Source organism: Pseudorca crassidens, unplaced genomic scaffold, assembly GCF_039906515.1.
Source record: "Pseudorca crassidens isolate mPseCra1 unplaced genomic scaffold, mPseCra1.hap1 Scaffold_46, whole genome shotgun sequence".
Classification (NCBI taxonomy): domain Eukaryota; kingdom Metazoa; phylum Chordata; class Mammalia; order Artiodactyla; family Delphinidae; genus Pseudorca; species Pseudorca crassidens.
The window spans coordinates 1,609,645-1,753,823 of record NW_027136299.1 but is presented as its reverse complement, the minus strand read 5'-3'; positions in this window follow the sequence as shown (position 1 = coordinate 1,753,823).

The window sequence follows — 144,179 nt, the reverse complement described above, 5'->3', positions numbered from 1 at the left end:
GTGTTTTACCTGGGACGGGTGGGAATAGTTCAGCAGCAACTGGCCTGGGGCTCAGCTCACGTTTACTCACAGATGCCTCGGCACGGTGCCCCAGCTTTGCAATGAGGACGCTTGTTGCGTGGGGGCTGCTGGCTGAATGGGAGACGATTCCCCACCACTGGCCAACTTCAGAATTGTTTACAACTGGAGCAAGTGCCCTGATACGGTTTTCCTCTGTGGAACTGGTGGGTTCTGTGTTTTTTTTCTCTTTTTCGTTTTTGGTTCAAGGTAGATTTTATTCCTCTTTTTTGTATTTACAGATATAAGCATGGAAATAATTTATTCATATAAATACATGTATGTGAAGGGAATAATTGTTTTTTCTGTTTTATTTTTTAAATTTTATTTCTTTTTAATTTTGAATTTTATTTTATATTTTTATACAGCAGGTTCTTATTGGTTATCTATTTTATACATATAAATGTACACATGCCAATCCCAGTCTCTCAACTCCTCCCACCACCACCCCCCCAACAGCTTTCCCCCCTTGTTGTCCATACATTTGTTGTCTACATCTGTTGCTCTATTTATGCCTTGCAAAATGGTTAATCTGTACAGTTTTTCTAGGTTCCACATATATGCATGAATATACAAGATTTGTTTTTCTCTTTCTGACTTACTTCACTCTGTATGACAGTCTCTAGATCCATCGACGTCTCTACAAATGACCCAATTTCATTCCTTTTCATGGCTTAGTAATATTCCATTTTATATATGTACCACAGCTTTATGCATTCGTCTGTCTGTGGGCATTTAGGTTGCTTCCATTACCTCGATATTGTAAATAGTGATGCAATGAACATTGCGGTGAATGTCTCGTTTTGATTTATGGTTTTGTCTGGGTATATGTCCAGTACTGGGATTGCTGTATCATATGGTAATTCTATTGTTAGTTTCTTAAGAAACTCCATATTGTTCTCCGTAGTGACTGTATCAATTTATATTCCCAACAATAGTGGAAGAGGGTTCCTTTTCTCCACACCCTTTCCAGCATTTTTGTTTGTAGATTTTCTCATGATGCCCATTCTATCAGGTGTGAGGTGATACCTCATTGTTGAGTCCATTTTGTTGAGCAAGGGGTAGGTCTTGTCTATTACATATTTGGCTTATTGAATGGTATCTGTGCTAATTTCAAACTCTGGTTTTATGCAGCACCCCAACTCACTTTCCCCCTTAAGGAAGCATAAGTTGGTTTTCTAAACTTGAGACCCTGTTCTGTTTTGTAATTCAGTTCATGTGTAGCCAAGTTCACATTCCATGTATTAGTGATATCTTATGATGTTTCTTTTTCTGTGTGACATATTTCAGTTAGAATCATCATACCTGAATCCACTCATTATGCTGCTACGGGCCTGATGACATAGATTTCATGGCTGAGTGATTTTGCATTGTACATAAGTACCACAATTTCTTTATCCATTTTTCACTTTCTGCGATATTGAACTTGTACCGTAAACGAGGTTCTTGTAAACAGAGCTGTCCCAAACTGTGGGGTGGCTGTGTCTTTTTGATTTTAATTTCCCTAAGCTATAGGACCATAAGTGGAAGTGCCCTAGGCTCTGTTGCTTTGTTTTTTAGATGTTTCAGGAAACACCATACACTTCTCCCGAGTGGCTGTTGGCAATTTACATCCCGCCCATCAGCATAACAAGGCTCCCAGTTCTCCATGGCCTGTCCTGCCTTTCTGGATTTTACACTTTTTTCAGATGGCCCTTCTGACCGGGGGGAAGTGAGACTTCATTGTAGTGCAGATTTCCTTTGCAAGCTTGCTTGGTTGGCCAAAAAGTGCGTATGCGTTTTTTCCTGATTCAGGAAAAAACGCATACGCACTTTTTGGCCAAGTGCATCATTGTGGACGTTCTGCCTCTTTTCCTATGCTTAAAATGCAATTCCAGTCTACCTCCTGAAATCGGTTTCCTGCAATTCTGCCCCGCTTTCAAGTCCTCTTGGCAGCCTTACTTCAGTATATTTTTGGATGATTGCTGTCATTTATAACTCTGCAGGTTTGTGAATTACAGTGTCCCTGAGCTCCTTTCTTCAACTCGCTTTCTTTTGAGCTGGCCGCAACACCGCAGGATTGCTTCAGGCCCTAATGTGGTTCCAGCACGGCACGCTGAGCCTTTGGTTAATTCCTGTCTTTGGTGGGAAATGAGAGTTAAATTTGCCCGTCCAGAAACCTCCAGCTTGTCTCTCATTGGTTCTCCCTATTCCTGTTCATCTTCCACTGAAATTGAAAACAGGGCCAAACAGGAGGTTAAAGGCACTGACTCTCCAAGTCGGGAGAGTGTTAGTAAAGCGTCTGGAATGTTGCACCCGAGTACCAGGGGACGAAAACTGAGACATATTTGAACACGTCTCCCGATCACATGGTTGATCATACTCTGGGTTCCACATGCATGTTTTAGCTGAAGGAAGAATCCCTGAAACCTGGAGAGTTGAGACCCGTGGAATGAGTACCATGCAATATGATTTCAAAGGGTCTTCATTTGCTCACCAAACCTCTCCAATCCTATCACTGCTGCATTTATGCCCCTGTACACAAGCTTGATTCCCTTTCGGAGACATAGCAATCCATAGGTTTTAAGATACTTACTAGTCAGGTACATTCTTAGGCATTTAATATGGGGTGTTGAGTCCATTTCGTTGAGCAAGGAGTAGCTCTTGTCTATTACATATTTGGCTTAAGGAACTTTATCTGTGCTCATTTCAATCTCTGGTTTTATGCAGCACCCCAACTCACCTTTCCCATTAAGCAAGCATAAGTTGGTTTTCTAAATTTGAGACCCTGTTCTGTTTTGTAATTCAGTTCCTGTGTAGCCAAGTTTACATTCCGTGTATTACTGATATCTTATGATGTTTCTTTTTCTGTGTGACTTATTTCAGTTAGAATCATCATACCTGAATCCACTCATTGTGCTGCTAAGGGCCTGATGACATAGATTTCATTGCTGAGTGATATTGCTTTGTAAGTAAATACCACAACTTCTTTATCCATTTTTCACTTTCTGTGATATTGAACTTGTATGGTAAACGAGGTTCTTGTAAACAGAGGCGTCCCAAACTTTGGGGTGGCTGTGTCTTTTTGATTTTAATTTCCCTAAGCTATAGGACCATAAGTGGAAGTGCCCTAGGCTCTGTTGCTTTGTTTTTTAGATGTTTCAGGAAACACCATACACTTCTCCCGAGTGGCTGTTGGCAATTTACATCCCGCCCATCAGCATAACAAGGCTCCCAGTTCTCCATGGCCTGTCCTGCCTTTCTGGATTTTACACTTTTTTCAGATGGCCCTTTTGACTGGGGGGAAGTGAGACTTCATTGTAGTGCAGATTTCCTTTGCAAGCTTGCTTGGTTGGCCAAAAAGGGCGTATGCGTTTTTTCCTGAATATATTCAGGAAAAAACGCATACGCCCTTTTTGGCCAAGTGCATCATTGTGGACGTTCTGCCTCTTTTCCTATGCTTTCAATGCAATTCCAGTCTACCTCCTGAAATCGGTTTCCTGCAATTCTGCCCCGCTTTCAAGTCCTCTTGGCAGCCTTACTTCAGTATATTTTTGGACGATAGCTGTTATTTATAACTCTGCAGGTTTGTGAATTACAGTGCCCCTGAGCTCCTTTCTTCAACTCGCTTTCTTGTGAGCTGGCCGCAACACCGCAGGATGGCTTCAGGCCCTAATCTGGTTCCGGCACGGCATGCTGAGCCTTTGGTTATTTCCTCTTCCTGGTGGGAAATGAGAGTTAAATTTGCCCGTCCAGACACCTCCAGCTAGTCTCTCACTGGTTCCCCCTATTCCCATTCATCCTCCGCACTAACTGCAGACTGTGCGATACCAGAACTTAAAGGCATTGACTCTCCATGTGGGGATATTTTTGGTAAAGCGGCTGGAATGTCGATCCGGAGCCCCAGGAGAGGAAAAATGAGGTGCGTTTTAGAAACCTTTCCCAATCATATGGTATACCAGTCGCTGGGTTTCCCAAGCATGGTTTAGCTGTAGGAAGATTCCCTTCAACCTGGAGTGTTGGGACCCTTGGAATGAGTAGCATGAAGTATTGCATTAAACTTTTGGCAGTTGCTCACCAAAGCTCATCAATCCTCTCAGCCCCAAGTGTCCAGCCTTATGTCTTATCCAGCTGTGGGTTTATATGTGGTCAATCCAGGTTGCATCACAGCCCCTGAGCGAATTTTGTAAGAATTTTTCTCTCTTTCATTGTTTCTGCGTTTTGTTTTTAAAATTTATTTCTATAATGGGGTTTAGCTCATTTTCACTGCTGTGTTTGTGCCACTCTGCACACACTTGATTCCCTTATGGAGATATATCAATACATGGGTTTTAAGATTCTTATTACTCAGATATATTTCTCTGCGGTGTATAGGGTGTGTTGAGGCCAGTTCATTGAGCAAGGTGTAGATCTTGTCTAATATCTATTTGGTTTATTGAACGGTATCTGTGTTAATTTCAAACTCTGGTTTTATGCATCACCCCACCTCTCCTTTCCCCTTAAGCTGAAATAAGTGTGTTTTCTAAATGTGAGACACTGTTCTGTTCTGTAATTCATTTCTTGTGCAGCCATATTTACCCTCCCTCTATAAGTGATATCTTATGATATGTTTCTTTTTCTGTTTGACTTATTTCAAGTAGTATTATCGGACCTAAATCCACTCTTTATCCTTCTACTAGCCTTATTACATTGATTTCATGGTGAAGAGATATTCCATTGTACATAAGTACCACATCTTCTTTATCCATTGTTCTCTTTCCTGGGATATTTAAGGTATACTGAAGTTGAGGTTCTTGTAAACAGAGTAGCCCTAAACTGTGGTGTGCTTGTGTCTTGTTAATTTTTAGATTTCCCTAGATATACTCCCATGATTGGAAGTGTCCTATGCTCTGTAGCTCTGTTTTTTAGATGATTTAGGAACCACCATACACTTCTCCAGAGTGGCTCTCGGCAGTTCACACACTGCCCATCAGCGTATAAAGGCTCCCTGTTCTCCATGGCCTGTCCTGCATTTCTGGTTTTTACAATTTTTTAGGATGGCCCTTTTGACCAGTGGGAAATGAGACTTCTTTGTTGTGCACATTTGCATTGCTTGCTTGCTTCATTGCCCATAAAGTGCGTATGCGTTTTTTCCTGGATATAATCAGGAAAAAACGCATACACCCTTTTGGGCCAACTGCATCATTGTCGAAATTCTGCCGCTTTTCATGTGCTTTAAAGACGAGTCCAATCTATCTCTTGAAATCTGTTTCTTGCAATTCTGTCTTGCATTCAGATCCTCTTCTTTGCCTTACCTCAACATATTTTTGGACGTTAGTTTTCATTTATAACTCTGCAGGTTTGTGAATTGCAGTGACCCTGAGCTCCATTTTTTAAGTTGCTCTTTTGTGAGCTGGCCTCAAACCCGCAGGATTGCTTCAGGCCCTATTTTGGCTCGGGCGAGGCGGGCTGAGCCTTTTTTCAATTCTTATTCTTAATGGGAAATTAGAGTGATATGTGCCCGTCCAAACCCCTACAACTATTCTCTCATTGGTTCCCCGTTCATCCTCCTCACAATTTGCAAAATGTGTGAAACAGAAGTTGAAATGTGCTGATTCTCCAAGTGGGGAGATTCTAAGTAACGTGGCTGGAATGGTGAACAGGAGCACCAGGAGAGGATAAATGAGCTGCATTTTAGACACATCTCCCGATCACATGGTGTACAGTCCTCTGGGTTTTCCATGCATGTTTTAGCTGTAGGAAGATCCCTTGAACCTGCATATTTGGGACCCATTGAATGGGTACCAGGTAGTATTACTTTAAAGGGTGTGCATTTCCTCACCCAACCTCACATTTCTCTTAGCGCAAACAGTTTCCAGCCTTATGTCTCATCCTGCTGTGGGTCTAGATGTGTTCAATCCATGTTGCATCACCGGCCCTGAGGAAAAGTTGTAAGAGGTTTTCTCTGTCTCTCTGTCGTTTATTTTTTTCAATTTATTACTATATTGGTTACAGCTGATTTTCAAAGCTCTGTTTCTTGCTGCTGTACATCCACTTGATTCACGTACAGAGAGACATCAGTAAATTCTTTTTCAGATTCTTACCAGTCGTATATATTCTTTTCCGGTGACTTGAGTGTGCTGAGTGCAGTTCTTTTAGCTACCGTGTAGGCCTTGTTGATTATCAGTTTGGTATTTGGAATGGTATCTTTGCTAATTTCAACCTCCTGGGTGATGCCTCACCCCTCCCCACCTTTCCCGTTTAGCAGCCTTATGCGTGTTTTCTACATATTTGACTATGTTTTTGTTTTGTAATTTATTTCATGTGTAGCCATTTTGGATTCCACCTTTAAGTGATATCTTATGATATGTGTCTTTTTCTTTTTGAATTCTGTCACTTAGAAAGATCATACGTAACTCCTCCGGAGTTGTTACAACTGGCCATATTTCATTGATTTCCAGGCTGAATAATATTCCACTCTACCTAAGTACCACATCTCTACCCATTTTTTCCCTCCAGAGACATTTAAGTTATATCCTAGTTGAGGATCTTTTAAACAGAGAGGGGGTAAACATTGGGGTGCCTGTGTCCTCTCGATTTTTGTTTTTCTCAAGATATACGCCCATGAGTGCAAGTGCCCTATGCTCTGTAGCTCATTTTTTAGATGCTTTAGTAAACACAATACACTTCTCCAGAATGGCCGTTGGCAATATACATTTCCACTATAAGTCTCACAGGGCTCCCTCTTCTCCTTGCCCTGTCCTGCATTTCTGTTGTTTACGCTTTATGAGGATGGCTCTTCTGACTGATGCGAAGTGATATCTTTTGTAGTATTGACTTCCAGTGCCCACCTGTTTGGTTGGCTAAAAAAGTGTATGCCCTTTTCTTGAATATATACAGAAAAAAACGCATACACCCTTTTTGGCCAACTGCAATGTTGGCAATGTTCAGCTCCTTTTCTTGTGCTTAATGGCGAGTCCTTTCTACCTCCTCAAATCCCTTTCCTGCCATTCTCCCTTGCTTACAAGTCCTTTTCTCTGACTTTCCTCAAGACATTTTTCAGTGATGGATATTTTCAACTCTGCAGTTTTGTGAATTTTACTGCCCCTGAGTTCCATTGTTCAACTTGTGTTTGTGGGAACTGGCCACAAAGCAGCGGGATTTCCTCAAGCCCTATACTGTTTCCATGGGCAACCCTAGCCTTTGGTCAATTCGTCTTCCTGATTGGAAATTAGAGTGACATGTGCCTGTCTGAACACCTAGGACTTGTCTCTCATTGTTCCTCATCCTTCCGCTTCATCCTCTGGACAAATTCCAAACTGTACGCAACAGGATGTTGACAGTGCTGACATCTCCAAGTGGGGAGACTGTTAGTAAAGACGCTGGAGGGGTGAACCCGAGCACCAGGAGATGAGGAGAGGAGATGCCTTTTCCAAACTCTTCCCGATCAGACGGTATACCATCCTCTGGGTGTGACAGACATGTTTTAGCAGTAGGAAGAGTCCCATTCATGTAAGGAGAACACCAGGGCTTTTTCAAAATCAGTGTCTCCCCGAAACCCAAACTGGGGAATTTTTTAAGCTACGGCTACACATATGTTCATTAAGGGCCTTGGGAAGTAGGCAGAGTCCAAACTTTAGATGATTGAAGTCTTCAGGGTCAGAAGCACTCACCACCAGCTTCCCTTAGGTTACACTTTAACTGTCATTGATAGATGATGTCAATAAAAATATCTATTCTTTTTCAGATTATTTCCCCTTATAGGTTATTGCAAAATGTTGAGTGTAGTTCCCTGTGCTATACAGTAGTTCCTTGTTGATGATCTATTTTATACATAGCAGTGTGTATGTGTTAATCCCAAACTGTTAATTTATCCCTCCTCCCACCTTTCCCCTTTGGTAATAATAAATTATAAGATTTTATACTTCTCAGAAATGGGGGAGCTGAAAGAGAGGTATCATTTTCAATGGAAAAGCATTTAAAACAAGATTGAAGCTTTAACCAAGATTATTAGATGTACATCCTTGGAAAGAAATCACTTCGTTTCTCTAATATTGACCTGACAAATAAGACAAACCTTTTCACTGAACTTGCTTATAATAAAGTGATGGAAATATCAAATGGAAGTGTTAGAAACATCTTATTTTACCCGAGCCTTATACACTGTTCTATGTTAACTACAGTTTGGCTCACACATCTGTTCATTGAGGTTACAATAGTCTCAATTTCTGTTACTGATCCTCCAGAGTGGACCCCAACAAGTGTCCCCCTGCCCAGTGTCATTGGGGCCAACAGATCGAGACTGAGTTTGGTTCACAAGCAAAGGAAACTTTATATTTTGATCAGAGAATGGAGAGGTGAGAGCATGCACTACCCCGTGGGCTGTGGGCTGGGCTGCTGTGTAGAGATCCTGTCAGAGTCAGTGGGAGGGAGGGGGCGGAGCTCTCGAGGGCCAGGTTGGCTGCAGCTCAGGCTCTATATCGCGGAGTCTGCACTGGGCCCCAGGAGCTGAGGTGTCGACCCAGCCATTCTGCACTAGGAAATCTGGTCTGAAGTGCCGGGTGTGGAACCTCTGCATGCGGGACCCTAGGAGCACGTGAAATTAGACAAAGCACAAAGGATAAAAAAGGTTAGACTTGACTTTATTGCCCAGATTCTATTTTTATCTCCCAGGGATTTTTAATGGGCTTTGCTGGGGACAAACCCCTCCTCTGCCTTTTGTCCCGTTCCTCATTCTTGGAGTGCTGAGGGTGCAGACACTTCTTCTGTAACTGCTGAGTGCTGAGTTGGGAGCCCTAATACCCGGGGGCGAGGGTCAGAGCTTCTCCCCAGCAGCCTCCAGGTGACGTTGATTGTCCCCAGGGCCCCTGCCTCCCTGCTCGTCCACCTGAGCACCAACATTGGAAGTGTTATAGATTCTAATGACCTTTAAGAGTCCAGGAAAGAGATGTGCAGAGACGCTGTGGGGGTCGGTTTCACCCCGCCCCACATTTGTTCGGCCACCTTAGGCTGACCATTTCTGCCAGCCTAGATGCTCTGACCAGTAGTCTGCGCTTTCTTCAATTAGGCCCCTGAATTAACGTACAAACAGCACCAGGTGTCAGAGCCCTGCCCGCTCAACTCCCAGACAGTCCAGGGTCAGTGGTGATCAAGGACCATGATGACCACTGAGTCAACAGCCTTTTGAAGTAAACAGGAGTCCAGCCGGTCTTATTGGCCACCATCATCACGGTGTCTGTAGGCTTTTCTATGGTGACAGTGTGATATACGGTTCCCCCACCAAGATTATTAGCTCCCCTCTGGGTGCAGTAAGTCCTGCAAGCAGTAGTCTACTCTTTTGGGACACACTCTTATTGTTTTATGAGAGAAACTCCAGGTCAAGTGATGTTCACACGAGTCGTCATGGTGCCCTGTTGCCCCCGGTTATCTCTCTGGATGTTGGAGTTGGAGGGCCTCCTCACTCGAGGTCGGTGTGCCCACGGAGCGAACCCTGCAACTTCAGGGCATCGTTGGTGGTTAGGATCACCACGTGGGGTCCTTTTCCCTTAGGAAGGAGGTGGCCTTTTGGGCTGCTGATTTCCAGGTTTTTAGATACCGCCAGTATCTTGGCCAGATGCGGCAGTGGGCCAAGCCCCTTGGTGACCGTAGTTTATCCTACCTGGATGGCATTCTTGCATTGTTCCATTTCAAGTGGTCCCAGTTTTTGCACTAATTCTCCAATGGCGATTCACCTTTCACCGGGAATGTAAAGGTCAAAGGGTTTAGCTAAATTAGGGAGTTCCAGGGCAAGGGTCTGAATTGACTGCTCTTTCCATTCTTGAAAGGCCACTTCTGGATTCTATTCAAAAGGATCATCATCTTTTCCTTTCAGTGTTTCATATAGAGGCCCAGCTAGTAGACTGTAGTTAGGGATCCAGAAGCAGCAAACCCTGGCCTCCCCAGGAACCCCTAAGCTGTCTTCTAGTTTTAGAAAGGGGTAAGGCTGCAAATGGTTTCTTCCCTTTCCTGGGATGGGCTTCTCCGACCTTCTGTGAGAATGAAGCCCAGGCAGGTCACCGCAGTCTGTGATATTTGAGCTTTTTCTTGGACAACTTCTATCCTTTATTGGCTTGGTAGTTCAGAGGCCTCCTTAGTAGGGCTGGCGATCAGAATGTCGTCTGCGTACTGAAGGAGGGTTTCCTTTTCCAGAGGTAGAACTTTTAGGTCTTTAGCTAAGCTTTCCCCAAAGATGGTGTGGGAATTTTTGCACCCTTGGGGCAAGACGGCCCGGAAGTATTGTTTTAGTTGTATGTTGAGTCCTGCCACTCACAAGCCAAAATTTCTTGTGACTCTGGGACTAATGGAATACAAAAGAAGGCATCATTGAAGACTAATACAGAATACCATGTCCTGGTGGTTGGTAGAATGACCAGCAGGGTGTAGGAATTAGGAGCAACTGGAGGTATATCCTCAGTGGCTTCACTGACTGTCCTGACATCCTTTACCAGGTCCCCAGCAGCCCATGGGGCTCTCGTGGTCAGACCAATCCCAGAATATGGAGCTCACCTGGGCAGGTACCCCACCCCCACCCCAGCCCACGGGGCTCTCGTGGTCAGGCCCTTCCCAGGATACAGAGCTACCCTTGCAGGTACCATGGCAGGGCTGGGCACACAGGAACCGTGCACATAGCCCTCATTGCAGAGCACCCCCAGCTCACCTGTCGCTCAGAGCTGGCACAGAGCACCTCAGAGCAGGACTTGAACTAACAAACAGCAGCTGCGACAGGTCTGTGACCCTGGGCATCACTCTGTGCGGCCTCCCTCCACCTGGTCTTCCAGAGACTTCCACTGCACCCGGGGCACCAGGCCTCTGTCTCCAACCACCACCCACCCCTCCTCTCCCTGACTCCTGGGTTCCTCTCATAAGGAGAGGGTTTTCTTGAAGTTGTCTCCCACTCATGGGCCAGATAAAATGATTAGAAAACAAGCCAAAGCTGCAGCCCCTTGTCTATCCTGACTCTCAGGAGCCCACACCTGTTCCTTGGACCTGGCCGGTTCAGCAAGTTCCATTTTCTGCAACTGTGAGCCCCTGAGGGGTGATGATTGGCTGACCTGGGCAGCCTTACCGTGCGGGCCAGCCCTCCCCAGGTGTGCCTGGGTTGAGATCAATATAAATACCACTCCAGGCAGCAAGAGCCCCTGCAGCCGTGCCTGACGCCATTTTCTCTGCCCTGTCAGCAGTCTCGGGGCTGGGCTGGTGGGAGGGAGTGAGAGGCCACGGCTTTGTGGGTGGCCCAGTGTGAGTGGGGCTCTGCTGGACTTTCTGCAGCAGTTGCCAGGCTGCCACCTGCTAAAGAAGAGGATGTGTCACCCATACCTGCTGCTGGAATTTCTCCCTGGGCAGAGGTGAGGAAGGAAAAAAGCAGTGGGGGCAGGGACAGGACGGGTATCTCAGTCAGGGAAATGGAAATCTTCCAGAAGAGCACCCAGGGCCAGGACCATCCTGGCTGGCCTGCAGGCACCAAGTCGGCCGGCATGCTGTCACTCGTGTGGCTCTATGGCCCTTCCTCTAGGCTTTCAAGTCCTTGTATATATTCAGGTGTTTTACCTGGGACGGGTGGGAATAGTTCAGCAGCAACTGGCCTGGGGCTCAGCTCACGTTTACTCACAGATGCCTCGGCACGGTGCCCCAGCTTTGCAATGAGGACGCTTGTTGCGTGGGGGCTGCTGGCTGAATGGGAGACGATTCCCCACCACTGGCCAACTTCAGAATTGTTTACAACTGGAGCAAGTGCCCTGATACGGTTTTCCTCTGTGGAACTGGTGGGTTCTGTGTTTTTTTTCTCTTTTTCGTTTTTGGTTCAAGGTAGATTTTATTCCTCTTTTTTGTATTTACAGATATAAGCATGGAAATAATTTATTCATATAAATACATGTATGTGAAGGGAATAATTGTTTTTTCTGTTTTATTTTTTAAATTTTATTTCTTTTTAATTTTGAATTTTATTTTATATTTTTATACAGCAGGTTCTTATTGGTTATCTATTTTATACATATAAATGTACACATGCCAATCCCAGTCTCTCAACTCCTCCCACCACCACCCCCCCAACAGCTTTCCCCCCTTGTTGTCCATACATTTGTTGTCTACATCTGTTGCTCTATTTATGCCTTGCAAAATGGTTAATCTGTACAGTTTTTCTAGGTTCCACATATATGCATGAATATACAAGATTTGTTTTTCTCTTTCTGACTTACTTCACTCTGTATGACAGTCTCTAGATCCATCGACGTCTCTACAAATGACCCAATTTCATTCCTTTTCATGGCTTAGTAATATTCCATTTTATATATGTACCACAGCTTTATGCATTCGTCTGTCTGTGGGCATTTAGGTTGCTTCCATTACCTCGATATTGTAAATAGTGATGCAATGAACATTGCGGTGAATGTCTCGTTTTGATTTATGGTTTTGTCTGGGTATATGTCCAGTACTGGGATTGCTGTATCATATGGTAATTCTATTGTTAGTTTCTTAAGAAACTCCATATTGTTCTCCGTAGTGACTGTATCAATTTATATTCCCAACAATAGTGGAAGAGGGTTCCTTTTCTCCACACCCTTTCCAGCATTTTTGTTTGTAGATTTTCTCATGATGCCCATTCTATCAGGTGTGAGGTGATACCTCATTGTTGAGTCCATTTTGTTGAGCAAGGGGTAGGTCTTGTCTATTACATATTTGGCTTATTGAATGGTATCTGTGCTAATTTCAAACTCTGGTTTTATGCAGCACCCCAACTCACTTTCCCCCTTAAGGAAGCATAAGTTGGTTTTCTAAACTTGAGACCCTGTTCTGTTTTGTAATTCAGTTCATGTGTAGCCAAGTTCACATTCCATGTATTAGTGATATCTTATGATGTTTCTTTTTCTGTGTGACATATTTCAGTTAGAATCATCATACCTGAATCCACTCATTATGCTGCTACGGGCCTGATGACATAGATTTCATGGCTGAGTGATTTTGCATTGTACATAAGTACCACAATTTCTTTATCCATTTTTCACTTTCTGCGATATTGAACTTGTACCGTAAACGAGGTTCTTGTAAACAGAGCTGTCCCAAACTGTGGGGTGGCTGTGTCTTTTTGATTTTAATTTCCCTAAGCTATAGGACCATAAGTGGAAGTGCCCTAGGCTCTGTTGCTTTGTTTTTTAGATGTTTCAGGAAACACCATACACTTCTCCCGAGTGGCTGTTGGCAATTTACATCCCGCCCATCAGCATAACAAGGCTCCCAGTTCTCCATGGCCTGTCCTGCCTTTCTGGATTTTACACTTTTTTCAGATGGCCCTTCTGACCGGGGGGAAGTGAGACTTCATTGTAGTGCAGATTTCCTTTGCAAGCTTGCTTGGTTGGCCAAAAAGTGCGTATGCGTTTTTTCCTGATTCAGGAAAAAACGCATACGCACTTTTTGGCCAAGTGCATCATTGTGGACGTTCTGCCTCTTTTCCTATGCTTAAAATGCAATTCCAGTCTACCTCCTGAAATCGGTTTCCTGCAATTCTGCCCCGCTTTCAAGTCCTCTTGGCAGCCTTACTTCAGTATATTTTTGGATGATTGCTGTCATTTATAACTCTGCAGGTTTGTGAATTACAGTGTCCCTGAGCTCCTTTCTTCAACTCGCTTTCTTTTGAGCTGGCCGCAACACCGCAGGATTGCTTCAGGCCCTAATGTGGTTCCAGCACGGCACGCTGAGCCTTTGGTTAATTCCTGTCTTTGGTGGGAAATGAGAGTTAAATTTGCCCGTCCAGAAACCTCCAGCTTGTCTCTCATTGGTTCTCCCTATTCCTGTTCATCTTCCACTGAAATTGAAAACAGGGCCAAACAGGAGGTTAAAGGCACTGACTCTCCAAGTCGGGAGAGTGTTAGTAAAGCGTCTGGAATGTTGCACCCGAGTACCAGGGGACGAAAACTGAGACATATTTGAACACGTCTCCCGATCACATGGTTGATCATACTCTGGGTTCCACATGCATGTTTTAGCTGAAGGAAGAATCCCTGAAACCTGGAGAGTTGAGACCCGTGGAATGAGTACCATGCAATATGATTTCAAAGGGTCTTCATTTGCTCACCAAACCTCTCCAATCCTATCACTGCTGCATTTATGCCCCTGTACACAAGCTTGATTCCCTTTCGGAGACATAGCAATCCATAGGTTTTAAGATACTTACTAGTCAGGTACATTCTTAGGCATTTAATATGGGGTGTTGAGTCCATTTCGTTGAGCAAGGAGTAGCTCTTGTCTATTACATATTTGGCTTAAGGAACTTTATCTGTGCTCATTTCAATCTCTGGTTTTATGCAGCACCCCAACTCACCTTTCCCATTAAGCAAGCATAAGTTGGTTTTCTAAATTTGAGACCCTGTTCTGTTTTGTAATTCAGTTCCTGTGTAGCCAAGTTTACATTCCGTGTATTACTGATATCTTATGATGTTTCTTTTTCTGTGTGACTTATTTCAGTTAGAATCATCATACCTGAATCCACTCATTGTGCTGCTAAGGGCCTGATGACATAGATTTCATTGCTGAGTGATATTGCTTTGTAAGTAAATACCACAACTTCTTTATCCATTTTTCACTTTCTGTGATATTGAACTTGTATGGTAAACGAGGTTCTTGTAAACAGAGGCGTCCCAAACTTTGGGGTGGCTGTGTCTTTTTGATTTTAATTTCCCTAAGCTATAGGACCATAAGTGGAAGTGCCCTAGGCTCTGTTGCTTTGTTTTTTAGATGTTTCAGGAAACACCATACACTTCTCCCGAGTGGCTGTTGGCAATTTACATCCCGCCCATCAGCATAACAAGGCTCCCAGTTCTCCATGGCCTGTCCTGCCTTTCTGGATTTTACACTTTTTTCAGATGGCCCTTTTGACTGGGGGGAAGTGAGACTTCATTGTAGTGCAGATTTCCTTTGCAAGCTTGCTTGGTTGGCCAAAAAGGGCGTATGCGTTTTTTCCTGAATATATTCAGGAAAAAACGCATACGCCCTTTTTGGCCAAGTGCATCATTGTGGACGTTCTGCCTCTTTTCCTATGCTTTCAATGCAATTCCAGTCTACCTCCTGAAATCGGTTTCCTGCAATTCTGCCCCGCTTTCAAGTCCTCTTGGCAGCCTTACTTCAGTATATTTTTGGACGATAGCTGTTATTTATAACTCTGCAGGTTTGTGAATTACAGTGCCCCTGAGCTCCTTTCTTCAACTCGCTTTCTTGTGAGCTGGCCGCAACACCGCAGGATGGCTTCAGGCCCTAATCTGGTTCCGGCACGGCATGCTGAGCCTTTGGTTATTTCCTCTTCCTGGTGGGAAATGAGAGTTAAATTTGCCCGTCCAGACACCTCCAGCTAGTCTCTCACTGGTTCCCCCTATTCCCATTCATCCTCCGCACTAACTGCAGACTGTGCGATACCAGAACTTAAAGGCATTGACTCTCCATGTGGGGATATTTTTGGTAAAGCGGCTGGAATGTCGATCCGGAGCCCCAGGAGAGGAAAAATGAGGTGCGTTTTAGAAACCTTTCCCAATCATATGGTATACCAGTCGCTGGGTTTCCCAAGCATGGTTTAGCTGTAGGAAGATTCCCTTCAACCTGGAGTGTTGGGACCCTTGGAATGAGTAGCATGAAGTATTGCATTAAACTTTTGGCAGTTGCTCACCAAAGCTCATCAATCCTCTCAGCCCCAAGTGTCCAGCCTTATGTCTTATCCAGCTGTGGGTTTATATGTGGTCAATCCAGGTTGCATCACAGCCCCTGAGCGAATTTTGTAAGAATTTTTCTCTCTTTCATTGTTTCTGCGTTTTGTTTTTAAAATTTATTTCTATAATGGGGTTTAGCTCATTTTCACTGCTGTGTTTGTGCCACTCTGCACACACTTGATTCCCTTATGGAGATATATCAATACATGGGTTTTAAGATTCTTATTACTCAGATATATTTCTCTGCGGTGTATAGGGTGTGTTGAGGCCAGTTCATTGAGCAAGGTGTAGATCTTGTCTAATATCTATTTGGTTTATTGAACGGTATCTGTGTTAATTTCAAACTCTGGTTTTATGCATCACCCCACCTCTCCTTTCCCCTTAAGCTGAAATAAGTGTGTTTTCTAAATGTGAGACACTGTTCTGTTCTGTAATTCATTTCTTGTGCAGCCATATTTACCCTCCCTCTATAAGTGATATCTTATGATATGTTTCTTTTTCTGTTTGACTTATTTCAAGTAGTATTATCGGACCTAAATCCACTCTTTATCCTTCTACTAGCCTTATTACATTGATTTCATGGTGAAGAGATATTCCATTGTACATAAGTACCACATCTTCTTTATCCATTGTTCTCTTTCCTGGGATATTTAAGGTATACTGAAGTTGAGGTTCTTGTAAACAGAGTAGCCCTAAACTGTGGTGTGCTTGTGTCTTGTTAATTTTTAGATTTCCCTAGATATACTCCCATGATTGGAAGTGTCCTATGCTCTGTAGCTCTGTTTTTTAGATGATTTAGGAACCACCATACACTTCTCCAGAGTGGCTCTCGGCAGTTCACACACTGCCCATCAGCGTATAAAGGCTCCCTGTTCTCCATGGCCTGTCCTGCATTTCTGGTTTTTACAATTTTTTAGGATGGCCCTTTTGACCAGTGGGAAATGAGACTTCTTTGTTGTGCACATTTGCATTGCTTGCTTGCTTCATTGCCCATAAAGTGCGTATGCGTTTTTTCCTGGATATAATCAGGAAAAAACGCATACACCCTTTTGGGCCAACTGCATCATTGTCGAAATTCTGCCGCTTTTCATGTGCTTTAAAGACGAGTCCAATCTATCTCTTGAAATCTGTTTCTTGCAATTCTGTCTTGCATTCAGATCCTCTTCTTTGCCTTACCTCAACATATTTTTGGACGTTAGTTTTCATTTATAACTCTGCAGGTTTGTGAATTGCAGTGACCCTGAGCTCCATTTTTTAAGTTGCTCTTTTGTGAGCTGGCCTCAAACCCGCAGGATTGCTTCAGGCCCTATTTTGGCTCGGGCGAGGCGGGCTGAGCCTTTTTTCAATTCTTATTCTTAATGGGAAATTAGAGTGATATGTGCCCGTCCAAACCCCTACAACTATTCTCTCATTGGTTCCCCGTTCATCCTCCTCACAATTTGCAAAATGTGTGAAACAGAAGTTGAAATGTGCTGATTCTCCAAGTGGGGAGATTCTAAGTAACGTGGCTGGAATGGTGAACAGGAGCACCAGGAGAGGATAAATGAGCTGCATTTTAGACACATCTCCCGATCACATGGTGTACAGTCCTCTGGGTTTTCCATGCATGTTTTAGCTGTAGGAAGATCCCTTGAACCTGCATATTTGGGACCCATTGAATGGGTACCAGGTAGTATTACTTTAAAGGGTGTGCATTTCCTCACCCAACCTCACATTTCTCTTAGCGCAAACAGTTTCCAGCCTTATGTCTCATCCTGCTGTGGGTCTAGATGTGTTCAATCCATGTTGCATCACCGGCCCTGAGGAAAAGTTGTAAGAGGTTTTCTCTGTCTCTCTGTCGTTTATTTTTTTCAATTTATTACTATATTGGTTACAGCTGATTTTCAAAGCTCTGTTTCTTGCTGCTGTACATCCACTTGATTCACGTACAGAGAGACATCAGTAAATTCTTTTTCAGATTCTTACCAGTCGTATATATTCTTTTCCGGTGACTTGAGTGTGCTGAGTGCAGTTCTTTTAGCTACCGTGTAGGCCTTGTTGATTATCAGTTTGGTATTTGGAATGGTATCTTTGCTAATTTCAACCTCCTGGGTGATGCCTCACCCCTCCCCACCTTTCCCGTTTAGCAGCCTTATGCGTGTTTTCTACATATTTGACTATGTTTTTGTTTTGTAATTTATTTCATGTGTAGCCATTTTGGATTCCACCTTTAAGTGATATCTTATGATATGTGTCTTTTTCTTTTTGAATTCTGTCACTTAGAAAGATCATACGTAACTCCTCCGGAGTTGTTACAACTGGCCATATTTCATTGATTTCCAGGCTGAATAATATTCCACTCTACCTAAGTACCACATCTCTACCCATTTTTTCCCTCCAGAGACATTTAAGTTATATCCTAGTTGAGGATCTTTTAAACAGAGAGGGGGTAAACATTGGGGTGCCTGTGTCCTCTCGATTTTTGTTTTTCTCAAGATATACGCCCATGAGTGCAAGTGCCCTATGCTCTGTAGCTCATTTTTTAGATGCTTTAGTAAACACAATACACTTCTCCAGAATGGCCGTTGGCAATATACATTTCCACTATAAGTCTCACAGGGCTCCCTCTTCTCCTTGCCCTGTCCTGCATTTCTGTTGTTTACGCTTTATGAGGATGGCTCTTCTGACTGATGCGAAGTGATATCTTTTGTAGTATTGACTTCCAGTGCCCACCTGTTTGGTTGGCTAAAAAAGTGTATGCCCTTTTCTTGAATATATACAGAAAAAAACGCATACACCCTTTTTGGCCAACTGCAATGTTGGCAATGTTCAGCTCCTTTTCTTGTGCTTAATGGCGAGTCCTTTCTACCTCCTCAAATCCCTTTCCTGCCATTCTCCCTTGCTTACAAGTCCTTTTCTCTGACTTTCCTCAAGACATTTTTCAGTGATGGATATTTTCAACTCTGCAGTTTTGTGAATTTTACTGCCCCTGAGTTCCATTGTTCAACTTGTGTTTATGGGAACTGGCCACAAAGCAGCGGGATTTCCTCAAGCCCTATACTGTTTCCATGGGCAACCCTAGCCTTTGGTCAATTCGTCTTCCTGATTGGAAATTAGAGTGACATGTGCCTGTCTGAACACCTAGGACTTGTCTCTCATTGTTCCTCATCCTTCCGCTTCATCCTCTGGACAAATTCCAAACTGTACGCAACAGGATGTTGACAGTGCTGACATCTCCAAGTGGGGAGACTGTTAGTAAAGACGCTGGAGGGGTGAACCCGAGCACCAGGAGATGAGGAGAGGAGATGCCTTTTCCAAACTCTTCCCGATCAGACGGTATACCATCCTCTGGGTGTGACAGACATGTTTTAGCAGTAGGAAGAGTCCCATTCATGTAAGGAGAACACCAGGGCTTTTTCAAAATCAGTGTCTCCCCGAAACCCAAACTGGGGAATTTTTTAAGCTACGGCTACACATATGTTCATTAAGGGCCTTGGGAAGTAGGCAGAGTCCAAACTTTAGATGATTGAAGTCTTCAGGGTCAGAAGCACTCACCACCAGCTTCCCTTAGGTTACACTTTAACTGTCATTGATAGATGATGTCAATAAAAATATCTATTCTTTTTCAGATTATTTCCCCTTATAGGTTATTGCAAAATGTTGAGTGTAGTTCCCTGTGCTATACAGTAGTTCCTTGTTGATGATCTATTTTATACATAGCAGTGTGTATGTGTTAATCCCAAACTGTTAATTTATCCCTCCTCCCACCTTTCCCCTTTGGTAATAATAAATTATAAGATTTTATACTTCTCAGAAATGGGGGAGCTGAAAGAGAGGTATCATTTTCAATGGAAAAGCATTTAAAACAAGATTGAAGCTTTAACCAAGATTATTAGATGTACATCCTTGGAAAGAAATCACTTCGTTTCTCTAATATTGACCTGACAAATAAGACAAACCTTTTCACTGAACTTGCTTATAATAAAGTGATGGAAATATCAAATGGAAGTGTTAGAAACATCTTATTTTACCCGAGCCTTATACACTGTTCTATGTTAACTACAGTTTGGCTCACACATCTGTTCATTGAGGTTACAATAGTCTCAATTTCTGTTACTGATCCTCCAGAGTGGACCCCAACAAGTGTCCCCCTGCCCAGTGTCATTGGGGCCAACAGATCGAGACTGAGTTTGGTTCACAAGCAAAGGAAACTTTATATTTTGATCAGAGAATGGAGAGGTGAGAGCATGCACTACCCCGTGGGCTGTGGGCTGGGCTGCTGTGTAGAGATCCTGTCAGAGTCAGTGGGAGGGAGGGGGCGGAGCTCTCGAGGGCCAGGTTGGCTGCAGCTCAGGCTCTATATCGCGGAGTCTGCACTGGGCCCCAGGAGCTGAGGTGTCGACCCAGCCATTCTGCACTAGGAAATCTGGTCTGAAGTGCCGGGTGTGGAACCTCTGCATGTGGGACCCTAGGAGCACGTGAAATTAGACAAAGCACAAAGGATAAAAAAGGTTAGACTTGACTTTATTGCCCAGATTCTATTTTTATCTCCCAGGGATTTTTAATGGGCTTTGCTGGGGACAAACCCCTCCTCTGCCTTTTGTCCCGTTCCTCATTCTTGGAGTGCTGAGGGTGCAGACACTTCTTCTGTAACTGCTGAGTGCTGAGTTGGGAGCCCTAATACCCGGGGGCGAGGGTCAGAGCTTCTCCCCAGCAGCCTCCAGGTGACGTTGATTGTCCCCAGGCCCCCTGCCTCCCTGCTCGTCCACCTGAGCACCAGCATTGGAAGTGTTATAGATTCTAATGACCTTTAAGAGTCCAGGAAAGAGATGTGCAGAGATGCTGTGGGGGTCGGTTTCACCCCGCCCCACATTTGTTCGGCCACCTTAGGCTGACCATTTCTGCCAGCCTAGATGCTCTGACCAGTAGTCTGCGCTTTCTTCAATTAGGCCCCTGAATTAACGTACAAACAGCACCAGGTGTCAGAGCCCTGCCCGCTCAACTCCCAGACAGTCCAGGGTCAGTGGTGATCAAGGACCATGATGACCACTGAGTCAACAGCCTTTTGAAGTAAACAGGAGTCCAGCCGGTCTTATTGGCCACCATCATCACGGTGTCTGTAGGCTTTTCTATGGTGACAGTGTGATATACGGTTCCCCCACCAAGATTATTAGCTCCCCTCTGGGTGCAGTAAGTCCTGCAAGCAGTAGTCTACTCTTTTGGGACACACTCTTATTGTTTTATGAGAGAAACTCCAGGTCAAGTGATGTTCACACGAGTCGTCATGGTGCCCTGTTGCCCCCGGTTATCTCTCTGGATGTTGGAGTTGGAGGGCCTCCTCACTCGAGGTCGGTGTGCCCACGGAGCGAACCCTGCAACTTCAGGGCATCGTTGGTGGTTAGGATCACCACGTGGGGTCCTTTTCCCTTAGGAAGGAGGTGGCCTTTTGGGCTGCTGATTTCCAGGTTTTTAGATACCGCCAGTATCTTGGCCAGATGCGGCAGTGGGCCAAGCCCCTTGGTGACCGTAGTTTATCCTACCTGGATGGCATTCTTGCATTGTTCCATTTCAAGTGGTCCCAGTTTTTGCACTAATTCTCCAATGGCGATTCACCTTTCACCGGGAATGTAAAGGTCAAAGGGTTTAGCTAAATTAGGGAGTTCCAGGGCAAGGGTCTGAATTGACTGCTCTTTCCATTCTTGAAAGGCCACTTCTGGATTCTATTCAAAAGGATCATCATCTTTTCCTTTCAGTGTTTCATATAGAGGCCCAGCTAGTAGACTGTAGTTAGGGATCCAGAAGCAGCAAACCCTGGCCTCCCCAGGAACCCCTAAGCTGTCTTCTAGTTTTAGAAAGGGGTAAGGCTGCAAATGGTTTCTTCCCTTTCCTGGGATGGGCTTCTCCGACCTTCTGTGAGAATGAAGCCCAGGCAGGTCACCGCAGTCTGTGATATTTGAGCTTTTTCTTGGACAACTTCTATCCTTTATTGGCTTGGTAGTTCAGAGGCCTCCTTAGTAGGGCTGGCGATCAGAATGTCGTCTGCGTACTGAAGGAGGGTTTCCTTTTCCAGAGGTAGAACTTTTAGGTCTTTAGCTAAGCTTTCCCCAAAGATGGTGTGGGAATTTTTGCACCCTTGGGGCAAGACGGCCCGGAAGTATTGTTTTAGTTGTATGTTGAGTCCTGCCACTCACAAGCCAAAATTTCTTGTGACTCTGGGACTAATGGAATACAAAAGAAGGCATCATTGAAGACTAATACAGAATACCATGTCCTGGTGGTTGGTAGAATGACCAGCAGGGTGTAGGAATTAGGAGCAACTGGAGGTATATCCTCAGTGGCTTCACTGACTGTCCTGACATCCTTTACCAGGTCCCCAGCAGCCCATGGGGCTCTCGTGGTCAGACCAATCCCAGAATATGGAGCTCACCTGGGCAGGTACCCCACCCCCACCCCAGCCCACGGGGCTCTCGTGGTCAGGCCCTTCCCAGGATACAGAGCTACCCTTGCAGGTACCGTGGCAGGGCTGGGCACACAGGAACCGTGCACATAGCCCTCATTGCAGAGCACCCCCAGCTCACCTGTCGCTCAGAGCTGACACAGAGCACCTCAGAGCAGGACTTGAACTAACAAACAGCAGCTGCGACAGGTCTGTGACCCTGGGCATCACTCTGTGCGGCCTCCCTCCACCTGGTCTTCCAGAGACTTCCACTGCACCCGGGGCACCAGGCCTCTGTCTCCAACCACCACCCACCCCTCCTCTCCCTGACTCCTGGGTTCCTCTCATAAGGAGAGGGTTTTCTTGAAGTTGTCTCCCACTCATGGGCCAGATAAAATGATTAGAAAACAAGCCAAAGCTGCAGCCCCTTGTCTATCCTGACTCTCAGGAGCCCACACCTGTTCCTTGGACCTGGCCGGTTCAGCAAGTTCCATTTTCTGCAACTGTGAGCCCCTGAGGGGTGATGATTGGCTGACCTGGGCAGCCTTACCGTGCGGGCCAGCCCTCCCCAGGTGTGCCTGGGTTGAGATCAATATAAATACCACTCCAGGCAGCAAGAGCCCCTGCAGCCGTGCCTGACGCCATTTTCTCTGCCCTGTCAGCAGTCTCGGGGCTGGGCTGGTGGGAGGGAGTGAGAGGCCACGGCTTTGTGGGTGGCCCAGTGTGAGTGGGGCTCTGCTGGACTTTCTGCAGCAGTTGCCAGGCTGCCACCTGCTAAAGAAGAGGATGTGTCACCCATACCTGCTGCTGGAATTTCTCCCTGGGCAGAGGTGAGGAAGGAAAAAAGCAGTGGGGGCAGGGACAGGACGGGTATCTCAGTCAGGGAAATGGAAATCTTCCAGAAGAGCACCCAGGGCCAGGACCATCCTGGCTGGCCTGCAGGCACCAAGTCGGCCGGCATGCTGTCACTCGTGTGGCTCTATGGCCCTTCCTCTAGGCTTTCAAGTCCTTGTATATATTCAGGTGTTTTACCTGGGACGGGTGGGAATAGTTCAGCAGCAACTGGCCTGGGGCTCAGCTCACGTTTACTCACAGATGCCTCGGCACGGTGCCCCAGCTTTGCAATGAGGACGCTTGTTGCGTGGGGGCTGCTGGCTGAATGGGAGACGATTCCCCACCACTGGCCAACTTCAGAATTGTTTACAACTGGAGCAAGTGCCCTGATACGGTTTTCCTCTGTGGAACTGGTGGGTTCTGTGTTTTTTTTCTCTTTTTCGTTTTTGGTTCAAGGTAGATTTTATTCCTCTTTTTTGTATTTACAGATATAAGCATGGAAATAATTTATTCATATAAATACATGTATGTGAAGGGAATAATTGTTTTTTCTGTTTTATTTTTTAAATTTTATTTCTTTTTAATTTTGAATTTTATTTTATATTTTTATACAGCAGGTTCTTATTGGTTATCTATTTTATACATATAAATGTACACATGCCAATCCCAGTCTCTCAACTCCTCCCACCACCACCCCCCCAACAGCTTTCCCCCCTTGTTGTCCATACATTTGTTGTCTACATCTGTTGCTCTATTTATGCCTTGCAAAATGGTTAATCTGTACAGTTTTTCTAGGTTCCACATATATGCATGAATATACAAGATTTGTTTTTCTCTTTCTGACTTACTTCACTCTGTATGACAGTCTCTAGATCCATCGACGTCTCTACAAATGACCCAATTTCATTCCTTTTCATGGCTTAGTAATATTCCATTTTATATATGTACCACAGCTTTATGCATTCGTCTGTCTGTGGGCATTTAGGTTGCTTCCATTACCTCGATATTGTAAATAGTGATGCAATGAACATTGCGGTGAATGTCTCGTTTTGATTTATGGTTTTGTCTGGGTATATGTCCAGTACTGGGATTGCTGTATCATATGGTAATTCTATTGTTAGTTTCTTAAGAAACTCCATATTGTTCTCCGTAGTGACTGTATCAATTTATATTCCCAACAATAGTGGAAGAGGGTTCCTTTTCTCCACACCCTTTCCAGCATTTTTGTTTGTAGATTTTCTCATGATGCCCATTCTATCAGGTGTGAGGTGATACCTCATTGTTGAGTCCATTTTGTTGAGCAAGGGGTAGGTCTTGTCTATTACATATTTGGCTTATTGAATGGTATCTGTGCTAATTTCAAACTCTGGTTTTATGCAGCACCCCAACTCACTTTCCCCCTTAAGGAAGCATAAGTTGGTTTTCTAAACTTGAGACCCTGTTCTGTTTTGTAATTCAGTTCATGTGTAGCCAAGTTCACATTCCATGTATTAGTGATATCTTATGATGTTTCTTTTTCTGTGTGACATATTTCAGTTAGAATCATCATACCTGAATCCACTCATTATGCTGCTACGGGCCTGATGACATAGATTTCATGGCTGAGTGATTTTGCATTGTACATAAGTACCACAATTTCTTTATCCATTTTTCACTTTCTGCGATATTGAACTTGTACCGTAAACGAGGTTCTTGTAAACAGAGCTGTCCCAAACTGTGGGGTGGCTGTGTCTTTTTGATTTTAATTTCCCTAAGCTATAGGACCATAAGTGGAAGTGCCCTAGGCTCTGTTGCTTTGTTTTTTAGATGTTTCAGGAAACACCATACACTTCTCCCGAGTGGCTGTTGGCAATTTACATCCCGCCCATCAGCATAACAAGGCTCCCAGTTCTCCATGGCCTGTCCTGCCTTTCTGGATTTTACACTTTTTTCAGATGGCCCTTCTGACCGGGGGGAAGTGAGACTTCATTGTAGTGCAGATTTCCTTTGCAAGCTTGCTTGGTTGGCCAAAAAGTGCGTATGCGTTTTTTCCTGATTCAGGAAAAAACGCATACGCACTTTTTGGCCAAGTGCATCATTGTGGACGTTCTGCCTCTTTTCCTATGCTTAAAATGCAATTCCAGTCTACCTCCTGAAATCGGTTTCCTGCAATTCTGCCCCGCTTTCAAGTCCTCTTGGCAGCCTTACTTCAGTATATTTTTGGACGATTGCTGTCATTTATAACTCTGCAGGTTTGTGAATTACAGTGTCCCTGAGCTCCTTTCTTCAACTCGCTTTCTTTTGAGCTGGCCGCAACACCGCAGGATTGCTTCAGGCCCTAATGTGGTTCCAGCACGGCACGCTGAGCCTTTGGTTAATTCCTGTCTTTGGTGGGAAATGAGAGTTAAATTTGCCCGTCCAGAAACCTCCAGCTTGTCTCTCATTGGTTCTCCCTATTCCTGTTCATCTTCCACTGAAATTGAAAACAGGGCCAAACAGGAGGTTAAAGGCACTGACTCTCCAAGTCGGGAGAGTGTTAGTAAAGCGTCTGGAATGTTGCACCCGAGTACCAGGGGACGAAAACTGAGACATATTTGAACACGTCTCCCGATCACATGGTTGATCATACTCTGGGTTCCACATGCATGTTTTAGCTGAAGGAAGAATCCCTGAAACCTGGAGAGTTGAGACCCGTGGAATGAGTACCATGCAATATGATTTCAAAGGGTCTTCATTTGCTCACCAAACCTCTCCAATCCTATCACTGCTGCATTTATGCCCCTGTACACAAGCTTGATTCCCTTTCGGAGACATAGCAATCCATAGGTTTTAAGATAATTACTAGTCAGGTACATTCTTAGGCATTTAATATGGGGTGTTGAGTCCATTTCGTTGAGCAAGGAGTAGCTCTTGTCTATTACATATTTGGCTTAAGGAACTTTATCTGTGCTCATTTCAATCTCTGGTTTTATGCAGCACCCCAACTCACCTTTCCCATTAAGCAAGCATAAGTTGGTTTTCTAAATTTGAGACCCTGTTCTGTTTTGTAATTCAGTTCCTGTGTAGCCAAGTTTACATTCCGTGTATTAGTGATATCTTATGATGTTTCTTTTTCTGTGTGACTTATTTCAGTTAGAATCATCATACCTGAATCCACTCATTGTGCTGCTAAGGGCCTGATGACATAGATTTCATTGCTGAGTGATATTGCTTTGTAAGTAAATACCACAACTTCTTTATCCATTTTTCACTTTCTGTGATATTGAACTTGTATGGTAAACGAGGTTCTTGTAAACAGAGGCGTCCCAAACTTTGGGGTGGCTGTGTCTTTTTGATTTTAATTTCCCTAAGCTATAGGACCATAAGTGGAAGTGCCCTAGGCTCTGTTGCTTTGTTTTTTAGATGTTTCAGGAAACACCATACACTTCTCCCGAGTGTCTGTTGGCAATTTACATCCCGCCCATCAGCATAACAAGGCTCCCAGTTCTCCATGGCCTGTCCTGCCTTTCTGGATTTTACACTTTTTTCAGATGGCCCTTTTGACCGGGGGGAAGTGAGACTTCATTGTAGTGCAGATTTCCTTTGCAAGCTTGCTTGGTTGGCCAAAAAGGGCGTATGCGTTTTTTCCTGAATATATTCAGGAAAAAACGCATACGCCCTTTTTGGCCAAGTGCATCATTGTGGACGTTCTGCCTCTTTTCCTATGCTTTCAATGCAATTCCAGTCTACCTCCTGAAATCGGTTTCCTGCAATTCTGCCCCGCTTTCAAGTCCTCTTGGCAGCCTTACTTCAGTATATTTTTGGACGATAGCTGTTATTTATAACTCTGCAGGTTTGTGAATTACAGTGCCCCTGAGCTCCTTTCTTCAACTCGCTTTCTTGTGAGCTGGCCGCAACACCGCAGGATGGCTTCAGGCCCTAATCTGGTTCCGGCACGGCATGCTGAGCCTTTGGTTATTTCCTCTTCCTGGTGGGAAATGAGAGTTAAATTTGCCCGTCCAGACACCTCCAGCTAGTCTCTCATTGGTTCTCGCTATTCCTGTTCATCTTCCGCAGAAATTGCAAACTGGGCCAAACAGGAGGTTAAAGGCGCTGACTCTCCAAGTGGGGAGAGTGTTAGTAAAGCGTCTGGAATGTTGCACCCGAGTACCAGGGGAGGAAAACTGAGACATATTTGAACATGTTTCCCGTTCACACGGTTGATCATACTCTGGGTTCCACATGCATGTTTTAGCTGAAAGAAGAATACCTTAAACCTGGAGAGTTGAGACCCGTGTAATGGGTACCATGCAATATGACTTCAAAGGGTCTTCATTTGCTCACTGAACCTCTCCAATCCTATCACTGCTGCGTTTATGCCCCTGTACACATGCTTGATTCTCTTTCAGAGACATAGCAATCCATAGGTTTTAAGATACTTACTAGTCAGGTACATTCTTAGGCGTTTAATATGCGGTGTTGAGTCCATTTCGTTGAGCAAGGAGTAGCTCTTGTCTATTCCATATTTGGCTTAAGGAACTTTATCTGTGCTCATTTCAATCTCTGGTTTTATGCAGCACCCCAACTCACCTTTACCCTTAAGCAAGCATAAGTTGGTTTTCTAAATTTGAGACCCTGTTCTGTTCTGTAATTCAGTTCCTGTGTAGCCAAGTTTACATTCCGTGTATTAGTGATATCTTATGATGTTTCTTTTTCTGTGTGTCTTATTTCAGTTAGAATCATCGTACCTGAATCCACTCATTATGCTGCTACGGGCCTGATGACATAGATTTCATTGCTGAGTGATACTGCATTGTACGTAAGTACCACAAGTTCTTTATCCTTTTTTCACTTTCTGTGATATTGAACTTGTACGGTTAACGAGGTTCTTGTAAACAGAGGCGTCCCAAATTTTGGGGTGGCTGTGTCTTTTTGATTTTAATTTCCCTAAGCTATAGGACCATAAGTGGAAGTGCCCTAGGCTCTGTTGCTTTGTTTTTTAGATGTTTCAGGAAACACCATACACATCCCGCCCATCAGCATAACAAGGCTCCCAGTTCTCCATGGCCTGTCCTGCCTTTCTGGATTTTACACTTTTTTCAGATGGCCCTTTTGACCAGGGGGAAGTGAGACTTCATTGTAGTGCAGATTTCCTTTGCAAGCTTGCTTGGTTGGCCAAAAAGGGCGTATGCCTTTTTTCCTGAATAAATTCAGGAAAAAAGGCATACACCCTTTTTGGCCAAGTGAATCATTGTGGACGTTCTGCCTCTTTTCCTATGCTTTAAATGCAATTCCAGTCTACCTCCTGAAATCGTTTTCCTGCAATTCTGCCTTGCTTTCAATGCCTCTTCATAGCCTTACCTCAATATATTTTTTGAAAATAGTTGGCCTTTATAACTCTGCAGGTTTTTGAATTGCAGTGGCCCTTAGCTCCATTTTTCAGCTCTTATTTTTGTGATCTTGCCTCATAACCACAGGATTCCTTCAGGCCCTATTCTTCTTCTGGGGCACCTTGCTGTGCCTTTGGTTTATTCTTCTTACTGATGTGAATTTAGAGTGACATGTGCCCATTGAAACCGCTACAGCTAGTTTCTCACTGGTTCCCCCTATTCCCATTCATCCTCCGCACTAACTGCAGACTGTGCGATACCAGAACTTAAAGGCATTGACTCTCCATGTGGGGATATTTTTGGTAAAGCGGCTGGAATGTCGATCCGGAGCCCCAGGAGAGGAAAAATGAGGTGCGTTTTAGAAACCTTTCCCGATCATATGGTATACCAGTCGCTGGGTTTCCCAAGCATGGTTTAGCTGTAGGAAGATTCCCTTCAACCTGGAGTGTTGGGACCCTTGGAATGAGTAGCATGAAGTATTGCATTAAACTTTTGGCAGTTGCTCACCAAAGCTCATCAATCCTCTCAGCCCCAAGTGTCCAGCCTTATGTCTTATCCAGCTGTGGGTTTATATGTGGTCAATCCAGGTTGCATCACAGCCCCTGAGCGAATTTTGTAAGAATTTTTCTCTCTTTCATTGTTTCTGCGTTTTGTTTTTAAAATTTATTTCTATAATGGGGTTTAGCTCATTTTCACTGCTGTGTTTGTGCCACTCTGCACACACTTGATTCCCTTATGGAGATATATCAATACATGGGTTTTAAGATTCTTATTACTCAGATATATTTCTCTGCGGTGTATAGGGTGTGTTGAGGCCAGTTCATTGAGCAAGGTGTAGATCTTGTCTAATATCTATTTGGTTTATTGAACGGTATCTGTGCTAATTTCAAACTCTGGTTTTATGCATCACCCCACCTCTCCTTTCCCCTTAAGCTGAAATAAGTGTGTTTTCTAAATGTGAGACACTGTTCTGTTCTGTAATTCATTTCTTGTGCAGCCATATTTACCCTCCCTCTATAAGTGATATCTTATGATATGTTTCTTTTTCTGTTTGACTTATTTCAAGTAGTATTATCGGACCTAAATCCACTCTTTATCCTTCTACTAGCCTTATTACATTGATTTCATGGTGAAGAGATATTCCATTGTACATAAGTACCACATCTTCTTTATCCATTGTTCTCTTTCCTGGGATATTTAAGGTATACTGAAGTTGAGGTTCTTGTAAACAGAGTAGCCCTAAACTGTGGTGTGCTTGTGTCTTGTTAATTTTTAGATTTCCCTAGATATACTCCCATGATTGGAAGTGTCCTATGCTCTGTAGCTCTGTTTTTTAGATGATTTAGGAACCACCATACACTTCTCCAGAGTGGCTCTCGGCAGTTCACACACTGCCCATCAGCGTATAAAGGCTCCCTGTTCTCCATGGCCTGTCCTGCATTTCTGGTTTTTACAATTTTTTAGGATGGCCCTTTTGACCAGTGGGAAATGAGACTTCTTTGTTGTGCACATTTGCATTGCTTGCTTGCTTCGTTGCCCATAAAGTGCGTATGCGTTTTTTCCTGGATATAATCAGGAAAAAACGCATACACCCTTTTGGGCCAACTGCATCATTGTCGAAATTCTGCCGCTTTTCATGTGCTTTAAAGACGAGTCCAATCTATCTCTTGAAATCTGTTTCTTGCAATTCTGTCTTGCATTCAGATCCTCTTCTTTGCCTTACCTCAACATATTTTTGGACGTTAGTTTTCATTTATAACTCTGCAGGTTTGTGAATTGCAGTGACCCTGAGCTCCATTTTTTAAGTTGCTCTTTTGTGAGCTGGCCTCAAACCCGCAGGATTGCTTCAGGCCCTATTTTGGCTCGGGCGAGGCGGGCTGAGCCTTTTTTCAATTCTTATTCTTAATGGGAAATTAGAGTGATATGTGCCCGTCCAAACCCCTACAACTATTCTCTCATTGGTTCCCCGTTCATCCTCCTCACAATTTGCAAAATGTGTGAAACAGAAGTTGAAATGTGCTGATTCTCCAAGTGGGGAGATTCTAAGTAACGTGGCTGGAATGGTGAACAGGAGCACCAGGAGAGGATAAATGAGCTGCATTTTAGACACATCTCCCGATCACATGGTGTACAGTCCTCTGGGTTTTCCATGCATGTTTTAGCTGTAGGAAGATCCCTTGAACCTGCATATTTGGGACCCATTGAATGGGTACCAGGTAGTATTACTTTAAAGGGTGTGCATTTCCTCACCCAACCTCACATTTCTCTTAGCGCAAACAGTTTCCAGCCTTATGTCTCATCCTGCTGTGGGTCTAGATGTGTTCAATCCATGTTGCATCACCGGCCCTGAGGAAAAGTTGTAAGAGGTTTTCTCTGTCTTTCTGTCGTTTATTTTTTTCAATTTATTACTATATTGGTTACAGCTGATTTTCAAAGCTCTGTTTCTTGCTGCTGTACATCCACTTGATTCACGTACAGAGAGACATCAGTAAATTCTTTTTCAGATTCTTACCAGTCGTATATATTCTTTTCCGGTGACTTGAGTGTGCTGAGTGCAGTTCTTTTAGCTACCGTGTAGGCCTTGTTGATTATCAGTTTGGTATTTGGAATGGTATCTTTGCTAATTTCAACCTCCTGGGTGATGCCTCACCCCTCCCCACCTTTCCCGTTTAGCAGCCTTATGCGTGTTTTCTACATATTTGACTATGTTTTTGTTTTGTAATTTATTTCATGTGTAGCCATTTTGGATTCCACCTTTAAGTGATATCTTATGATATGTGTCTTTTTCTTTTTGAATTCTGTCACTTAGAAAGATCATACGTAACTCCTCCGGAGTTGTTACAACTGGCCATATTTCATTGATTTCCAGGCTGAATAATATTCCACTCTACCTAAGTACCACATCTCTACCCATTTTTTCCCTCCAGAGACATTTAAGTTATATCCTAGTTGAGGATCTTTTAAACAGAGAGGGGGTAAACATTGGGGTGCCTGTGTCCTCTCGATTTTTGTTTTTCTCAAGATATACGCCCATGAGTGCAAGTGCCCTATGCTCTGTAGCTCATTTTTTAGATGCTTTAGTAAACACAATACACTTCTCCAGAATGGCCGTTGGCAATATACATTTCCACTATAAGTCTCACAGGGCTCCCTCTTCTCCTTGCCCTGTCCTGCATTTCTGTTGTTTACGCTTTATGAGGATGGCTCTTCTGACTGATGCGAAGTGATATCTTTTGTAGTATTGACTTCCAGTGCCCACCTGTTTGGTTGGCTAAAAAAGTGTATGCCCTTTTCTTGAATATATACAGAAAAAAACGCATACACCCTTTTTGGCCAACTGCAATGTTGGCAATGTTCAGCTCCTTTTCTTGTGCTTAATGGCGAGTCCTTTCTACCTCCTCAAATCCCTTTCCTGCCATTCTCCCTTGCTTACAAGTCCTTTTCTCTGACTTTCCTCAAGACATTTTTCAGTGATGGATATTTTCAACTCTGCAGTTTTGTGAATTTTACTGCCCCTGAGTTCCATTGTTCAACTTGTGTTTGTGGGAACTGGCCACAAAGCAGCGGGATTTCCTCAAGCCCTATACTGTTTCCATGGGCAACCCTAGCCTTTGGTCAATTCGTCTTCCTGATTGGAAATTAGAGTGACATGTGCCTGTCTGAACACCTAGGACTTGTCTCTCATTGTTCCTCATCCTTCCGCTTCATCCTCTGGACAAATTCCAAACTGTACGCAACAGGATGTTGACAGTGCTGACATCTCCAAGTGGGGAGACTGTTAGTAAAGACGCTGGAGGGGTGAACCCGAGCACCAGGAGATGAGGAGAGGAGATGCCTTTTCCAAACTCTTCCCGATCAGACGGTATACCATCCTCTGGGTGTGACAGACATGTTTTAGCAGTAGGAAGAGTCCCATTCATGTAAGGAGAACACCAGGGCTTTTTCAAAATCAGTGTCTCCCCGAAACCCAAACTGGGGAATTTTTTAAGCTACGGCTACACATATGTTCATTAAGGGCCTTGGGAAGTAGGCAGAGTCCAAACTTTAGATGATTGAAGTCTTCAGGGTCAGAAGCACTCACCACCAGCTTCCCTTAGGTTACACTTTAACTGTCATTGATAGATGATGTCAATAAAAATATCTATTCTTTTTCAGATTATTTCCCCTTATAGGTTATTGCAAAATGTTGAGTGTAGTTCCCTGTGCTATACAGTAGTTCCTTGTTGATGATCTATTTTATACATAGCAGTGTGTATGTGTTAATCCCAAACTGTTAATTTATCCCTCCTCCCACCTTTCCCCTTTGGTAATAATAAATTATAAGATTTTATACTTCTCAGAAATGGGGGAGCTGAAAGAGAGGTATCATTTTCAATGGAAAAGCATTTAAAACAAGATTGAAGCTTTAACCAAGATTATTAGATGTACATCCTTGGAAAGAAATCACTTCGTTTCTCTAATATTGACCTGACAAATAAGACAAACCTTTTCACTGAACTTGCTTATAATAAAGTGATGGAAATATCAAATGGAAGTGTTAGAAACATCTTATTTTACCCGAGCCTTATACACTGTTCTATGTTAACTACAGTTTGGCTCACACATCTGTTCATTGAGGTTACAATAGTCTCAATTTCTGTTACTGATCCTCCAGAGTGGACCCCAACAAGTGTCCCCCTGCCCAGTGTCATTGGGGCCAACAGATCGAGACTGAGTTTGGTTCACAAGCAAAGGAAACTTTATATTTTGATCAGAGAATGGAGAGGTGAGAGCATGCACTACCCCGTGGGCTGTGGGCTGGGCTGCTGTGTAGAGATCCTGTCAGAGTCAGTGGGAGGGAGGGGGCGGAGCTCTCGAGGGCCAGGTTGGCTGCAGCTCAGGCTCTATATCACGGAGTCTGCACTGGGCCCCAGGAGCTGAGGTGTCGACCCAGCCATTCTGCACTAGGAAATCTGGTCTGAAGTGCCGGGTGTGGAACCTCTGCATGCGGGACCCTAGGAGCACGTGAAATTAGACAAAGCACAAAGGATAAAAAAGGTTAGACTTGACTTTATTGCCCAGATTCTATTTTTATCTCCCAGGGATTTTTAATGGGCTTTGCTGGGGACAAACCCCTCCTCTGCCTTTTGTCCCGTTCCTCATTCTTGGAGTGCTGAGGGTGCAGACACTTCTTCTGTAACTGCTGAGTGCTGAGTTGGGAGCCCTAATACCCGGGGGCGAGGGTCAGAGCTTCTCCCCAGCAGCCTCCAGGTGACGTTGATTGTCCCCAGGCCCCCTGCCTCCCTGCTCGTCCACCTGAGCACCAGCATTGGAAGTGTTATAGATTCTAATGACCTTTAAGGGTCCAGGAAAGAGATGTGCAGAGACGCTGTGGGGGCCGGTTTCACCCCGCCCCACATTTGTTCGGCCACCTTAGGCTGACCATTTCTGCCAGCCTAGATGCTCTGACCAGTAGTCTGCGCTTTCTTCAATTAGGCCCCTGAATTAATGTACAAACAGCACCAGGTGTCAGAGCCCTGCCCGCTCAACTCCCAGACAGTCCAGGGTCAGTGGTGATCAAGGACCATGATGACCACTGAGTCAACAGCCTTTTGAAGTAAACAGGAGTCCAGCCGGTCTTATTGGCCACCATCATCACGGTGTCTGTAGGCTTTTCTATGGTGACAGTGTGATATACGGTTCCCCCACCAAGATTATTAGCTCCCCTCTGGGTGCAGTAAGTCCTGCAAGCAGTAGTCTACTCTTTTGGGACACACTCTTATTGTTTTATGAGAGAAACTCCAGGTCAAGTGATGTTCACACGAGTCGTCATGGTGCCCTGTTGCCCCCGGTTATCTCTCTGGATGTTGGAGTTGGAGGGCCTCCTCACTCGAGGTCGGTGTGCCCACGGAGCGAACCCTGCAACTTCAGGGCATCGTTGGTGGTTAGGATCACCACGTGGGGTCCTTTTCCCTTAGGAAGGAGGTGGCCTTTTGGGCTGCTGATTTCCAGGTTTTTAGATACCGCCAGTATCTTGGCCAGATGCGGCAGTGGGCCAAGCCCCTTGGTGACCGTAGTTTATCCTACCTGGATGGCATTCTTGCATTGTTCCATTTCAAGTGGTCCCAGTTTTTGCACTAATTCTCCAATGGCGATTCACCTTTCACCGGGAATGTAAAGGTCAAAGGGTTTAGCTAAATTAGGGAGTTCCAGGGCAAGGGTCTGAATTGACTGCTCTTTCCATTCTTGAAAGGCCACTTCTGGATTCTATTCAAAAGGATCATCATCTTTTCCTTTCAGTGTTTCATATAGAGGCCCAGCTAGTAGACTGTAGTTAGGGATCCAGAAGCAGCAAACCCTGGCCTCCCCAGGAACCCCTAAGCTGTCTTCTAGTTTTAGAAAGGGGTAAGGCTGCAAATGGTTTCTTCCCTTTCCTGGGATGGGCTTCTCCGACCTTCTGTGAGAATGAAGCCCAGGCAGGTCACCGCAGTCTGTGATATTTGAGCTTTTTCTTGGACAACTTCTATCCTTTATTGGCTTGGTAGTTCAGAGGCCTCCTTAGTAGGGCTGGCGATCAGAATGTCGTCTGCGTACTGAAGGAGGGTTTCCTTTTCCAGAGGTAGAACTTTTAGGTCTTTAGCTAAGCTTTCCCCAAAGATGGTGTGGGAATTTTTGCACCCTTGGGGCAAGACGGCCCGGAAGTATTGTTTTAGTTGTATGTTGAGTCCTGCCACTCACAAGCCAAAATTTCTTGTGACTCTGGGACTAATGGAATACAAAAGAAGGCATCATTGAAGACTAATACAGAATACCATGTCCTGGTGGTTGGTAGAATGACCAGCAGGGTGTAGGAATTAGGAGCAACTGGAGGTATATCCTCGGTGGCTTCACTGACTGTCCTGACATCCTTTACCAGGTCCCCAGCAGCCCATGGGGCTCTCGTGGTCAGACCAATCCCAGAATATGGAGCTCACCTGGGCAGGTACCCCACCCCCACCCCAGCCCACGGGGCTCTCGTGGTCAGGCCCTTCCCAGGATACAGAGCTACCCTTGCAGGTACCGTGGCAGGGCTGGGCACACAGGAACCGTGCACATAGCCCTCATTGCAGAGCACCCCCAGCTCACCTGTCGCTCAGAGCTGACACAGAGCACCTCAGAGCAGGACTTGAACTAACAAACAGCAGCTGCGACAGGTCTGTGACCCTGGGCGTCACTCTGTGCGGCCTCCCTCCACCTGGTCTTCCAGAGACTTCCACTGCACCCGGGGCACCAGGCCTCTGTCTCCAACCACCACCCACCCCTCCTCTCCCTGACTCCTGGGTTCCTCTCATAAGGAGAGGGTTTTCTTGAAGTTGTCTCCCACTCATGGGCCAGATAAAATGATTAGAAAACAAGCCAAAGCTGCAGCCCCTTGTCTATCCTGACTCTCAGGAGCCCACACCTGTTCCTTGGACCTGGCCGGTTCAGCAAGTTCCATTTTCTGCAACTGTGAGCCCCTGAGGGGTGATGATTGGCTGACCTGGGCAGCCTTACCGTGCGGGCCAGCCCTCCCCAGGTGTGCCTGGGTTGAGATCAATATAAATACCACTCCAGGCAGCAAGAGCCCCTGCAGCCGTGCCTGACGCCATTTTCTCTGCCCTGTCAGCAGTCTCGGGGCTGGGCTGGTGGGAGGGAGTGAGAGGCCACGGCTTTGTGGGTGGCCCAGTGTGAGTGGGGCTCTGCTGGACTTTCTGCAGCAGTTGCCAGGCTGCCACCTGCTAAAGAAGAGGATGTGTCACCCATACCTGCTGCTGGAATTTCTCCCTGGGCAGAGGTGAGGAAGGAAAAAAGCAGTGGGGGCAGGGACAGGACGGGTATCTCAGTCAGGGAAATGGAAATCTTCCAGAAGAGCACCCAGGGCCAGGACCATCCTGGCTGGCCTGCAGGCACCAAGTCGGCCGGCATGCTGTCACTCGTGTGGCTCTATGGCCCTTCCTCTAGGCTTTCAAGTCCTTGTATATATTCAGGTGTTTTACCTGGGACGGGTGGGAATAGTTCAGCAGCAACTGGCCTGGGGCTCAGCTCACGTTTACTCACAGATGCCTCGGCACGGTGCCCCAGCTTTGCAATGAGGACGCTTGTTGCGTGGGGGCTGCTGGCTGAATGGGAGACGATTCCCCACCACTGGCCAACTTCAGAATTGTTTACAACTGGAGCAAGTGCCCTGATACGGTTTTCCTCTGTGGAACTGGTGGGTTCTGTGTTTTTTTTCTCTTTTTCGTTTTTGGTTCAAGGTAGATTTTATTCCTCTTTTTTGTATTTACAGATATAAGCATGGAAATAATTTATTCATATAAATACATGTATGTGAAGGGAATAATTGTTTTTTCTGTTTTATTTTTTAAATTTTATTTCTTTTTAATTTTGAATTTTATTTTATATTTTTATACAGCAGGTTCTTATTGGTTATCTATTTTATACATATAAATGTACACATGCCAATCCCAGTCTCTCAACTCCTCCCACCACCACCCCCCCAACAGCTTTCCCCCCTTGTTGTCCATACATTTGTTGTCTACATCTGTTGCTCTATTTATGCCTTGCAAAATGGTTAATCTGTACAGTTTTTCTAGGTTCCACATATATGCATGAATATACAAGATTTGTTTTTCTCTTTCTGACTTACTTCACTCTGTATGACAGTCTCTAGATCCATCGACGTCTCTACAAATGACCCAATTTCATTCCTTTTCATGGCTTAGTAATATTCCATTTTATATATGTACCACAGCTTTATGCATTCGTCTGTCTGTGGGCATTTAGGTTGCTTCCATTACCTCGATATTGTAAATAGTGATGCAATGAACATTGCGGTGAATGTCTCGTTTTGATTTATGGTTTTGTCTGGGTATATGTCCAGTACTGGGATTGCTGTATCATATGGTAATTCTATTGTTAGTTTCTTAAGAAACTCCATATTGTTCTCCGTAGTGACTGTATCAATTTATATTCCCAACAATAGTGGAAGAGGGTTCCTTTTCTCCACACCCTTTCCAGCATTTTTGTTTGTAGATTTTCTCATGATGCCCATTCTATCAGGTGTGAGGTGATACCTCATTGTTGAGTCCATTTTGTTGAGCAAGGGGTAGGTCTTGTCTATTACATATTTGGCTTATTGAATGGTATCTGTGCTAATTTCAAACTCTGGTTTTATGCAGCACCCCAACTCACTTTCCCCCTTAAGGAAGCATAAGTTGGTTTTCTAAACTTGAGACCCTGTTCTGTTTTGTAATTCAGTTCATGTGTAGCCAAGTTCACATTCCATGTATTAGTGATATCTTATGATGTTTCTTTTTCTGTGTGACATATTTCAGTTAGAATCATCATACCTGAATCCACTCATTATGCTGCTACGGGCCTGATGACATAGATTTCATGGCTGAGTGATTTTGCATTGTACATAAGTACCACAATTTCTTTATCCATTTTTCACTTTCTGCGATATTGAACTTGTACCGTAAACGAGGTTCTTGTAAACAGAGCTGTCCCAAACTGTGGGGTGGCTGTGTCTTTTTGATTTTAATTTCCCTAAGCTATAGGACCATAAGTGGAAGTGCCCTAGGCTCTGTTGCTTTGTTTTTTAGATGTTTCAGGAAACACCATACACTTCTCCCGAGTGGCTGTTGGCAATTTACATCCCGCCCATCAGCATAACAAGGCTCCCAGTTCTCCATGGCCTGTCCTGCCTTTCTGGATTTTACACTTTTTTCAGATGGCCCTTCTGACCGGGGGGAAGTGAGACTTCATTGTAGTGCAGATTTCCTTTGCAAGCTTGCTTGGTTGGCCAAAAAGTGCGTATGCGTTTTTTCCTGATTCAGGAAAAAACGCATACGCACTTTTTGGCCAAGTGCATCATTGTGGACGTTCTGCCTCTTTTCCTATGCTTAAAATGCAATTCCAGTCTACCTCCTGAAATCGGTTTCCTGCAATTCTGCCCCGCTTTCAAGTCCTCTTGGCAGCCTTACTTCAGTATATTTTTGGACGATTGCTGTCATTTATAACTCTGCAGGTTTGTGAATTACAGTGTCCCTGAGCTCCTTTCTTCAACTCGCTTTCTTTTGAGCTGGCCGCAACACCGCAGGATTGCTTCAGGCCCTAATGTGGTTCCAGCACGGCACGCTGAGCCTTTGGTTAATTCCTGTCTTTGGTGGGAAATGAGAGTTAAATTTGCCCGTCCAGAAACCTCCAGCTTGTCTCTCATTGGTTCTCCCTATTCCTGTTCATCTTCCACTGAAATTGAAAACAGGGCCAAACAGGAGGTTAAAGGCACTGACTCTCCAAGTCGGGAGAGTGTTAGTAAAGCGTCTGGAATGTTGCACCCGAGTACCAGGGGACGAAAACTGAGACATATTTGAACACGTCTCCCGATCACATGGTTGATCATACTCTGGGTTCCACATGCATGTTTTAGCTGAAGGAAGAATCCCTGAAACCTGGAGAGTTGAGACCCGTGGAATGAGTACCATGCAATATGATTTCAAAGGGTCTTCATTTGCTCACCAAACCTCTCCAATCCTATCACTGCTGCATTTATGCCCCTGTACACAAGCTTGATTCCCTTTCGGAGACATAGCAATCCATAGGTTTTAAGATAATTACTAGTCAGGTACATTCTTAGGCATTTAATATGGGGTGTTGAGTCCATTTCGTTGAGCAAGGAGTAGCTCTTGTCTATTACATATTTGGCTTAAGGAACTTTATCTGTGCTCATTTCAATCTCTGGTTTTATGCAGCACCCCAACTCACCTTTCCCCTTAAGCAAGCATAAGTTGGTTTTCTAAATTTGAGACCCTGTTCTGTTTTGTAATTCAGTTCCTGTGTAGCCAAGTTTACATTCCGTGTATTAGTGATATCTTATGATGTTTCTTTTTCTGTGTGACTTATTTCAGTTAGAATCATCATACCTGAATCCACTCATTGTGCTGCTAAGGGCCTGATGACATAGATTTCATTGCTGAGTGATATTGCTTTGTAAGTAAATACCACAACTTCTTTATCCATTTTTCACTTTCTGTGATATTGAACTTGTATGGTAAACGAGGTTCTTGTAAACAGAGGCGTCCCAAACTTTGGGGTGGCTGTGTCTTTTTGATTTTAATTTCCCTAAGCTATAGGACCATAAGTGGAAGTGCCCTAGGCTCTGTTGCTTTGTTTTTTAGATGTTTCAGGAAACACCATACACATCCCGCCCATCAGCATAACAAGGCTCCCAGTTCTCCATGGCCTGTCCTGCCTTTCTGGATTTTACACTTTTTTCAGATGGCCCTTTTGACCGGGGGGAAGTGAGACTTCATTGTAGTGCAGATTTCCTTTGCAAGCTTGCTTGGTTGGCCAAAAAGGGCGTATGCGTTTTTTCCTGAATATATTCAGGAAAAAACGCATACGCCCTTTTTGGCCAAGTGCATCATTGTGGACGTTCTGCCTCTTTTCCTATGCTTTCAATGCAATTCCAGTCTACCTCCTGAAATCGGTTTCCTGCAATTCTGCCCCGCTTTCAAGTCCTCTTGGCAGCCTTACTTCAGTATATTTTTGGACGATAGCTGTTATTTATAACTCTGCATGTTTGTGAATTACAGTGCCCCTGAGCTCCTTTCTTCAACTCACTTTCTTGTGAGCTGGCCGCAACACCGCAGGATGGCTTCAGGCCCTAATCTGGTTCCGGCACGGCATGCTGAGCCTTTGGTTATTTCCTCTTCCTGGTGGGAAATGAGAGTTAAATTTGCCCGTCCAGACACCTCCAGCTAGTCTCTCATTGGTTCTCGCTATTCCTGTTCATCTTCCGCAGAAATTGCAAACTGGGCCAAACAGGAGGTTAAAGGCGCTGACTCTCCAAGTGGGGAGAGTGTTAGTAAAGCGTCTGGAATGTTGCACCCGAGTACCAGGGGAGGAAAACTGAGACATATTTGAACATGTTTCCCGTTCACACGGTTGATCATACTCTGGGTTCCACATGCATGTTTTAGCTGAAAGAAGAATACCTTAAACCTGGAGAGTTGAGACCCGTGTAATGGGTACCATGCAATATGACTTCAAAGGGTCTTCATTTGCTCACTGAACCTCTCCAATCCTATCACTGCTGCGTTTATGCCCCTGTACACATGCTTGATTCTCTTTTGGAGACATAGCAATCCATAGGTTTTAAGATACTTACTAGTCAGGTACATTCTTAGGCGTTTAATATGCGGTGTTGAGTCCATTTCGTTGAGCAAGGAGTAGCTCTTGTCTATTCCATATTTGGCTTAAGGAACTTTATCTGTGCTCATTTCAATCTCTGGTTTTATGCAGCACCCCAACTCACCTTTACCCTTAAGCAAGCATAAGTTGGTTTTCTAAATTTGAGACCCTGTTCTGTTCTGTAATTCAGTTCCTGTGTAGCCAAGTTTACATTCCGTGTATTAGTGATATCTTATGATGTTTCTTTTTCTGTGTGTCTTATTTCAGTTAGAATCATCGTACCTGAATCCACTCATTATGCTGCTATGGGCCTGATGACATAGATTTCATTGCTGAGTGATACTGCATTGTACGTAAGTACCACAAGTTCTTTATCCATTTTTCACTTTCTGTGATATTGAACTTGTACGGTTAACGAGGTTCTTGTAAACAGAGGCGTCCCAAATTTTGGGGTGGCTGTGTCTTTTTGATTTTAATTTCCCTAAGCTATAGGACCATAAGTGGAAGTGCCCTAGGCTCTGTTGCTTTGTTTTTTAGATGTTTCAGGAAACACCATACACATCCCGCCCATCAGCATAACAAGGCTCCCAGTTCTCCATGGCCTGTCCTGCCTTTCTGGATTTTACACTTTTTTCAGATGGCCCTTTTGACCAGGGGGAAGTGAGACTTCATTGTAGTGCAGATTTCCTTTGCAAGCTTGCTTGGTTGGCCAAAAAGGGCGTATGCCTTTTTTCCTGAATAAATTCAGGAAAAAAGGCATACACCCTTTTTGGCCAAGTGAATCATTGTGGACGTTCTGCCTCTTTTCCTATGCTTTAAATGCAATTCCAGTCTACCTCCTGAAATCGTTTTCCTGCAATTCTGCCTTGCTTTCAATGCCTCTTCATAGCCTTACCTCAATATATTTTTTGAAAATAGTTGGCCTTTATAACTCTGCAGGTTTTTGAATTGCAGTGGCCCTTAGCTCCATTTTTCAGCTCTTATTTTTGTGATCTTGCCTCATAACCACAGGATTCCTTCAGGCCCTATTCTTCTTCTGGGGCACCTTGCTGTGCCTTTGGTTTATTCTTCTTACTGATGTGAATTTAGAGTGACATGTGCCCATTGAAACCGCTACAGCTAGTTTCTCACTGGTTCCCCCTATTCCCATTCATCCTCCGCACTAACTGCAGACTGTGCGATACCAGAACTTAAAGGCATTGACTCTCCATGTGGGGATATTTTTGGTAAAGCGGCTGGAATGTCGATCCGGAGCCCCAGGAGAGGAAAAATGAGGTGCGTTTTAGAAACCTTTCCCGATCATATGGTATACCAGTCGCTGGGTTTCCCAAGCATGGTTTAGCTGTAGGAAGATTCCCTTCAACCTGGAGTGTTGGGACCCTTGGAATGAGTAGCATGAAGTATTGCATTAAACTTTTGGCAGTTGCTCACCAAAGCTCATCAATCCTCTCAGCCCCAAGTGTCCAGCCTTATGTCTTATCCAGCTGTGGGTTTATATGTGGTCAATCCAGGTTGCATCACAGCCCCTGAGCGAATTTTGTAAGAATTTTTCTCTCTTTCATTGTTTCTGCGTTTTGTTTTTAAAATTTATTTCTATAATGGGGTTTAGCTCATTTTCACTGCTGTGTTTGTGCCACTCTGCACACACTTGATTCCCTTATGGAGATATATCAATACATGGGTTTTAAGATTCTTATTACTCAGATATATTTCTCTGCGGTGTATAGGGTGTGTTGAGGCCAGTTCATTGAGCAAGGTGTAGATCTTGTCTAATATCTATTTGGTTTATTGAACGGTATCTGTGCTAATTTCAAACTCTGGTTTTATGCATCACCCCACCTCTCCTTTCCCCTTAAGCTGAAATAAGTGTGTTTTCTAAATGTGAGACACTGTTCTGTTCTGTAATTCATTTCTTGTGCAGCCATATTTACCCTCCCTCTATAAGTGATATCTTATGATATGTTTCTTTTTCTGTTTGACTTATTTCAAGTAGTATTATCGGACCTAAATCCACTCTTTATCCTTCTACTAGCCTTATTACATTGATTTCATGGTGAAGAGATATTCCATTGTACATAAGTACCACATCTTCTTTATCCATTGTTCTCTTTCCTGGGATATTTAAGGTATACTGAAGTTGAGGTTCTTGTAAACAGAGTAGCCCTAAACTGTGGTGTGCTTGTGTCTTGTTAATTTTTAGATTTCCCTAGATATACTCCCATGATTGGAAGTGTCCTATGCTCTGTAGCTCTGTTTTTTAGATGATTTAGGAACCACCATACACTTCTCCAGAGTGGCTCTCGGCAGTTCACACACTGCCCATCAGCGTATAAAGGCTCCCTGTTCTCCATGGCCTGTCCTGCATTTCTGGTTTTTACAATTTTTTAGGATGGCCCTTTTGACCAGTGGGAAATGAGACTTCTTTGTTGTGCACATTTGCATTGCTTGCTTGCTTCGTTGCCCATAAAGTGCGTATGCGTTTTTTCCTGGATATAATCAGGAAAAAACGCATACACCCTTTTGGGCCAACTGCATCATTGTCGAAATTCTGCCGCTTTTCATGTGCTTTAAAGACGAGTCCAATCTATCTCTTGAAATCTGTTTCTTGCAATTCTGTCTTGCATTCAGATCCTCTTCTTTGCCTTACCTCAACATATTTTTGGACGTTAGTTTTCATTTATAACTCTGCAGGTTTGTGAATTGCAGTGACCCTGAGCTCCATGTTTTAAGTTGCTCTTTTGTGAGCTGGCCTCAAACCCGCAGGATTGCTTCAGGCCCTATTTTGGCTCGGGCAAGGCGGGCTGAGCCTTTTTTCAATTCTTATTCTTAATGGGAAATTAGAGTGATATGTGCCCGTCCAAACCCCTACAACTATTCTCTCATTGGTTCCCCGTTCATCCTCCTCACAATTTGCAAAATGTGTGAAACAGAAGTTGAAATGTGCTGATTCTCCAAGTGGGGAGATTCTAAGTAACGTGGCTGGAATGGTGAACAGGAGCACCAGGAGAGGATAAATGAGCTGCATTTTAGACACATCTCCCGATCACATGGTGTACAGTCCTCTGGGTTTTCCATGCATGTTTTAGCTGTAGGAAGATCCCTTGAACCTGCATATTTGGGACCCATTGAATGGGTACCAGGTAGTATTACTTTAAAGGGTGTGCATTTCCTCACCCAACCTCACATTTCTCTTAGCGCAAACAGTTTCCAGCCTTATGTCTCATCCTGCTGTGGGTCTAGATGTGTTCAATCCATGTTGCATCACCGGCCCTGAGGAAAAGTTGTAAGAGGTTTTCTCTGTCTCTCTGTCGTTTATTTTTTTCAATTTATTACTATATTGGTTACAGCTGATTTTCAAAGCTCTGTTTCTTGCTGCTGTACATCCACTTGATTCACGTACAGAGAGACATCAGTAAATTCTTTTTCAGATTCTTACCAGTCGTATATATTCTTTTCCGGTGACTTGAGTGTGCTGAGTGCAGTTCTTTTAGCTACCGTGTAGGCCTTGTTGATTATCAGTTTGGTATTTGGAATGGTATCTTTGCTAATTTCAACCTCCTGGGTGATGCCTCACCCCTCCCCACCTTTCCCGTTTAGCAGCCTTATGCGTGTTTTCTACATATTTGACTATGTTTTTGTTTTGTAATTTATTTCATGTGTAGCCATTTTGGATTCCACCTTTAAGTGATATCTTATGATATGTGTCTTTTTCTTTTTGAATTCTGTCACTTAGAAAGATCATACGTAACTCCTCCGGAGTTGTTACAACTGGCCATATTTCATTGATTTCCAGGCTGAATAATATTCCACTCTACCTAAGTACCACATCTCTACCCATTTTTTCCCTCCAGAGACATTTAAGTTATATCCTAGTTGAGGATCTTTTAAACAGAGAGGGGGTAAACATTGGGGTGCCTGTGTCCTCTCGATTTTTGTTTTTCTCAAGATATACGCCCATGAGTGCAAGTGCCCTATGCTCTGTAGCTCATTTTTTAGATGCTTTAGTAAACACAATACACTTCTCCAGAATGGCCGTTGGCAATATACATTTCCACTATAAGTCTCACAGGGCTCCCTCTTCTCCTTGCCCTGTCCTGCATTTCTGTTGTTTACGCTTTATGAGGATGGCTCTTCTGACTGATGCGAAGTGATATCTTTTGTAGTATTGACTTCCAGTGCCCACCTGTTTGGTTGGCTAAAAAAGTGTATGCCCTTTTCTTGAATATATACAGAAAAAAACGCATACACCCTTTTTGGCCAACTGCAATGTTGGCAATGTTCAGCTCCTTTTCTTGTGCTTAATGGCGAGTCCTTTCTACCTCCTCAAATCCCTTTCCTGCCATTCTCCCTTGCTTACAAGTCCTTTTCTCTGACTTTCCTCAAGACATTTTTCAGTGATGGATATTTTCAACTCTGCAGTTTTGTGAATTTTACTGCCCCTGAGTTCCATTGTTCAACTTGTGTTTATGGGAACTGGCCACAAAGCAGCGGGATTTCCTCAAGCCCTATACTGTTTCCATGGGCAACCCTAGCCTTTGGTCAATTCGTCTTCCTGATTGGAAATTAGAGTGACATGTGCCTGTCTGAACACCTAGGACTTGTCTCTCATTGTTCCTCATCCTTCCGCTTCATCCTCTGGACAAATTCCAAACTGTACGCAACAGGATGTTGACAGTGCTGACATCTCCAAGTGGGGAGACTGTTAGTAAAGACGCTGGAGGGGTGAACCCGAGCACCAGGAGATGAGGAGAGGAGATGCCTTTTCCAAACTCTTCCCGATCAGACGGTATACCATCCTCTGGGTGTGACAGACATGTTTTAGCAGTAGGAAGAGTCCCATTCATGTAAGGAGAACACCAGGGCTTTTTCAAAATCAGTGTCTCCCCGAAACCCAAACTGGGGAATTTTTTAAGCTACGGCTACACATATGTTCATTAAGGGCCTTGGGAAGTAGGCAGAGTCCAAACTTTAGATGATTGAAGTCTTCAGGGTCAGAAGCACTCACCACCAGCTTCCCTTAGGTTACACTTTAACTGTCATTGATAGATGATGTCAATAAAAATATCTATTCTTTTTCAGATTATTTCCCCTTATAGGTTATTGCAAAATGTTGAGTGTAGTTCCCTGTGCTATACAGTAGTTCCTTGTTGATGATCTATTTTATACATAGCAGTGTGTATGTGTTAATCCCAAACTGTTAATTTATCCCTCCTCCCACCTTTCCCCTTTGGTAATAATAAATTATAAGATTTTATACTTCTCAGAAATGGGGGAGCTGAAAGAGAGGTATCATTTTCAATGGAAAAGCATTTAAAACAAGATTGAAGCTTTAACCAAGATTATTAGATGTACATCCTTGGAAAGAAATCACTTCGTTTCTCTAATATTGACCTGACAAATAAGACAAACCTTTTCACTGAACTTGCTTATAATAAAGTGATGGAAATATCAAATGGAAGTGTTAGAAACATCTTATTTTACCCGAGCCTTATACACTGTTCTATGTTAACTACAGTTTGGCTCACACATCTGTTCATTGAGGTTACAATAGTCTCAATTTCTGTTACTGATCCTCCAGAGTGGACCCCAACAAGTGTCCCCCTGCCCAGTGTCATTGGGGCCAACAGATCGAGACTGAGTTTGGTTCACAAGCAAAGGAAACTTTATATTTTGATCAGAGAATGGAGAGGTGAGAGCATGCACTACCCCGTGGGCTGTGGGCTGGGCTGCTGTGTAGAGATCCTGTCAGAGTCAGTGGGAGGGAGGGGGCGGAGCTCTCGAGGGCCAGGTTGGCTGCAGCTCAGGCTCTATATCGCGGAGTCTGCACTGGGCCCCAGGAGCTGAGGTGTCGACCCAGCCATTCTGCACTAGGAAATCTGGTCTGAAGTGCCGGGTGTGGAACCTCTGCATGTGGGACCCTAGGAGCACGTGAAATTAGACAAAGCACAAAGGATAAAAAAGGTTAGACTTGACTTTATTGCCCAGATTCTATTTTTATCTCCCAGGGATTTTTAATGGGCTTTGCTGGGGACAAACCCCTCCTCTGCCTTTTGTCCCGTTCCTCATTCTTGGAGTGCTGAGGGTGCAGACACTTCTTCTGTAACTGCTGAGTGCTGAGTTGGGAGCCCTAATACCCGGGGGCGAGGGTCAGAGCTTCTCCCCAGCAGCCTCCAGGTGACGTTGATTGTCCCCAGGCCCCCTGCCTCCCTGCTCGTCCACCTGAGCACCAGCATTGGAAGTGTTATAGATTCTAATGACCTTTAAGAGTCCAGGAAAGAGATGTGCAGAGACGCTGTGGGGGTCGGTTTCACCCCGCCCCACATTTGTTCGGCCACCTTAGGCTGACCATTTCTGCCAGCCTAGATGCTCTGACCAGTAGTCTGTGCTTTCTTCAATTAGGCCCCTGAATTAACGTACAAACAGCACCAGGTGTCAGAGCCCTGCCCGCTCAACTCCCAGACAGTCCAGGGTCAGTGGTGATCAAGGACCATGATGACCACTGAGTCAACAGCCTTTTGAAGTAAACAGGAGTCCAGCCGGTCTTATTGGCCACCATCATCACGGTGTCTGTAGGCTTTTCTATGGTGACAGTGTGATATACGGTTCCCCCACCAAGATTATTAGCTCCCCTCTGGGTGCAGTAAGTCCTGCAAGCAGTAGTCTACTCTTTTGGGACACACTCTTATTGTTTTATGAGAGAAACTCCAGGTCAAGTGATGTTCACACGAGTCGTCATGGTGCCCTGTTGCCCCCGGTTATCTCTCTGGATGTTGGAGTTGGAGGGCCTCCTCACTCGAGGTCGGTGTGCCCACGGAGCGAACCCTGCAACTTCAGGGCATCGTTGGTGGTTAGGATCACCACGTGGGGTCCTTTTCCCTTAGGAAGGAGGTGGCCTTTTGGGCTGCTGATTTCCAGGTTTTTAGATACCGCCAGTATCTTGGCCAGATGCGGCAGTGGGCCAAGCCCCTTGGTGACCGTAGTTTATCCTACCTGGATGGCATTCTTGCATTGTTCCATTTCAAGTGGTCCCAGTTTTTGCACTAATTCTCCAATGGCGATTCACCTTTCACCGGGAATGTAAAGGTCAAAGGGTTTAGCTAAATTAGGGAGTTCCAGGGCAAGGGTCTGAATTGACTGCTCTTTCCATTCTTGAAAGGCCACTTCTGGATTCTATTCAAAAGGATCATCATCTTTTCCTTTCAGTGTTTCATATAGAGGCCCAGCTAGTAGACTGTAGTTAGGGATCCAGAAGCAGCAAACCCTGGCCTCCCCAGGAACCCCTAAGCTGTCTTCTAGTTTTAGAAAGGGGTAAGGCTGCAAATGGTTTCTTCCCTTTCCTGGGATGGGCTTCTCCGACCTTCTGTGAGAATGAAGCCCAGGCAGGTCACCGCAGTCTGTGATATTTGAGCTTTTTCTTGGACAACTTCTATCCTTTATTGGCTTGGTAGTTCAGAGGCCTCCTTAGTAGGGCTGGCGATCAGAATGTCGTCTGCGTACTGAAGGAGGGTTTCCTTTTCCAGAGGTAGAACTTTTAGGTCTTTAGCTAAGCTTTCCCCAAAGATGGTGTGGGAATTTTTGCACCCTTGGGGCAAGACGGCCCGGAAGTATTGTTTTAGTTGTATGTTGAGTCCTGCCACTCACAAGCCAAAATTTCTTGTGACTCTGGGACTAATGGAATACAAAAGAAGGCATCATTGAAGACTAATACAGAATACCATGTCCTGGTGGTTGGTAGAATGACCAGCAGGGTGTAGGAATTAGGAGCAACTGGAGGTATATCCTCAGTGGCTTCACTGACTGTCCTGACATCCTTTACCAGGTCCCCAGCAGCCCATGGGGCTCTCGTGGTCAGACCAATCCCAGAATATGGAGCTCACCTGGGCAGGTACCCCACCCCCACCCCAGCCCACGGGGCTCTCGTGGTCAGGCCCTTCCCAGGATACAGAGCTACCCTTGCAGGTACCGTGGCAGGGCTGGGCACACAGGAACCGTGCACATAGCCCTCATTGCAGAGCACCCCCAGCTCACCTGTCGCTCAGAGCTGACACAGAGCACCTCAGAGCAGGACTTGAACTAACAAACAGCAGCTGCGACAGGTCTGTGACCCTGGGCATCACTCTGTGCGGCCTCCCTCCACCTGGTCTTCCAGAGACTTCCACTGCACCCGGGGCACCAGGCCTCTGTCTCCAACCACCACCCACCCCTCCTCTCCCTGACTCCTGGGTTCCTCTCATAAGGAGAGGGTTTTCTTGAAGTTGTCTCCCACTCATGGGCCAGATAAAATGATTAGAAAACAAGCCAAAGCTGCAGTTCCTTGTCTATCCTGACTCTCAGGAGCCCACACCTGTTCCTTGGACCTGGCCGGTTCAGCAAGTTCCATTTTCTGCAACTGTGAGCCCCTGAGGGGTGATGATTGGCTGACCTGGGCAGCCTTACCATGCGGGCCAGCCCTCCCCAGGTGTGCCTGGGTTGAGATCAATATAAATACCACTCCAGGCAGCAAGAGCCCCTGCAGCCGTGCCTGACGCCATTTTCTCTGCCCTGTCAGCAGTCTCGGGGCTGGGCTGGTGGGAGGGAGTGAGAGGCCACGGCTTTGTGGGTGGCCCAGTGTGAGTGGGGCTCTGCTGGACTTTCTGCAGCAGTTGCCAGGCTGCCACCTGCTAAAGAAGAGGATGTGTCACCCATACCTGCTGCTGGAATTTCTCCCTGGGCAGAGGTGAGGAAGGAAAAAAGCAGTGGGGGCAGGGACAGGACGGGTATCTCAGTCAGGGAAATGGAAATCTTCCAGAAGAGCACCCAGGGCCAGGACCATCCTGGCTGGCCTGCAGGCACCAAGTCGGCCGGCATGCTGTCACTCGTGTGGCTCTATGGCCCTTCCTCTAGGCTTTCAAGTCCTTGTATATATTCAGGTGTTTTACCTGGGACGGGTGGGAATAGTTCAGCAGCAACTGGCCTGGGGCTCAGCTCACGTTTACTCACAGATGCCTCGGCACGGTGCCCCAGCTTTGCAATGAGGACGCTTGTTGCGTGGGGGCTGCTGGCTGAATGGGAGACGATTCCCCACCACTGGCCAACTTCAGAATTGTTTACAACTGGAGCAAGTGCCCTGATACGGTTTTCCTCTGTGGAACTGGTGGGTTCTGTGTTTTTTTTCTCTTTTTCGTTTTTGGTTCAAGGTAGATTTTATTCCTCTTTTTTGTATTTACAGATATAAGCATGGAAATAATTTATTCATATAAATACATGTATGTGAAGGGAATAATTGTTTTTTCTGTTTTATTTTTTAAATTTTATTTCTTTTTAATTTTGAATTTTATTTTATATTTTTATACAGCAGGTTCTTATTGGTTATCTATTTTATACATATAAATGTACACATGCCAATCCCAGTCTCTCAACTCCTCCCACCACCACCCCCCCAACAGCTTTCCCCCCTTGTTGTCCATACATTTGTTGTCTACATCTGTTGCTCTATTTATGCCTTGCAAAATGGTTAATCTGTACAGTTTTTCTAGGTTCCACATATATGCATGAATATACAAGATTTGTTTTTCTCTTTCTGACTTACTTCACTCTGTATGACAGTCTCTAGATCCATCGACGTCTCTACAAATGACCCAATTTCATTCCTTTTCATGGCTTAGTAATATTCCATTTTATATATGTACCACAGCTTTATGCATTCGTCTGTCTGTGGGCATTTAGGTTGCTTCCATTACCTCGATATTGTAAATAGTGATGCAATGAACATTGCGGTGAATGTCTCGTTTTGATTTATGGTTTTGTCTGGGTATATGTCCAGTACTGGGATTGCTGTATCATATGGTAATTCTATTGTTAGTTTCTTAAGAAACTCCATATTGTTCTCCGTAGTGACTGTATCAATTTATATTCCCAACAATAGTGGAAGAGGGTTCCTTTTCTCCACACCCTTTCCAGCATTTTTGTTTGTAGATTTTCTCATGATGCCCATTCTATCAGGTGTGAGGTGATACCTCATTGTTGAGTCCATTTTGTTGAGCAAGGGGTAGGTCTTGTCTATTACATATTTGGCTTATTGAATGGTATCTGTGCTAATTTCAAACTCTGGTTTTATGCAGCACCCCAACTCACTTTCCCCCTTAAGGAAGCATAAGTTGGTTTTCTAAACTTGAGACCCTGTTCTGTTTTGTAATTCAGTTCATGTGTAGCCAAGTTCACATTCCATGTATTAGTGATATCTTATGATGTTTCTTTTTCTGTGTGACATATTTCAGTTAGAATCATCATACCTGAATCCACTCATTATGCTGCTACGGGCCTGATGACATAGATTTCATGGCTGAGTGATTTTGCATTGTACATAAGTACCACAATTTCTTTATCCATTTTTCACTTTCTGCGATATTGAACTTGTACCGTAAACGAGGTTCTTGTAAACAGAGCTGTCCCAAACTGTGGGGTGGCTGTGTCTTTTTGATTTTAATTTCCCTAAGCTATAGGACCATAAGTGGAAGTGCCCTAGGCTCTGTTGCTTTGTTTTTTAGATGTTTCAGGAAACACCATACACTTCTCCCGAGTGGCTGTTGGCAATTTACATCCCGCCCATCAGCATAACAAGGCTCCCAGTTCTCCATGGCCTGTCATGCCTTTCTGGATTTTACACTTTTTTCAGATGGCCCTTCTGACCGGGGGGAAGTGAGACTTCATTGTAGTGCAGATTTCCTTTGCAAGCTTGCTTGGTTGGCCAAAAAGTGCGTATGCGTTTTTTCCTGATTCAGGAAAAAACGCATACGCACTTTTTGGCCAAGTGCATCATTGTGGACGTTCTGCCTCTTTTCCTATGCTTAAAATGCAATTCCAGTCTACCTCCTGAAATCGGTTTCCTGCAATTCTGCCCCGCTTTCAAGTCCTCTTGGCAGCCTTACTTCAGTATATTTTTGGACGATTGCTGTCATTTATAACTCTGCAGGTTTGTGAATTACAGTGTCCCTGAGCTCCTTTCTTCAACTCGCTTTCTTTTGAGCTGGCCGCAACACCGCAGGATTGCTTCAGGCCCTAATGTGGTTCCAGCACGGCACGCTGAGCCTTTGGTTAATTCCTGTCTTTGGTGGGAAATGAGAGTTAAATTTGCCCGTCCAGAAACCTCCAGCTTGTCTCTCATTGGTTCTCCCTATTCCTGTTCATCTTCCACTGAAATTGAAAACAGGGCCAAACAGGAGGTTAAAGGCACTGACTCTCCAAGTCGGGAGAGTGTTAGTAAAGCGTCTGGAATGTTGCACCCGAGTACCAGGGTACGACAACTGAGACATATTTGAACACGTCTCCCGATCACATGGTTGATCATACTCTGGGTTCCACATGCATGTTTTAGCTGAAGGAAGAATCCCTGAAACCTGGAGAGTTGAGACCCGTGGAATGAGTACCATGCAATATGATTTCAAAGGGTCTTCATTTGCTCACCAAACCTCTCCAATCCTATCACTGCTGCATTTATGCCCCTGTACACAAGCTTGATTCCCTTTCGGAGACATAGCAATCCATAGGTTTTAAGATAATTACTAGTCAGGTACATTCTTAGGCATTTAATATGGGGTGTTGAGTCCATTTCGTTGAGCAAGGAGTAGCTCTTGTCTATTACATATTTGGCTTTAGGAACTTTATCTGTGCTCATTTCAATCTCTGGTTTTATGCAGCACCCCAACTCACCTTTCCCATTAAGCAAGCATAAGTTGGTTTTCTAAATTTGAGACCCTGTTCTGTTTTGTAATTCAGTTCCTGTGTAGCCAAGTTTACATTCCGTGTATTAGTGATATCTTATGATGTTTCTTTTTCTGTGTGACTTATTTCAGTTAGAATCATCATACCTGAATCCACTCATTGTGCTGCTAAGGGCCTGATGACATAGATTTCATTGCTGAGTGATATTGCTTTGTAAGTAAATACCACAACTTCTTTATCCATTTTTCACTTTCTGTGATATTGAACTTGTATGGTAAACGAGGTTCTTGTAAACAGAGGCGTCCCAAACTTTGGGGTGGCTGTGTCTTTTTGATTTTAATTTCCCTAAGCTATAGGACCATAAGTGGAAGTGCCCTAGGCTCTGTTGCTTTGTTTTTTAGATGTTTCAGGAAACACCATACACATCCCGCCCATCAGCATAACAAGGCTCCCAGTTCTCCATGGCCTGTCCTGCCTTTCTGGATTTTACACTTTTTTCAGATGGCCCTTTTGACCAGGGGGAAGTGAGACTTCATTGTAGTGCAGATTTCCTTTGCAAGCTTGCTTGGTTGGCCAAAAAGGGCGTATGCCTTTTTTCCTGAATAAATTCAGGAAAAAAGGCATACACCCTTTTTGGCCAAGTGAATCATTGTGGACGTTCTGCCTCTTTTCCTATGCTTTAAATGCAATTCCAGTCTACCTCCTGAAATCGTTTTCCTGCAATTCTGCCTTGCTTTCAATGCCTCTTCATAGCCTTACCTCAATATATTTTTTGAAAATAGTTGGCCTTTATAACTCTGCAGGTTTTTGAATTGCAGTGGCCCTTAGCTCCATTTTTCAGCTCTTATTTTTGTGATCTTGCCTCATAACCACAGGATTCCTTCAGGCCCTATTCTTCTTCTGGGGCACCTTGCTGTGCCTTTGGTTTATTCTTCTTACTGATGTGAATTTAGAGTGACATGTGCCCATTGAAACCGCTACAGCTAGTTTCTCACTGGTTCCCCCTATTCCCATTCATCCTCCGCACTAACTGCAGACTGTGCGATACCAGAACTTAAAGGCATTGACTCTCCATGTGGGGATATTTTTGGTAAAGCGGCTGGAATGTCGATCCGGAGCCCCAGGAGAGGAAAAATGAGGTGCGTTTTAGAAACCTTTCCCAATCATATGGTATACCAGTCGCTGGGTTTCCCAAGCATGGTTTAGCTGTAGGAAGATTCCCTTCAACCTGGAGTGTTGGGACCCTTGGAATGAGTAGCATGAAGTATTGCATTAAACTTTTGGCAGTTGCTCACCAAAGCTCATCAATCCTCTCAGCCCCAAGTGTCCAGCCTTATGTCTTATCCAGCTGTGGGTTTATATGTGGTCAATCCAGGTTGCATCACAGCCCCTGAGCGAATTTTGTAAGAATTTTTCTCTCTTTCATTGTTTCTGCGTTTTGTTTTTAAAATTTATTTCTATAATGGGGTTTAGCTCATTTTCACTGCTGTGTTTGTGCCACTCTGCACACACTTGATTCCCTTATGGAGATATATCAATACATGGGTTTTAAGATTCTTATTACTCAGATATATTTCTCTGCGGTGTATAGGGTGTGTTGAGGCCAGTTCATTGAGCAAGGTGTAGATCTTGTCTAATATCTATTTGGTTTATTGAACGGTATCTGTGCTAATTTCAAACTCTGGTTTTATGCATCACCCCACCTCTCCTTTCCCCTTAAGCTGAAATAAGTGTGTTTTCTAAATGTGAGACACTGTTCTGTTCTGTAATTCATTTCTTGTGCAGCCATATTTACCCTCCCTCTATAAGTGATATCTTATGATATGTTTCTTTTTCTGTTTGACTTATTTCAAGTAGTATTATCGGACCTAAATCCACTCTTTATCCTTCTACTAGCCTTATTACATTGATTTCATGGTGAAGAGATATTCCATTGTACATAAGTACCACATCTTCTTTATCCATTGTTCTCTTTCCTGGGATATTTAAGGTATACTGAAGTTGAGGTTCTTGTAAACAGAGTAGCCCTAAACTGTGGTGTGCTTGTGTCTTGTTAATTTTTAGATTTCCCTAGATATACTCCCATGATTGGAAGTGTCCTATGCTCTGTAGCTCTGTTTTTTAGATGATTTAGGAACCACCATACACTTCTCCAGAGTGGCTCTCGGCAGTTCACACACTGCCCATCAGCGTATAAAGGCTCCCTGTTCTCCATGGCCTGTCCTGCATTTCTGGTTTTTACAATTTTTTAGGATGGCCCTTTTGACCAGTGGGAAATGAGACTTCTTTGTTGTGCACATTTGCATTGCTTGCTTGCTTCGTTGCCCATAAAGTGCGTATGCGTTTTTTCCTGGATATAATCAGGAAAAAACGCATACACCCTTTTGGGCCAACTGCATCATTGTCGAAATTCTGCCGCTTTTCATGTGCTTTAAAGACGAGTCCAATCTATCTCTTGAAATCTGTTTCTTGCAATTCTGTCTTGCATTCAGATCCTCTTCTTTGCCTTACCTCAACATATTTTTGGACGTTAGTTTTCATTTATAACTCTGCAGGTTTGTGAATTGCAGTGACCCTGAGCTCCATTTTTTAAGTTGCTCTTTTGTGAGCTGGCCTCAAACCCGCAGGATTGCTTCAGGCCCTATTTTGGCTCGGGCGAGGCGGGCTGAGCCTTTTTTCAATTCTTATTCTTAATGGGAAATTAGAGTGATATGTGCCCGTCCAAACCCCTACAACTATTCTCTCATTGGTTCCCCGTTCATCCTCCTCACAATTTGCAAAATGTGTGAAACAGAAGTTGAAATGTGCTGATTCTCCAAGTGGGGAGATTCTAAGTAACGTGGCTGGAATGGTGAACAGGAGCACCAGGAGAGGATAAATGAGCTGCATTTTAGACACATCTCCTGATCACATGGTGTACAGTCCTCTGGGTTTTCCATGCATGTTTTAGCTGTAGGAAGATCCCTTGAACCTGCATATTTGGGACCCATTGAATGGGTACCAGGTAGTATTACTTTAAAGGGTGTGCATTTCCTCACCCAACCTCACATTTCTCTTAGCGCAAACAGTTTCCAGCCTTATGTCTCATCCTGCTGTGGGTCTAGATGTGTTCAATCCATGTTGCATCACCGGCCCTGAGGAAAAGTTGTAAGAGGTTTTCTCTGTCTCTCTGTCGTTTATTTTTTTCAATTTATTACTATATTGGTTACAGCTGATTTTCAAAGCTCTGTTTCTTGCTGCTGTACATCCACTTGATTCACGTACAGAGAGACATCAGTAAATTCTTTTTCAGATTCTTACCAGTCGTATATATTCTTTTCCGGTGACTTGAGTGTGCTGAGTGCAGTTCTTTTAGCTACCGTGTAGGCCTTGTTGATTATCAGTTTGGTATTTGGAATGGTATCTTTGCTAATTTCAACCTCCTGGGTGATGCCTCACCCCTCCCCACCTTTCCCGTTTAGCAGCCTTATGCGTGTTTTCTACATATTTGACTATGTTTTTGTTTTGTAATTTATTTCATGTGTAGCCATTTTGGATTCCACCTTTAAGTGATATCTTATGATATGTGTCTTTTTCTTTTTGAATTCTGTCACTTAGAAAGATCATACGTAACTCCTCCGGAGTTGTTACAACTGGCCATATTTCATTGATTTCCAGGCTGAATAATATTCCACTCTACCTAAGTACCACATCTCTACCCATTTTTTCCCTCCAGAGACATTTAAGTTATATCCTAGTTGAGGATCTTTTAAACAGAGAGGGGGTAAACATTGGGGTGCCTGTGTCCTCTCGATTTTTGTTTTTCTCAAGATATACGCCCATGAGTGCAAGTGCCCTATGCTCTGTAGCTCATTTTTTAGATGCTTTAGTAAACACAATACACTTCTCCAGAATGGCCGTTGGCAATATACATTTCCACTATAAGTCTCACAGGGCTCCCTCTTCTCCTTGCCCTGTCCTGCATTTCTGTTGTTTACGCTTTATGAGGATGGCTCTTCTGACTGATGCGAAGTGATATCTTTTGTAGTATTGACTTCCAGTGCCCACCTGTTTGGTTGGCTAAAAAAGTGTATGCCCTTTTCTTGAATATATACAGAAAAAAACGCATACACCCTTTTTGGCCAACTGCAATGTTGGCAATGTTCAGCTCCTTTTCTTGTGCTTAATGGCGAGTCCTTTCTACCTCCTCAAATCCCTTTCTTGCCATTCTCCCTTGTTTACAAGTCCTTTTCTCTGACTTTCCTCAAGACATTTTTCAGTGATGGATATTTTCAACTCTGCAGTTTTGTGAATTTTACTGCCCCTGAGTTCCATTGTTCAACTTGTGTTTATGGGAACTGGCCACAAAGCAGCGGGATTTCCTCAAGCCCTATACTGTTTCCATGGGCAACCCTAGCCTTTGGTCAATTCGTCTTCCTGATTGGAAATTAGAGTGACATGTGCCTGTCTGAACACCTAGGACTTGTCTCTCATTGTTCCTCATCCTTCCGCTTCATCCTCTGGACAAATTCCAAACTGTACGCAACAGGATGTTGACAGTGCTGACATCTCCAAGTGGGGAGACTGTTAGTAAAGACGCTGGAGGGGTGAACCCGAGCACCAGGAGATGAGGAGAGGAGATGCCTTTTCCAAACTCTTCCCGATCAGACGGTATACCATCCTCTGGGTGTGACAGACATGTTTTAGCAGTAGGAAGAGTCCCATTCATGTAAGGAGAACACCAGGGCTTTTTCAAAATCAGTGTCTCCCCGAAACCCAAACTGGGGAATTTTTTAAGCTACGGCTACACATATGTTCATTAAGGGCCTTGGGAAGTAGGCAGAGTCCAAACTTTAGATGATTGAAGTCTTCAGGGTCAGAAGCACTCACCACCAGCTTCCCTTAGGTTACACTTTAACTGTCATTGATAGATGATGTCAATAAAAATATCTATTCTTTTTCAGATTATTTCCCCTTATAGGTTATTGCAAAATGTTGAGTGTAGTTCCCTGTGCTATACAGTAGTTCCTTGTTGATGATCTATTTTATACATAGCAGTGTGTATGTGTTAATCCCAAACTGTTAATTTATCCCTCCTCCCACCTTTCCCCTTTGGTAATAATAAATTATAAGATTTTATACTTCTCAGAAATGGGGGAGCTGAAAGAGAGGTATCATTTTCAATGGAAAAGCATTTAAAACAAGATTGAAGCTTTAACCAAGATTATTAGATGTACATCCTTGGAAAGAAATCACTTCGTTTCTCTAATATTGACCTGACAAATAAGACAAACCTTTTCACTGAACTTGCTTATAATAAAGTGATGGAAATATCAAATGGAAGTGTTAGAAACATCTTATTTTACCCGAGCCTTATACACTGTTCTATGTTAACTACAGTTTGGCTCACACATCTGTTCATTGAGGTTACAATAGTCTCAATTTCTGTTACTGATCCTCCAGAGTGGACCCCAACAAGTGTCCCCCTGCCCAGTGTCATTGGGGCCAACAGATCGAGACTGAGTTTGGTTCACAAGCAAAGGAAACTTTATATTTTGATCAGAGAATGGAGAGGTGAGAGCATGCACTACCCCGTGGGCTGTGGGCTGGGCTGCTGTGTAGAGATCCTGTCAGAGTCAGTGGGAGGGAGGGGGCGGAGCTCTCGAGGGCCAGGTTGGCTGCAGCTCAGGCTCTATATCGCGGAGTCTGCACTGGGCCCCAGGAGCTGAGGTGTCGACCCAGCCATTCTGCACTAGGAAATCTGGTCTGAAGTGCCGGGTGTGGAACCTCTGCATGTGGGACCCTAGGAGCACGTGAAATTAGACAAAGCACAAAGGATAAAAAAGGTTAGACTTGACTTTATTGCCCAGATTCTATTTTTATCTCCCAGGGATTTTTAATGGGCTTTGCTGGGGACAAACCCCTCCTCTGCCTTTTGTCCCGTTCCTCATTCTTGGAGTGCTGAGGGTGCAGACACTTCTTCTGTAACTGCTGAGTGCTGAGTTGGGAGCCCTAATACCCGGGGGCGAGGGTCAGAGCTTCTCCCCAGCAGCCTCCAGGTGACGTTGATTGTCCCCAGGCCCCCTGCCTCCCTGCTCGTCCACCTGAGCACCAGCATTGGAAGTGTTATAGATTCTAATGACCTTTAAGAGTCCAGGAAAGAGATGTGCAGAGACGCTGTGGGGGTCGGTTTCACCCCGCCCCACATTTGTTCGGCCACCTTAGGCTGACCATTTCTGCCAGCCTAGATGCTCTGACCAGTAGTCTGCGCTTTCTTCAATTAGGCCCCTGAATTAACGTACAAACAGCACCAGGTGTCAGAGCCCTGCCCGCTCAACTCCCAGACAGTCCAGGGTCAGTGGTGATCAAGGACCATGATGACCACTGAGTCAACAGCCTTTTGAAGTAAACAGGAGTCCAGCCGGTCTTATTGGCCACCATCATCACGGTGTCTGTAGGCTTTTCTATGGTGACAGTGTGATATACGGTTCCCCCACCAAGATTATTAGCTCCCCTCTGGGTGCAGTAAGTCCTGCAAGCAGTAGTCTACTCTTTTGGGACACACTCTTATTGTTTTATGAGAGAAACTCCAGGTCAAGTGATGTTCACACGAGTCGTCATGGTGCCCTGTTGCCCCCGGTTATCTCTCTGGATGTTGGAGTTGGAGGGCCTCCTCACTCGAGGTCGGTGTGCCCACGGAGCGAACCCTGCAACTTCAGGGCATCGTTGGTGGTTAGGATCACCACGTGGGGTCCTTTTCCCTTAGGAAGGAGGTGGCCTTTTGGGCTGCTGATTTCCAGGTTTTTAGATACCGCCAGTATCTTGGCCAGATGCGGCAGTGGGCCAAGCCCCTTGGTGACCGTAGTTTATCCTACCTGGATGGCATTCTTGCATTGTTCCATTTCAAGTGGTCCCAGTTTTTGCACTAATTCTCCAATGGCGATTCACCTTTCACCGGGAATGTAAAGGTCAAAGGGTTTAGCTAAATTAGGGAGTTCCAGGGCAAGGGTCTGAATTGACTGCTCTTTCCATTCTTGAAAGGCCACTTCTGGATTCTATTCAAAAGGATCATCATCTTTTCCTTTCAGTGTTTCATATAGAGGCCCAGCTAGTAGACTGTAGTTAGGGATCCAGAAGCAGCAAACCCTGGCCTCCCCAGGAACCCCTAAGCTGTCTTCTAGTTTTAGAAAGGGGTAAGGCTGCAAATGGTTTCTTCCCTTTCCTGGGATGGGCTTCTCCGACCTTCTGTGAGAATGAAGCCCAGGCAGGTCACCGCAGTCTGTGATATTTGAGCTTTTTCTTGGACAACTTCTATCCTTTATTGGCTTGGTAGTTCAGAGGCCTCCTTAGTAGGGCTGGCGATCAGAATGTCGTCTGCGTACTGAAGGAGGGTTTCCTTTTCCAGAGGTAGAACTTTTAGGTCTTTAGCTAAGCTTTCCCCAAAGATGGTGTGGGAATTTTTGCACCCTTGGGGCAAGACGGCCCGGAAGTATTGTTTTAGTTGTATGTTGAATCCTGCCACTCACAAGCCAAAATTTCTTGTGACTCTGGGACTAATGGAATACAAAAGAAGGCATCATTGAAGACTAATACAGAATACCATGTCCTGGTGGTTGGTAGAATGACCAGCAGGGTGTAGGAATTAGGAGCAACTGGAGGTATATCCTCAGTGGCTTCACTGACTGTCCTGACATCCTTTACCAGGTCCCCAGCAGCCCATGGGGCTCTCGTGGTCAGACCAATCCCAGAATATGGAGCTCACCTGGGCAGGTACCCCACCCCCACCCCAGCCCACGGGGCTCTCGTGGTCAGGCCCTTCCCAGGATACAGAGCTACCCTTGCAGGTACCGTGGCAGGGCTGGGCACACAGGAACCGTGCACATAGCCCTCATTGCAGAGCACCCCCAGCTCACCTGTCGCTCAGAGCTGACACAGAGCACCTCAGAGCAGGACTTGAACTAACAAACAGCAGCTGCGACAGGTCTGTGACCCTGGGCATCACTCTGTGCGGCCTCCCTCCACCTGGTCTTCCAGAGACTTCCACTGCACCCGGGGCACCAGGCCTCTGTCTCCAACCACCACCCACCCCTCCTCTCCCTGACTCCTGGGTTCCTCTCATAAGGAGAGGGTTTTCTTGAAGTTGTCTCCCACTCATGGGCCAGATAAAATGATTAGAAAACAAGCCAAAGCTGCAGCCCCTTGTCTATCCTGACTCTCAGGAGCCCACACCTGTTCCTTGGACCTGGCCGGTTCAGCAAGTTCCATTTTCTGCAACTGTGAGCCCCTGAGGGGTGATGATTGGCTGACCTGGGCAGCCTTACCGTGCGGGCCAGCCCTCCCCAGGTGTGCCTGGGTTGAGATCAATATAAATACCACTCCAGGCAGCAAGAGCCCCTGCAGCCGTGCCTGACGCCATTTTCTCTGCCCTGTCAGCAGTCTCGGGGCTGGGCTGGTGGGAGGGAGTGAGAGGCCACGGCTTTGTGGGTGGCCCAGTGTGAGTGGGGCTCTGCTGGACTTTCTGCAGCAGTTGCCAGGCTGCCACCTGCTAAAGAAGAGGATGTGTCACCCATACCTGCTGCTGGAATTTCTCCCTGGGCAGAGGTGAGGAAGGAAAAAAGCAGTGGGGGCAGGGACAGGACGGGTATCTCAGTCAGGGAAATGGAAATCTTCCAGAAGAGCACCCAGGGCCAGGACCATCCTGGCTGGCCTGCAGGCACCAAGTCGGCCGGCATGCTGTCACTCGTGTGGCTCTATGGCCCTTCCTCTAGGCTTTCAAGTCCTTGTATATATTCAGGTGTTTTACCTGGGACGGGTGGGAATAGTTCAGCAGCAACTGGCCTGGGGCTCAGCTCACGTTTACTCACAGATGCCTCGGCACGGTGCCCCAGCTTTGCAATGAGGACGCTTGTTGCGTGGGGGCTGCTGGCTGAATGGGAGACGATTCCCCACCACTGGCCAACTTCAGAATTGTTTACAACTGGAGCAAGTGCCCTGATACGGTTTTCCTCTGTGGAACTGGTGGGTTCTGTGTTTTTTTTCTCTTTTTCGTTTTTGGTTCAAGGTAGATTTTATTCCTCTTTTTTGTATTTACAGATATAAGCATGGAAATAATTTATTCATATAAATACATGTATGTGAAGGGAATAATTGTTTTTTCTGTTTTATTTTTTAAATTTTATTTCTTTTTAATTTTGAATTTTATTTTATATTTTTATACAGCAGGTTCTTATTGGTTATCTATTTTATACATATAAATGTACACATGCCAATCCCAGTCTCTCAACTCCTCCCACCACCACCCCCCCAACAGCTTTCCCCCCTTGTTGTCCATACATTTGTTGTCTACATCTGTTGCTCTATTTATGCCTTGCAAAATGGTTAATCTGTACAGTTTTTCTAGGTTCCACATATATGCATGAATATACAAGATTTGTTTTTCTCTTTCTGACTTACTTCACTCTGTATGACAGTCTCTAGATCCATCGACGTCTCTACAAATGACCCAATTTCATTCCTTTTCATGGCTTAGTAATATTCCATTTTATATATGTACCACAGCTTTATGCATTCGTCTGTCTGTGGGCATTTAGGTTGCTTCCATTACCTCGATATTGTAAATAGTGATGCAATGAACATTGCGGTGAATGTCTCGTTTTGATTTATGGTTTTGTCTGGGTATATGTCCAGTACTGGGATTGCTGTATCATATGGTAATTCTATTGTTAGTTTCTTAAGAAACTCCATATTGTTCTCCGTAGTGACTGTATCAATTTATATTCCCAACAATAGTGGAAGAGGGTTCCTTTTCTCCACACCCTTTCCAGCATTTTTGTTTGTAGATTTTCTCATGATGCCCATTCTATCAGGTGTGAGGTGATACCTCATTGTTGAGTCCATTTTGTTGAGCAAGGGGTAGGTCTTGTCTATTACATATTTGGCTTATTGAATGGTATCTGTGCTAATTTCAAACTCTGGTTTTATGCAGCACCCCAACTCACTTTCACCCTTAAGGAAGCATAAGTTGGTTTTCTAAACTTGAGACCCTGTTCTGTTTTGTAATTCAGTTCATGTGTAGCCAAGTTCACATTCCATGTATTAGTGATATCTTATGATGTTTCTTTTTCTGTGTGACATATTTCAGTTAGAATCATCATACCTGAATCCACTCATTATGCTGCTACGGGCCTGATGACATAGATTTCATGGCTGAGTGATTTTGCATTGTACATAAGTACCACAATTTCTTTATCCATTTTTCACTTTCTGCGATATTGAACTTGTACCGTAAACGAGGTTCTTGTAAACAGAGCTGTCCCAAACTGTGGGGTGGCTGTGTCTTTTTGATTTTAATTTCCCTAAGCTATAGGACCATAAGTGGAAGTGCCCTAGGCTCTGTTGCTTTGTTTTTTAGATGTTTCAGGAAACACCATACACTTCTCCCGAGTGGCTGTTGGCAATTTACATCCCGCCCATCAGCATAACAAGGCTCCCAGTTCTCCATGGCCTGTCATGCCTTTCTGGATTTTACACTTTTTTCAGATGGCCCTTCTGACCGGGGGGAAGTGAGACTTCATTGTAGTGCAGATTTCCTTTGCAAGCTTGCTTGGTTGGCCAAAAAGTGCGTATGCGTTTTTTCCTGATTCAGGAAAAAACGCATACGCACTTTTTGGCCAAGTGCATCATTGTGGACGTTCTGCCTCTTTTCCTATGCTTAAAATGCAATTCCAGTCTACCTCCTGAAATCGGTTTCCTGCAATTCTGCCCCGCTTTCAAGTCCTCTTGGCAGCCTTACTTCAGTATATTTTTGGACGATTGCTGTCATTTATAACTCTGCAGGTTTGTGAATTACAGTGTCCCTGAGCTCCTTTCTTCAACTCGCTTTCTTTTGAGCTGGCCGCAACACCGCAGGATTGCTTCAGGCCCTAATGTGGTTCCAGCATGGCACGCTGAGCCTTTGGTTAATTCCTGTCTTTGGTGGGAAATGAGAGTTAAATTTGCCCGTCCAGAAACCTCCAGCTTGTCTCTCATTGGTTCTCCCTATTCCTGTTCATCTTCCACTGAAATTGAAAACAGGGCCAAACAGGAGGTTAAAGGCACTGACTCTCCAAGTCGGGAGAGTGTTAGTAAAGCGTCTGGAATGTTGCACCCGAGTACCAGGGGACGAAAACTGAGACATATTTGAACACGTCTCCCGATCACATGGTTGATCATACTCTGGGTTCCACATGCATGTTTTAGCTGAAGGAAGAATCCCTGAAACCTGGAGAGTTGAGACCCGTGGAATGAGTACCATGCAATATGATTTCAAAGGGTCTTCATTTGCTCACCAAACCTCTCCAATCCTATCACTGCTGCATTTATGCCCCTGTACACACGCTTGATTCCCTTTCGGAGACATAGCAATCCATAGGTTTTAAGATAATTACTAGTCAGGTACATTCTTAGGCATTTAATATGGGGTGTTGAGTCCATTTCGTTGAGCAAGGAGTAGCTCTTGTCTATTACATATTTGGCTTAAGGAACTTTATCTGTGCTCATTTCAATCTCTGGTTTTATGCAGCACCCCAACTCACCTTTCCCATTAAGCAAGCATAAGTTGGTTTTCTAAATTTGAGACCCTGTTCTGTTTTGGAATTCAGTTCCTGTGTAGCCAAGTTTACATTCCGTGTATTACTGATATCTTATGATGTTTCTTTTTCTGTGTGACTTATTTCAGTTAGAATCATCATACCTGAATCCACTCATTGTGCTGCTAAGGGCCTGATGACATAGATTTCATTGCTGAGTGATATTGCTTTGTAAGTAAATACCACAACTTCTTTAACCATTTTTCACTTTCTGTGATATTGAACTTGTATGGTAAACGAGGTTCTTGTAAACAGAGGCGTCCCAAACTTTGGGGTGGCTGTGTCTTTTTGATTTTAATTTCCCTAAGCTATAGGACCATAAGTGGAAGTGCCCTAGGCTCTGTTGCTTTGTTTTTTAGATGTTTCAGGAAACACCATACACTTCTCCCGAGTGTCTGTTGGCAATTTACATCCCGCCCATCAGCATAACAAGGCTCCCAGTTCTCCATGGCCTGTCCTGCCTTTCTGGATTTTACACTTTTTTCAGATGGCCCTTTTGACCGGGGGGAAGTGAGACTTCATTGTAGTGCAGATTTCCTTTGCAAGCTTGCTTGGTTGGCCAAAAAGGGCGTATGCGTTTTTTCCTGAATATATTCAGGAAAAAACGCATACGCCCTTTTTGGCCAAGTGCATCATTGTGGACGTTCTGCCTCTTTTCCTATGCTTTCAATGCAATTCCAGTCTACCTCCTGAAATCGGTTTCCTGCAATTCTGCCCCGCTTTCAAGTCCTCTTGGCAGCCTTACTTCAGTATATTTTTGGACGATAGCTGTTATTTATAACTCTGCAGGTTTGTGAATTACAGTGCCCCTGAGCTCCTTTCTTCAACTCACTTTCTTGTGAGCTGGCCGCAACACCGCAGGATGGCTTCAGGCCCTAATCTGGTTCCGGCACGGCATGCTGAGCCTTTGGTTATTTCCTCTTCCTGGTGGGAAATGAGAGTTAAATTTGCCCGTCCAGACACCTCCAGCTAGTCTCTCATTGGTTCTCGCTATTCCTGTTCATCTTCCGCAGAAATTGCAAACTGGGCCAAACAGGAGGTTAAAGGCGCTGACTCTCCAAGTGGGGAGAGTGTTAGTAAAGCGTCTGGAATGTTGCACCCGAGTACCAGGGGAGGAAAACTGAGACATATTTGAACACGTCTCCCGTTCACACGGTTGATCATACTCTGGGTTCCACATGCATGTTTTAGCTGAAAGAAGAATACCTTAAACCTGGAGAGTTGAGACCCGTGTAATGGGTACCATGCAATATGACTTCAAAGGGTCTTCATTTGCTCACTGAACCTCTCCAATCCTATCACTGCTGCGTTTATGCCCCTGTACACATGCTTGATTCTCTTTTGGAGACATAGCAATCCATAGGTTTTAAGATACTTACTAGTCAGGTACATTCTTAGGCGTTTAATATGCGGTGTTGAGTCCATTTCGTTGAGCAAGGAGTAGCTCTTGTCTATTCCATATTTGGCTTAAGGAACTTTATCTGTGCTCATTTCAATCTCTGGTTTTATGCAGCACCCCAACTCACCTTTACCCTTAAGCAAGCATAAGTTGGTTTTCTAAATTTGAGACCCTGTTCTGTTCTGTAATTCAGTTCCTGTGTAGCCAAGTTTACATTCCGTGTATTAGTGATATCTTATGATGTTTCTTTTTCTGTGTGTCTTATTTCAGTTAGAATCATCGTACCTGAATCCACTCATTATGCTGCTACGGGCCTGATGACATAGATTTCATTGCTGAGTGATACTGCATTGTACGTAAGTACCACAAGTTCTTTATCCATTTTTCACTTTCTGTGATATTGAACTTGTACGGTTAACGAGGTTCTTGTAAACAGAGGCGTCCCAAATTTTGGGGTGGCTGTGTCTTTTTGATTTTAATTTCCCTAAGCTATAGGACCATAAGTGGAAGTGCCCTAGGCTCTGTTGCTTTGTTTTTTAGATGTTTCAGGAAACACCATACACATCCCGCCCATCAGCATAACAAGGCTCCCAGTTCTCCATGGCCTGTCCTGCCTTTCTGGATTTTACACTTTTTTCAGATGGCCCTTTTGACCAGGGGGAAGTGAGACTTCATTGTAGTGCAGATTTCCTTTGCAAGCTTGCTTGGTTGGCCAAAAAGGGCGTATGCCTTTTTTCCTGAATAAATTCAGGAAAAAAGGCATACGCCCTTTTTGGCCAAGTGAATCATTGTGGACGTTCTGCCTCTTTTCCTATGCTTTAAATGCAATTCCAGTCTACCTCCTGAAATCGTTTTCCTGCAATTCTGCCTTGCTTTCAATGCCTCTTCATAGCCTTACCTCAATATATTTTTTGAAAATAGTTGGCCTTTATAACTCTGCAGGTTTTTGAATTGCAGTGGCCCTTAGCTCCATTTTTCAGCTCTTATTTTTGTGATCTTGCCTCATAACCACAGGATTCCTTCAGGCCCTATTCTTCTTCTGGGGCACCTTGCTGTGCCTTTGGTTTATTCTTCTTACTGATGTGAATTTAGAGTGACATGTGCCCATTGAAACCGCTACAGCTAGTTTCTCACTGGTTCCCCCTATTCCCATTCATCCTCCGCACTAACTGCAGACTGTGCGATACCAGAACTTAAAGGCATTGACTCTCCATGTGGGGATATTTTTGGTAAAGCGGCTGGAATGTCGATCCGGAGCCCCAGGAGAGGAAAAATGAGGTGCGTTTTAGAAACCTTTCCCAATCATATGGTATACCAGTCGCTGGGTTTCCCAAGCATGGTTTAGCTGTAGGAAGATTCCCTTCAACCTGGAGTGTTGGGACCCTTGGAATGAGTAGCATGAAGTATTGCATTAAACTTTTGGCAGTTGCTCACCAAAGCTCATCAATCCTCTCAGCCCCAAGTGTCCAGCCTTATGTCTTATCCAGCTGTGGGTTTATATGTGGTCAATCCAGGTTGCATCACAGCCCCTGAGCGAATTTTGTAAGAATTTTTCTCTCTTTCATTGTTTCTGCGTTTTGTTTTTAAAATTTATTTCTATAATGGGGTTTAGCTCATTTTCACTGCTGTGTTTGTGCCACTCTGCACACACTTGATTCCCTTATGGAGATATATCAATACATGGGTTTTAAGATTCTTATTACTCAGATATATTTCTCTGCGGTGTATAGGGTGTGTTGAGGCCAGTTCATTGAGCAAGGTGTAGATCTTGTCTAATATCTATTTGGTTTATTGAACGGTATCTGTGCTAATTTCAAACTCTGGTTTTATGCATCACCCCACCTCTCCTTTCCCCTTAAGCTGAAATAAGTGTGTTTTCTAAATGTGAGACACTGTTCTGTTCTGTAATTCATTTCTTGTGCAGCCATATTTACCCTCCCTCTATAAGTGATATCTTATGATATGTTTCTTTTTCTGTTTGACTTATTTCAAGTAGTATTATCGGACCTAAATCCACTCTTTATCCTTCTACTAGCCTTATTACATTGATTTCATGGTGAAGAGATATTCCATTGTACATAAGTACCACATCTTCTTTATCCATTGTTCTCTTTCCTGGGATATTTAAGGTATACTGAAGTTGAGGTTCTTGTAAACAGAGTAGCCCTAAACTGTGGTGTGCTTGTGTCTTGTTAATTTTTAGATTTCCCTAGATATACTCCCATGATTGGAAGTGTCCTATGCTCTGTAGCTCTGTTTTTTAGATGATTTAGGAACCACCATACACTTCTCCAGAGTGGCTCTCGGCAGTTCACACACTGCCCATCAGCGTATAAAGGCTCCCTGTTCTCCATGGCCTGTCCTGCATTTCTGGTTTTTACAATTTTTTAGGATGGCCCTTTTGACCAGTGGGAAATGAGACTTCTTTGTTGTGCACATTTGCATTGCTTGCTTGCTTCGTTGCCCATAAAGTGCGTATGCGTTTTTTCCTGGATATAATCAGGAAAAAACGCATACACCCTTTTGGGCCAACTGCATCATTGTCGAAATTCTGCCGCTTTTCATGTGCTTTAAAGACGAGTCCAATCTATCTCTTGAAATCTGTTTCTTGCAATTCTGTCTTGCATTCAGATCCTCTTCTTTGCCTTACCTCAACATATTTTTGGACGTTAGTTTTCATTTATAACTCTGCAGGTTTGTGAATTGCAGTGACCCTGAGCTCCATTTTTTAAGTTGCTCTTTTGTGAGCTGGCCTCAAACCCGCAGGATTGCTTCAGGCCCTATTTTGGCTCGGGCGAGGCGGGCTGAGCCTTTTTTCAATTCTTATTCTTAATGGGAAATTAGAGTGATATGTGCCCGTCCAAACCCCTACAACTATTCTCTCATTGGTTCCCCGTTCATCCTCCTCACAATTTGCAAAATGTGTGAAACAGAAGTTGAAATGTGCTGATTCTCCAAGTGGGGAGATTCTAAGTAACGTGGCTGGAATGGTGAACAGGAGCACCAGGAGAGGATAAATGAGCTGCATTTTAGACACATCTCCCGATCACATGGTGTACAGTCCTCTGGGTTTTCCATGCATGTTTTAGCTGTAGGAAGATCCCTTGAACCTGCATATTTGGGACCCATTGAATGGGTACCAGGTAGTATTACTTTAAAGGGTGTGCATTTCCTCACCCAACCTCACATTTCTCTTAGCGCAAACAGTTTCCAGCCTTATGTCTCATCCTGCTGTGGGTCTAGATGTGTTCAATCCATGTTGCATCACCGGCCCTGAGGAAAAGTTGTAAGAGGTTTTCTCTGTCTCTCTGTCGTTTATTTTTTTCAATTTATTACTATATTGGTTACAGCTGATTTTCAAAGCTCTGTTTCTTGCTGCTGTACATCCACTTGATTCACGTACAGAGAGACATCAGTAAATTCTTTTTCAGATTCTTACCAGTCGTATATATTCTTTTCCGGTGACTTGAGTGTGCTGAGTGCAGTTCTTTTAGCTACCGTGTAGGCCTTGTTGATTATCAGTTTGGTATTTGGAATGGTATCTTTGCTAATTTCAACCTCCTGGGTGATGCCTCACCCCTCCCCACCTTTCCCGTTTAGCAGCCTTATGCGTGTTTTCTACATATTTGACTATGTTTTTGTTTTGTAATTTATTTCATGTGTAGCCATTTTGGATTCCACCTTTAAGTGATATCTTATGATATGTGTCTTTTTCTTTTTGAATTCTGTCACTTAGAAAGATCATACGTAACTCCTCCGGAGTTGTTACAACTGGCCATATTTCATTGATTTCCAGGCTGAATAATATTCCACTCTACCTAAGTACCACATCTCTACCCATTTTTTCCCTCCAGAGACATTTAAGTTATATCCTAGTTGAGGATCTTTTAAACAGAGAGGGGGTAAACATTGGGGTGCCTGTGTCCTCTCGATTTTTGTTTTTCTCAAGATATACGCCCATGAGTGCAAGTGCCCTATGCTCTGTAGCTCATTTTTTAGATGCTTTAGTAAACACAATACACTTCTCCAGAATGGCCGTTGGCAATATACATTTCCACTATAAGTCTCACAGGGCTCCCTCTTCTCCTTGCCCTGTCCTGCATTTCTGTTGTTTACGCTTTATGAGGATGGCTCTTCTGACTGATGCGAAGTGATATCTTTTGTAGTATTGACTTCCAGTGCCCACCTGTTTGGTTGGCTAAAAAAGTGTATGCCCTTTTCTTGAATATATACAGAAAAAAACGCATACACCCTTTTTGGCCAACTGCAATGTTGGCAATGTTCAGCTCCTTTTCTTGTGCTTAATGGCGAGTCCTTTCTACCTCCTCAAATCCCTTTCTTGCCATTCTCCCTTGTTTACAAGTCCTTTTCTCTGACTTTCCTCAAGACATTTTTCAGTGATGGATATTTTCAACTCTGCAGTTTTGTGAATTTTACTGCCCCTGAGTTCCATTGTTCAACTTGTGTTTATGGGAACTGGCCACAAAGCAGCGGGATTTCCTCAAGCCCTATACTGTTTCCATGGGCAACCCTAGCCTTTGGTCAATTCGTCTTCCTGATTGGAAATTAGAGTGACATGTGCCTGTCTGAACACCTAGGACTTGTCTCTCATTGTTCCTCATCCTTCCGCTTCATCCTCTGGACAAATTCCAAACTGTACGCAACAGGATGTTGACAGTGCTGACATCTCCAAGTGGGGAGACTGTTAGTAAAGACGCTGGAGGGGTGAACCCGAGCACCAGGAGATGAGGAGAGGAGATGCCTTTTCCAAACTCTTCCCGATCAGACGGTATACCATCCTCTGGGTGTGACAGACATGTTTTAGCAGTAGGAAGAGTCCCATTCATGTAAGGAGAACACCAGGGCTTTTTCAAAATCAGTGTCTCCCCGAAACCCAAACTGGGGAATTTTTTAAGCTACGGCTACACATATGTTCATTAAGGGCCTTGGGAAGTAGGCAGAGTCCAAACTTTAGATGATTGAAGTCTTCAGGGTCAGAAGCACTCACCACCAGCTTCCCTTAGGTTACACTTTAACTGTCATTGATAGATGATGTCAATAAAAATATCTATTCTTTTTCAGATTATTTCCCCTTATAGGTTATTGCAAAATGTTGAGTGTAGTTCCCTGTGCTATACAGTAGTTCCTTGTTGATGATCTATTTTATACATAGCAGTGTGTATGTGTTAATCCCAAACTGTTAATTTATCCCTCCTCCCACCTTTCCCCTTTGGTAATAATAAATTATAAGATTTTATACTTCTCAGAAATGGGGGAGCTGAAAGAGAGGTATCATTTTCAATGGAAAAGCATTTAAAACAAGATTGAAGCTTTAACCAAGATTATTAGATGTACATCCTTGGAAAGAAATCACTTCGTTTCTCTAATATTGACCTGACAAATAAGACAAACCTTTTCACTGAACTTGCTTATAATAAAGTGATGGAAATATCAAATGGAAGTGTTAGAAACATCTTATTTTACCCGAGCCTTATACACTGTTCTATGTTAACTACAGTTTGGCTCACACATCTGTTCATTGAGGTTACAATAGTCTCAATTTCTGTTACTGATCCTCCAGAGTGGACCCCAACAAGTGTCCCCCTGCCCAGTGTCATTGGGGCCAACAGATCGAGACTGAGTTTGGTTCACAAGCAAAGGAAACTTTATATTTTGATCAGAGAATGGAGAGGTGAGAGCATGCACTACCCCGTGGGCTGTGGGCTGGGCTGCTGTGTAGAGATCCTGTCAGAGTCAGTGGGAGGGAGGGGGCGGAGCTCTCGAGGGCCAGGTTGGCTGCAGCTCAGGCTCTATATCGCGGAGTCTGCACTGGGCCCCAGGAGCTGAGGTGTCGACCCAGCCATTCTGCACTAGGAAATCTGGTCTGAAGTGCCGGGTGTGGAACCTCTGCATGTGGGACCCTAGGAGCACGTGAAATTAGACAAAGCACAAAGGATAAAAAAGGTTAGACTTGACTTTATTGCCCAGATTCTATTTTTATCTCCCAGGGATTTTTAATGGGCTTTGCTGGGGACAAACCCCTCCTCTGCCTTTTGTCCCGTTCCTCATTCTTGGAGTGCTGAGGGTGCAGACACTTCTTCTGTAACTGCTGAGTGCTGAGTTGGGAGCCCTAATACCCGGGGGCGAGGGTCAGAGCTTCTCCCCAGCAGCCTCCAGGTGACGTTGATTGTCCCCAGGCCCCCTGCCTCCCTGCTCGTCCACCTGAGCACCAGCATTGGAAGTGTTATAGATTCTAATGACCTTTAAGAGTCCAGGAAAGAGATGTGCAGAGACGCTGTGGGGGTCGGTTTCACCCCGCCCCACATTTGTTCGGCCACCTTAGGCTGACCATTTCTGCCAGCCTAGATGCTCTGACCAGTAGTCTGCGCTTTCTTCAATTAGGCCCCTGAATTAACGTACAAACAGCACCAGGTGTCAGAGCCCTGCCCGCTCAACTCCCAGACAGTCCAGGGTCAGTGGTGATCAAGGACCATGATGACCACTGAGTCAACAGCCTTTTGAAGTAAACAGGAGTCCAGCCGGTCTTATTGGCCACCATCATCACGGTGTCTGTAGGCTTTTCTATGGTGACAGTGTGATATACGGTTCCCCCACCAAGATTATTAGCTCCCCTCTGGGTGCAGTAAGTCCTGCAAGCAGTAGTCTACTCTTTTGGGACACACTCTTATTGTTTTATGAGAGAAACTCCAGGTCAAGTGATGTTCACACGAGTCGTCATGGTGCCCTGTTGCCCCCGGTTATCTCTCTGGATGTTGGAGTTGGAGGGCCTCCTCACTCGAGGTCGGTGTGCCCACGGAGCGAACCCTGCAACTTCAGGGCATCGTTGGTGGTTAGGATCACCACGTGGGGTCCTTTTCCCTTAGGAAGGAGGTGGCCTTTTGGGCTGCTGATTTCCAGGTTTTTAGATACCGCCAGTATCTTGGCCAGATGCGGCAGTGGGCCAAGCCCCTTGGTGACCGTAGTTTATCCTACCTGGATGGCATTCTTGCATTGTTCCATTTCAAGTGGTCCCAGTTTTTGCACTAATTCTCCAATGGCGATTCACCTTTCACCGGGAATGTAAAGGTCAAAGGGTTTAGCTAAATTAGGGAGTTCCAGGGCAAGGGTCTGAATTGACTGCTCTTTCCATTCTTGAAAGGCCACTTCTGGATTCTATTCAAAAGGATCATCATCTTTTCCTTTCAGTGTTTCATATAGAGGCCCAGCTAGTAGACTGTAGTTAGGGATCCAGAAGCAGCAAACCCTGGCCTCCCCAGGAACCCCTAAGCTGTCTTCTAGTTTTAGAAAGGGGTAAGGCTGCAAATGGTTTCTTCCCTTTCCTGGGATGGGCTTCTCCGACCTTCTGTGAGAATGAAGCCCAGGCAGGTCACCGCAGTCTGTGATATTTGAGCTTTTTCTTGGACAACTTCTATCCTTTATTGGCTTGGTAGTTCAGAGGCCTCCTTAGTAGGGCTGGCGATCAGAATGTCGTCTGCGTACTGAAGGAGGGTTTCCTTTTCCAGAGGTAGAACTTTTAGGTCTTTAGCTAAGCTTTCCCCAAAGATGGTGTGGGAATTTTTGCACCCTTGGGGCAAGACGGCCCGGAAGTATTGTTTTAGTTGTATGTTGAGTCCTGCCACTCACAAGCCAAAATTTCTTGTGACTCTGGGACTAATGGAATACAAAAGAAGGCATCATTGAAGACTAATACAGAATACCATGTCCTGGTGGTTGGTAGAATGACCAGCAGGGTGTAGGAATTAGGAGCAACTGGAGGTATATCCTCGGTGGCTTCACTGACTGTCCTGACATCCTTTACCAGGTCCCCAGCAGCCCATGGGGCTCTCGTGGTCAGACCAATCCCAGAATATGGAGCTCACCTGGGCAGGTACCCCACCCCCACCCCAGCCCACGGGGCTCTCGTGGTCAGGCCCTTCCCAGGATACAGAGCTACCCTTGCAGGTACCATGGCAGGGCTGGGCACACAGGAACCGTGCACATAGCCCTCATTGCAGAGCACCCCCAGCTCACCTGTCGCTCAGAGCTGGCACAGAGCACCTCAGAGCAGGACTTGAACTAACAAACAGCAGCTGCAACAGGTCTGTGACCCTGGGCGTCACTCTGTGCGGCCTCCCTCCACCTGGTCTTCCAGAGACTTCCACTGCACCCGGGGCACCAGGCCTCTGTCTCCAACCACCACCCACCCCTCCTCTCCCTGACTCCTGGGTTCCTCTCATAAGGAGAGGGTTTTCTTGAAGTTGTCTCCCACTCATGGGCCAGATAAAATGATTAGAAAACAAGCCAAAGCTGCAGCCCCTTGTCTATCCTGACTCTCAGGAGCCCACACCTGTTCCTTGGACCTGGCCGGTTCAGCAAGTTCCATTTTCTGCAACTGTGAGCCCCTGAGGGGTGATGATTGGCTGACCTGGGCAGCCTTACTGTGCGGGCCAGCCCTCCCCAGGTGTGCCTGGGTTGAGATCAATATAAATACCACTCCAGGCAGCAAGAGCCCCTGCAGCCGTGCCTGACGCCATTTTCTCTGCCCTGTCAGCAGTCTCGGGGCTGGGCTGGTGGGAGGGAGTGAGAGGCCACGGCTTTGTGGGTGGCCCAGTGTGAGTGGGGCTCTGCTGGACTTTCTGCAGCAGTTGCCAGGCTGCCACCTGCTAAAGAAGAGGATGTGTCACCCATACCTGCTGCTGGAATTTCTCCCTGGGCAGAGGTGAGGAAGGAAAAAAGCAGTGGGGGCAGGGACAGGACGGGTATCTCAGTCAGGGAAATGGAAATCTTCCAGAAGAGCACCCAGGGCCAGGACCATCCTGGCTGGCCTGCAGGCACCAAGTCGGCCGGCATGCTGTCACTCGTGTGGCTCTATGGCCCTTCCTCTAGGCTTTCAAGTCCTTGTATATATTCAGGTGTTTTACCTGGGACGGGTGGGAATAGTTCAGCAGCAACTGGCCTGGGGCTCAGCTCACGTTTACTCACAGATGCCTCGGCACGGTGCCCCAGCTTTGCAATGAGGACGCTTGTTGCGTGGGGGCTGCTGGCTGAATGGGAGACGATTCCCCACCACTGGCCAACTTCAGAATTGTTTACAACTGGAGCAAGTGCCCTGATACGGTTTTCCTCTGTGGAACTGGTGGGTTCTGTGTTTTTTTTCTCTTTTTCGTTTTTGGTTCAAGGTAGATTTTATTCCTCTTTTTTGTATTTACAGATATAAGCATGGAAATAATTTATTCATATAAATACATGTATGTGAAGGGAATAATTGTTTTTTCTGTTTTATTTTTTAAATTTTATTTCTTTTTAATTTTGAATTTTATTTTATATTTTTATACAGCAGGTTCTTATTGGTTATCTATTTTATACATATAAATGTATACATGCCAATCCCAGTCTCTCAACTCCTCCCACCACCACCCCCCCAACAGCTTTCCCCCCTTGTTGTCCATACATTTGTTGTCTACATCTGTTGCTCTATTTATGCCTTGCAAAATGGTTAATCTGTACAGTTTTTCTAGGTTCCACATATATGCATGAATATACAAGATTTGTTTTTCTCTTTCTGACTTACTTCACTCTGTATGACAGTCTCTAGATCCATCGACGTCTCTACAAATGACCCAATTTCATTCCTTTTCATGGCTTAGTAATATTCCATTTTATATATGTACCACAGCTTTATGCATTCGTCTGTCTGTGGGCATTTAGGTTGCTTCCATTACCTCGATATTGTAAATAGTGATGCAATGAACATTGCGGTGAATGTCTCGTTTTGATTTATGGTTTTGTCTGGGTATATGTCCAGTACTGGGATTGCTGTATCATATGGTAATTCTATTGTTAGTTTCTTAAGAAACTCCATATTGTTCTCCGTAGTGACTGTATCAATTTATATTCCCAAAAATAGTGGAAGAGGGTTCCTTTTCTCCACACCCTTTCCAGCATTTTTGTTTGTAGATTTTCTCATGATGCCCATTCTATCAGGTGTGAGGTGATACCTCATTGTTGAGTCCATTTTGTTGAGCAAGGGGTAGGTCTTGTCTATTACATATTTGGCTTATTGAATGGTATCTGTGCTAATTTCAAACTCTGGTTTTATGCAGCACCCCAACTCACTTTCCCCCTTAAGGAAGCATAAGTTGGTTTTCTAAACTTGAGACCCTGTTCTGTTTTGTAATTCAGTTCATGTGTAGCCAAGTTCACATTCCATGTATTAGTGATATCTTATGATGTTTCTTTTTCTGTGTGACATATTTCAGTTAGAATCATCATACCTGAATCCACTCATTATGCTGCTACGGGCCTGATGACATAGATTTCATGGCTGAGTGATTTTGCATTGTACATAAGTACCACAACTTCTTTATCCATTTTTCACTTTCTGCGATATTGAACTTGTACCGTAAACGAGGTTCTTGTAAACAGAGCTGTCCCAAACTGTGGGGTGGCTGTGTCTTTTTGATTTTAATTTCCCTAAGCTATAGGACCATAAGTGGAAGTGCCCTAGGCTCTGTTGCTTTGTTTTTTAGATGTTTCAGGAAACACCATACACTTCTCCCGAGTGTCTGTTGGCAATTTACATCCCGCCCATCAGCATAACAAGGCTCCCAGTTCTCCATGGCCTGTCCTGCCTTTCTGGATTTTACACTTTTCTCAGATGGCCCTTCTGACCGGGGGGAAGTGAGACTTCATTGTAGTGCAGATTTCCTTTGCAAGCTTGCTTGGTTGGCCAAAAAGTGCGTATGCGTTTTTTCCTGATTCAGGAAAAAACGCATACGCCCTTTTTGGCCAAGTGCATCATTGTGGACGTTCTGCCTCTTTTCCTATGCTTTCAATGCAATTCCAGTCTACCTCCTGAAATCGGTTTCCTGCAATTCTGCCCCGCTTTCAAGTCCTCTTGGCAGCCTTACTTCAGTATATTTTTGGACGATTGCTGTCATTTATAACTCTGCAGGTTTGTGAATTACAGTGCCCCTGAGCTCCGTTCTTCATCTCGCTTTCTTGTGAGCTGGCCGCAACACCGCAGGATTGCTTCAGGCCCTAATCTGGTTCCAGCACGGCACGCTGAGCCTTTGGTTAATTCCTGTCCTTGGTGGGAAATGAGAGTTAAATTTGCCCGTCCAGAAACCTCCAGCTTGTCTCTCATTGGTTCTCCCTATTCCTGTTCATCTTCCACTGAAATTGAAAACAGGGCCAAACAGGAGGTTAAAGGCACTGACTCTCCAAGTCGGGAGAGTGTTAGTAAAGCGTCTGGAATGTTGCACCCGAGTTCCAGGGGACGAAAACTGAGACATATTGGAACACGTCTCCCGATCACATGGTTGATCATACTCTGGGTTCCACATGCATGTTTTAGCTGAAGGAAGAATCCCTGAAACCTGGAGAGTTGAGACCCGTGGAATGAGTACCATGCAATATGATTTCAAAGGGTCTTCATTTGCTCACCAAACCTCTCCAATCCTATCACTGCTGCGTTTATGCCCCTGTACACACGCTTGATTCCCTTTCGGAGACATAGCAATCCATAGGTTTTAAGATAATTACTAGTCAGGTACATTCTTAGGCATTTAATATGGGGTGTTGAGTCCATTTCGTTGAGCAAGGTGTAGCTCTTGTCTATTACATATTTGGCTTAAGGAACTTTATCTGTGCTCATTTCAATCTCTGGTTTTATGCAGCACCCCAACTCACCTTTCCCATTAAGCAAGCATAAGTTGGTTTTCTAAATTTGAGACCCTGTTCTGTTTTGTAATTCAGTTCCTGTGTAGCCAAGTTTACATTCCGTGTATTAGTGATATCTTATGATGTTTCTTTTTCTGTGTGACTTATTTCAGTTAGAATCATCATACCTGAATCCACTCATTGTGCTGCTAAGGGCCTGATGACATAGATTTCATGGCTGAGTGATATTGCTTTGTAAGTAAATACCACAACTTCTTTATCCATTTTTCACTTTCTGCGATGTTGAACTTGTACGGTAAACGAGGTTCTTGTAAACAGAGGCGTCCCAAACTTTGGGGTGGCTGTGTCTTTTTGATTTTAATTTCCCTAAGCTATAGGACCATAAGTGGAAGTGCCCTAGGCTCTGTTGCTTTGTTTTTTAGATGTTTCAGGAAACACCATACACATCCCGCCCATCAGCATAACAAGGCTCCCAGTTCTCCATGGCCTGTCCTGCCTTTCTGGATTTTACACTTTTTTCAGATGGCCCTTTTGACCAGGGGGAAGTGAGACTTCATTGTAGTGCAGATTTCCTTTGCAAGCTTGCTTGGTTGGCCAAAAAGGGCGTATGCCTTTTTTCCTGAATAAATTCAGGAAAAAAGGCATACGCCCTTTTTGGCCAAGTGAATCATTGTGGACGTTCTGCCTCTTTTCCTATGCTTTAAATGCAATTCCAGTCTACCTCCTGAAATCGTTTTCCTGCAATTCTGCCTTGCTTTCAATGCCTCTTCATAGCCTTACCTCAATATATTTTTTGAAAATAGTTGGCCTTTATAACTCTGCAGGTTTTTGAATTGCAGTGGCCCTTAGCTCCATTTTTCAGCTCTTATTTTTGTGATCTTGCCTCATAACCACAGGATTCCTTCAGGCCCTATTCTTCTTCTGGGGCACCTTGCTGTGCCTTTGGTTTATTCTTCTTACTGATGTGAATTTAGAGTGACATGTGCCCATTGAAACCGCTACAGCTAGTTTCTCACTGGTTCCCCCTATTCCCATTCATCCTCCGCACTAACTGCAGACTGTGCGATACCAGAACTTAAAGGCATTGACTCTCCATGTGGGGATATTTTTGGTAAAGCGGCTGGAATGTCGATCCGGAGCCCCAGGAGAGGAAAAATGAGGTGCGTTTTAGAAACCTTTCCCAATCATATGGTATACCAGTCGCTGGGTTTCCCAAGCATGGTTTAGCTGTAGGAAGATTCCCTTCAACCTGGAGTGTTGGGACCCTTGGAATGAGTAGCATGAAGTATTGCATTAAACTTTTGGCAGTTGCTCACCAAAGCTCATCAATCCTCTCAGCCCCAAGTGTCCAGCCTTATGTCTTATCCAGCTGTGGGTTTATATGTGGTCAATCCAGGTTGCATCACAGCCCCTGAGCGAATTTTGTAAGAATTTTTCTCTCTTTCATTGTTTCTGCGTTTTGTTTTTAAAATTTATTTCTATAATGGGGTTTAGCTCATTTTCACTGCTGTGTTTGTGCCACTCTGCACACACTTGATTCCCTTATGGAGATATATCAATACATGGGTTTTAAGATTCTTATTACTCAGATATATTTCTCTGCGGTGTATAGGGTGTGTTGAGGCCAGTTCATTGAGCAAGGTGTAGATCTTGTCTAATATCTATTTGGTTTATTGAACGGTATCTGTGCTAATTTCAAACTCTGGTTTTATGCATCACCCCACCTCTCCTTTCCCCTTAAGCTGAAATAAGTGTGTTTTCTAAATGTGAGACACTGTTCTGTTCTGTAATTCATTTCTTGTGCAGCCATATTTACCCTCCCTCTATAAGTGATATCTTATGATATGTTTCTTTTTCTGTTTGACTTATTTCAAGTAGTATTATCGGACCTAAATCCACTCTTTATCCTTCTACTAGCCTTATTACATTGATTTCATGGTGAAGAGATATTCCATTGTACATAAGTACCACATCTTCTTTATCCATTGTTCTCTTTCCTGGGATATTTAAGGTATACTGAAGTTGAGGTTCTTGTAAACAGAGTAGCCCTAAACTGTGGTGTGCTTGTGTCTTGTTAATTTTTAGATTTCCCTAGATATACTCCCATGATTGGAAGTGTCCTATGCTCTGTAGCTCTGTTTTTTAGATGATTTAGGAACCACCATACACTTCTCCAGAGTGGCTCTCGGCAGTTCACACACTGCCCATCAGTGTATAAAGGCTCCCTGTTCTCCATGGCCTGTCCTGCATTTCTGGTTTTTACAATTTTTTAGGATGGCCCTTTTGACCAGTGGGAAATGAGACTTCTTTGTTGTGCACATTTGCATTGCTTGCTTGCTTCGTTGCCCATAAAGTGCGTATGCGTTTTTTCCTGGATATAATCAGGAAAAAACGCATACGCCCTTTTGGGCCAACTGCATCATTGTCGAAATTCTGCCGCTTTTCATGTGCTTTAAAGACGAGTCCAATCTATCTCTTGAAATCTGTTTCTTGCAATTCTGTCTTGCATTCAGATCCTCTTCTTTGCCTTACCTCAACATATTTTTGGACGTTAGTTTTCATTTATAACTCTGCAGGTTTGTGAATTGCAGTGACCCTGAGCTCCATTTTTTAAGTTGCTCTTTTGTGAGCTGGCCTCAAACCCGCAGGATTGCTTCAGGCCCTATTTTGGCTCGGGCGAGGCGGGCTGAGCCTTTTTTCAATTCTTATTCTTAATGGGAAATTAGAGTGATATGTGCCCGTCCAAACCCCTACAACTATTCTCTCATTGGTTCCCCGTTCATCCTCCTCACAATTTGCAAAATGTGTGAAACAGAAGTTGAAATGTGCTGATTCTCCAAGTGGGGAGATTCTAAGTAACGTGGCTGGAATGGTGAACAGGAGCACCAGGAGAGGATAAATGAGCTGCATTTTAGACACATCTCCTGATCACATGGTGTACAGTCCTCTGGGTTTTCCATGCATGTTTTAGCTGTAGGAAGATCCCTTGAACCTGCATATTTGGGACCCATTGAATGGGTACCAGGTAGTATTACTTTAAAGGGTGTGCATTTCCTCACCCAACCTCACATTTCTCTTAGCGCAAACAGTTTCCAGCCTTATGTCTCATCCTGCTGTGGGTCTAGATGTGTTCAATCCATGTTGCATCACCGGCCCTGAGGAAAAGTTGTAAGAGGTTTTCTCTGTCTCTCTGTCGTTTATTTTTTTCAATTTATTACTATATTGGTTACAGCTGATTTTCAAAGCTCTGTTTCTTGCTGCTGTACATCCACTTGATTCACGTACAGAGAGACATCAGTAAATTCTTTTTCAGATTCTTACCAGTCGTATATATTCTTTTCCGGTGACTTGAGTGTGCTGAGTGCAGTTCTTTTAGCTACCGTGTAGGCCTTGTTGATTATCAGTTTGGTATTTGGAATGGTATCTTTGCTAATTTCAACCTCCTGGGTGATGCCTCACCCCTCCCCACCTTTCCCGTTTAGCAGCCTTATGCGTGTTTTCTACATATTTGACTATGTTTTTGTTTTGTAATTTATTTCATGTGTAGCCATTTTGGATTCCACCTTTAAGTGATATCTTATGATATGTGTCTTTTTCTTTTTGAATTCTGTCACTTAGAAAGATCATACGTAACTCCTCCGGAGTTGTTACAACTGGCCATATTTCATTGATTTCCAGGCTGAATAATATTCCACTCTACCTAAGTACCACATCTCTACCCATTTTTTCCCTCCAGAGACATTTAAGTTATATCCTAGTTGAGGATCTTTTAAACAGAGAGGGGGTAAACATTGGGGTGCCTGTGTCCTCTCGATTTTTGTTTTTCTCAAGATATACGCCCATGAGTGCAAGTGCCCTATGCTCTGTAGCTCATTTTTTAGATGCTTTAGTAAACACAATACACTTCTCCAGAATGGCCGTTGGCAATATACATTTCCACTATAAGTCTCACAGGGCTCCCTCTTCTCCTTGCCCTGTCCTGCATTTCTGTTGTTTACGCTTTATGAGGATGGCTCTTCTGACTGATGCGAAGTGATATCTTTTGTAGTATTGACTTCCAGTGCCCACCTGTTTGGTTGGCTAAAAAAGTGTATGCCCTTTTCTTGAATATATACAGAAAAAAACGCATACACCCTTTTTGGCCAACTGCAATGTTGGCAATGTTCAGCTCCTTTTCTTGTGCTTAATGGCGAGTCCTTTCTACCTCCTCAAATCCCTTTCCTGCCATTCTCCCTTGCTTACAAGTCCTTTTCTCTGACTTTCCTCAAGACATTTTTCAGTGATGGATATTTTCAACTCTGCAGTTTTGTGAATTTTACTGCCCCTGAGTTCCATTGTTCAACTTGTGTTTGTGGGAACTGGCCACAAAGCAGCGGGATTTCCTCAAGCCCTATACTGTTTCCATGGGCAACCCTAGCCTTTGGTCAATTCGTCTTCCTGATTGGAAATTAGAGTGACATGTGCCTGTCTGAACACCTAGGACTTGTCTCTCATTGTTCCTCATCCTTCCGCTTCATCCTCTGGACAAATTCCAAACTGTACGCAACAGGATGTTGACAGTGCTGACATCTCCAAGTGGGGAGACTGTTAGTAAAGACGCTGGAGGGGTGAACCCGAGCACCAGGAGATGAGGAGAGGAGATGCCTTTTCCAAACTCTTCCCGATCAGACGGTATACCATCCTCTGGGTGTGACAGACATGTTTTAGCAGTAGGAAGAGTCCCATTCATGTAAGGAGAACACCAGGGCTTTTTCAAAATCAGTGTCTCCCCGAAACCCAAACTGGGGAATTTTTTAAGCTACGGCTACACATATGTTCATTAAGGGCCTTGGGAAGTAGGCAGAGTCCAAACTTTAGATGATTGAAGTCTTCAGGGTCAGAAGCACTCACCACCAGCTTCCCTTAGGTTACACTTTAACTGTCATTGATAGATGATGTCAATAAAAATATCTATTCTTTTTCAGATTATTTCCCCTTATAGGTTATTGCAAAATGTTGAGTGTAGTTCCCTGTGCTATACAGTAGTTCCTTGTTGATGATCTATTTTATACATAGCAGTGTGTATGTGTTAATCCCAAACTGTTAATTTATCCCTCCTCCCACCTTTCCCCTTTGGTAATAATAAATTATAAGATTTTATACTTCTCAGAAATGGGGGAGCTGAAAGAGAGGTATCATTTTCAATGGAAAAGCATTTAAAACAAGATTGAAGCTTTAACCAAGATTATTAGATGTACATCCTTGGAAAGAAATCACTTCGTTTCTCTAATATTGACCTGACAAATAAGACAAACCTTTTCACTGAACTTGCTTATAATAAAGTGATGGAAATATCAAATGGAAGTGTTAGAAACATCTTATTTTACCCGAGCCTTATACACTGTTCTATGTTAACTACAGTTTGGCTCACACATCTGTTCATTGAGGTTACAATAGTCTCAATTTCTGTTACTGATCCTCCAGAGTGGACCCCAACAAGTGTCCCCCTGCCCAGTGTCATTGGGGCCAACAGATCGAGACTGAGTTTGGTTCACAAGCAAAGGAAACTTTATATTTTGATCAGAGAATGGAGAGGTGAGAGCATGCACTACCCCGTGGGCTGTGGGCTGGGCTGCTGTGTAGAGATCCTGTCAGAGTCAGTGGGAGGGAGGGGGCGGAGCTCTCGAGGGCCAGGTTGGCTGCAGCTCAGGCTCTATATCACGGAGTCTGCACTGGGCCCCAGGAGCTGAGGTGTCGACCCAGCCATTCTGCACTAGGAAATCTGGTCTGAAGTGCCGGGTGTGGAACCTCTGCATGCGGGACCCTAGGAGCACGTGAAATTAGACAAAGCACAAAGGATAAAAAAGGTTAGACTTGACTTTATTGCCCAGATTCTATTTTTATCTCCCAGGGATTTTTAATGGGCTTTGCTGGGGACAAACCCCTCCTCTGCCTTTTGTCCCGTTCCTCATTCTTGGAGTGCTGAGGGTGCAGACACTTCTTCTGTAACTGCTGAGTGCTGAGTTGGGAGCCCTAATACCCGGGGGCGAGGGTCAGAGCTTCTCCCCAGCAGCCTCCAGGTGACGTTGATTGTCCCCAGGCCCCCTGCCTCCCTGCTCGTCCACCTGAGCACCAGCATTGGAAGTGTTATAGATTCTAATGACCTTTAAGGGTCCAGGAAAGAGATGTGCAGAGACGCTGTGGGGGCCGGTTTCACCCCGCCCCACATTTGTTCGGCCACCTTAGGCTGACCATTTCTGCCAGCCTAGATGCTCTGACCAGTAGTCTGCGCTTTCTTCAATTAGGCCCCTGAATTAATGTACAAACAGCACCAGGTGTCAGAGCCCTGCCCGCTCAACTCCCAGACAGTCCAGGGTCAGTGGTGATCAAGGACCATGATGACCACTGAGTCAACAGCCTTTTGAAGTAAACAGGAGTCCAGCCGGTCTTATTGGCCACCATCATCACGGTGTCTGTAGGCTTTTCTATGGTGACAGTGTGATATACGGTTCCCCCGCCAAGATTATTAGCTCCCCTCTGGGTGCAGTAAGTCCTGCAAGCAGTAGTCTACTCTTTTGGGACACACTCTTATTGTTTTATGAGAGAAACTCCAGGTCAAGTGATGTTCACACGAGTCGTCATGGTGCCCTGTTGCCCCTGGTTATCTCTCTGGATGTTGGAGTTGGAGGGCCTCCTCACTCGAGGTCGGTGTGCCCACGGAGCGAACCCTGCAACTTCAGGGCATCGTTGGTGGTTAGGATCACCACGTGGGGTCCTTTTCCCTTAGGAAGGAGGTGGCCTTTTGGGCTGCTGATTTCCAGGTTTTTAGATACTGCCAGTATCTTGGCCAGATGCGGCAGTGGGCCAAGCCCCTTGGTGACCGTAGTTTATCCTACCTGGATGGCATTCTTGCATTGTTCCATTTCAAGTGGTCCCAGTTTTTGCACTAATTCTCCAATGGCGATTCACCTTTCACCGGGAATGTAAAGGTCAAAGGGTTTAGCTAAATTAGGGAGTTCCAGGGCAAGGGTCTGAATTGACTGCTCTTTCCATTCTTGAAAGGCCACTTCTGGATTCTATTCAAAAGGATCATCATCTTTTCCTTTCAGTGTTTCATATAGAGGCCCAGCTAGTAGACTGTAGTTAGGGATCCAGAAGCAGCAAACCCTGGCCTCCCCAGGAACCCCTAAGCTGTCTTCTAGTTTTAGAAAGGGGTAAGGCTGCAAATGGTTTCTTCCCTTTCCTGGGATGGGCTTCTCCGACCTTCTGTGAGAATGAAGCCCAGGCAGGTCACCGCAGTCTGTGATATTTGAGCTTTTTCTTGGACAACTTCTATCCTTTATTGGCTTGGTAGTTCAGAGGCCTCCTTAGTAGGGCTGGCGATCAGAATGTCGTCTGCGTACTGAAGGAGGGTTTCCTTTTCCAGAGGTAGAACTTTTAGGTCTTTAGCTAAGCTTTCCCCAAAGATGGTGTGGGAATTTTTGCACCCTTGGGGCAAGACGGCCCGGAAGTATTGTTTTAGTTGTATGTTGAGTCCTGCCACTCACAAGCCAAAATTTCTTGTGACTCTGGGACTAATGGAATACAAAAGAAGGCATCATTGAAGACTAATACAGAATACCATGTCCTGGTGGTTGGTAGAATGACCAGCAGGGTGTAGGAATTAGGAGCAACTGGAGGTATATCCTCGGTGGCTTCACTGACTGTCCTGACATCCTTTACCAGGTCCCCAGCAGCCCATGGGGCTCTCGTGGTCAGACCAATCCCAGAATATGGAGCTCACCTGGGCAGGTACCCCACCCCCACCCCAGCCCACGGGGCTCTCGTGGTCAGGCCCTTCCCAGGATACAGAGCTACCCTTGCAGGTACCGTGGCAGGGCTGGGCACACAGGAACCGTGCACATAGCCCTCATTGCAGAGCACCCCCAGCTCACCTGTCGCTCAGAGCTGACACAGAGCACCTCAGAGCAGGACTTGAACTAACAAACAGCAGCTGCGACAGGTCTGTGACCCTGGGCATCACTCTGTGCGGCCTCCCTCCACCTGGTCTTCCAGAGACTTCCACTGCACCTGGGGCACCAGGCCTCTGTCTCCAACCACCACCCACCCCTCCTCTCCCTGACTCCTGGGTTCCTCTCATAAGGAGAGGGTTTTCTTGAAGTTGTCTCCCACTCATGGGCCAGATAAAATGATTAGAAAACAAGCCAAAGCTGCAGCCCCTTGTCTATCCTGACTCTCAGGAGCCCACACCTGTTCCTTGGACCTGGCCGGTTCAGCAAGTTCCATTTTCTGCAACTGTGAGCCCCTGAGGGGTGATGATTGGCTGACCTGGGCAGCCTTACCATGCGGGCCAGCCCTCCCCAGGTGTGCCTGGGTTGAGATCAATATAAATACCACTCCAGGCAGCAAGAGCCCCTGCAGCCGTGCCTGACGCCATTTTCTCTGCCCTGTCAGCAGTCTCGGGGCTGGGCTGGTGGGAGGGAGTGAGAGGCCACGGCTTTGTGGGTGGCCCAGTGTGAGTGGGGCTCTGCTGGACTTTCTGCAGCAGTTGCCAGGCTGCCACCTGCTAAAGAAGAGGATGTGTCACCCATACCTGCTGCTGGAATTTCTCCCTGGGCAGAGGTGAGGAAGGAAAAAAGCAGTGGGGGCAGGGACAGGACGGGTATCTCAGTCAGGGAAATGGAAATCTTCCAGAAGAGCACCCAGGGCCAGGACCATCCTGGCTGGCCTGCAGGCACCAAGTCGGCCGGCATGCTGTCACTCGTGTGGCTCTATGGCCCTTCCTCTAGGCTTTCAAGTCCTTGTATATATTCAGGTGTTTTACCTGGGACGGGTGGGAATAGTTCAGCAGCAACTGGCCTGGGGCTCAGCTCACGTTTACTCACAGATGCCTCGGCACGGTGCCCCAGCTTTGCAATGAGGACGCTTGTTGCGTGGGGGCTGCTGGCTGAATGGGAGACGATTCCCCACCACTGGCCAACTTCAGAATTGTTTACAACTGGAGCAAGTGCCCTGATACGGTTTTCCTCTGTGGAACTGGTGGGTTCTGTGTTTTTTTTCTCTTTTTCGTTTTTGGTTCAAGGTAGATTTTATTCCTCTTTTTTGTATTTACAGATATAAGCATGGAAATAATTTATTCATATAAATACATGTATGTGAAGGGAATAATTGTTTTTTCTGTTTTATTTTTTAAATTTTATTTCTTTTTAATTTTGAATTTTATTTTATATTTTTATACAGCAGGTTCTTATTGGTTATCTATTTTATACATATAAATGTATACATGCCAATCCCAGTCTCTCAACTCCTCCCACCACCACCCCCCCAACAGCTTTCCCCCCTTGTTGTCCATACATTTGTTGTCTACATCTGTTGCTCTATTTATGCCTTGCAAAATGGTTAATCTGTACAGTTTTTCTAGGTTCCACATATATGCATGAATATACAAGATTTGTTTTTCTCTTTCTGACTTACTTCACTCTGTATGACAGTCTCTAGATCCATCGACGTCTCTACAAATGACCCAATTTCATTCCTTTTCATGGCTTAGTAATATTCCATTTTATATATGTACCACAGCTTTATGCATTCGTCTGTCTGTGGGCATTTAGGTTGCTTCCATTACCTCGATATTGTAAATAGTGATGCAATGAACATTGCGGTGAATGTCTCGTTTTGATTTATGGTTTTGTCTGGGTATATGTCCAGTACTGGGATTGCTGTATCATATGGTAATTCTATTGTTAGTTTCTTAAGAAACTCCATATTGTTCTCCGTAGTGACTGTATCAATTTATATTCCCAACAATAGTGGAAGAGGGTTCCTTTTCTCCACACCCTTTCCAGCATTTTTGTTTGTAGATTTTCTCATGATGCCCATTCTATCAGGTGTGAGGTGATACCTCATTGTTGAGTCCATTTTGTTGAGCAAGGGGTAGGTCTTGTCTATTACATATTTGGCTTATTGAATGGTATCTGTGCTAATTTCAAACTCTGGCTTTATGCAGCACCCCAACTCACTTTCCCCCTTAAGGAAGCATAAGTTGGTTTTCTAAACTTGAGACCCTGTTCTGTTTTGTAATTCAGTTCATGTGTAGCCAAGTTCACATTCCATGTATTAGTGATATCTTATGATGTTTCTTTTTCTGTGTGACATATTTCAGTTAGAATCATCATACCTGAATCCACTCATTATGCTGCTACGGGCCTGATGACATAGATTTCATGGCTGAGTGATTTTGCATTGTACATAAGTACCACAACTTCTTTATCCATTTTTCACTTTCTGCGATATTGAACTTGTACCGTAAACGAAGTTCTTGTAAACAGAGCTGTCCCAAACTGTGGGGTGGCTGTGTCTTTTTGATTTTAATTTCCCTAAGCTATAGGACCATAAGTGGAAGTGCCCTAGGCTCTGTTGCTTTGTTTTTTAGATGTTTCAGGAAACACCATACACTTCTCCCGAGTGTCTGTTGACAATTTACATCCCGCCCATCAGCATAACAAGGCTCCCAGTTCTCCATGGCCTGTCCTGCCTTTCTGGATTTTACACTTTTCTCAGATGGCCCTTCTGACCGGGGGGAAGTGAGACTTCATTGTAGTGCAGATTTCCTTTGCAAGCTTGCTTGGTTGGCCAAAAAGTGCGTATGCGTTTTTTCCTGATTCAGGAAAAAACGCATACGCCCTTTTTGGCCAAGTGCATCATTGTGGACGTTCTGCCTCTTTTCCTATGCTTAAAATGCAATTCCAGTCTACCTCCTGAAATCGGTTTCCTGCAATTCTGCCCCGCTTTCAAGTCCTCTTGGCAGCCTTACTTCAGTATATTTTTGGACGATTGCTGTCATTTATAACTCTGCAGGTTTGTGAATTCCTGTGCCCCTGAGCTCCGTTCTTCATCTCGCTTTCTTGTGAGCTGGCCGCAACACCGCAGGATTGCTTCAGGCCCTAATCTGGTTCCAGCACAGCACGCTGAGCCTTTGGTTAATTCCTGTCCTTGGTGGGAAATGAGAGTTAAATTTGCCCGTCCAGAAACCTCCAGCTTGTCTCTCATTGGTTCTCCCTATTCCTGTTCATCTTCCACTGAAATTGAAAACAGGGCCAAACAGGAGGTTAAAGGCACTGACTCTCCAAGTCGGGAGAGTGTTAGTAAAGCGTCTGGAATGTTGCACCCGAGTTCCAGGGGACGAAAACTGAGACATATTGGAACACGTCTCCCGATCACATGGTTGATCATACTCTGGGTTCCACATGCATGTTTTAGCTGAAGGAAGAATCCCTGAAACCTAGAGAGTTGAGACCCGTGGAATGAGTACCATGCAATATGATTTCAAAGGGTCTTCATTTGCTCACCGAACCTCTCCAATCCTATCACTGCTGCGTTTATGCCCCTGTACACACGCTTGATTCCCTTTCGGAGACATAGCAATCCATAGGTTTTAAGATAATTACTAGTCAGGTACATTCTTAGGCGTTTAATATGGGGTGTTGAGTCCATTTCGTTGAGCAAGGAGTAGCTCTTGTCTATTACATATTTGATTAAGGAACTTTATCTGTGCTCATTTCAATCTCTGGTTTTATGCAGCACCCCAACTCACCTTTCCCCTTAAGCAAGCATAAGTTGGTTTTCTAAATTTGAGACCCTGTTCTGTTTTGGAATTCAGTTCCTGTGTAGCCAAGTTTACATTCCGTGTATTACTGATATCTTATGATGTTTCTTTTTCTGTGTGACTTATTTCAGATAAAATCATCATACCTGAATCCACTCATTATGCTTCTACGTGTCTGAAGACAGAGATTTAATTGCTGAGTGATATTGCATTGTACGTAAGTACCACAACTTCTTTATCCATTTTTCGCACTTTGCGATATTGAACTTGTACCGTAAACGAGGTTCTTGTAAACAGAGCCGTCCCAAACTTTGGGGTGGCTGTGTCTTTTTGATTTTAATTTCCCTAAGCTATAGGACCATAAGTGGAAGTGCCCTAGGCTCTGTTGCTTTGTTTTTTAGATGTTTCAGGAAACACCATACACTTCTCCCGAGTGTCTGTTGGCAATTTACATCCCGCCCATCAGCATAACAAGGCTCCCAGTTCTCCATGGCCTGTCCTGCCTTTCTAGATTTTACACTTTTTTCAGATGGCCCTTTTGACCGGGGGGAAGTGAGACTTCATTGTAGTGCAGATTTCCTTTGCAAGCTTGCTTGGTTGGCCAAAAAGGGCGTAGGCGTTTTTTCCTGAATATGTTCAGGAAAAAATGCCTACGCCCTTTTTGTCCAAGTGCATCATTGTGGACGTTCTGCCTCTTTTCCTATGCTTTCAATGCAATTCCAGTCTACCTCCTGAAATCGGTTTCCTGCAATTCTGCCCCGCTTTCAAGTCCTCTTGGCAGCCTTACTTCAGTATATTTTTGGACGATAGCTGTCATTTATAACTCTGCAGTTTTGTGAATTACAGTGCCCCTGAGCTCCTTTCTTCAACTCGCTTTCTTGTGACCTGGCCGCAACACCGCAGGATGGCTTCAGGCCCTAATCTGGTTCCGGCACGGCACGCTGAGCCTTTGGTTATTTCCTCTTCCTGGTGGGAAATGAGAGTTAAATTTGCCCTTCCAGACACCTCCAGCTAGTCTCTCATTGGTTCTCGCTATTCCTGTTCATCTTCCGCAGAAATTGCAAACTGGGCCAAACAGGAGGTTAAAGGCGCTGACTCTCCAAGTGGGGAGAGTGTTAGTAAAGCGTATGGAATGTTACACCCGAGTACCAGGGGAGGAAAACTGAGACATATTTGAACACGACTCCCGTTCACACGGTTGATCATACTCTGGGTTCCACATGCATGTTTTAGCTGAAGGAAGAATACCTTAAACCTGGAGAGTTGAGACCCGTGAAATGGGTACCATGAAATATGACTTCAAAGGGTCTTCATTTGCTCACCGAACCTCTCCAATCCTATCACTGCTGCGTTTATGCCCCTGTACACACGCTTGATTCTCTTTTGGAGACATAGCAATCCATAGGTTTTAAGATACTTACTAGTCAGTTACATTCTTAGGCGTTTAATATGGGGTGTTGAGTCCATTTCGTTGAGCAAGGAGTAGCTCTTGTCTATTCCATATTTGGCTTAAGGAACTTTATCTGTGCTCATTTCAATGTCTGGTTTTATGCAGCACCCCAAATCACCTTTCCCCTTAAGCAAGCATAAGTTGGTTTTCTAAATTTGAGACCCTGTTCTGTTTTGGAATTCAGTTCCTGTGTAGCCAAGTTTACATTCCGTGTATTACTGATATCTTATGATGTTTCTTTTTCTGTGTGACTTATTTCAGTTAGAATCATCGTACCTGAATCCACTCATTATGCTGCTACGGGCCTGATGACATAGATTTCATTGCTGAGTGTTACTGCATTGTACGTAAGTACCACAATTTCTGTATCCATTTTTCACTTTCTGTGATATTGAACTTGTACGGTAAACGAGGTTCTTGTAAACAGAGGCGTCCCAAACTTTGGGGTGGCTGTGTCTTTTTGATTTTAATTTCCCTAAGCTATAGGACCATAAGTGGAAGTGCCCTAGGCTCTGTTGCTTTGTGTTTTAGATGTTTCAGGAAACACCATACACTTCTCCCGAGTGTCTGTTGGCAATTTACATCCCGCCCATCAGCATAACAAGGCTCCCAGTTCTCCATGGCCTGTCCTGCCTTTCTGGATATTACACTTTTTTCAGATGGCCCTTTTGACCGGGGGGAAGTGAGACTTCATTGTAGTGCAGATTTCCTTTGCAAGCTTGCTTGGTTGGCCAAAAAGTGCGTATGCGTCTATTCCTGAATATATTCAGGAAAAAACGCATACGCCCTTTTTGGCCAAGTGCATCATTGTGGACGTTCTGCCTCTTTTCCTATATTTTCAATGCAATTCCAGTCTACCTCCTGAAATCGGTTTCCTGCAATTCTGCCCCGCTTTCAAGTCCTCTTGGCAGCCTTACTTCAGTATATTTTTGGACGATAGCTGTCATTTATAAGTCTGCAGGTTTGTGAATTACAGTGCCCCTGAGCTCCTTTCTTCAACTCGCTTTCTTTTGAGCTGGCCGCAACACCGCAGGATGGCTTCAGGCCCTAATCTGGTTCCGGCACGGCACGCTGAGCCTTTGGTTATTTCCTCTTCCTGGTGGGAAATGAGAGTTAAATTTGCCCGTCCAGACACCTCCAGCTAGTCTCTCATTGGTTCTCCCTATTCCTTTTCATCTTCCGCAGAAATTGCAAACTGGGCCAAACAGGAGGTTAAAGGCGCTGACTGTCCAAGTGGGAAGAGTGTTAGTAAAGCGTCTGGAATGTTGCACCCGAGTACCAGGGTATGAAAACTGAGAGATATTTGAACACATCTCCCGATCACATGGCTGATCATACACTAGGTTCCACATGCATGTTTTAGCTGAAGGAAGAATACCTTAAACCTGGGTAGTTGAAACCCATGGAATGGGTACCATGCAATATGACTTCAAAGGGTCTTCATTTGCTCACCGAACCTCTCCAATCCTATCACTGCTGCGTTTATGCCCCTCTACACACGCTTGATTCTCTTTCGGAGACATAGCAATCCCTAGGTTTTAAGATACTTACTAGTCAGGTACATTCTTAGGCGTTTAATATGGGGTGTTGAGTCCATTTCGTTGAGTAAGGAGTAGCTCTTGTCTATTCCATATTTGGCTTAAGGAACTTTATCTGTGCTCATTTCAATCTCTGGTTTTATGCAGCACCCCAACTCATCTTTCCCCTTAAGCAAGCATAAGTTGGTTTTCTAAATTTGAGACCCTGTTCTGTTTTGGAATTCAGTTCCTGTGTAGCCAAGTTTACATTCCGTGTATTACTGATATCTTATGATGTTTCTTTTTCGGTGTGACTTATTTCAGTTAGAATCATCATACCTGAATCCACTCATTATGCTGCTAAGGGCCTGATGAGATAGATTTCATTGCTGAGTGATATTGCTTTGTAAGTAAATACCACAACTTCTTTATCCATTTTTCACTTTCTGCGATGTTGAACTTGTACTGTAAACGAGGTTCTTGTAAACAGAGGCGTCCCAAACTTTGGGGTGGCTGTGTCTTTTTGATTTTAATTTCCCTAAGCTATAGGACCATAAGTGGAAGTGCCCTAGGCTCTGTTGCTTTGTTTTTTAGATGTTTCAGGAAACACCATACACTTCTCCCGAGTGTCTGTTGGCAATTTACATCCCGCCCATCAACATAACAAGGCTCCCAGTTCTCCATGGCCTGTCCTGCCTTTCTGGATTTTACACTTTTTTCAGATGGCCCTTTTGACCGGGGGGAAGTGAGACTTCATTGTAGTGCAGATTTCCTTTGCAAGCTTGCTTGGTTGGCCAAAAAGGGCGTATGCGTTTTTTCCTGAATATATTCAGGAAAAAACGCATACGCCCTTTTTGGCCAAGTGCATCATTGTGGACGTTCTGCCTCTTTTCCTATGCTTTCAATGCAATTCCAGTCTACCTCCTGAAATCGGTTTCCTGCAATTCTGCCCGGCTTTCAAGTCCTCTTGGCAGCCTTACTTCAGTATATTTTTGGATGATAGCTGTCATTTATAACTCTGCAGGTTTGTGAATTACAGTGCCCCTGAGCTCCTTTCTTCAACTCGCTTTCTTTTGAGCTGGCCGCAACACCGCAGGATGGCTTCAGGCCCTAATCTGGTTCCGGCACGGCAAGCTGAGCCTTTGGTTAATTCCTCTTCCTGGTGGGAAATGAGAGTTAAATTTGCCCGTCCAGACACCTCCAGCTAGTCTCTCATTGGTTCTCGCTATTCCTGTTCATCTTCCGCAGAAATTGCAAACTGGGCCAAACAGGAGGTTAAAGGGACTGACTCTCCAAGTCGGGAGGGTGTTAGTAAAGCGTCTGGAATGTTGCACCCGAGTACCAGGGGAGGAAAACTGAGACATATTTGAACACGTCTCCCGTTCACACGGTTGATCATACTCTGGGTTCCACATGCATGTTTTAGCTGAAGGAAGAATACCTTAAACCTGGAGAGTTGAGACCCGTGTAATGGGTACCATGCAATATGACTTCAAAGGGTCTTCATTTGCTCACCGAACTTCTCCAATCCTATCACTGCTGTGTTTATCCCCCTGTACAGACGCTTGATTCTCTTTCGGAGACATAGCAATCCATAGGTTTTAAGATACTTACTAGTCAGGTACATTCTTAGGCATTTAATATGGGGTGTTGAGTCCATTTCATTGAGCAAGGAGTAGCTCTTATCTATTCCATATTTGGCTTAAGGAACTTTATCTATGCTCATTTCAATCTCTGGTTTTATGCAGCACCCCAACTCACCTTTCCGCTTAAGCAAGCATAAGTTGGTTTTCTAAATTTGAGACCCTGTTCTGTTTTGGAATTCAGTTCCTGTGTAGCCAAGTTTACATTCTGTGTATTAGTGATATCTTATGATGTTTCTTTTTCTGTGTGACTTATTTCAGTTAGAATCATCGTACCTGAATCCACTCATTATGCTGCTACGGGCCTGATGACATAGATTTCATTGTTGAGTGATACTGCATTGTACGTAAGTACCACAACTTCTTTATCCATTTTTCACTTTCTGTGATATTGAACTTGTACGGTAAATGAGGTTCTTGTAAACAGAGGCGTCCCAAACTTTGGGGTGGCTGTGTCTTTTTGATTTTAATTTCCCTAAGCTATAGGACCATAAGTGGAAGTGCCCTAGGCTCTGTTGCTTTGTTTTTTAGATGTTTCAGGAAACACCATACACTTCTCCCGAGTGGCTGTTGGCAATTTACATCCCTCCCATCAGCATAACAAGGCTCCCAGTTCTCCATGGCCTGTCCTGCCTTTCTGGATTTTACACTTTTTTCAGATGGCCCTTTTGACCGGGGGGAAGTGAGACTTCATTGTAGTGCAGATTTCCTTTGCAAGCTTGCTTGGTTGGCCAAAAAGGGCGTATGCGTTTTTTCCTGAATATATTCAGGAAAAAACGCATACGCCCTTTTTGGCCAAGTGCATCATTGTGGACGTTCTGCCTCTTTTCCTTTGCTTTCAATGTAATTCCAGTCTACCTCCTGAAATCGGTTTCCTGCAATTCTGCCCCGCTTTCAAGTCCTCTTGGCAGCCTTACTTCAGTATATTTTTGGACGATAGCTGTCATTTATAACTCTGCAGGTTTGTGAATTACAGTGCCCCTGAGCTCCTTTCTTCAACTCGCTTTCTTTTGAGCTGGCCGCAACACCGCAGGATGGCTTCAGGCCATAATCTGGTTCCGGCACGGCAAGCTGAGCCTTTGGTTAATTCCTCTTCCTGGTGGGAAATGAGAGTTAAATTTGCCCGTCCAGACACCTCCAGCTAGTCTCTCATTGGTTCTCGCTATTCCTGTTCATCTTCCGCAGAAATTGCAAACTGGTCCAAACAGGAGGTTAAAGGGACTGACTCTTTAAGTCGGGAGGGTGTTAGTAAAGCGTCTGGAATGTTGCACCCGAGTACCAGGGGAGGAAAACTGAGACATATTTGAACACGTCTCCCGTTCACACGGTTGATCATACTCTGGGTTCCACATGCATGTTTTAGCTGAAGGAAGAATACCTTAAACCTGGAGAGTTGAGACCCGTGGAATGGGTACCATGCAATATGACTTCAAAGGGTCTTCATTTGCTCACCGAACCTCTCCAATCCTATCACTGCTGCGTTTATGCCCCTGTACACATGCTTGATTCTCTTTCGGAGACATAGCAATCCATAGGTTTTAAGATACTTACTAGTCAGGTACATTCTTAGGCGTTTAATATGGGGTGTTGAGTCCATTTCGTTGAGCAAGGAGTAGCTCTTGTCTATTCCATATTTGGCTTAAGGAACTTTATCTGTGCTCATTTCAATCTCTGGTTTTATGCAGCACCCCAACTCACCTTTACCCTTAAGCAAGCATAAGTTGGTTTTCTAAATTTGAGACCCTGTTCTGTTCTGTAATTCAGTTCCTGTGTAGCCAAGTTTACATTCCGTGTATTACTGATATCTTATGATGTTTCTTTTTCTGTGTGACTTATTTCAGTTAGAATCATCATACCTGAATCCACTCATTGTGCTGCTAAGGGCCTGATGACATAGATTTCATTGCAGAGTGATATTGCTTTGTAAGTAAATACCACAACTTCTTTATCCATTTTTCACTTTCTGTGATATTGAACTTGTACTGTAAACGAGATTCTTGTAAACAGAGGCGTCCCAAACTTTGGGGTGGCTGTGTCTTTTTGATTTTAACTTCCCTAAGCTATAGGACCATAAGTGGAAGTGCCCTAGGCTCTGTTGCTTTGTTTTTTAGATGTTTCAGGAAACACCATACACTTCTCCCGAGTGTCTGTTGGCAATTTACATCCCGCCCATCAGCATAACAAGGCTCCCAGTTCTCCATGGCCTGTCCTGCCTTTCTGGATTTTACACTTTTTTCAGATGGCCCTTTTGACCGGGGGGAAGTGAGACTTCATTGTAGTGCAGATTTCCTTTGCAAGCTTGCTTGGTGGGCCAAAAAGGGCGTATGCGTTTTTTCCTGAATATATTCAGGAAAAAACGCATACGCCCTTTTTGGCCAAGTGCATCATTGTGGACGTTCTGCCTCTTTTCCTATGCTTTCAATGCAATTCCAGTCTACCTCCTGAAATCGGTTTCCTGCAATTCTGCCCCGCTTTCAAGTCCTCTTGGCAGCCTTACTTCAGTATATTTTTGGACAATAGCTGTCATTTATAACTCTGCAGGTTTGTGAATTACAGTGCCCCTGAGCTCCTTTCTTCAACTCGCTTTCTTGTGACCTGGCCGCAACACCGCAGGATGGCTTCAGGCCCTAATCTGGTTCCGGCACGGCACGCTGAGCCTTTGGTTATTTCCTCTTCCTGGTGGGAAATGAGAGTTAAATTTGCCCGTCCAGACACCTCCAGCTAGTCTCTGATTGGTTCTCGCTATTCCTGTTCATCTTCCGCAGAAATTGCAAACTGGGCCAAACAGGAGGTTAAAGGCAATGAATCTCCAAGTGGGGAGAGTGTTAGTAAAGCGTCTGGAATGTTGCAGCCGACTACCAGGGTACGAAAACTGAGACATATTTGAACACGTTTCCCGATCACATGGTTGATCATACTCTGGGTTCCACATGCATGTTTTAGCTGAAGGAGGAATACCTTAAACCTGGGTAGTTGAAACCCGTGGAATGGGTACCATGCAATATGACTTCAAAGGGTCTTCATTTGCTCACCGAACCTCTCCAATCCTATCACTGCTGCGTTTATGCCCCTGTACACATGCTTGATTCTCTTTCGGAGACATAGCAATCCATAGGTTTTAAGATACTTACTAGTCACGTACATTCTTAGGCATTTAATATGGGGTGTTGAATCCATTTCGTTGAGCAAGGAGTAGCTCTTGTCTATTCCATATTTGGCTTAAGGAACTTTATCTGTGCTTATTTCAATCTCTGGTTTTATGCAGCACCCCAACTCACCTTTCCCCTTAAGCAAGCATAAGTTGGTTTTCTAAATTTGAGACCCTGTTCTGTTTTGGAATTCAGTTCCTGTGTAGCCAAGTTTACATTCCGTGTATTACTGATATCTTATGATGTTTCTTTTTCTGTGTGACTTATTTCAGTTAGAATCATCATACCTGAATCCACTCATTGTGCTGCTAAGGGCCTGATGACATAGATTTCATTGCTGAGTGATCTTGCTTTGTAAGTAAATACCACAACTTCTTTATCTATTTTTCACTTTCTGCGATGTTGAACTTGTACTGTAAACGAGGTTCTTGTAAACAGAGGCGTCCCAAACTTTGGGGTGGCTGTGTCTTTTTGATTTTAATTTCCCTAAGCTATAGGACCATAAGTGGAAGTGCCCTAGGCTCTGTTGCTTTGTTTTTTAGATGTTTCAGGAAACACCATACACTTCTCCCGAGTGTCTGTTGGCAATTTACATCCCGCCCATCAGCATAACAAGGCTCCCAGTTCTCCATGGCCTGTCCTGCCTTTCTGGATTTTACACTTTTTTCAGATGGCCCTTTTGACCGGGGGGAAGTGAGACTTCATTGTAGTGCAGATTTCCTTTGCAAGCTTGCTTGGTTGGCCAAAAAGGGCGTATGCGTTTTTTCCTGAATATATTCAGGAAAAAACGCATACGCCCTTTTTGGCCAAGTGCATCATTGTGGACGTTCTGCCTCTTTTCCTATGCTTTCAATGCAATTCCAGTCTACCTCCTGAAATCGGTTTCCTGCAATTCTGCCCCGCTTTCAAGTCCTCTTGGCAGCCTTACTTCAGTATATTTTTGGACGATAGCTGTCATTTATAACTCTGCAGGTTTGTGAATTACAGTGCCCCTGAGCTCCTTTCTTCAACTCGCTTTCTTGTGACCTGGCCGCAACACCGCAGGATGGCTTCAGGCCCTAATCTGGTTCCGGCACGGCACGCTGAGCCTTTGGTTAATTCCTCTTCCTGGTGGGAAATGAGAGTTAAATTTGCCCGTCCAGACACCTCCAGCTAGTCTCTCATTGGTTCTCGCTATTCCTGTTCATCTTCCGCAGAAATTGCAAACTGGGCCAAACAGGAGGTTAAAGGGACTGACTCTCCAAGTCGGGAGGGTGTTAGTAAAGCGTCTGGAATGTTGCACCCGAGTACCAGGGTACGAAAACTGAGACATATTTGAACACGTTTCCCGATCACATGGTTCATCATACTCTAGTTTCCACATGCATGTTTTAGCTGTAGTTAGAATACCTTAAACCTGGGTAGTTGAAACCCGTGGAATGGGTACCATGCAATATGACTTCAAAGGGTCTTCATTTGCTCACCGAACCTCTCCAATCCTATCACTGCTGCGTTTATGCCCCTGTACACATGCTTGATTCTCTTTCGGAGACATAGCAATCCATAGGTTTTAAGATACTTACTAGTCAGGTACATTCTTAGGCGTTTAATATGCGGTGTTGAGTCCATTTCGTTGAGCAAGGAGTAGCTCTTGTCTATTCCATATTTGGCTTAAGGAACTTTATCTGTGCTCATTTCAATCTCTGGTTTTATGCAGCACCCCAACTCACCTTTCCCCTTAAGCAAGCATAAGTTGGTTTTCTAAATTTGAGACCCTGTTCTGTTCTGTAATTCAGTTCCTGTGTAGCCAAGTTTACATTCCGTGTATTACTGATATCTTATGATGTTTCTTTTTCTGTGTGACTTATTTCAGTTAGAATCATCATACCTGAATCCACTCATTGTGCTGCTAAGGGCCTGATGACATAGATTTCATTGCTGAGTGATATTGCTTTGTAAGTAAATACCACAACTTCTTTATCCATTTTTCACTTTCTGCGATGTTGAACTTGTATTGTAAACGAGGTTCTTGTAAACAGAGGCGTCCCAAACTTTGGGGTGGCTGTGTCTTTTTGATTTTAATTTCCCTAAGCTATAGGACCATAAGTGGAAGTGCCCTAGGCTCTGTTGCTTTGTTTTTTAGATGTTTCAGGAAACACCATACACTTCTCCCGAGTGTCTGTTGGCAATTTACATCCCGCCCATCAGCATAACAAGGCTCCCAGTTCTCCATGGCCTGTCCTGCCTTTCTGGATTTTACACTTTTTTCAGATGGCCCTTTTGACCGGGGGGAAGTGAGACTTCATTGTAGTGCAGATTTCCTTTGCAAGCTTGCTTGGTTGGCCAAAAAGGGCGTATGCGTTTTTTCCTGAATATATTCAGGAAAAAACGCATACGCCCTTTTTGGCCAAGTGCATCATTGTGGACGTTCTGCCTCTTTTCCTATGCTTCCAATGCAATTCCAGTCTACCTCCTGAAATCGGTTTCCTGCAATTCTGCCCCGCTTTCAAGTCCTCTTGGCAGCCTTACTTCAGTATATTTTTGGACGATAGCTGTCATTTATAACTCTGCAGGTTTGTGAATTACAGTGCCCCTGAGCTCCTTTCTTCAACTCGCTTTCTTGTGACCTGGCCGCAACACCGCAGGATGGCTTCAGGCCCTAATCTGGTTCTGGCACGGCAAGCTGAGCCTTTGGTTAATTCCTCTTCCTGGTGGGAAATGAGAGTTAAATTTGCCCGTCCAGACACCTCCAGCTAGTCTCTCATTGGTTCTCGCTATTCCTGTTCATCTTCCGCAGAAATTGCAAACTGGGCCAAACAGGAGGTTAAAGGGACTGACTCTCCAAGTCGGGAGGGTGTTAGTAAAGCGTCTGGAATGTTGCACCCGAGTACCAGGGTATGAAAACTGAGACATATTTGAACACGTTTCCCGATCACATGGTTGATCATACTCTAGTTTCCACATGCATGTTTTAGCTGAAGGTAGAATACCTTAAACCTGGGTAGTTGAAACCCGTGGAATGGGTACCATGCAATATGACTTCAAAGGGTCTTCATTTGCTCACCGAACTTCTCCAATCCTATCACTGCTGCGTTTATGCCCCTGTACAGACGCTTGATTCTCTTTTGGAGACATAGCAATCCATAGGTTTTAAGATACTTACTAGTCAGGTACATTCTTAGGCATTTAATATGGGGTGTTGAGTCCATTTCGTTGAGCAAGGAGTAGCTCTTGTCTATTCCATATTTGGCTTAAGGAACTTTATCTGTGCTCATTTCAATCTCTGGTTTTATGCAGCACCCCAACTCACCTTTCCCCTTAAGCAAGCATAAGTTGGTTTTCTAAATTTGAGACCCTGTTCTGTTTTGGAATTCAGTTCCTGTGTAGCCAAGTTTACATTCTGTGTATTAGTGATATCTTATGATGTTTCTTTTTCTGTGTGACTTATTTCAGTTAGAATCATCATACCTGAATCCACTCATTATGCTGCTACGGGCCTGATGACATAGATTTCATTGTTGAGTGATACTGCATTGTACGTAAGTACCACAACTTCTTTATCCATTTTTCACTTTCTGTGATATTGAACTTGTACGGTAAATGAGGTTCTTGTAAACAGAGGCATCCCAACCTTTGCGGTGGCTGTGTCTTTTTGATTTTAATTTCCCTAAGCTATAGGACCATAAGTGGAAGTGCCCTAGGCTCTGTTGCTTTGTTTTTTAGATGTTTCAGGAAACACCATACACTTCTCCCGAGTGTCTGTTGGCAATTTACATCCCGCCCATCAGCATAACAAGGCTCCCAGTTCTCCATGGCCTGTCCTGCCTTTCTGGATTTTACACTTTTTTCAGATGGCCCTTTTGACCGGGGGGAAGTGAGACTTCATTGTAGTGCAGATTTCCTTTGCAAGCTTGCTTGGTGGGCCAAAAAGGGCGTATGCGTTTTTTCCTGAATATATTCAGGAAAAAACGCATACGCCCTTTTTGGCCAAGTGCATCATTGTGGACGTTCTGCCTCTTTTCCTATGCTTTCAATGCAATTCCAGTCTACCTCCTGAAATCGGTTTCCTGCAATTCTGCCCCGCTTTCAAGTCCTCTTGGCAGCCTTACTTCAGTATATTTTTGGATGATAGCTGTCATTTATAACTCTGCAGGTTTGTGAATTACAGTGCCCCTGAGCTCCTTTCTTCAACTCGCTTTCTTGTGACCTGGCCGCAACACCGCAGGATGGCTTCAGGCCCTAATCTGGTTCCGGCACGGCAAGCTGAGCCTTTGGTTAATTCCTCTTCCTGGTGGGAAATGAGAGTTAAATTTGCCCGTCCAGACACCTCCAGCTAGTCTCTCATTGGTTCTCGCTATTCCTGTTCATCTTCCGCAGAAATTGCAAACTGGGCCAAACAGGAGGTTAAAGGGACTGACTCTCCAAGTCGGGAGGGTGTTAGTAAACCGTCTGGAATGTTGCACCCGAGTACCAGGGGAGGAAAACTGAGACATATTTGAACACGTCTCCCGTTCACACGGTTGATCATACTCTGGGTTCCACATGCATGTTTTAGCTGAAGGAAGAATACCTTAAACCTGGAGAGTTGAGACCCGTGTAATGGGTACCATGCAATATGACTTCAAAGGGTCTTCATTTGCTCACCAAACTTCTCCAATCCTATCACTGCTGCGTTTATCCCCCTGTACAGACGCTTGATTCTCTTTTGGAGACATAGCAATCCATAGGTTTTAAGATACTTACTAGTCAGGTACATTCTTAGGCATTTAATATGGGGTGTTGAGTCCATTTCGTTGAGCAAGGAGTAGCTCTTGTCTATTCCATATTTGGCTTAAGGAACTTTATCTGTGCTCATTTCAATCTCTGGTTTTATGCAGCACCCCAACTCACCTTTCCGCTTAAGCAAGCATAAGTTGGTTTTCTAAATTTGAGACCCTGTTCTGTTTTGGAATTCAGTTCCTGTGTAGCCAAGTTTACATTCTGTGTATTAGTGATATCTTATGATGTTTCTTTTTCTGTGTGACTTATTTCAGTTAGAATCATCGTACCTGAATCCACTCATTATGCTGCTACGGGCCTGATGACATAGATTTCATTGTTGAGTGATACTGCATTGTACGTAAGTACCACAACTTCTTTATCCATTTTTCACTTTCTGTGATATTGAACTTGTACGGTAAATGAGGTTCTTGTAAACAGAGGCGTCCCAAACTTTGGGGTGGCTGTGTCTTTTTGATTTTAATTTCCCTAAGCTATAGGACCATAAGTGGAAGTGCCCTAGGCTCTGTTGCTTTGTTTTTTAGATGTTTCAGGAAACACCATACACTTCTCCCGAGTGTCTGTTGGCAATTTACATCCCGCCCATCAGCATAACAAGGCTCCCAGTTCTCCATGGCCTGTCCTGCCTTTCTGGATTTTACACTTTTTTCAGATGGCCCTTTTGACCGGGGGGAAGTGAGACTTCATTGTAGTGCAGATTTCCTTTGCAAGCTTGCTTGGTTGGCCAAAAAGGGCGTATGCGTTTTTTCCTGAATATATTCAGGAAAAAACGCATACGCCCTTTTTGGCCAAGTGCATCATTGTGGACGTTCTGCCTCTTTTCCTATGCTTTCAATGCAATTCCAGTCTACCTCCTGAAATCGGTTTCCTGCAATTCTGCCCCGCTTTCAAGTCCTCTTGGCAGCCTTACTTCAGTATATTTTTGGACGATAGCTGTCATTTATAACTCTGCAGGTTTGTGAATTACAGTGCCCCTGAGCTCCTTTCTTCAACTCGCTTTCTTTTGAGCTGGCCGCAACACCGCAGGATGGCTTCAGGCCCTAATCTTGTTCTGGCACGGCAAGCTGAGCCTTTGGTTAATTCCTCTTCCTGGTGGGAAATGAGAGTTAAATTTGCCCGTCCAGACACCTCCAGCTAGTCTCTCATTGGTTCTCGCTATTCCTGTTCATCTTCCGCAGAAATTGCAAACTGGGCCAAACAGGAGGTTAAAGGGACTGACTCTCCAAGTCGGGAGGGTGTTAGTAAACCGTCTGGAATGTTGCACCCAAGTACCAGGGGAGGAAAACTGAGACATATTTGAACACGTCTCCCGTTCACACGGTTGATCATACTCTGGGTTCCACATGCATGTTTTAGCTGAAGGAAGAATACCTTAAACCTGGAGAGTTGAGACCCGTGGAATGGGTACCATGCAATATGACTTCAAAGGGTCTTCATTTGCTCACCGAACTTCTCCAATCCTATCACTGCTGCGTTTATCACCCTGTACAGACGCTTGATTCTCTTTTGGAGACATAGCAATCCATAGGTTTTAAGATACTTACTAGTCAGGTACATTCTTAGGCATTTAATATGGGGTGTTGAGTCCATTTCGTTGAGCAAGGAGTAGCTCTTGTCTATTCCATATTTGGCTTAAGGAACTTTATCTGTGCTCATTTCAATCTCTGGTTTTATGCAGCACCCCAACTCACCTTTCCGCTTAAGCAAGCATAAGTTGGTTTTCTAAATTTGAGACCCTGTTCTGTTTTGGAATTCAGTTCCTGTGTAGCCAAGTTTACATTCTGTGTATTAGTGATATCTTATGATGTTTCTTTTTCTGTGTGACTTATTTCAGTTAGAATCATCGTACCTGAATCCACTCATTATGCTGCTACGGGCCTGATGACATAGATTTCATTGTTGAGTGATACTGCATTGTACGTAAGTACCACAACTTCTTTATCCATTTTTCACTTTCTGTGATATTGAACTTGTACGGTAAATGAGGTTCTTGTAAACAGAGGCGTCCCAAACTTTGGGGTGGCTGTGTCTTTTTGATTTTAATTTCCCTAAGCTATAGGACCATAAGTGGAAGTGCCCTAGGCTCTGTTGCTTTGTTTTTTAGATGTTTCAGGAAACACTATACACTTCTCCCGAGTGGCTGTTGGCAATTTACATCCCTCCCATCAGCATAAAAAGGCTCCCAGTTCTCCATGGCCTGTCCTGCCTTTCTGGATTTTACACTTTTTTCAGATGGCCCTTTTGACCGGGGGGAAGTGAGACTTCATTGTAGTGCAGATTTCCTTTGCAAGCTTGCTTGGTTGGCCAAAAAGGGCGTATGCGTTTTTTCCTGAATATATTCAGGAAAAAACGCATACGCCCTTTTTGGCCAAGTGCATCATTGTGGACGTTCTGCCTCTTTTCCTATGCTTTCAATGCAATTCCAGTCTACCTCCTGAAATCGGTTTCCTGCAATTCTGCCCCGCTTTCAAGTCCTCTTGGCAGCCTTACTTCAGTATATTTTTGGACGATAGCTGTCATTTATAACTCTGCAGGTTTGTGAATTACAGTGCCCCTGAGCTCCTTTCTTCAACTCGCTTTCTTTTGAGCTGGCCGCAACACCGCAGGATGGCTTCAGGCCCTAATCTGGTTCCGGCACGGCAAGCTGAGCCTTTGGTTAATTCCTCTTCCTGGTGGGAAATGAGAGTTAAATTTGCCCGTCCAGACACCTCCAGCTAGTCTCTCATTGGTTCTCGCTATTCCTGTTCATCTTCCGCAGAAATTGCAAACAGGGCCAAACAGGAGGTTAAAGGGACTGACTCTCCAAGTCGGGAGGGTGTTAGTAAACCGTCTGGAATGTTGCACCCGAGTACCAGGGGAGGAAAACTGAGACATATTTGAACACGTCTCCCGTTCACACGGTTGATCATACTCTGGGTTCCACATGCATGTTTTAGCTGAAGGAAGAATACCTTAAACCTGGAGAGTTGAGACCCGTGTAATGGGTACCATGCAATATGACTTCAAAGGGTCTTCATTTGCTCACCAAACTTCTCCAATCCTATCACTGCTGCGTTTATCCCCCTGTACAGACGCTTGATTCTCTTTTGGAGACATAGCAATCCATAGGTTTTAAGATACTTACTAGTCAGGTACATTCTTAGGCATTTAATATGGGGTGTTGAGTCCATTTCGTTGAGCAAGGAGTAGCTCTTGTCTATTCCATATTTGGCTTAAGGAACTTTATCTGTGCTCATTTCAATCTCTGGTTTTATGCAGCACCCCAACTCACCTTTCCGCTTAAGCAAGCATAAGTTGGTTTTCTAAATTTGAGACCCTGTTCTGTTTTGGAATTCAGTTCCTGTGTAGCCAAGTTTACATTCTGTGTATTAGTGATATCTTATGATGTTTCTTTTTCTGTGTGACTTATTTCAGTTAGAATCATCGTACCTGAATCCACTCATTATGCTGCTACGGGCCTGATGACATAGATTTCATTGTTGAGTGATACTGCATTGTACGTAAGTACCACAACTTCTTTATCCATTTTTCACTTTCTGTGATATTGAACTTGTACGGTAAATGAGGTTCTTGTAAACAGAGGCGTCCCAAACTTTGGGGTGGCTGTGTCTTTTTGATTTTAATTTCCCTAAGCTATAGGACCATAAGTGGAAGTGCCCTAGGCTCTGTTGCTTTGTTTTTTAGATGTTTCAGGAAACACCATACACTTCTCCCGAGTGGCTGTTGGCAATTTACATCCCGCCCATCAGCATAACAAGGCTCCCAGTTCTCCATGGCCTGTCCTGCCTTTCTGGATTTTACACTTTTTTCAGATGGCCCTTTTGACCGGGGGGAAGTGAGACTTCATTGTAGTGCAGATTTCCTTTGCAAGCTTGCTTGGTTGGCCAAAAAGGGCGTATGCGTTTTTTCCTGAATATATTCAGGAAAAAACGCATACGCCCTTTTTGGCCAAGTGCATCATTGTGGACGTTCTGCCTCTTTTCCTATGCTTTCAATGCAATTCCAGTCTACCTCCTGAAATCGGTTTCCTGCAATTCTGCCCCGCTTTCAAGTCCTCTTGGCAGCCTTACTTCAGTATATTTTTGGACGATAGCTGTCATTTATAACTCTGCAGGTTTGTGAATTACAGTGCCCCTGAGCTCCTTTCTTCAACTCGCTTTCTTTTGAGCTGGCCGCAACACCGCAGGATGGCTTCAGGCCATAATCTTGTTCCGGCACGGCAAGCTGAGCCTTTGGTTAATTCCTCTTCCTGGTGGGAAATGAGAGTTAAATTTGCCCGTCCAGACACCTCCAGCTAGTCTCTCATTGGTTCTCGCTATTCCTGTTCATCTTCCGCAGAAATTGCAAACTGGGCCAAACAGGAGGTTAAAGGGACTGACTCTCCAAGTCGGGAGGGTGTTAGTAAACCGTCTGGAATGTTGCACCCGAGTACCAGGGGAGGAAAACTGAGACATATTTGAACACGTCTCCCGTTCACACGGTTGATCATACTCTGGGTTCCACATGCATGTTTTAGCTGAAGGAAGAATACCTTAAACCTGGAGAGTTGAGACCCGTGTAATGGGTACCATGCAATATGACTTCAAAGGGTCTTCATTTGCTCACCAAACTTCTCCAATCCTATCACTGCTGCGTTTATCCCCCTGTACAGACGCTTGATTCTCTTTTGGAGACATAGCAATCCATAGGTTTTAAGATACTTACTAGTCAGGTACATTCTTAGGCATTTAATATGGGGTGTTGAGTCCATTTCGTTGAGCAAGGAGTAGCTCTTGTCTATTCCATATTTGGCTTAAGGAACTTTATCTGTGCTCATTTCAATCTCTGGTTTTATGCAGCACCCCAACTCACCTTTCCGCTTAAGCAAGCATAAGTTGGTTTTCTAAATTTGAGACCCTGTTCTGTTTTGGAATTCAGTTCCTGTGTAGCCAAGTTTACATTCTGTATATTAATGATATCTTATGATGTTTCTTTTTCTGTGTGACTTATTTCAGTTAGAATCATCGTACCTGAATCCACTCATTATGCTGCTACGGGCCTGATGACATAGATTTCATTGTTGAGTGATACTGCATTGTACGTAAGTACCACAACTTCTTTATCCATTTTTCACTTTCTGTGATATTGAACTTGTACGGTAAATGAGGTTCTTGTAAACAGAGGCGTCCCAAACTTTGGGGTGGCTGTGTCTTTTTGATTTTAATTTCCCTAAGCTATAGGACCATAAGTGGAAGTGCCCTAGGCTCTGTTGCTTTGTTTTTTAGATGTTTCAGGAAACACCATACACTTCTCCCGAGTGTCTGTTGGCAATTTACATCCCGCCCATCAGCATAACAAGGCTCCCAGTTCTCCATGGCCTGTCCTGCCTTTCTGGATTTTACACTTTTTTCAGATGGCCCTTTTGACCGGGGGGAAGTGAGACTTCATTGTAGTGCAGATTTCCTTTGCAAGCTTGCTTGGTTGGCCAAAAAGGGCGTATGCGTTTTTTCCTGAATATATTCAGGAAAAAACGCATACGCCCTTTTTGGCCAAGTGCATCATTGTGGACGTTCTGCCTCTTTTCCTATGCTTTCAATGCAATTCCAGTCTACCTCCTGAAATCGGTTTCCTGCAATTCTGCCCCGCTTTCAAGTCCTCTTGGCAGCCTTACTTCAGTATATTTTTGGACGATAGCTGTCATTTATAACTCTGCAGGTTTGTGAATTACAGTGCCCCTGAGCTCCTTTCTTCAACTCGCTTTCTTTTGAGCTGGCCGCAACACCGCAGGATGGCTTCAGGCCCTAATCTTGTTCTGGCACAGCAAGCTGAGCCTTTGGTTAATTCCTCTTCCTGGTGGGAAATGAGAGTTAAATTTGCCCGTCCAGACACCTCCAGCTAGTCTCTCATTGGTTCTCGCTATTCCTGTTCATCTTCCGCAGAAATTGCAAACTGGGCCAAACAGGAGGTTAAAGGGACTGACTCTCCAAGTCGGGAGGGTGTTAGTAAACCGTCTGGAATGTTACACCCGAGTACCAGGGGAGGAAAACTGAGACATATTTGAACACGTCTCCCGTTCACACGGTTGATCATACTCTGGGTTCCACATGCATGTTTTAGCTGAAGGAAGAATACCTTAAACCTGGAGAGTTGAGACCCGTGTAATGGGTACCATGCAATATGACTTCAAAGGGTCTTCATTTGCTCACCGAACTTCTCCAATCCTATCACTGCTGTGTTTATGCCCCTGTACACATGCTTGATTCTCTTTTGGATACATAGCAATCCATAGGTTTTAAGATACTTACTAGTCAGGTACATTCTTAGGCATTTAATATGGGGTGTTGAGTCCATTTCGTTGAGCAAGGAGTAGCTCTTGTCTATTCCATATTTGGCTTAAGGAACTTTATCTGTGCTCATTTCAATCTCTGGTTTTATGCAGCACCCCAACTCACCTTTCCGCTTAAGCAAGCATAAGTTGGTTTTCTAAATTTGAGACCCTGTTCTGTTTTGGAATTCAGTTCCTGTGTAGCCAAGTTTACATTCTGTGTATTAGTGATATCTTATGATGTTTCTTTTTCTGTGTGACTTATTTCAGTTAGAATCATCGTACCTGAATCCACTCATTATGCTGCTACGGGCCTGATGACATAGATTTCATTGTTGAGTGATACTGCATTGTACGTAAGTACCACAACTTCTTTATCCATTTTTCACTTTCTGTGATATTGAACTTGTACGGTAAATGAGGTTCTTGTAAACAGAGGCGTCCCAAACTTTGGGGTGGCTGTGTCTTTTTGATTTTAATTTCCCTAAGCTATAGGACCATAAGTGGAAGTGCCCTAGGCTCTGTTGCTTTGTTTTTTAGATGTTTCAGGAAACACTATACACTTCTCCCGAGTGGCTGTTGGCAATTTACATCCCTCCCATCAGCATAAAAAGGCTCCCAGTTCTCCATGGCCTGTCCTGCCTTTCTGGATTTTACACTTTTTTCAGATGGCCCTTTTGACCGGGGGGAAGTGAGACTTCATTGTAGTGCAGATTTCCTTTGCAAGCTTGCTTGGTTGGCCAAAAAGGGCGTATGCGTTTTTTCCTGAATATATTCAGGAAAAAACGCATACGCCCTTTTTGGCCAAGTGCATCATTGTGGACGTTCTGCCTCTTTTCCTATGCTTTCAATGCAATTCCAGTCTACCTCCTGAAATCGGTTTCCTGCAATTCTGCCCGGCTTTCAAGTCCTCTTGGCAGCCTTACTTCAGTATATTTTTGGATGATAGCTGTCATTTATAACTCTGCAGGTTTGTGAATTACAGTGCCCCTGAGCTCCTTTCTTCAACTCGCTTTCTTGTGACCTGGCCGCAACACCGCAGGATGGCTTCAGGCCCTAATCTGGTTCCGGCACGGCACGCTGAGCCTTTGGTTAATTCCTCTTCCTGGTGGGAAATGAGAGTTAAATTTGCCCGTCCAGACACCTCCAGCTAGTCTCTCATTGGTTCTCACTATTCCTGTTCATCTTCCACAGAAATTGCAAACTGGGCCAAACAGGAGGTTAAAGGGACTGACTCTCCAAGTCGGGAGGGTGTTAGTAAAGCATCTGGAATGTTGCACCCGCGTACCAGGGTACGAAAACTGAGACATATTTGAACACGTTTCCCGATCACATGGTTGATCGTACTCTAGGTTCCACATGCATGTTTTAGCTGAAGGAAGAATACCTTAAACCTGGGTAGTTGAAACCCGTGGAATGGGTACTATGCAATATGACTTCAAAGGGTCTTCATTTGCTCACCGAACCTCTCCAATCCTATCACTGCTGCGTTTATGCCCCTGTACACATGCTTGATTCTCTTTTGGAGACATAGCAATCCATAGGTTTTAAGATACTTACTAGTCAGGTACATTCTTAGGCGTTTAATATGGGGTGTTGAGTCCATTTCGTTGAGCAAGGAGTAGCTCTTGTCTATTCCATATTTGGCTTAAGGAACTTTATCTGTGCTCATTTCAATCTCTGGTTTTATGCAGCACCCCAACTCACCTTTACCCTTAAGCAAGCATAAGTTGGTTTTCTAAATTTGAGACCCTGTTCTATTCTGTAATTCAGTTCCTGTGTAGCCAAGTTTACATTCCGTGTATTACTGATATCTTATGATGTTTCTTTTTCTGTGTGACTTATTTCAGTTAGAATCATCATACCTGAATCCACTCATTGTGCTGCTAAGGGCCTGATGACATAGATTTCATTGCTGAGTGATATTGCTTTGTAAGTAAATACCACAACTTCTTTATCCATTTTTCACTTTCTGCGATGTTGAACTTGTACTGTAAACGAGGTTCTTGTAAACAGAGGCGTCCCAAACTTTGGGGTGGCTGTGTCTTTTTGATTTTAATTTCCCTAAGCTATAGGACCATAAGTGGAAGTGCCCTAGGCTCTGTTGCTTTGTTTTTTAGATGTTTCAGGAAACACCATACACTTCTCCCGAGTGGCTGTTGGCAATTTACATCCCGCCCATCAGCATAACAAGGCTCCCAGTTCTCCATGGCCTGTCCTGCCTTTCTGGATTTTACACTTTTTTCAGATGGCCCTTTTGACCGGGGGGAAGTGAGACTTCATTGTAGTGCAGATTTCCTTTGCAAGCTTGCTTGGTTGGCCAAAAAGGGCGTATGCGTTTTTTCCTGAATATATTCAGGAAAAAACGCATACGCCCTTTTTGGCCAAGTGCATCATTGTGGACGTTCTGCCTCTTTTCCTATGCTTTCAATGCAATTCCAGTCTACCTCCTGAAATCGGTTTCCTGCAATTCTGCCCCGCTTTCAAGTCCTCTTGGCAGCCTTACTTCAGTATATTTTTGGACGATAGCTGTCATTTATAACTCTGCAGGTTTGTGAATTACAGTGCCCCTGAGCTCCTTTCTTCAACTCGCTTTCTTTTGAGCTGGCCGCAACACCGCAGGATGGCTTCAGGCCCTAATCTGGTTCCGGCACGGCACGCTGAGCCTTTGGTTAATTCCTCTTCCTGGTGGGAAATGAGAGTTAAATTTGCCCGTCCAGACACCTCCAGCTAGTCTCTCATTGGTTCTCGCTATTCCTGTTCATCTTCCGCAGAAATTGCAAACTGGGCCAAACAGGAGGTTAAAGGGACTGACTCTCCAAGTCGGGAGGGTGTTAGTAAAGCGTCTGGAATGTTGCACCCGAGTACCAGGGGAGGAAAACTGAGACATATTTGAACACGTCTCCCGTTCACACGGTTGATCATACTCTGGGTTCCACATGCATGTTTTAGCTGAAGGAAGAATACCTTAAACCTGGAGAGTTGAGACCCGTGGAATGGGTACCATGCAATATGACTTCAAAGGGTCTTCATTTGCTCACCGAACCTCTCCAATCCTATCACTGCTGCGTTTATCCCCCTGTACACACGCTTGATTCTCTTTTGGAGACATAGCAATCCATAGGTTTTAAGATACTTACTAGTCAGGTACATTCTTAGGCATTTAATATGGGGTGTTGAGTCCATTTCGTTGAGCAAGGAGTAGCTCTTGTCTATTCCATATTTGGCTTAAGGAACTTTATCTGTGCTCATTTCAATCTCTGGTTTTATGCAGCACCCCAACTCACCTTTCCGCTTAAGCAAGCATAAGTTGGTTTTCTAAATTTGAGACCCTGTTCTGTTTTGGAATTCAGTTCCTGTGTAGCCAAGTTTACATTCTGTGTATTAGTGATATCTTATGATGTTTCTTTTTCTGTGTGACTTATTTCAGTTAGAATCATCGTACCTGAATCCACTCATTATGCTGCTACGGGCCTGATGACATAGATTTCATTGTTGAGTGATACTGCATTGTACGTAAGTACCACAACTTCTTTATCCATTTTTCACTTTCTGTGATATTGAACTTGTACGGTAAATGAGGTTCTTGTAAACAGAGGCGTCCCAAACTTTGGGGTGGCTGTGTCTTTTTGATTTTAATTTCCCTAAGCTATAGGACCATAAGTGGAAGTGCCCTAGGCTCTGTTGCTTTGTTTTTTAGATGTTTCAGGAAACACCATACACTTCTCCCGAGTGGCTGTTGGCAATTTACATCCCGCCCATCAGCATAAAAAGGCTCCCAGTTCTCCATGGCCTGTCCTGCCTTTCTGGATTTTACACTTTTTTCAGATGGCCCTTTTGACCGGGGGGAAGTGAGACTTCATTGTAGTGCAGATTTCCTTTGCAAGCTTGCTTGGTTGGCCAAAAAGGGCGTATGCGTTTTTTCCTGAATATATTCAGGAAAAAACGCATACGCCCTTTTTGGCCAAGTGCATCATTGTGGACGTTCTGCCTCTTTTCCTATGCTTTCAATGCAATTCCAGTCTACCTCCTGAAATCGGTTTCCTGCAATTCTGCCCCGCTTTCAAGTCCTCTTGGCAGCCTTACTTCAGTATATTTTTGGACGATAGCTGTCATTTATAACTCTGCAGGTTTGTGAATTACAGTGCCCCTGAGCTCCTTTCTTCAACTCGCTTTCTTTTGAGCTGGCCGCAACACCGCAGGATGGCTTCAGGCCCTAATCTGGTTCCGGCACGGCAAGCTGAGCCTTTGGTTAATTCCTCTTCCTGGTGGGAAATGAGAGTTAAATTTGCCCGTCCAGACACCTCCAGCTAGTCTCTCTTTGGTTCTCGCTATTCCTGTTCATCTTCCGCAGAAATTGCAAACTGGGCCAAACAGGAGGTTAAAGGGACTGACTCTCCAAGTCGGGAGGGTGTTAGTAAAGCGTCTGGAATGTTGCACCCGAGTACCAGGGGAGGAAAACTGAGACATATTTGAACACGTCTCCCGTTCACACGGTTGATCATACTCTGGGTTCCACATGCATGTTTTAGCTGAAGGAAGAATACCTTAAACCTGGAGAGTTGAGACCCGTGGAATGCGTACCATGCAATATGACTTCAAAGGGTCTTCATTTGCTCACCGAACTTCTCCAATCCTATCACTGCTGCGTTTATCCCCCTGTACAGACGCTTGATTCTCTTTCGGAGACATAGCAATCCATAGGTTTTAAGATACTTACTAGTCAGGTACATTCTTAGGCGTTTAATATGCGGTGTTGAGTCCATTTCGTTGAGCAAGGAGTAGCTCTTGTCTATTCCATATTTGGCTTAAGGAACTTTATCTGTGCTCATTTCAATCTCTGGTTTTATGCAGCACCCCAACTCACCTTTACCCTTAAGCAAGCATAAGTTGGTTTTCTAAATTTGAGACCCTGTTCTGTTCTGTAATTCAGTTCCTGTGTAGCCAAGTTTACATTCCGTGTATTACTGATATCTTATGATGTTTCTTTTTCTGTGTGACTTATTTCAGTTAGAATCATCATACCTGAATCCACTCATTGTGCTGCTAAGGGCCTGATGACATAGATTTCATTGCTGAGTGATATTGCTTTGTAAGTAAATACCACAACTTCTTTATCCATTTTTCACTTTCTGCGATGTTGAACTTGTACTGTAAACGAGGTTCTTGTAAACAGAGGCGTCCCAAACTTTGGGGTGGCTGTGTCTTTTTGATTTTAATTTCCCTAAGCTATAGGACCATAAGTGGAAGTGCCCTAGGCTCTGTTGCTTTGTTTTTTAGATGTTTCAGGAAACACCATACACTTCTCCCGAGTGGCTGTTGGCAATTTACATCCCGCCCATCAGCATAACAAGGCTCCCAGTTCTCCATGGCCTGTCCTGCCTTTCTGGATTTTACACTTTTTTCAGATGGCCCTTTTGACCGGGGGGAAGTGAGACTTCATTGTAGTGCAGATTTCCTTTGCAAGCTTGCTTGGTTGGCCAAAAAGGGCGTATGCGTTTTTTCCTGAATATATTCAGGAAAAAACGCATACGCCCTTTTTGGCCAAGTGCATCATTGTGGACGTTCTGCCTCTTTTCCTATGCTTTCAATGCAATTCCAGTCTACCTCCTGAAATCGGTTTCCTGCAATTCTGCCCCGCTTTCAAGTCCTCTTGGCAGCCTTACTTCAGTATATTTTTGGATGATAGCTGTCATTTATAACTCTGCAGGTTTGTGAATTACAGTGCCCCTGAGCTCCTTTCTTCAACTCGCTTTCTTTTGAGCTGGCCGCAACACCGCAGGATGGCTTCAGGCCCTAATCTGGTTCCGGCACGGCACGCTGAGCCTTTGGTTAATTCCTCTTCCTGGTGGGAAATGAGAGTTAAATTTGCCCGTCCAGACACCTCCAGCTAGTCTCTCATTGGTTCTCGCTATTCCTGTTCATCTTCCACAGAAATTGCAAGCTGGGCCAAACAGGAGGTTAAAGGGACTGACTCTCCAAGTCGGGAGGGTGTTAGTAAAGCATCTGGAATGTTGCACCCGAGTACCAGGGGAGGAAAACTGAGACATATTTGAACACGTCTCCCGTTCACACGGTTGATCATACTCTGGGTTCCACATGCATGTTTTAGCTGAAGGAAGAATACCTTAAACCTGGAGAGTTGAGACCTGTGGAATGGGTACCATGCAATATGACTTCAAAGGGTCTTCATTTGCTCACCGAACTTCTCCAATCCTATCACTGCTGCGTTTATCCCCCTGTACAGACGCTTGATTCTCTTTTGGAGACATAGCAATCCATAGGTTTTAAGATACTTACTAGTCAGGTACATTCTTAGGCATTTAATATGGGGTGTTGAGTCCATTTCGTTGAGCAAGGAGTAGCTCTTGTCTATTCCATATTTGGCTTAAGGAACTTTATCTGTGCTCATTTCAATCTCTGGTTTTATGCAGCACCCCAACTCACTTTTCCCCTTAAGCAAGCATAAGTTGGTTTTCTAAATTTGAGACCCTGTTCTGTTTTGGAATTCAGTTCCTGTGTAGCCAAGTTTACATTCCGTGTATTACTGATATCTTATGATGTTTCTTTTTCTGTGTGACTTATTTCAGTTAGAATCATCATACCTGAATCCACTCATTGTGCTGCTAAGGGCCTGATGACATAGATTTCATTGCTGAGTGATATTGCTTTGTAAGTAAATACCACAACTTCTTTATCCATTTTTCACTTTCTGTGATATTGAACTTGTACGGTAAATGAGGTTCTTGTAAACAGAGGCGTCCCAAACTTTGGGTTGGCTGTGTCTTTTAGATTTAAATTTCCCTAAGCTATAGGACCATAAGTGGAAGTGCCCTAGGCTCTGTTGCTTTGTTTTTTAGATGTTTCAGGAAACACCATACACTTCTCCCGAGTGTCTGTTGGCAATTTACATCCCGCCCATCAGCATAACAAGGCTCCCAGTTCTCCATGGCCTGTCCTGCCTTTCTGGATTTTACACTTTTTTCAGATGGCCCTTTTGACCGGGGGGAAGTGAGACTTCATTGTAGTGCAGATTTCCTTTGCAAGCTTGCTTGGTTGGCCAAAAAGGGCGTATGCGTTTTTTCCTGAATATATTCAGGAAAAAACGCATACGCCCTTTTTGGCCAAGTGCATCATTGTGGACGTTCTGCCTCTTTTCCTATGCTTTCAATGCAATTCCAGTCTACCTCCTGAAATCGGTTTCCTGCAATTCTGCCCCGCTTTCAAGTCCTCTTGGCAGCCTTACTTCAGTATATTTTTGGACGATAGCTGTCATTTATAACTCTGCAGGTTTGTGAATTACAGTGCCCCTGAGCTCCTTTCTTCAACTCGCTTTCTTTTGAGCTGGCCGCAACACCGCAGGATGGCTTCAGGCCCTAATCTGGTTCCGGCACGGCAAGCTGAGCCTTTGGTTAATTCCTCTTCCTGGTGGGAAATGAGAGTTAAATTTGCCCGTCCAGACACCTCCAGCTAGTCTCTCATTGGTTCTCACTATTCCTGTTCATCTTCCACAGAAATTGCAAACTGGGCCAAACAGGAGGTTAAAGGGACTGACTCTCCAAGTCGGGAGGGTGTTAGTAAAGCGTCTGGAATGTTTCACCCGAGTACCAGGGTACGAAAACTGAGACATATTTGAACACGTCTCCCATTCACATGGTTGATCATACTCTGGGTTCCACATGCATGTTTTAGCTGAAGGAAGAATACCTTAAACCTGGGTAGTTGAAACCCGTGGAATGGGTACCATGCAATATGACTTCAAAGGGTCTTCATTTGCTCACCGAACTTCTCCAATACTATCACTGCTGCGTTTATCCCCCTGTACAGACGCTTGATTTTCTTTCGGAGACATAGCAATCCCTAGGTTTTAAGATACTTACTAGTCAGGTACATTCTTAGGCGTTTAATATGGGGTGTTGAGTTCATTTCGTTGAGCAAGGGGTAGCTCTTGTCTATTCCATATTTGGCTTAAGGAACTTTATCTGTGCTCATTTCAATCTCTGGTTTTATGCAGCACCCCAACTCACCTTTCCCCTTAAGCAAGCATAAGTTGGTTTTCTAAATTTGAGACCCTGTTCTGTTCTGTAATTCAGTTCCTGTGTAGCCAAGTTTACATTCCGTGTATTACTGATATCTTATGATGTTTCTATTTCTGTGTGACTTATTTCAGTTAGAATCATCATACCTGTATCAACTCATTGTGCTGCTAAGGGCCTGATGACATAGATTTCATTGCTGAGTGATATTGCTTTGTAAGTAAATACCACAACTTCTTTATCCATTTTTCACTTTCTGCGATGTTGAACTTGTACTGTAAACGAGGTTCTTGTAAACAGAGGCGTCCCAAACTTTGGGGTGGCTGTGTCTTTTTGATTTTAATTTCCCTAAGCTATAGGACCATAAGTGGAAGTGCCCTAGGCTCTGTTGCTTTGTTTTTTACATGTTTCAGGAAACACCATACACTTCTCCCGAGTGTCTGTTGGCAATTTACATCCCGCCCATCAGCATAAGAAGGCTCCCAGTTCTCCATGGCCTGTCCTGCCTTTCTGGATTTTACACTTTTTTCAGATGGCCCTTTTGACCGGGGGGAAGTGAGACTTCATTGTAGTGCAGATTTCTTTGCAAGCTTGCTTGGTTGGCCAAAAAGTGCGTATGCGTTTTTTCCTGAATATATTCAGGAAAAAACGCATACGCCCTTTTTGGCCAAGTGCATCATTGTGGATGTTCTGCCTCTTTTCCTATGCTTTCAATGCAATTCCAGTCTACCTCCTGAAATCGGTTTCCTGCAATTCTGCCCCGCTTTCAAGTCCTCTTGGCAGCCTTACTTCAGTATATTTTTGGACGATAGCTGTCATTTATAACTCTGCAGGTTTGTGAATTACAGTGTCCCTGAGCTCCTTTCTTCAACTCGCTTTCTTTTGAGCTGGCTGCAACACCGCAGGATGGCTTCAGGCCCTAATCTGGTTCCGGCACGGCACGCTGAGCCTTTGGTTAATTCCTCTTCCTGGTGGGAAATGAGAGTTAAATTTGCCCGTCCAGACACCTCCAGCTAGTCTCTCATTGGTTCTCGCTATTCCTGTTCATCTTCCACAGAAATTGCAAACTGGGCCAAACAGGAGGTTAAAGGGACTGACTCTCCAAGTCGGAGGAGTGTTGGTAAAGCGTCTGGAATGTTGAACCCGAGTACCAGGGTACGAAAAGTGAGACATATTTGAACACGTCTCCCGATCACATGGTTGATCATACTCTAGGTTCCACATGCATGTTTTAGCTGAAGGAAGAATACCTTAAACCTGGGTAGTTGAAACCCGTGGAATGGGTACCATGCAATATGACTTCAAAGGGTCTTCATTTGCTCACCGAACCTCTCCAATCCTATCACTGCTGCGTTTATGCCCCTGTACACATGCTTGATTCTCTTTCGGAGACATAGCAATCCATAGGTTTTAAGATACTTACTAGTCAGGTACATTCTTAGGCGTTTAATATGCGGTGTTGAGTCCATTTCGTTGAGCAAGGAGTAGCTCTTGTCTATTCCATATTTGGCTTAAGGAACTTTATCTGTGCTCATTTCAATCTCTGGTTTTATGCAGCACCCCAACTCACCTTTACCCTTAAGCAAGCATAAGTTGGTTTTCTAAATTTGAGACCCTGTTCTGTTCTGTAATTCAGTTCCTGTGTAGCCAAGTTTACATTCCGTGTATTACTGATATCTTATGATGTTTCTTTTTCTGTGTGACTTATTTCAGTTAGAATCATCATACCTGAATCCACTCATTGTGCTGCTAAGGGCCTGATGACATAGATTTCATTGCTGAGTGATATTGCTTTGTAAGTAAATACCACAACTTCTTTATCCATTTTTCACTTTCTGCGATGTTGAACTTGTACTGTAAACGAGGTTCTTGTAAACAGAGGCGTCCCAAACTTTGGGGTGGCTGTGTCTTTTTGATTTTAATTTCCCTAAGCTATAGGACCATAAGTGGAAGTGCCCTAGGCTCTGTTGCTTTGTTTTTTAGATGTTTCAGGAAACACCATACACTTCTCCCGAGTGTCTGTTGGCAATTTACATCCCGCCCATCAGCATAACAAGGCTCCCAGTTCTCCATGGCCTGTCCTGCCTTTCTGGATTTTACACTTTTTTCAGATGGCCCTTTTGACCGGGGGGAAGTGAGACTTCATTGTAGTGCAGATTTCCTTTGCAAGCTTGCTTGGTTGGCCAAAAAGGGCGTATGCGTTTTTTCCTGAATATATTCAGGAAAAAACGCATACGCCCTTTTTGGCCAAGTGCATCATTGTGGACGTTCTGCCTCTTTTCCTATGCTTTCAATGCAATTCCAGTCTACCTCCTGAAATCGGTTTCCTGCAATTCTGCCCCGCTTTCAAGTCCTCTTGGCAGCCTTACTTCAGTATATTTTTGGACGATAGCTGTCATTTATAACTCTGCAGGTTTGTGAATTACAGTGTCCCTGAGCTCCTTTCTTCAACTCGCTTTCTTGTGACCTGGCCGCAACACCGCAGGATGGCATCAGGCCCTAATCTGGTTCCGGCACGGCACGCTGAGCCTTTGGTTATTTCCTCTTCCTGGTGGGAAATGAGAGTTAAATTTGCCCGTCCAGACACCTCCAGCTAGTCTCTGATTGGTTCTCGCTATTCCTGTTCATCTTCCGCAGAAATTGCAAACTGGGCCAAACAGGAGGTTAAAGGCGCTGACTCTCCAAGTGGGGAGAGTGTTAGTAAAGCGTCTGGAATGTTGCACCCGAGTACCAGGGGAGGAAAACTGAGACATATTTGAACACGTCTCCCGTTCACACGGTTGATCATACTCTGGGTTCCACATGCATGTTTTAGCTGAAGGAAGAATTCCTTAAACCTGGAGAGTTGAGACCCGTGGAATGGGTACCATGCAATATGACTTCAAAGGGTCTTCATTTGCTCACCGAACCTCTCCAATCCTATCACTGCTGCGTTTATGCCCCTGTACACACGCTTGATTCTCTTTTGGAGACATAGCAATCCATAGGTTTTAAGATACTTACTAGTCAGGTACATTCTTAGGCGTTTAATATGGGGTGTTGAGTCCATTTCGTTGAGCAAGGAGTAGCTCTTGTCTATTCCATATTTGGCTTAAGGAACTTTATCTGTGCTCATTTCAATCTCTGGTTTTATGCAGCACCCCAACTCACCTTTCCCCTTAAGCAAGCATAAGTTGGTTTTCTAAATTTGAGACCCTGTTCTGTTTTGGAATTCAGTTCCTGTGTAGCCAAGTTTACATTCCGTGTATTACTGATATCTTATGATGTTTCTTTTTCGGTGTGACTTATTTCAGTTAGAATCATCGTACCTGAATCCACTCATTATGCTGCTACGGGCCTGATGACATAGATTTCATTGTTGAGTGATACTGCATTGTACGTAAGTACCACAACTTCTTTATCCATTTTTCACTTTCTGTGATATTGAACTTGTACGGTAAACGAGGTTCTTGTAAACAGAGGCGTCCCAAACTTTGGGGTGGCTGTGTCTTTTTGATTTTAATTTCCCTAAGCTATAGGACCATAAGTAGAAGTGCCCTAGGCTCTGTTGCTTTGTTTTTTAGATGTTTCAGGAAACACCATACACTTCTCCAGAGTGTCTGTTGGCAATTTACATCCCGCCCATCAGCATAACAAGGCTCCCAGTTCTCCATGGCCTGTCCTGCCTTTCTGGATTTTACACTTTTTTCAGATGGCCCTTTTGACCGCGGGGAAGTGAGACTTCATTGTAGTGCAGATTTCCTTTGCAAGCTTGCTTGGTTGGCCAAAAAGGGCGTATGCGTTTTTTCCTGAATATATTCAGGAAAAAACGCATACGCCCTTTTTGGCCAAGTGCATCATTGTGGACGTTCTGCCTCTTTTCCTATGCTTTCAATGCAATTCCAGTCTACCTCCTGAAATCGGTTTCCTGCAATTCTGCCCCGCTTTCAAGTCCTCTTGGCAGCCTTACTTCAGTATATTTTTGGACGATAGCTGTCATTTATAACTCTGCAGGTTTGTGAATTACAGTGCCCCTGAGCTCCTTTCTTCAACTCGCTTTCTTGTGACCTGGCCGCAACAACGCAGGATGGCTTCAGGCCCTAATCTGATTCCGGCACGGCACGCTGAGCCATTGGTTATTTCCTCTTCCTGGTGGGAAATGAGAGTTAAATTTGCCCGTCCAGACACCTCCAGCTAGTCTCTCATTGGTTCTCGCTATTCCTGTTCATCTTCCGCAGAAATTGCAAACTGGGCCAAACAGGAGGTTAAAGGCGCTGACTGTCCAAGTGGGAAGAGTGTTAGTAAAGCGTCTGGAATGTTGCACCCGAGTACCAGGGTATGAAAACTGAGAGATATTTGAACACATCTCCCGATCACATGGCTGATCATACACTAGGTTCCACATGCATGTTTTAGCTGAAGGAAGAATACCTTAAACCTGGGTAGTTGAAACCCATGGAATGGGTACCATGCAATATGACTTCAAAGGGTCTTCATTTGCTCACCGAACCTCTCCAATCCTATCACTGCTGCGTTTATGCCCCTCTACACACGCTTGATTCTCTTTTGGAGACATAGCAATCCCTAGGTTTTAAGATACTTACTAGTCAGGTACATTCTTAGGCGTTTAATATGGGGTGTTGAGTCCATTTCGTTGAGTAAGGAGTAGCTCTTGTCTATTCCATATTTGGCTTAAGGAACTTTATCTGTGCTCATTTCAATCTCTGGTTTTATGCAGCACCCCAACTCATCTTTCCCCTTAAGCAAGCATAAGTTGGTTTTCTAAATTTGAGACCCTGTTCTGTTTTGGAATTCAGTTCCTGTGTAGCCAAGTTTACATTCCGTGTATTACTGATATCTTATGATGTTTCTTTTTCGGTGTGACTTATTTCAGTTAGAATCATCATACCTGAATCCACTCATTATGCTGCTAAGGGCCTGATGAGATAGATTTCATTGCTGAGTGATATTGCTTTGTAAGTAAATACCACAACTTCTTTATCCATTTTTCACTTTCTGCGATGTTGAACTTGTACTGTAAACGAGGTTCTTGTAAACAGAGGCGTCCCAAACTTTGGGGTGGCTGTGTCTTTTTGATTTTAATTTCCCTAAGCTATAGGACCATAAGTGGAAGTGCCCTAGGCTCTGTTGCTTTGTTTTTTAGATGTTTCAGGAAACACCATACACTTCTCCCGAGTGTCTGTTGGCAATTTACATCCCGCCCATCAACATAACAAGGCTCCCAGTTCTCCATGGCCTGTCCTGCCTTTCTGGATTTTACACTTTTTTCAGATGGCCCTTTTGACCGGGGGGAAGTGAGACTTCATTGTAGTGCAGATTTCCTTTGCAAGCTTGCTTGGTTGGCCAAAAAGGGCGTATGCGTTTTTTCCTGAATATATTCAGGAAAAAACGCATACGCCCTTTTTGGCCAAGTGCATCATTGTGGACGTTCTGCCTCTTTTCCTTTGCTTTCAATGTAATTCCAGTCTACCTCCTGAAATCGGTTTCCTGCAATTCTGCCCCGCTTTCAAGTCCTCTTGGCAGCCTTACTTCAGTATATTTTTGGACGATAGCTGTCATTTATAACTCTGCAGGTTTGTGAATTACAGTGCCCCTGAGCTCCTTTCTTCAACTCGCTTTCTTTTGAGCTGGCCGCAACACCGCAGGATGGCTTCAGGCCCTAATCTGGTTCCGGCACGGCAAGCTGAGCCTTTGGTTAATTCCTCTTCCTGGTGGGAAATGAGAGTTAAATTTGCCCGTCCAGACACCTCCAGCTAGTCTCTCATTGGTTCTCGCTATTCCTGTTCATCTTCCACAGAAATTGCAAACTGGTCCAAACAGGAGGTTAAAGGGACTGACTCTCTAAGTCGGGAGGGTGTTAGTAAAGCGTCTGGAATGTTGCACCCGAGTACCAGGGGAGGAAAACTGAGACATATTTGAACACGTCTCCCGTTCACACGGTTGATCATACTCTGGGTTCCACATGCATGTTTTAGCTGAAGGAAGAATACCTTAAACCTGGAGAGTTGAGACCCGTGTAATGGGTACCATGCAATATGACTTCAAAGGGTCTTCATTTGCTCACCGAACTTCTCCAATCCTATCACTGCTGCGTTTATCCCCCTGTACAGATGCTTGATTCTCTTTCGGAGACATAGCAATCCATAGGTTTTAAGATACTTACTAGTCAGGTACATTCTTAGGCATTTAATATGGGGTGTTGAGTCCATTTCGTTCAGCAAGGAGTAGCTCTTATCTATTCCATATTTGGCTTAAGGAACTTTATCTATGCTCATTTCAATCTCTGGTTTTATGCAGCACCCCAACTCACCTTTCCCCTTAAGCAAGCATAAGTTGGTTTTCTAAATTTGAGACCCTGTTCTGTTTTGGAATTCAGTTCCTGTGTAGCCAAGTTTACATTCTGTGTATTAGTGATATCTTATGATGTTTCTTTTTCTGTGTGACTTATTTCAGTTAGAATCATCGTACCTGAATCCACTCATTATGCTGCTACGGGCCTGATGACATAGATTTCATTGTTGAGTGATACTGCATTGTACGTAAGTACCACAACTTCTTTATCCATTTTTCACTTTCTGTGATATTGAACCTGTACGGTAAATGAGGTTCTTGTAAACAGAGGCGTCCCAAACTTTGGGGTGGCTGTGTCTTTTTGATTTTAATTTCCCTAAGCTATAGGACCATAAGTGGAAGTGCCCTAGGCTCTGTTGCTTTGTTTTTTAGATGTTTCAGGAAACACCATACACTTCTCCCGAGTGGCTGTTGGCAATTTACATCCCGCCCATCAGCATAACAAGGCTCCCAGTTCTCCATGGCCTGTCCTGCCTTTCTGGATTTTACACTTTTTTCAGATGGCCCTTTTGACCGGGGGGAAGTGAGACTTCATTGTAGTGCAGATTTCCTTTGCAAGCTTGCTTGGTTGGCCAAAAAGGGCGTATGCGTTTTTTCCTGAATATATTCAGGAAAAAACGCATACGCCCTTTTTGGCCAAGTGCATCATTGTGGACGTTCTGCCTCTTTTCCTATGCTTTCAATGTAATTCCAGTCTACCTCCTGAAATCGGTTTCCTGCAATTCTGCCCCGCTTTCAAGTCCTCTTGGCAGCCTTACTTCAGTATATTTTTGGACGATAGCTGTCATTTATAACTCTGCAGGTTTGTGAATTACAGTGCCCCTGAGCTCCTTTCTTCAACTCACTTTCTTGTGACCTGGCCGCAACACCGCAGGATGGCTTCAGGCCCTAATCTGGTTCCGGCACGGCAAGCTGAGCCTTTGGTTAATTCCTCTTCCTGGTGGGAAATGAGAGTTAAATTTGCCCGTCCAGACACCTCCAGCTAGTCTCTCATTGGTTCTCGCTATTCCTGTTCATCTTCCACAGAAATTGCAAACTGGGCCAAACAGGAGGTTAAAGGGACTGACTCTCCAAGTCGGGAGGGTGTTAGTAAAGCGTCTGGAATGTTGCACCCGAGTACCAGGGTACGAAAACTGAGACATATTTGAACACGTCTCCCATTCACATGGTTGATCATACTCTGGGTTCCACATGCATGTTTTAGCTGAAGGTAGAATACCTTAAACCTGGGTAGTTGAAACCCGTGGAATGGGTACCATGCAATATGACTTCAAAGGGTCTTCATTTGCTCACCGAACCTCTCCAATCCTATCACTGCTGCGTTTATGCCCCTGTACACATGCTTGATTCTCTTTCGGAGACATAGCAATCCATAGGTTTTAAGATACTTACTAGTCAGGTACATTCTTAGGCGTTTAATATGGGGTGTTGAGTCCATTTCGTTGAGCAAGGAGTAGCTCTTGTCTATTCCATATTTGGCTTAAGGAACTTTATCTGTGCTCATTTCAATCTCTGGTTTTATGCAGCACCCCAACTCACCTTTACCCTTAAGCAAGCATAAGTTGGTTTTCTAAATTTGAGACCCTGTTCTGTTCTGTAATTCAGTTCCTGTGTAGCCAAGTTTACATTCCGTGTATTACTGATATCTTATGATGTTTCTTTTTCTGTGTGACTTATTTCAGTTAGAATCATCATACCTGAATCCACTCATTGTGCTGCTAAGGGCCTGATGACATAGATTTCATTGCAGAGTGATATTGCTTTGTAAGTAAATACCACAACTTCTTTATCCATTTTTCACTTTCTGTGATATTGAACTTGTACTGTAAACGAGGTTCTTGTAAACAGAGGCGTCCCAAACTTTGGGGTGGCTGTGTCTTTTTGATTTTAACTTCCCTAAGCTATAGGACCATAAGTGGAAGTGCCCTAGGCTCTGTTGCTTTGTTTTTTAGATGTTTCAGGAAACACCATACACTTCTCCCGAGTGTCTGTTGGCAATTTACATCCCGCCCATCAGCATAACAAGGCTCCCAGTTCTCCATGGCCTGTCCTGCCTTTCTGGATTTTACACTTTTTTCAGATGGCCCTTTTGACCGGGGGGAAGTGAGACTTCATTGTAGTGCAGATTTCCTTTGCAAGCTTGCTTGGTGGGCCAAAAAGGGCGTATGCGTTTTTTCCTGAATATATTCAGGAAAAAACGCATACGCCCTTTTTGGCCAAGTGCATCATTGTGGACGTTCTGCCTCTTTTCCTATGCTTTCAATGCAATTCCAGTCTACCTCCTGAAATCGGTTTCCTGCAATTCTGCCCCGCTTTCAAGTCCTCTTGGCAGCCTTACTTCAGTATATTTTTGGACAATAGCTGTCATTTATAACTCTGCAGGTTTGTGAATTACAGTGCCCCTGAGCTCCTTTCTTCAACTCGCTTTCTTGTGACCTGGCCGCAACACCGCAGGATGGCTTCAGGCCCTAATCTGGTTCCGGCACGGCACGCTGAGCCTTTGGTTATTTCCTCTTCCTGGTGGGAAATGAGAGTTAAATTTGCCCGTCCAGACACCTCCAGCTAGTCTCTGATTGGTTCTCGCTATTCCTGTTCATCTTCCGCAGAAATTGCAAACTGGGCCAAACAGGAGGTTAAAGGCAATGAATCTCCAAGTGGGGAGAGTGTTAGTAAAGCGTCTGGAATGTTGCAGCCGACTACCAGGGTACGAAAACTGAGACATATTTGAACACGTTTCCCGATCACATGGTTGATCATACTCTGGGTTCCACATGCATGTTTTAGCTGAAGGAGGAATACCTTAAACCTGGGTAGTTGAAACCCGTGGAATGGGTACCATGCAATATGACTTCAAAGGGTCTTCATTTGCTCACCGAACCTCTCCAATCCTATCACTGCTGCGTTTATGCCCCTGTACACATGCTTGATTCTCTTTCGGAGACATAGCAATCCATAGGTTTTAAGATACTTACTAGTCACGTACATTCTTAGGCATTTAATATGGGGTGTTGAATCCATTTCGTTGAGCAAGGAGTAGCTCTTGTCTATTCCATATTTGGCTTAAGGAACTTTATCTGTGCTTATTTCAATCTCTGGTTTTATGCAGCACCCCAACTCACCTTTCCCCTTAAGCAAGCATAAGTTGGTTTTCTAAATTTGAGACCCTGTTCTGTTCTGTAATTCAGTTCCTGTGTAGCCAAGTTTACATTCCGTGTATTACTGATATCTTATGATGTTTCTTTTTCTGTGTGACTTATTTCAGTTAGAATCATCATACCTGAATCCACTCATTGTGCTGCTAAGGGCCTGATGACATAGATTTCATTGCTGAGTGATATTGCTTTGTAAGTAAATACCACAACTTCTTTATCTATTTTTCACTTTCTGCGATGTTGAACTTGTACTGTAAACGAGGTTCTTGTAAACAGAGGCGTCCCAAACTTTGGGGTGGCTGTGTCTTTTTGATTTTAATTTCCCTAAGCTATAGGACCATAAGTGGAAGTGCCCTAGGCTCTGTTGCTTTGTTTTTTAGATGTTTCAGGAAACACCATACACTTCTCCCGAGTGTCTGTTGGCAATTTACATCCCGCCCATCAGCATAACAAGGCTCCCAGTTCTCCATGGCCTGTCCTGCCTTTCTGGATTTTACACTTTTTTCAGATGGCCCTTTTGACCGGGGGGAAGTGAGACTTCATTGTAGTGCAGATTTCCTTTGCAAGCTTGCTTGGTTGGCCAAAAAGGGCGTATGCGTTTTTTCCTGAATATATTCAGGAAAAAACGCATACGCCCTTTTTGGCCAAGTGCATCATTGTGGACGTTCTGCCTCTTTTCCTATGCTTTCAATGCAATTCCAGTCTACCTCCTGAAATCGGTTTCCTGCAATTCTGCCCCGCTTTCAAGTCCTCTTGGCAGCCTTACTTCAGTATATTTTTGGACGATAGCTGTCATTTATAACTCTGCAGGTTTGTGAATTACAGTGTCCCTGAGCTCCTTTCTTCAACTCGCTTTCTTGTGACCTGGCCGCAACACCGCAGGATGGCATCAGGCCCTAATCTGGTTCCGGCACGGCACGCTGAGCCTTTGGTTATTTCCTCTTCCTGGTGGGAAATGAGAGTTAAATTTGCCCGTCCAGACACCTCCAGCTAGTCTCTGATTGGTTCTCGCTATTCCTGTTCATCTTCCGCAGAAATTGCAAACTGGGCCAAACAGGAGGTTAAAGGCGCTGACTCTCCAAGTGGGGAGAGTGTTAGTAAAGCGTCTGGAATGTTGCACCCGAGTACCAGGGGAGGAAAACTGAGACATATTTGAACACATCTCCCGTTCACACGGTTGATCATACTCTGGGTTCCACATGCATGTTTTAGCTGAAGGAAGAATTCCTTAAACCTGGAGAGTTGAGACCCGTGGAATGGGTACCATGCAATATGACTTCAAAGGGTCTTCATTTGCTCACCGAACCTCTCCAATCCTATCACTGCTGCGTTTATGCCCCTGTACACACGCTTGATTCTCTTTTGGAGACATAGCAATCCATAGGTTTTAAGATACTTACTAGTCAGGTACATTCTTAGGCGTTTAATATGGGGTGTTGAGTCCATTTCGTTGAGCAAGGAGTAGCTCTTGTCTATTCCATATTTGGCTTAAGGAACTTTATCTGTGCTCATTTCAATCTCTGGTTTTATGCAGCACCCCAACTCACCTTTCCCCTTAAGCAAGCATAAGTTGGTTTTCTAAATTTGAGACCCTGTTCTGTTTTGGAATTCAGTTCCTGTGTAGCCAAGTTTACATTCCGTGTATTACTGATATCTTATGATGTTTCTTTTTCGGTGTGACTTATTTCAGTTAGAATCATCGTACCTGAATCCACTCATTATGCTGCTACGGGCCTGATGACATAGATTTCATTGTTGAGTGATACTGCATTGTACGTAAGTACCACAACTTCTTTATCCATTTTTCACTTTCTGTGATATTGAACTTGTACGGTAAACGAGGTTCTTGTAAACAGAGGCGTCCCAAACTTTGGGGTGGCTGTGTCTTTTTGATTTTAATTTCCCTAAGCTATAGGACCATAAGTAGAAGTGCCCTAGGCTCTGTTGCTTTGTTTTTTAGATGTTTCAGGAAACACCATACACTTCTCCAGAGTGTCTGTTGGCAATTTACATCCCGCCCATCAGCATAACAAGGCTCCCAGTTCTCCATGGCCTGTCCTGCCTTTCTGGATTTTACACTTTTTTCAGATGGCCCTTTTGACCGCGGGGAAGTGAGACTTCATTGTAGTGCAGATTTCCTTTGCAAGCTTGCTTGGTTGGCCAAAAAGGGCGTATGCGTTTTTTCCTGAATATATTCAGGAAAAAACGCATACGCCCTTTTTGGCCAAGTGCATCATTGTGGACGTTCTGCCTCTTTTCCTATGCTTTCAATGCAATTCCAGTCTACCTCCTGAAATCGGTTTCCTGCAATTCTGCCCCGCTTTCAAGTCCTCTTGGCAGCCTTACTTCAGTATATTTTTGGACGATAGCTGTCATTTATAACTCTGCAGGTTTGTGAATTACAGTGCCCCTGAGCTCCTTTCTTCAACTCGCTTTCTTGTGACCTGGCCGCAACAACGCAGGATGGCTTCAGGCCCTAATCTGATTCCGGCACGGCACGCTGAGCCATTGGTTATTTCCTCTTCCTGGTGGGAAATGAGAGTTAAATTTGCCCGTCCAGACACCTCCAGCTAGTCTCTCATTGGTTCTCGCTATTCCTGTTCATCTTCCGCAGAAATTGCAAACTGGGCCAAACAGGAGGTTAAAGGCGCTGACTGTCCAAGTGGGAAGAGTGTTAGTAAAGCGTCTGGAATGTTGCACCCGAGTACCAGGGTATGAAAACTGAGAGATATTTGAACACATCTCCCGATCACATGGCTGATCATACACTAGGTTCCACATGCATGTTTTAGCTGAAGGAAGAATACCTTAAACCTGGGTAGTTGAAACCCATGGAATGGGTACCATGCAATATGACTTCAAAGGGTCTTCATTTGCTCACCGAACCTCTCCAATCCTATCACTGCTGCGTTTATGCCCCTCTACACACGCTTGATTCTCTTTCGGAGACATAGCAATCCCTAGGTTTTAAGATACTTACTAGTCAGGTACATTCTTAGGCGTTTAATATGGGGTGTTGAGTCCATTTCGTTGAGTAAGGAGTAGCTCTTGTCTATTCCATATTTGGCTTAAGGAACTTTATCTGTGCTCATTTCAATCTCTGGTTTTATGCAGCACCCCAACTCATCTTTCCCCTTAAGCAAGCATAAGTTGGTTTTCTAAATTTGAGACCCTGTTCTGTTTTGGAATTCAGTTCCTGTGTAGCCAAGTTTACATTCCGTGTATTACTGATATCTTATGATGTTTCTTTTTCGGTGTGACTTATTTCAGTTAGAATCATCATACCTGAATCCACTCATTATGCTGCTAAGGGCCTGATGAGATAGATTTCATTGCTGAGTGATATTGCTTTGTAAGTAAATACCACAACTTCTTTATCCATTTTTCACTTTCTGCGATGTTGAACTTGTACTGTAAACGAGGTTCTTGTAAACAGAGGCGTCCCAAACTTTGGGGTGGCTGTGTCTTTTTGATTTTAATTTCCCTAAGCTATAGGACCATAAGTGGAAGTGCCCTAGGCTCTGTTGCTTTGTTTTTTAGATGTTTCAGGAAACACCATACACTTCTCCCGAGTGTCTGTTGGCAATTTACATCCCGCCCATCAACATAACAAGGCTCCCAGTTCTCCATGGCCTGTCCTGCCTTTCTGGATTTTACACTTTTTTCAGATGGCCCTTTTGACCGGGGGGAAGTGAGACTTCATTGTAGTGCAGATTTCCTTTGCAAGCTTGCTTGGTTGGCCAAAAAGGGCGTATGCGTTTTTTCCTGAATATATTCAGGAAAAAACGCATACGCCCTTTTTGGCCAAGTGCATCATTGTGGACGTTCTGCCTCTTTTCCTATGCTTTCAATGCAATTCCAGTCTACCTCCTGAAATCGGTTTCCTGCAATTCTGCCCGGCTTTCAAGTCCTCTTGGCAGCCTTACTTCAGTATATTTTTGGATGATAGCTGTCATTTATAACTCTGCAGGTTTGTGAATTACAGTGCCCCTGAGCTCCTTTCTTCAACTCGCTTTCTTTTGAGCTGGCCGCAACACCGCAGGATGGCTTCAGGCCCTAATCTGGTTCCGGCACGGCAAGCTGAGCCTTTGGTTAATTCCTCTTCCTGGTGGGAAATGAGAGTTAAATTTGCCCGTCCAGACACCTCCAGCTAGTCTCTCATTGGTTCTCGCTATTCCTGTTCATCTTCCGCAGAAATTGCAAACTGGGCCAAACAGGAGGTTAAAGGGACTGACTCTCCAAGTCGGGAGGGTGTTAGTAAAGCGTCTGGAATGTTGCACCCGAGTACCAGGGGAGGAAAACTGAGACATATTTGAACACGTCTCCCGTTCACACGGTTGATCATACTCTGGGTTCCACATGCATGTTTTAGCTGAAGGAAGAATACCTTAAACCTGGAGAGTTGAGACCCGTGTAATGGGTACCATGCAATATGACTTCAAAGGGTCTTCATTTGCTCACCGAACTTCTCCAATCCTATCACTGCTGTGTTTATCCCCCTGTACAGACGCTTGATTCTCTTTCGGAGACATAGCAATCCATAGGTTTTAAGATACTTACTAGTCAGGTACATTCTTAGGCATTTAATATGGGGTGTTGAGTCCATTTCGTTGAGCAAGGAGTAGCTCTTATCTATTCCATATTTGGCTTAAGGAACTTTATCTATGCTCATTTCAATCTCTGGTTTTATGCAGCACCCCAACTCACCTTTCCGCTTAAGCAAGCATAAGTTGGTTTTCTAAATTTGAGACCCTGTTCTGTTTTGGAATTCAGTTCCTGTGTAGCCAAGTTTACATTCTGTGTATTAGTGATATCTTATGATGTTTCTTTTTCTGTGTGACTTATTTCAGTTAGAATCATCGTACCTGAATCCACTCATTATGCTGCTACGGGCCTGATGACATAGATTTCATTGTTGAGTGATACTGCATTGTACGTAAGTACCACAACTTCTTTATCCATTTTTCACTTTCTGTGATATTGAACTTGTACGGTAAATGAGGTTCTTGTAAACAGAGGCGTCCCAAACTTTGGGGTGGCTGTGTCTTTTTGATTTTAATTTCCCTAAGCTATAGGACCATAAGTGGAAGTGCCCTAGGCTCTGTTGCTTTGTTTTTTAGATGTTTCAGGAAACACCATACACTTCTCCCGAGTGTCTGTTGGCAATTTACATCCCGCCCATCAGCATAACAAGGTTCCCAGTTCTCCATGGCCTGTCCTGCCTTTCTGGATTTTACACTTTTTTCAGATGGCCCTTTTGACCGGGGGGAAGTGAGACTTCATTGTAGTGCAGATTTCCTTTGCAAGCTTGCTTGGTTGGCCAAAAAGGGCGTATGCGTTTTTTCCTGAATATATTCAGGAAAAAACGCATACGCCCTTTTTGGCCAAGTGCATCATTGTGGACGTTCTGCCTCTTTTCCTATGCTTTCAATGCAATTCCAGTCTACCTCCTGAAATCGGTTTCCTGCAATTCTGCCCCGCTTTCAAGTCCTCTTGGCAGCCTTACTTCAGTATATTTTTGGACAATAGCTGTCATTTATAACTCTGCAGGTTTGTGAATTACAGTGCCCCTGAGCTCCTTTCTTCAACTCGCTTTCTTGTGACCTGGCCGCAACACCGCAGGATGGCTTCAGGCCCTAATCTGGTTCCGGCACGGCACGCTGAGCCTTTGGTTATTTCCTCTTCCTGGTGGGAAATGAGAGTTAAATTTGCCCGTCCAGACACCTCCAGCTAGTCTCTGATTGGTTCTCGCTATTCCTGTTCATCTTCCGCAGAAATTGCAAACTGGGCCAAACAGGAGGTTAAAGGCAATGAATCTCCAAGTGGGGAGAGTGTTAGTAAAGCGTCTGGAATGTTGCAGCCGACTACCAGGGTACGAAAACTGAGACATATTTGAACACGTTTCCCGATCACATGGTTGATCATACTCTGGGTTCCACATGCATGTTTTAGCTGAAGGAGGAATACCTTAAACCTGGGTAGTTGAAACCCGTGGAATGGGTACCATGCAATATGACTTCAAAGGGTCTTCATTTGCTCACCGAACCTCTCCAATCCTATCACTGCTGCGTTTATGCCCCTGTACACATGCTTGATTCTCTTTCGGAGACATAGCAATCCATAGGTTTTAAGATACTTACTAGTCACGTACATTCTTAGGCATTTAATATGGGGTGTTGAATCCATTTCGTTGAGCAAGGAGTAGCTCTTGTCTATTCCATATTTGGCTTAAGGAACTTTATCTGTGCTTATTTCAATCTCTGGTTTTATGCAGCACCCCAACTCACCTTTCCCCTTAAGCAAGCATAAGTTGGTTTTCTAAATTTGAGACCCTGTTCTGTTCTGTAATTCAGTTCCTGTGTAGCCAAGTTTACATTCCGTGTATTACTGATATCTTATGATGTTTCTTTTTCTGTGTGACTTATTTCAGTTAGAATCATCATACCTGAATCCACTCATTGTGCTGCTAAGGGCCTGATGACATAGATTTCATTGCTGAGTGATATTGCTTTGTAAGTAAATACCACAACTTCTTTATCTATTTTTCACTTTCTGCGATGTTGAACTTGTACTGTAAACGAGGTTCTTGTAAACAGAGGCGTCCCAAACTTTGGGGTGGCTGTGTCTTTTTGATTTTAATTTCCCTAAGCTATAGGACCATAAGTGGAAGTGCCCTAGGCTCTGTTGCTTTGTTTTTTAGATGTTTCAGGAAACACCATACACTTCTCCCGAGTGTCTGTTGGCAATTTACATCCCGCCCATCAGCATAACAAGGCTCCCAGTTCTCCATGGCCTGTCCTGCCTTTCTGGATTTTACACTTTTTTCAGATGGCCCTTTTGACCGGGGGGAAGTGAGACTTCATTGTAGTGCAGATTTCCTTTGCAAGCTTGCTTGGTTGGCCAAAAAGGGCGTATGCGTTTTTTCCTGAATATATTCAGGAAAAAACGCATACGCCCTTTTTGGCCAAGTGCATCATTGTGGACGTTCTGCCTCTTTTCCTATGCTTTCAATGCAATTCCAGTCTACCTCCTGAAATCGGTTTCCTGCAATTCTGCCCCGCTTTCAAGTCCTCTTGGCAGCCTTACTTCAGTATATTTTTGGACGATAGCTGTCATTTATAACTCTGCAGGTTTGTGAATTACAGTGTCCCTGAGCTCCTTTCTTCAACTCGCTTTCTTGTGACCTGGCCGCAACACCGCAGGATGGCATCAGGCCCTAATCTGGTTCCGGCACGGCACGCTGAGCCTTTGGTTATTTCCTCTTCCTGGTGGGAAATGAGAGTTAAATTTGCCCGTCCAGACACCTCCAGCTAGTCTCTGATTGGTTCTCGCTATTCCTGTTCATCTTCCGCAGAAATTGCAAACTGGGCCAAACAGGAGGTTAAAGGCGCTGACTCTCCAAGTGGGGAGAGTGTTAGTAAAGCGTCTGGAATGTTGCACCCGAGTACCAGGGGAGGAAAACTGAGACATATTTGAACACGTCTCCCGTTCACACGGTTGATCATACTCTGGGTTCCACATGCATGTTTTAGCTGAAGGAAGAATTCCTTAAACCTGGAGAGTTGAGACCCGTGGAATGGGTACCATGCAATATGACTTCAAAGGGTCTTCATTTGCTCACCGAACCTCTCCAATCCTATCACTGCTGCGTTTATGCCCCTGTACACACGCTTGATTCTCTTTTGGAGACATAGCAATCCATAGGTTTTAAGATACTTACTAGTCAGGTACATTCTTAGGCGTTTAATATGGGGTGTTGAGTCCATTTCGTTGAGCAAGGAGTAGCTCTTGTCTATTCCATATTTGGCTTAAGGAACTTTATCTGTGCTCATTTCAATCTCTGGTTTTATGCAGCACCCCAACTCACCTTTCCCCTTAAGCAAGCATAAGTTGGTTTTCTAAATTTGAGACCCTGTTCTGTTTTGGAATTCAGTTCCTGTGTAGCCAAGTTTACATTCCGTGTATTACTGATATCTTATGATGTTTCTTTTTCGGTGTGACTTATTTCAGTTAGAATCATCGTACCTGAATCCACTCATTATGCTGCTACGGGCCTGATGACATAGATTTCATTGTTGAGTGATACTGCATTGTACGTAAGTACCACAACTTCTTTATCCATTTTTCACTTTCTGTGATATTGAACTTGTACGGTAAACGAGGTTCTTGTAAACAGAGGCGTCCCAAACTTTGGGGTGGCTGTGTCTTTTTGATTTTAATTTCCCTAAGCTATAGGACCATAAGTAGAAGTGCCCTAGGCTCTGTTGCTTTGTTTTTTAGATGTTTCAGGAAACACCATACACTTCTCCAGAGTGTCTGTTGGCAATTTACATCCCGCCCATCAGCATAACAAGGCTCCCAGTTCTCCATGGCCTGTCCTGCCTTTCTGGATTTTACACTTTTTTCAGATGGCCCTTTTGACCGCGGGGAAGTGAGACTTCATTGTAGTGCAGATTTCCTTTGCAAGCTTGCTTGGTTGGCCAAAAAGGGCGTATGCGTTTTTTCCTGAATATATTCAGGAAAAAACGCATACGCCCTTTTTGGCCAAGTGCATCATTGTGGACGTTCTGCCTCTTTTCCTATGCTTTCAATGCAATTCCAGTCTACCTCCTGAAATCGGTTTCCTGCAATTCTGCCCCGCTTTCAAGTCCTCTTGGCAGCCTTACTTCAGTATATTTTTGGACGATAGCTGTCATTTATAACTCTGCAGGTTTGTGAATTACAGTGCCCCTGAGCTCCTTTCTTCAACTCGCTTTCTTGTGACCTGGCCGCAACAACGCAGGATGGCTTCAGGCCCTAATCTGATTCCGGCACGGCACGCTGAGCCATTGGTTATTTCCTCTTCCTGGTGGGAAATGAGAGTTAAATTTGCCCGTCCAGACACCTCCAGCTAGTCTCTCATTGGTTCTCGCTATTCCTGTTCATCTTCCGCAGAAATTGCAAACTGGGCCAAACAGGAGGTTAAAGGCGCTGACTGTCCAAGTGGGAAGAGTGTTAGTAAAGCGTCTGGAATGTTGCACCCGAGTACCAGGGTATGAAAACTGAGAGATATTTGAACACATCTCCCGATCACATGGCTGATCATACACTAGGTTCCACATGCATGTTTTAGCTGAAGGAAGAATACCTTAAACCTGGGTAGTTGAAACCCATGGAATGGGTACCATGCAATATGACTTCAAAGGGTCTTCATTTGCTCACCGAACCTCTCCAATCCTATCACTGCTGCGTTTATGCCCCTCTACACACGCTTGATTCTCTTTCGGAGACATAGCAATCCCTAGGTTTTAAGATACTTACTAGTCAGGTACATTCTTAGGCGTTTAATATGGGGTGTTGAGTCCATTTCGTTGAGTAAGGAGTAGCTCTTGTCTATTCCATATTTGGCTTAAGGAACTTTATCTGTGCTCATTTCAATCTCTGGTTTTATGCAGCACCCCAACTCATCTTTCCCCTTAAGCAAGCATAAGTTGGTTTTCTAAATTTGAGACCCTGTTCTGTTTTGGAATTCAGTTCCTGTGTAGCCAAGTTTACATTCCGTGTATTACTGATATCTTATGATGTTTCTTTTTCGGTGTGACTTATTTCAGTTAGAATCATCATACCTGAATCCACTCATTATGCTGCTAAGGGCCTGATGAGATAGATTTCATTGCTGAGTGATATTGCTTTGTAAGTAAATACCACAACTTCTTTATCCATTTTTCACTTTCTGCGATGTTGAACTTGTACTGTAAACGAGGTTCTTGTAAACAGAGGCGTCCCAAACTTTGGGGTGGCTGTGTCTTTTTGATTTTAATTTCCCTAAGCTATAGGACCATAAGTGGAAGTGCCCTAGGCTCTGTTGCTTTGTTTTTTAGATGTTTCAGGAAACACCATACACTTCTCCCGAGTGTCTGTTGGCAATTTACATCCCGCCCATCAACATAACAAGGCTCCCAGTTCTCCATGGCCTGTCCTGCCTTTCTGGATTTTACACTTTTTTCAGATGGCCCTTTTGACCGGGGGGAAGTGAGACTTCATTGTAGTGCAGATTTCCTTTGCAAGCTTGCTTGGTTGGCCAAAAAGGGCGTATGCGTTTTTTCCTGAATATATTCAGGAAAAAACGCATACGCCCTTTTTGGCCAAGTGCATCATTGTGGACGTTCTGCCTCTTTTCCTATGCTTTCAATGCAATTCCAGTCTACCTCCTGAAATCGGTTTCCTGCAATTCTGCCCGGCTTTCAAGTCCTCTTGGCAGCCTTACTTCAGTATATTTTTGGATGATAGCTGTCATTTATAACTCTGCAGGTTTGTGAATTACAGTGCCCCTGAGCTCCTTTCTTCAACTCGCTTTCTTTTGAGCTGGCCGCAACACCGCAGGATGGCTTCAGGCCCTAATCTGGTTCCGGCACGGCAAGCTGAGCCTTTGGTTAATTCCTCTTCCTGGTGGGAAATGAGAGTTAAATTTGCCCGTCCAGACACCTCCAGCTAGTCTCTCATTGGTTCTCGCTATTCCTGTTCATCTTCCGCAGAAATTGCAAACTGGGCCAAACAGGAGGTTAAAGGGACTGACTCTCCAAGTCGGGAGGGTGTTAGTAAAGCGTCTGGAATGTTGCACCCGAGTACCAGGGGAGGAAAACTGAGACATATTTGAACACGTCTCCCGTTCACACGGTTGATCATACTCTGGGTTCCACATGCATGTTTTAGCTGAAGGAAGAATACCTTAAACCTGGAGAGTTGAGACCCGTGTAATGGGTACCATGCAATATGACTTCAAAGGGTCTTCATTTGCTCACCGAACTTCTCCAATCCTATCACTGCTGTGTTTATCCCCCTGTACAGACGCTTGATTCTCTTTCGGAGACATAGCAATCCATAGGTTTTAAGATACTTACTAGTCAGGTACATTCTTAGGCATTTAATATGGGGTGTTGAGTCCATTTCGTTGAGCAAGGAGTAGCTCTTATCTATTCCATATTTGGCTTAAGGAACTTTATCTATGCTCATTTCAATCTCTGGTTTTATGCAGCACCCCAACTCACCTTTCCGCTTAAGCAAGCATAAGTTGGTTTTCTAAATTTGAGACCCTGTTCTGTTTTGGAATTCAGTTCCTGTGTAGCCAAGTTTACATTCTGTGTATTAGTGATATCTTATGATGTTTCTTTTTCTGTGTGACTTATTTCAGTTAGAATCATCGTACCTGAATCCACTCATTATGCTGCTACGGGCCTGATGACATAGATTTCATTGTTGAGTGATACTGCATTGTACGTAAGTACCACAACTTCTTTATCCATTTTTCACTTTCTGTGATATTGAACTTGTACGGTAAATGAGGTTCTTGTAAACAGAGGCGTCCCAAACTTTGGGGTGGCTGTGTCTTTTTGATTTTAATTTCCCTAAGCTATAGGACCATAAGTGGAAGTGCCCTAGGCTCTGTTGCTTTGTTTTTTAGATGTTTCAGGAAACACCATACACTTCTCCCGAGTGTCTGTTGGCAATTTACATCCCGCCCATCAGCATAACAAGGTTCCCAGTTCTCCATGGCCTGTCCTGCCTTTCTGGATTTTACACTTTTTTCAGATGGCCCTTTTGACCGGGGGGAAATGAGACTTCATTGTAGTGCAGATTTCCTTTGCAAGCTTGCTTGGTTGGCCAAAAAGGGCGTATGCGTTTTTTCCTGAATATATTCAGGAAAAAACGCATACGCCCTTTTTGGCCAAGTGCATCATTGTGGACGTTCTGCCTCTTTTCCTTTGCTTTCAATATAATTCCAGTCTACCTCCTGAAATCGGTTTCCTGCAATTCTGCCCCGCTTTCAAGTCCTCTTGGCAGCCTTACTTCAGTATATTTTTGGACGATAGCTGTCATTTATAACTCTGCAGGTTTGTGAATTACAGTGCCCCTGAGCTCCTTTCTTCAACTCGCTTTCTTTTGAGCTGGCCGCAACACCGCAGGATGGCTTCAGGCCCTAATCTGGTTCCGGCACGGCAAGCTGAGCCTTTGGTTAATTCCTCTTCCTGGTGGGAAATGAGAGTTAAATTTGCCCGTCCAGACACCTCCAGCTAGTCTCTCATTGGTTCTCGCTATTCCTGTTCATCTTCCACAGAAATTGCAAACTGGTCCAAACAGGAGGTTAAAGGGACTGACTCTCTAAGTCGGGAGGGTGTTAGTAAAGCGTCTGGAATGTTGCACCCGAGTACCAGGGGAGGAAAACTGAGACATATTTGAACACGTCTCCCGTTCACACGGTTGATCATACTCTGGGTTCCACATGCATGTTTTAGCTGAAGGAAGAATACCTTAAACCTGGAGAGTTGAGACCCGTGTAATGGGTACCATGCAATATGACTTCAAAGGGTCTTCATTTGCTCACCGAACTTCTCCAATCCTATCACTGCTGCGTTTATCCCCCTGTACAGATGCTTGATTCTCTTTCGGAGACATAGCAATCCATAGGTTTTAAGATACTTACTAGTCAGGTACATTCTTAGGCATTTAATATGGGGTGTTGAGTCCATTTCGTTCAGCAAGGAGTAGCTCTTATCTATTCCATATTTGGCTTAAGGAACTTTATCTATGCTCATTTCAATCTCTGGTTTTATGCAGCACCCCAACTCACCTTTCCCCTTAAGCAAGCATAAGTTGGTTTTCTAAATTTGAGACCCTGTTCTGTTTTGGAATTCAGTTCCTGTGTAGCCAAGTTTACATTCTGTGTATTAGTGATATCTTATGATGTTTCTTTTTCTGTGTGACTTATTTCAGTTAGAATCATCGTACCTGAATCCACTCATTATGCTGCTACGGGCCTGATGACATAGATTTCATTGTTGAGTGATACTGCATTGTACGTAAGTACCACAACTTCTTTATCCATTTTTCACTTTCTGTGATATTGAACTTGTACGGTAAATGAGGTTCTTGTAAACAGAGGCGTCCCAAACTTTGGGGTGGCTGTGTCTTTTTGATTTTAATTTCCCTAAGCTATAGGACCATAAGTGGAAGTGCCCTAGGCTCTGTTGCTTTGTTTTTTAGATGTTTCAGGAAACACCATACACTTCTCCCGAGTGGCTGTTGGCAATTTACATCCCGCCCATCAGCATAACAAGGCTCCCAGTTCTCCATGGCCTGTCCTGCCTTTCTGGATTTTACACTTTTTTCAGATGGCCCTTTTGACCGGGGGGAAGTGAGACTTCATTGTAGTGCAGATTTCCTTTGCAAGCTTGCTTGGTTGGCCAAAAAGGGCGTATGCGTTTTTTCCTGAATATATTCAGGAAAAAACGCATACGCCCTTTTTGGCCAAGTGCATCATTGTGGACGTTCTGCCTCTTTTCCTATGCTTTCAATGCAATTCCAGTCTACCTCCTGAAATCGGTTTCCTGCAATTCTGCCCCGCTTTCAAGTCCTCTTGGCAGCCTTACTTCAGTATATTTTTGGACGATAGCTGTCATTTATAACTCTGCAGGTTTGTGAATTACAGTGTCCCTGAGCTCCTTTCTTCAACTCGCTTTCTTGTGACCTGGCCGCAACACCGCAGGATGGCATCAGGCCCTAATCTGGTTCCGGCACGGCACGCTGAGCCTTTGGTTATTTCCTCTTCCTGGTGGGAAATGAGAGTTAAATTTGCCCGTCCAGACACCTCCAGCTAGTCTCTGATTGGTTCTCGCTATTCCTGTTCATCTTCCGCAGAAATTGCAAACTGGGCCAAACAGGAGGTTAAAGGCGCTGACTCTCCAAGTGGGGAGAGTGTTAGTAAAGCGTCTGGAATGTTGCACCCGAGTACCAGGGGAGGAAAACTGAGACATATTTGAACACGTCTCCCGTTCACACGGTTGATCATACTCTGGGTTCCACATGCATGTTTTAGCTGAAGGAAGAATTCCTTAAACCTGGAGAGTTGAGACCCGTGGAATGGGTACCATGCAATATGACTTCAAAGGGTCTTCATTTGCTCACCGAACCTCTCCAATCCTATCACTGCTGCGTTTATGCCCCTGTACACACGCTTGATTCTCTTTTGGAGACATAGCAATCCATAGGTTTTAAGATACTTACTAGTCAGGTACATTCTTAGGCGTTTAATATGGGGTGTTGAGTCCATTTCGTTGAGCAAGGAGTAGCTCTTGTCTATTCCATATTTGGCTTAAGGAACTTTATCTGTGCTCATTTCAATCTCTGGTTTTATGCAGCACCCCAACTCACCTTTCCCCTTAAGCAAGCATAAGTTGGTTTTCTAAATTTGAGACCCTGTTCTGTTTTGGAATTCAGTTCCTGTGTAGCCAAGTTTACATTCCGTGTATTACTGATATCTTATGATGTTTCTTTTTCGGTGTGACTTATTTCAGTTAGAATCATCGTACCTGAATCCACTCATTATGCTGCTACGGGCCTGATGACATAGATTTCATTGTTGAGTGATACTGCATTGTACGTAAGTACCACAACTTCTTTATCCATTTTTCACTTTCTGTGATATTGAACTTGTACGGTAAACGAGGTTCTTGTAAACAGAGGCGTCCCAAACTTTGGGGTGGCTGTGTCTTTTTGATTTTAATTTCCCTAAGCTATAGGACCATAAGTAGAAGTGCCCTAGGCTCTGTTGCTTTGTTTTTTAGATGTTTCAGGAAACACCATACACTTCTCCAGAGTGTCTGTTGGCAATTTACATCCCGCCCATCAGCATAACAAGGCTCCCAGTTCTCCATGGCCTGTCCTGCCTTTCTGGATTTTACACTTTTTTCAGATGGCCCTTTTGACCGGGGGGAAGTGAGACTTCATTGTAGTGCAGATTTCCTTTGCAAGCTTGCTTGGTTGGCCAAAAAGGGCGTATGCGTTTTTTCCTGAATATATTCAGGAAAAAACGCATACGCCCTTTTTGGCCAAGTGCATCATTGTGGACGTTCTGCCTCTTTTCCTATGCTTTCAATGCAATTCCAGTCTACCTCCTGAAATCAGTTTCCTGCAATTCTGCCCCGCTTTCAAGTCCTCTTGGCAGCCTTACTTCAGTATATTTTTGGACGATAGCTGTCATTTATAACTCTGCAGGTTTGTGAATTACAGTGCCCCTGAGCTCCTTTCTTCAACTCGCTTTCTTGTGACCTGGCCGCAACAACGCAGGATGGCTTCAGGCCCTAATCTGATTCCGGCACGGCACGCTGAGCCATTGGTTATTTCCTCTTCCTGGTGGGAAATGAGAGTTAAATTTGCCCGTCCAGACACCTCCAGCTAGTCTCTCATTGGTTCTCGCTATTCCTGTTCATCTTCCGCAGAAATTGCAAACTGGGCCAAACAGGAGGTTAAAGGCGCTGACTGTCCAAGTGGGAAGAGTGTTAGTAAAGCGTCTGGAATGTTGCACCCGAGTACCAGGGTATGAAAACTGAGAGATATTTGAACACATCTCCCGATCACATGGCTGATCATACACTAGGTTCCACATGCATGTTTTAGCTGAAGGAAGAATACCTTAAACCTGGGTAGTTGAAACCCATGGAATGGGTACCATGCAATATGACTTCAAAGGGTCTTCATTTGCTCACCGAACCTCTCCAATCCTATCACTGCTGCGTTTATGCCCCTCTACACACGCTTGATTCTCTTTCGGAGACATAGCAATCCCTAGGTTTTAAGATACTTACTAGTCAGGTACATTCTTAGGCGTTTAATATGGGGTGTTGAGTCCATTTCGTTGAGTAAGGAGTAGCTCTTGTCTATTCCATATTTGGCTTAAGGAACTTTATCTGTGCTCATTTCAATCTCTGGTTTTATGCAGCACCCCAACTCATCTTTCCCCTTAAGCAAGCATAAGTTGGTTTTCTAAATTTGAGACCCTGTTCTGTTTTGGAATTCAGTTCCTGTGTAGCCAAGTTTACATTCCGTGTATTACTGATATCTTATGATGTTTCTTTTTCGGTGTGACTTATTTCAGTTAGAATCATCATACCTGAATCCACTCATTATGCTGCTAAGGGCCTGATGAGATAGATTTCATTGCTGAGTGATATTGCTTTGTAAGTAAATACCACAACTTCTTTATCCATTTTTCACTTTCTGCGATGTTGAACTTGTACTGTAAACGAGGTTCTTGTAAACAGAGGCGTCCCAAACTTTGGGGTGGCTGTGTCTTTTTGATTTTAATTTCCCTAAGCTATAGGACCATAAGTGGAAGTGCCCTAGGCTCTGTTGCTTTGTTTTTTAGATGTTTCAGGAAACACCATACACTTCTCCCGAGTGGCTGTTGGCAATTTACATCCCGCCCATCAACATAACAAGGCTCCCAGTTCTCCATGGCCTGTCCTGCCTTTCTGGATTTTACACTTTTTTCAGATGGCCCTTTTGACCGGGGGGAAGTGAGACTTCATTGTAGTGCAGATTTCCTTTGCAAGCTTGCTTGGTTGGCCAAAAAGGGCGTATGCGTTTTTTCCTGAATATATTCAGGAAAAAACGCATACGCCCTTTTTGGCCAAGTGCATCATTGTGGACGTTCTGCCTCTTTTCCTATGCTTTCAATGCAATTCCAGTCTACCTCCTGAAATCGGTTTCCTGCAATTCTGCCCGGCTTTCAAGTCCTCTTGGCAGCCTTACTTCAGTATATTTTTGGATGATAGCTGTCATTTATAACTCTGCAGGTTTGTGAATTACAGTGCCCCTGAGCTCCTTTCTTCAACTCGCTTTCTTTTGAGCTGGCCGCAACACCGCAGGATGGCTTCAGGCCCTAATCTGGTTCCGGCACGGCAAGCTGAGCCTTTGGTTAATTCCTCTTCCTGGTGGGAAATGAGAGTTAAATTTGCCCGTCCAGACACCTCCAGCTAGTCTCTCATTGGTTCTCGCTATTCCTGTTCATCTTCCGCAGAAATTGCAAACTGGGCCAAACAGGAGGTTAAAGGGACTGACTCTCCAAGTCGGGAGGGTGTTAGTAAAGCGTCTGGAATGTTGCACCCGAGTACCAGGGGAGGAAAACTGAGACATATTTGAACACGTCTCCCGTTCACACGGTTGATCATACTCTGGGTTCCACATGCATGTTTTAGCTGAAGGAAGAATACCTTAAACCTGGAGAGTTGAGACCCGTGTAATGGGTACCATGCAATATGACTTCAAAGGGTCTTCATTTGCTCACCGAACTTCTCCAATCCTATCACTGCTGTGTTTATCCCCCTGTACAGACGCTTGATTCTCTTTCGGAGACATAGCAATCCATAGGTTTTAAGATACTTACTAGTCAGGTACATTCTTAGGCATTTAATATGGGGTGTTGAGTCCATTTCGTTGAGCAAGGAGTAGCTCTTATCTATTCCATATTTGGCTTAAGGAACTTTATCTATGCTCATTTCAATCTCTGGTTTTATGCAGCACCCCAACTCACCTTTCCGCTTAAGCAAGCATAAGTTGGTTTTCTAAATTTGAGACCCTGTTCTGTTTTGGAATTCAGTTCCTGTGTAGCCAAGTTTACATTCTGTGTATTAGTGATATCTTATGATGTTTCTTTTTCTGTGTGACTTATTTCAGTTAGAATCATCGTACCTGAATCCACTCATTATGCTGCTACGGGCCTGATGACATAGATTTCATTGTTGAGTGATACTGCATTGTACGTAAGTACCACAACTTCTTTATCCATTTTTCACTTTCTGTGATATTGAACTTGTACGGTAAATGAGGTTCTTGTAAACAGAGGCGTCCCAAACTTTGGGGTGGCTGTGTCTTTTTGATTTTAATTTCCCTAAGCTATAGGACCATAAGTGGAAGTGCCCTAGGCTCTGTTGCTTTGTTTTTTAGATGTTTCAGGAAACACCATACACTTCTCCCGAGTGGCTGTTGGCAATTTACATCCCTCCCATCAGCATAACAAGGCTCCCAGTTCTCCATGGCCTGTCCTGCCTTTCTGGATTTTACACTTTTTTCAGATGGCCCTTTTGACCGGGGGGAAGTGAGACTTCATTGTAGTGCAGATTTCCTTTGCAAGCTTGCTTGGTTGGCCAAAAAGGGCGTATGCGTTTTTTCCTGAATATATTCAGGAAAAAACGCATACGCCCTTTTTGGCCAAGTGCATCATTGTGGACGTTCTGCCTCTTTTCCTTTGCTTTCAATGTAATTCCAGTCTACCTCCTGAAATCGGTTTCCTGCAATTCTGCCCCGCTTTCAAGTCCTCTTGGCAGCCTTACTTCAGTATATTTTTGGACGATAGCTGTCATTTATAACTCTGCAGGTTTGTGAATTACAGTGCCCCTGAGCTCCTTTCTTCAACTCGCTTTCTTTTGAGCTGGCCGCAACACCGCAGGATGGCTTCAGGCCCTAATCTGGTTCCGGCACGGCAAGCTGAGCCTTTGGTTAATTCCTCTTCCTGGTGGGAAATGAGAGTTAAATTTGCCCGTCCAGACACCTCCAGCTAGTCTCTCATTGGTTCTCGCTATTCCTGTTCATCTTCCACAGAAATTGCAAACTGGTCCAAACAGGAGGTTAAAGGGACTGACTCTCTAAGTCGGGAGGGTGTTAGTAAAGCGTCTGGAATGTTGCACCCGAGTACCAGGGGAGGAAAACTGAGACATATTTGAACACGTCTCCCGTTCACACGGTTGATCATACTCTGGGTTCCACATGCATGTTTTAGCTGAAGGAAGAATACCTTAAACCTGGAGAGTTGAGACCCGTGTAATGGGTACCATGCAATATGACTTCAAAGGGTCTTCATTTGCTCACCGAACTTCTCCAATCCTATCACTGCTGCGTTTATCCCCCTGTACAGATGCTTGATTCTCTTTCGGAGACATAGCAATCCATAGGTTTTAAGATACTTACTAGTCAGGTACATTCTTAGGCATTTAATATGGGGTGTTGAGTCCATTTCGTTCAGCAAGGAGTAGCTCTTATCTATTCCATATTTGGCTTAAGGAACTTTATCTATGCTCATTTCAATCTCTGGTTTTATGCAGCACCCCAACTCACCTTTCCGCTTAAGCAAGCATAAGTTGGTTTTCTAAATTTGAGACCCTGTTCTGTTTTGGAATTCAGTTCCTGTGTAGCCAAGTTTACATTCTGTGTATTAGTGATATCTTATGATGTTTCTTTTTCTGTGTGACTTATTTCAGTTAGAATCATCGTACCTGAATCCACTCATTATGCTGCTACGGGCCTGATGACATAGATTTCATTGTTGAGTGATACTGCATTGTACGTAAGTACCACAACTTCTTTATCCATTTTTCACTTTCTGTGATATTGAACTTGTACGGTAAATGAGGTTCTTGTAAACAGAGGCGTCCCAAACTTTGGGGTGGCTGTGTCTTTTTGATTTTAATTTCACTAAGCTATAGGACCATAAGTGGAAGTGC